We start from the raw sequence: 110,606 nt of genomic DNA, 5'->3' as shown, positions 1-110,606 counted from the left end.
ACTAAAAAACTAAACCTGACCTTCAATCTGCATGAGAGTGAGAAGATAATGACTGAATTTTCATTTTTGGGTGAACTATCCCTTTAAAGACACAACTTCAAGCGAGTAGCTCTGGAAACACAAATCCCTGCTGTGCTGCACCGATGCTCCGAGTCAAACCGAGTTGAGCCCAGGGAGCACATGTGAGTGGACAGGGGGTGTATAAGGTTATCTGAGAATAATGCACATCATTCAGCCAATCAGAATAGAGTATTCTCTGTCACCATGGTATGAACTGTAATGTTTCCAGCCTCTATGAACAGTAACAGCAAACCATCAGATTTTTACGTTTCAGCCACGACAGAAAACTGCGACCCAGCACAGAGAGCTCTGCACAGCACTTTATTCAGGCCACTACAGGTCAGTACAAACAAACACACACCGCTGGTTTGACCCCCAGAAACAACAAATGGCTCATTATCACTTTTCTGAATCCCCACTTGAACTGAAGCTAACCTTTAGCTTAATGCAGGGAAGCAAAATGGCACCAGACGGGACGTGCAACATCAAGTCAAAGTGATCTTACAAAGTGATGGACATCACAGAACAAACACAACCTGTGAGTCTTTTTTTAAATGAACAGACTGAGCTGACCTGTGATGACTGGAATCTCTTTAGAGATGCACAATGATGAGCTTTAGTTCATGATAATTCTCCTAAAATTAGACGTATATTCTAAAATTGAACTCTCCACATGTAATACACATGTAATGTCACTATATAAAAATATCAGAGGGTTTTTTTTATATACGTTCAGACACGTTGACATTTTGAGGCATTTTCAGTTCATGAATCTGAGAAAATGTTTTGTCCCACTAACAGCTCTGGTACGTTTGTCCCCTGTGCTGCTCAGAGTGTTTCTGTCCGCTGCTTGTTGGGGGACAGGAAGGCGTCCAAGCAGAGAGACGTGCAGAAAACTTCTTCTTCCAACATGTTTTTTGCTCCTTGGACTGCTGCACCGCTGCATGACTGAACTCAGACCGTTAGATGTGAACATTGTTTAATTGACCCCTCTTTAGTCCCGCCCCTTTTTGCTCTGTGCTCCAATAATTGTTGAACAAGCTGAGCACATCGGTCAACTTTCTCCTGTCCTGGTTTTTTGGTTATTTGATTTATTATTTTATTATTTTATTTACGTGTTGAAAATAAAAACAAAATTTTAGGATGGTTAAAGGAGTAATCTGAAGTATATTCACTGTAATAAATCATCAAATGACCATGATATGTTTTTAGAGATGAAGGAAACATGTTAAGTTGAAATACTCACTTCTCTGACATCAACGCTGCAGCCGTGGTGTCCCCTGGGAAATTCTATTCCAGGCTGGGATATCTGTTTTTCTTTACCTGTTTCACTTTCATTAGAGTTAAAATTCATGCAGAATGTTTGCAGAATGAGTCGGTGTCTGTTTATGAGTCATAAGAAATCATTAATAATCCTGTAGAAGGAGTCGATGTTTATAACAGTTAAATTGAGCAAAATGTTAATGGAGTTTGGCAGCAGTGAGACAGACGGTCACTGAACTCCACTTCCAGAGTGTGTATTGTATGTAGATGTTGAGTGTGTCTTGTACTCCTGCAGAGATCCTGCAGAGCTGCAGAGTGGACGGTGGGAAAACAACTCGCTTCAACCATAGATCCTGCAGATATTCAACATGATTACAACCTATTGAATATACAGTCTATGCTGTTTGAATTTTTGCCTGCACGATTCCTAAATGCTGCTCCTTTAAAAGATGTTGCTGAGGACCAGTAAAAGACAGATTAGCTAGCTAGTGTTTTCCTAACATTAGCAGGAAAGGATAACATTGACTGTTAACATTGACTCAGCTGTTATTGTTGTTATTGGAGCACAGAGCAAAAAGGGGTGGGGCTTGGGAAAGGTCAATTGTGCAAGAAAGGGGCTCGTATTACATTTTCCTAATTAAACAAAAACAAAATAGATGTAAGTGTAACTTTTTATTAAGAAACATTTGTATATTTACAGAGAACTTTTATTTATAAGAGCCATGGAGGAGCTGCAGTCAAAACTAGCCATCATATTTCAATTTAGCGTGGTGTTTACTTGCACTGCAAATATAAATGTCTCAGCCGCCGTGAGTGAGACAGTCCCAGACGGGTCCACAGAAATTCTCAGGGAAGTATCTGTGTGCTGTACTTTGAAGGAGGCGGGGACGTTAACCAGACGTACATTTGCCAAAACAACCAGGTAGTCTTCATCCTTTTAACTCTTCTCTCATGTAAAACTCAAAACTGCTGTTTGAAAACACTTTTCCACTTAATTAGCTCTGGTTCTTCAGCAGGTTTTGTTCTACTTTCTTGGAACCTTGGTGCCATCGAGCAAACCAGACAGAATATCAGAACACAGACCCCCATCTGAGGAGACTTCTGTTGTTGGACATTGTTTAGTCAAAATATTTTAGCATTATTTAGCAGTACATAAAATCCAGCAGAAGAGTCCCATCATGGTCGCAGCCGTGCCAGTAGTACAGTGTATTTACGTAACTTGTTACCTGCTGGATTTTGCGAGAATCCGTTTCACCAAGCTTCAAGTTATCAGTTTGTGTCCACACCAGAAGTGGTGCAGGTGTGGCTTCAGGTGTGACGACAGTGAGAAGAGTCCATGGAAGGAACTCAAACAAACAGTGGTGGCTCCTGAAGACGTGAGCGCAGATGCTGTGATAGCATCAGATTATTACACTGTTTTCACAAAGTATAACTTGTTTTAGCAAACAGACATCTGTTTAACACCTCTGTTAAAGAGCAGCACACAGACGCTCTTCTGTGGGACGATCTGGGACGAAGACAGTCCCCAGTGGACCAAATAACACCTGATTCTGGACTAGACTTTTTATACATGTCAGCAGTGGAGCACAGAAGAATGAGTTCTCTTCTTTTCAACTGTCAGACAATTCAAATCAACCGACCCAAGTTTAGATTTTCTCTGTAAAAAGAGTCAGAGGTGCAACATATAACAGACCTGGAACACAGACAATAAAGAGTCTGAATGGTTCTGTCTTTGCAGCTCTTTGCACCTTCATTTATGTCATGTTCCAGCCCTTCATGTGGACAGTTTGAGTCCTGGTTCAGCAGGAGCTTCGCCCGTCTGTGACTTTTTGTTTGTCACTTCCACACGTGTCCTTCTCCTCTAGTTTTTTGTCCTTCATGACGTGGTGAGTGCAGCAGTACTTTCCTCCAGGTTGTAATGTCCAAAACCTTTCAGGTCTCTTCTTCAGAAAAATAAAAAGACAACCAGGAGGTGATGATGAGTCTTCTGACAGATCTGCTGCAAGATGACGAGAACCTGAGACGTCTGCGGAGAAACTTTCTCTACTTTACTTCCTTCTTCTGTTTGTCCTCTAACCTCCCTGCTTTGTCCTTTTCATTTTCCTCCTTGATTTTCGTCTCTACTTTGTTTCCTTTCCTCTCATCTGTTCCCTGGTTTCCTTCCTCTTCCTTCATCTCCTCGTCTCTGTCCTCCGTCATCCTCCTGTCTGAGGTGTTTTGTCATTGCCTGTCGCTCTCCCCCAGGAGCCAATAGGTGGTCATCTTTCCTTTGCCCTTGATGTCGATCTCTCCTCTCAGCTCCAGCTGGAAGCAGTTGAACTCCAGCAGGACGTCGCGAGTCGCCGCCGACACGTGGATCTTCAGCGCTGCACAAACACACAGACACGTTCAGGTACACACATGTTTTTACTCAAGTTTATCCTGGAATATTTAAAAACTCACACCTGAAATCCTGAAAGCACAAGCCGGATTTAAACATGCTGGAGAATTTGAGGTAATTTCACTCATTACTTTAATGCTTCTGAAAGATAAATACATATTTTTCCTCTGGCCTGCAGTGCTGTTTATCCACCTAGATAGTTTTGATGTGAGCTGCAGAGTTTTGGAGATATCAGCTCTGACTTCTCTCCAATAAAATGAGAGGAAACAACTGTAGTCCTGTGGTACTCAAAACTCAACAACAGTGTCTCTTGCTGGAAATCATAACCCGGTTACTCGAGGTAATGCACAGACCCTGTTGTGAGCACTTTCATGTAGGAACTATTTTATTTTTACCCACAAACTGCAGCGCCACATAGAAGGAAGTGTGCATCTAGTCACAGATGAGAAGCTTGTGCTCTTGACAGCACAAGACGTAAAAATGTAACGGCGTCCTAAAATCATTTCTACATGAAACTGCTCACACCAAGATCTGTGGATTATGTTGAGTAACCAGTTTTTTAAATGATTATCTGTTAGCTCTTCTCTTTTCTTTTGCCAGAGCTCAGCTCCAAATGTGTTCCACCAAAACAAGTTTCCTCCTGACACTATTTTGCAGCAGCACTGTTGTTGCATCCTGGACTTTCTGATTGGTTTAAAGAAATGTAAACAGGGCAGAGCGCGTTTTCCCTTACAGCAGAATATTTATGCATGGAACCAGATCTTTCTCCAGCACTGAGCGCTGCAGAGAGACGTCTGGCCATGTGAGACTACAGGCTGAGTGACATCTAATCCAATTATACTGGACAGAAGGCAAACGTCTCTACAGGCGATATCACTAAAACTCAGCAGCTACACCACAACTCGTCTCACAATGTCATCGCGGGGCGACTTCAACGCACTACAAGAAAGCACAATATTTCTGAAAGTGTACTTTTTTTTGCATTACTAACACGTTTTTGTCACACTTAACAAAAAGCAGTTTATAGACGACATCTCCAAAACTATCTAGATGAGTGTTTCTCAAACTTTTTACTTTGTGAACCACCTCAAGTTCCACCATGATGATGCTGAAACACGGCAGCACAGACCTACGATATTCAGCTGCAGACAGTTCACGTGGGCCACAGGTTAATTAATAACTAATGAGATTATTGATCGTTGATTGCTGTCAGCCACACGTTCTCCCTTTCAGTGTGCAGTTCTGACCTTCTCCAGTGGACTCCATACGTGACGACGTGTTGACGGTGTCCCCGAACAGACAGTACCGAGGCATCTTCAGACCCACCACTCCTGCACACACCGGACCTACAACACACACACACACACACACACACACACACACGTCACAAACCCTTCTAGATATTCACAAAACAAAACACAAGTTCAGTCCAACATGTAAAACAAGGTGATGTGTATAAAACTGAAGCATGACAGGATGAAGACAGTAGAACCTGACTGCCTCAAACCACAGACTGCTGTGTCTCAGCTACATTACTGATCACAGCAGATCAGTAATCATTAAACAAATAGTACATTTTCACTAAAATAAAAAGTTAAAACATTATTATACTGAGTCCAAAAGCTGTAAGAGATTCTCTGGTAAAATGTTCCACATATTGAAAGGAGTTTGTCAGTTTCTGTGTGTATAAAAGTGTTTCCTGAACATGTTTTTGTTGGAGGTTGTAGAGATTAAATCTAAATATAAATGTTGTGTTTTTGTGTATTTAGGAACAACCACCCCCTCCTCCCCCCTCCTCCCCCCTCCTCCCCCTCACCGCTGTGGATTCCTATCCTCAGCTTCAGCTGCTGCTCCGCTCGGTGGCGGATCTTGAAGGTTCGGACGGCCTCCAGCAGGGCGAGGGCCATGCGAGCGATCTCTCTGCCGTGCAGCTTCCCGTTCCTCACCGGCAGCCCCGACACCACCATGTAGGCGTCGCCGATGGTCTCCACCTGGGGGCGCCGCAGGACCACAGACAGCAGGTCAGAGTCTGAGCCAAGTCCTCTCACACTGCACACATTTAATGTTTTCGGTCTAGTTTCTTATTTAGTGCGTCTGTTTTTATGGTTTATCTCAGCTCAGGAAGAGGACTGAACTCTATCGTATCTCTGGGACTGAAATTTAATTTGTTCCTTTTGGCAGAGATTCCATTTAGATTGAAGACATGGTTACAAATGTGTACAATTAGTTGCACAGTTAATCACAGTATTATTAAAATCCAAGTGGAATATTCAAATTTCACAACCAGATCACAAATCTTTGAAAAAGGAAAAGTGTTGAGAAAACAGTATTATAATACTGTAGTAGATTAATGTACTTTACTACTGTAGTCCTGCAGAGATGACCGGACCTAAAAATCTAAAAAAAATTCTCCAGATGAAATAAAACATACAGACCTCAACAAGTATCACATCATCACGATTTTCATTTTATTTTTCCTGTTAAAATGTAAATTGTGATGCAAAACTGATCATTCTCATGGCAAACTGCAGTCACAATTTCAGCTAAAAAAAATTGCAATATGACTCTTTTAAAAAAAAAAACCATATCCTGCAGCTTTAATTTAAAATATTTTTGGCTGCAACTAATAAAACCTTAAGTAGAAAATGGTGACAGCTTGAAACACCTGAATTACAAAACCTTATTGAAATGATCAAGAATATATAATGGAGAAATGTTTTCTTGCAGATTCCAGTCGAATGGACACAAGACTTTAATACAACAGATCACAGCTAACTAACTTTCCAGTGTAAATAACAGATAAAGACAAATAATTTAATTTACTTATTTGCAAAGATCAATGTGTAACAGTGAGAACGGCCTCAGTTGTAAAACAATAATTTATGAAATGATCTCACTGAAAACTTATTATCTCAGCTCAGATCATCTCTTTTGTTATTTTGCTCAAGTTTCACATTTCTTTTAAATATATTTGAATGTTTTAGATTACTGATGCTCAGATAAGTTGAGTTGTTCTGTTATTATTTAACACAATGTTCATCTGTTGGAGGAGTTTCTTCAGCTGTTCAGTTTCTGTTTCAATACAACTTAGATTATTGTTCTGTTTTTGTTTTATATAGTTTTTCTAGATACATGTTTCTTTGTTCCTAAGAAGTTAATATTTTGGATATACAATCTTTGCATCTGATCAAATGTATTTAATCTGCAGTGAACAGCAGCAGATACTTTGCTCAAACATTCTATTAAACCAAAACTACAGATTTTTCCTCTGACCTGTTGTGCTGTTTATCCATTTAGAGTTCTGGCTGTGAGTTGCAGAGTTTTGCAGATATCAGCTGTAGAAATGTCTGACTCTCTTCAGTATAATGGGACTGGATGACACTCAGCCTGTGATGCTCAAAGCACCAAAAAACACATTTGAAAGACTCAATGACCCAGTACTCCAGAAAGACATTTACTGTTGAGTTTTTCAGGTGTATTTTTTGGGGCTTTGAGCATCACAAGACACGTCCAGCTCACACCAAAACTATCTGAATGAATCAGTCAAACTGGGACGGACACTTCAATGTTCAAGTGCTGCAAGGAGGTGCAATATTTCTGAAAATGTGCTGTTTTTATTTCACACACACTTCACAAAAAGCACCCTCTATATATTTCTTAGTTAGTTGTGCACTGGACACCCCCGATGAAAATGGAGAGCTGAATATTGTCTGAGTTTTCATCAGATGCCACAGAGTGAGGGGTGAAAACTGCAGCCTTCGTATAACTGCACTGTTTTCACTTGAAGGGTCGTTTAAATTATAGAACAAAAAAAGAATTTTGCAGGTTATTTAGTATTTCTGACATCATGCTGTGGGCCTGAAGGACAGGGAAGGGGGCCCAGAAATGGCCCCGGGCCGACAGTTTGAGACCCTGATATAGATGGATAAATAACACAACAGGAAAGAGGCAAAATATGTATCTTTGGGTGGTGATGAACAACAGTAAGAATAACAGAGAATAACAGTAAAAATAGTTTGTGTCAAGTATGTCACCTTGTAAACGTCAAAGTTGTCGATGATGGCGTCGAAACAGGTGTAGAGGTCGTTCAGCAGAGTCACCACCTGCAGAGTCACAACCACAGGATAACAGAAACACCGAAGAACTTACACCTGGTCTAAAGATAAGTCCAACCTAGTAGTTTTGACGGTCGCACCATCTACACTTAAACCTTCTTCTTCCTCAAACCGAGTGTAAATCTTCCACCTGATCAGGAGCCGTAAAGTCAAAATCTAGGCTGGTCAATACAGACATATACAGCCTGTTGTCATGGATACCTTCTGAGTTATTCAGACAGCGTTTCACAAAGTTTGTTAACTTTATCGTCTCTCAGTCCCTCTCAAAGTTGGACGGTTTTTTAAGGGAGTCTGAGATATTGTGGTGGACTCTTGTTATCTGAACAACCATTTCTGTCTTTTCATGTCTTTTCTCTCCAAGTCGACTGCTCCTTATTTGTTATTATGTTTTCTTGTGCTGCCTGTGCAGCTCTAGTAATTTTCTCACCTCAATGCGAGATGAAATTGCCTTTTCTTTATCTTTGATCCTGCAGAATGTTGCTGCAAATTAGAAATGATGAGCTACAAATCAGCAAGACAGCAGGATGTTGTTAACTATGTATCATGGCAACGCACGCTGCTAGGCAACAGCCGTAGCCTCGTGTAAGTCTGGTTGCACTGCCGGTTCCATTCTAAAGACTGGTCTTAACTAAGACCAGCTTAGCAGTTAGGACCAGGCTTAGGTGACATGAAGGATTCAGGCTGTTCTCTGAGCTCCTCCCTGGTTTAAGACAGGTGTACCTAATAAAGTGGCCACTGTGTGCAGGAATGCATTGTGACTCCGCTCACCTCCATCGGCGTGCTCTCTGCAGAGATGGCTGTGAAACCCACAATGTCACTGAAGTAGATGGTGACGGAGTCAAAGGCTTCAGCCTGAACCGTCTCACCGCGCTTCAACTGCTCCGCCACTGAGCTGAGGACGGACGAGAGACAGAGGGAGAAAGAGAGAGGGAGAGAGAGAGAGACAGAGAGAGAGGTGCACCGACACAGAGACAGTCAGTAAATGTAGTACTGACTGTGGTAGTATCTGGTACAGTAGTATATGTAGTATATGTAGTACTGACTGTGGTAGTATCTGGTACAGTAGTATATGTAGTACTGACTGTGGTAGTATCTGGTACAGTAGTATATGTAGTACTGACTGTGGTAGTATCTGGTACAGTAGAGCTTCAGCTTTGCGTTTCTCCTCATGATAAGCTTGTGTTCGCTCCTCCACCAGCTCCTCCAGGTTGTTGGCGTACTGCTCCATACGGGACAGCAGGTTGTCCAGGATGTTGGTCCTCGACTCCCTGAACACACACACACACACACACACACACACACACACACACACACAGAGGGAGAGAGAAAACATATGTATTTTTGATTTGGGGGTGAATTGAACCTTTAATGATCAGACAGGTTACTTGTTGCAGCAGTCTCTCTCTCTCTCTCTCTCTCTCTCTCTCTCTCTCTCTCTCCCTCTCTGTCTCTCTCTCTGTTGAGATGCTTCATCCTGTTTCATTCACCTGCAGCTCATCTAATATTAATCAGTGTTTATTTTTATGACCCAGCAGATTAACTGCAGCGTCATCCCTGTTCACTTCACAGAAACCATTTAAATAGTACCTTGATCTTGGGAATGGGAAATGACATTAAATTCATCATATCAGACCAGATTATGCACCATTTAAATATCAAAGTGGAGCTGGACCAGCTGCTGTAGACTGTTTAAACACGACTCTATATTTGTGAGGTGTTTGTAAAGATTTACGTCTTCCAGCTGAGAGCCACAGACTGATCTGACCGTCCTCTTCTTGCTCAAACACTCACTTGTTCTGTTTGCGCAGCAGCAGGCGGATGTGGTTGAACTCTGGCCGCTCCGTCGGCTCCTCGGCCCAGCAGCGCTGCATCAGCTGACCCAGCTCAGGACTGTGACTCTGGGGGTCGATGGTGGGTCGAAGGCAGGGCCACTCGCCCAGAACCACCCGGTCCACGATCTCTGCAGAGGCAGGAAAATATTAAGAAACATGAAAGGTCCTCACAAGGAAAGAGAATTCAGTTCTTATTATTTACCCTCATTTATTTTTGTCATTTACGAAGTGATTTTAACAGACTCTATCCTGTCTTAGCTTTCAACCACAACTCAAAGTCTTCTTCAGTAAATACAGATGTCATCATGTCTTTGAGTATTTGAGGGAGATTCTCACCAGCAAATAAGTGACGAATAACAGATGGATGGACGATTATTAAACTGTGTGGAGAAAAGAAGCAGCCAAACTGGACTGAAGAGGAGAAACTTTGGTGGGTGAAGCTGCCAAAAAAAAAAAAGATTGTCTGGACAGAAATAATGGACTCGTTATCTTAATTTAATTGCCACAGATGTTTGTGCAGAGAACCAGACGTTAATTAATTCCTTAAAGCCTTGCAGTCCACTAATCCAAGACTGTGTTTATTTATGGATTATTGTGGATATCCGTCTGAAGAGTGAAGGATTCGGCCTGCTCGTCAATTTGTCTAACACCGTGTGAAAGTCCCATCCAGCAACAGATTTTTCTTCTTCACACTACTTCTGCCTGTTTTTGTGTCTGAAAAGCGTGAGACATTTGTCTGATTCATCACCTCAAGACTATAAAGACACACAGAAGACACAGGACCTGAGGCCGGTTTCACCAAATCTGCAACGTGTAAACCTGCAAATTCAACATGACATCATTTTCTTTCACATTAATTTCGATATGCATGAGCATGCAAAGCTGCATTTCCACTGCAGGGACTAAGAACCTAAGTGTGTTTCCACTGCAGGAACCAGGGTCTAAATTAAGTTCCGAGGCCATTATTTTACTCCAAAAACAGACAGAGAAGACTGACAGGAAAGTGGGAAGAAACTGCAGGGACGAGATGCAGCAAAGGCTTTAACATGGTTTCATTGCTAAATCTACACAAAACTTCTCTCCCTGGACTGAAGCAACGCTCAGCCGCTGTCTGCCTGCGCTTCACGCTCCTTCATGCTGTGAATTAAGGATTTATTTCGATCCAATCCAGAGGTGCCGTTCGTTGGAACGATGGAAAGAGATCGAGTTGTTTTTGGTGAGTTTGAATGAACCTGAAGATGGTGATGATTCAGAAAAGGAGTTTGTCAGCTGTTTCTGGTTCAACAAAATGCGTCTTACTGTTGTGATCCTTTTCATAACGTTGTCAGACACTCAGAATTACGATCTGAGCCGAAACAAGCACGAGTGAACAAACAAGCGTCACCTGGCCTGTGCGCTCTGTGTTGCTCTCCACAGCGCGTCACCTGTGTTCCATTTCTATCACTCCTCTCCGCCTCCATCACGGTTAGTTTTGTGGTGTCTGAAATCACAGTCTTGGCCTTGGAAACAACAGTTAGCAAAACAGTCTCACTACAAAGTCCATTCAGTAGCTGTTCTACAGCTTTTTTTTGTGAGGACTTCTTGTCCGAAAGTTGAGACAGAAAACTGAAAAGTTGAGTGTGTACCTCCATCTGCTGAGGAAGATCATGTGATCCAAGATGATCCGTTCAGTAGCTGTTCTACTAAATTTGTCTTTTCCAGGTTCAACTTTCAGTCTCTGTATTAATCTTTTTTTTTCCAGAATTCCTAGAAACACACTTCATCTGTAACTCTGCTTCTTTCTGTCCTCTGCGGTTTGGAAACAGAAAAGTTTCCATGTCAACTTATTTTTCGACTGTACACAAAACACACTACAACTGAAATTTGACCACAGGCCTGTTTTAAATAAATGAGGCCTTTGACAGACTGCAGGCAGACGGTTCTGAAGCTGTTTGACACTTCAGCGTTGGCGGTTCAAGCCCTGGAAAGTGTTCCTGGAAATGAGGCTGGAGAGGAGGACAGACCGCTGAGTTATCGAAGCGTCGTCCAGTTGGCTGATCGTCACTGCTGGCAACAGGTCGGAGCAAAGAAAAAAAAACTGCAATAAATGTCCCGTCTTTCCCTTTTCAGCCTCTCCGTCATGCAGAGGTCTCTGATTTCCCTCCTCCTCCTCCTCCGCCTCCTCCGCCTCCTCCTCCGTCTGGGTGTAATTGCTGGTTTCTGCTCCGTCTCTAATTCCCCTCATTCAGTCGTCGTCACGACTCGGACTAAATTGCTCCAAATCCCTCCATCCATCCCTCGCCGACCTCCGCTTTGTTCGCTGCCTCTCTCTCACCACTTCCTGCTTCCCTCAACAACGACTGAACACAGCAGCAGTTTCTAATCGGATCAATAACACATTCAGGACCAGTACAGACCCACAGAACATCAGGCCTCACATTTTCATATTCTTATCTAAAATTGCTTCTGACTGTGCAAACGATCAGCCTGCACATATCTGAGTGCATATACACGAGATTTATAAATTAGCAGAATTAACGCATCACTAATACCATATAAGGCTACACTTCTAAACTAAAAAGAAAAATTTTATGAGTTTGGAGTTTGACGTCCTGCTTTCAGAGATCCATAAAGAAAAATCTGTCCATTTTAACAGCGTCAGCAGTCAAAATAAAAGACCTGCTAAAGCAAAGAAACGGGAAAAGCGAAGGCTGTTAATGCCGTGTTACCTGAGAGACCGTCACTGAAATAAAGAGGAAACGTCTTGATATGAAAATGCTTTGAGCAATAAATAAAATGCCTCGCCATAGCAAGCTGATCATTTCCTGCAACAGGAGGAGGAGGTCAAGGCGAAGCAGGAAGTAGGGGACTGAAATGCAAGAATACTGGTGAATGCAATAAGTTCTCCTAAATCCTTCGTACACATGACTGAAGAACAAATTTGTTCGTACGAGTAGTTCTTGCATGAGGCCCGTTGTTACTTTCACAGATGAAAAACATCCAGGAGGTAAAAACTTTCCAATGAAGGATGGAGGACAAACGGCTCCCTGCTGAAGTTTAAGTTAAGACAAAACAAAGTAAAAGACATGGGATGAAAATTATGTAAGACGATAAAAACTGTGAAAAAGACGCAACAAGATGAAAAAGGTTCGGTTCGGTTATCTTTGCAGTAGAAATGTCCTTCAGAGGACGAGTTTTTACCTTCATACTTTGAGTACGCCTGAACTTTTTCACTTTTACTTAAGTAAAAAGTTGAATCAGTACTTCTACAAGTCTTTTTTTTACACAAGTATCTGTACTTCTACTTGAGTAATGAATGCGTGTCTTCTGCCACCTCCGTGCAGCTGTGATGACTTTGTTCAGTAACAACCTTCATCAGCAGAGTGATCAAACTTTCACAGCAGCGATGTGCTCCATTAATCGACTATATGATTAAACATCGCCACACTCGCTAGTCGGCACTAGAAATATTAGTTGGTTAAACCGTTTATCGATATTTTATTGATGCACAATGACGGTTAACTGTTGCCTCTAAGATGTCATGCAGCCGCCTGCCGCTGCGGCACCGTCAGACAGAAACCTCCAGCTCAGATGCTCCAGTGGCCCACGCAGCCCTGGATGAAGGAAATATAAAAAGACAGAAACAAACATCCTGTCTGTTCGGTTTGAGTAATCAAAGGCTGTTTGGTGTAAAATCAGGTGAAGGAGCCCTGATGAAGCCCGGCGCTGCTGGAACACGATGTTGATTTGACCTGATCTGACTCCAGCCTTCTTTTCTAAATCAAGAGCCTCTGATACTGAGGAAAACTTAGACTTTGTCGCAGATAAACTGTTTATTCTCCCTCCCTCTGTTCTTAGAGATTCATTATTAGGAAATCTTTGGCAGAAGCCAACCTCCAAACCAAACTTTCATTCCAAGAGACATCAGTCTAAGCCTGAGTCCACCTCAGACCTCAGCTGAAGGACGTTTTCCTCCGAGACAAATTGCGAAACTCGACTTTTCCGGGATGAAGTGGTTTCTATGTGGTTTGGCCAACAAAACAAACAAATCCTCTGAGCTTTTTTAATCTAATTTTTCAAATCTCTGGTTTATTCTTGGAGAGAATGTTTTCAGTGGAATAAATGTGTTGTCAGCATGTGGCTTCTAAAGCACCAACATAAAACACAAAAATATGTGTCTTGCTGTTCGGCCCACTTCTCCTCTGAAAAATGATATTTTTTCTCTGCAGACTAATTTACCTGCAGCTCTAAAAACAGGCTTTTGACTTACTGTGGTTTTATTATTTGTTGATTGCTGTTATTATCAACTTGTGTTCCATTTTGACAGGAAACCAAGCATCACAAATGTTCCACTTATTCTGAAAGGAATATTATACAAGGCACATGCACCTTTACACACTTCTTATTGTGTACTGTTGTAGTAGAATGTATATATTTTTACATATTTTTTACTTTCTCATTTATATGTGACTGTATGACAGTCAGAGCTGCTCTGAAATGGACCAAAACATAATGAGTTTCCTGTGAAAGCGTTGTTTTAAATAAGTGTCCTCATACTCTGTTGGATCTTACCTTTAGGGCTGAGCGGGTCTCCCTCCAGGTAAAAGGCTCCTCGGCGCAGCGCCACCTCCTGGAGGATGATGCCGAAGCTGTAGACGTCTCCTTTCTGAGTTCCCTGAGGAGGAGGAGGAGACTCCATCCTGAGCAGCTCTGGAGCCATCCACAGCCTCTCTGCAGGGGGGACACAGCAGAGGACGGACGAGGACATGACATGAAGTTAGAGGAATCTTCTTGTTATTTTTACAGAGTCTGGGAAAAATATTCTTATGCTGTATTTGTTTGTATTTATAATTTTGTTAGTTGGATAATGGATTATTAGTACCAAGTGAATGAGTGTAATACTTTTTGGGAACAAACCTATTTGTCAGACATTGATTGGTCACACTGGTTGGATAGTTTCTAATTTAAATCATAATTTCCAATTTTCCATTACACACAACAACAACACAACAACACAACATTTACAATTACAATTTTAAAACAAACAACAGCATCCTACCACACACACACAGCTGACGGTTCATTATCAGGGCCTCGAGTGAAAAAATGATTCACTGGGTGGAAATTTAAACATGTTCTGTCTTTAAAGCAATCAATCAATCAATCAATCAATCAATCAATAAATTGCACACAACAAAGGAAGGAACAGCTGAACAAACTAATAAACCTACAATAAAACATAAAACAATAATCTGTTCTTAATCAACTATTGAATTAACCTGCATCTATTTTTTAATATTCTGATCTATTCATTGTTTTTTTTAAGGTAAAAAGTTTGAACTAAATATTTTTGATTTGTGGACAAAACATTTACATTTGAGGACGTCATCTTGAGCAAACAACTAATTGATTAATTGAGACCTTTTTGACAGATTAATTGATAATGAAAATAATCATTAGTTGCAGCCCTAAAAACATTTTATTAGGCTCAACAATTTCACCATATTTTATATAGAGGTAATCCAAAAGTAACGGAAAGTAATCAAGTTACATTACTTTAATATTGTGACACTGATTACATCACTGATCACTGATTTAACAGGTAATTAGTAACTTTTTAAAGTAATCCTTTCAACAGGAGGCTGCAGAATCAGTGACATCTTTTAAAAATCACTTCTTACAAAACACTTTTATTGACATCGTCTTTTTTAATCTTTTTATTTCTATTTATTTTTATTAGCATTATGTGATTTTTTTTTTAATTATTCTGTTCCTTTTTTACATATTTTTATTGTCATGTTTCTTTTCTTGTTCTTATTGTTCTTGTTTTCTTATGTTCATTTATGTGCCAGTTAACTCTGAGTCCCCAGGAAAAAGTTTTGGGAGAGACTGGTTAATAGTTTTACCTCAGTTTTAACAGAATTTTGTTTTGCTTTTGTTTTGTCTCTCTGTTGCTCATCACCTGCGGTGTATCCTGCTGTCAAAGCACTTTGTAAACTCTGTTTTTGAAGTTGCCAGATATCTGACTTGATTCTGTGGATGAATATGCAGAACCTTGACTTCCTGTGCAGAACAGAAAACTCTCAGGACCTGGATAAATGCTGAAGCAGTGTCTGGATTTATGAATCGCATAATGGAAACTCACGGGCGTAGTAGGCATGAGCGTCTTTTCCCGAGTCGCTGTCGGATTGAAAGCTGGACAAACCGTAGTCTGTGATCTTCAGGACGAAGCGGTTGTCGACGACACAGTTGGAGGACTTGAGTTTACCGTGAGAGAAGATGACGCTGTTGTGGAGGAACACCATGCCCTGAACACAGAGAGACAGAGACAGACGTGTAAAAAGACAAACACTGACAGCAGATCATCATGTACATATTATATTCATTTGACATACAAGTATAATAATAAACGTTTAATCTAAAAATAAATGAGGAGTAACTGTGGTTACTTCTTGGTTGTACTGAGGAACATAACCATTAGCTTTGCAACTAAAGTAAAGAATTATTTTGTCAGTTCTCTTTCTGTCTGTTTTGAGGAAATGAAGAGAAGAAACAAGGGGGGAGCGCTTGTTTTATGTGAGTGGGCACAAGAGTGGTGCAGGGTGAGAGAGAACGAGGAGGAAAGTTACAGCAGCAGTTTCTTTCTTCTTGTTGCACTGATATTTTTATGATTCACGTTCAGCTTTTTACAGATACATCTGAATCTGAATCGACGCACTCGTATCTTTCACATTAAAACCTGATGCATCAGATGCATTAGTGAAATATCACACCTCTAGTTTCTGAGTGTAACGTGTCTCTGTCCAGTTCATTATTCTATTGTCACGACAATGTAACCAACATGAGCAAGTAATCACAAAGGAGTTTTCCTTATTGGTAAAGCAAGAGTACTTTATCAAGTTACTTCTCTCAAAAGGTAATGCTGTTACTTAATAATGCTTATGAATACTAATAAATGAAAATGACAGTGACCTTGACGATGTCGTTGATGAGAGAATATTTAAACATCCAGTCCAGAGTGATGCTGTCGTTCTCCAAGATGTCCTGAAGACACAAAATACAGACTGTTAACAAACAGGCAGGCAGACAGGCAGACAGACAGACAGGTGAATGCAGGCAGACAGGGCCGTGTACCTGCAGACTTCCTCTGGGACAGTACTCTGTGATGATACAGATGTTGGGCGGGTCGATGCTTGCTCCAATGAACCTGGTCAGATGTTCATTCTGAACGTCTCGCATCTACACAAACACAAAACACACGTATAAAAAATAAATCCTGCACACGCTCACTGTACAGCAGGAATGACGGCCCTGTCGGCGTCTCAGAAACCTCACTTACACCTGCTATTAAAACGCCATCTGTATGCAGACACGTTATCCAGCACACGAGTAATCTGAGGAGAGGGAAAGTTGATGCAAGCGTGCACATCCAAATATGATAAATAATAGGTTCTGGACAGAAGTACATGTCAAAAAAGAGAGAAAATAGAGTCTGAATGCTGAATCCAGCTCCCATCAACATATTAATACAGAACAATTTTTGGCACCAAATAAATCACATGTATATTAATAAATGGAAGCATTATTCAGTGTGTAGAAAAATGGAGATGAGAGACAAAAATGAGCTGTGGGTCAGATCTTAAACATTTCTTTATTTTTTTCTCTTGGTTTCTGTCATGATCTTTCAATGACCAGCAGCTCTGACCTTTACACCCTCGTCTCATGTCACAGCTGTTCTGATAGTAAAGATATGAACGGTCAGATACTCACATGTTTGAGTTCAAACAGCACCTTCCTGTTCAGCTCGATGCGTTTCCTGTTGGTGTATTTAATGGCCACGATGTTTCCCTGGAAGAAGACAGAGAGCAGCGTCACTGAGCCGCAACACAATAAACTTCAAACATTTCGGCTCAAATCAAAAACATGACTCTGATCTTCATTTTAAACTGTAAACTCAAATCCTGAGGAAGTCAGCTGGAAGCTCACTTTACAAAAACATTTTCATGGTCTAACATCAGCAGGCTCTGACAAAGATCTCTTCCTGAACAGATGTGACTTTTTATTGTTTGCACTGATTTTTATATTTCTCCAAAGTAAAGATGTGACGTCCTGCTCCTCAGATTTAAACCACTGCAGGAGAACTGATCTAATAATCAGTGCAGGTCTGGAATTTCTTCATTTCAGAGGAAAGTGCGCTCAACCCTTGGTAATATCAGCTTTTTTTAAAGAGACTTGGATCACACCAGACGAGAAGTATGGAAGTTTTATACATTTGTTTCTCCAGTTGTTTTTTACTTTTGAAAATTGGTCACCATTCACTTCCATTGTTTGGGAGATTCTGCAGCACTGTTTTCCTGTGAAACTCCAGCAGAGTTTAGTGGATTAAAAAAAGTAAACCTGATCTTCAATCTGCATGAGGATGAGGAGATAATGACTGAATTTTCATTTCTGAGTGAACTATACCTTTAATTCATTTACACAGACTCAACATGACAGAAAAATGTTGTATTAAATGCAACTCTTTACGTAACGAAATAAAATGGAAAATTTACATGTAATTAAAGTAGATAAAGTCCAGGATTTAGAGTTAATTATTTTTTTTTATGTATTTTGCAAATAAACTGATTATTGTACTGAGTTGCTGCTGCAGATGTTGATCCACACAACACTGCACATTCCCCTTCCTGTATCAACAGGAAGTCAAAAGACAAGACGGCAGAGTCTGATCACTTCCTGATTGCAGAAAGGTCAACAACCTGACTGAAAGTTTACTTAAATTAAAAAAGAAAACATGTTGCTCCCCACATAACAAAGGAACACAGCTCTGTCACCAATGTTAAGGAAGACTCAGGACTAAAAACATTTTCTTAACCAAAGAAACTTTCCTGCAACTAATGGTTCATTTCCTTTAACTCAGAGTAAATACGTCTTTAGGTGGAAAAACAAATTAGTTTTTCAGCATCTCACTTCCGGTGTCACAGCAAAGAGCTCTTAGAGTGTTTTTAACAACTGTCGACAAATAATGAGGCTTTTAGGAGCTGCTGGGGAAGTTATTTACATGAAAACATGTGTAATTATAGTTCAGCTCCTTCACAGCCAGTCAGACTCTTCATCAACACAAAGAAGGAGGAGAAAAAAAACACACTGACCTTGTAGTATCCGGTCTTTGCAAAAACCTGCAGGTTTCCATCTCCAGTCATCAGGGAGCCGTAGTTAGAGCCTCTCTGGAGACAGAACACAGGATCAGTGTGTGTGTGTGTGTGTGTGTGTGTGTGTGTGTGTGTGTGTGTGTGTGTGTGTGTGGTCAGGAGGGTTTGAATGCACAGGACTGGTAACACAAAATGATTCATATTACAGAGAACAAAAGACACAAATGCAGAATAAAACAAGAAAAAAAAATGTGACAGAACAAACTCTGCAAAGTTCTGCAAAATGTAAATATATATCGTACCTATTAATTATGTCTCAATGCTCTAATTTTGTCTCATTTAGGCTAAAATGTTCTATGTTGTTTTCCTGATAAGAGGAAATAAAAACAATGAGATGGCCTGTAAACTCAGCCTAATAAATTTATTTCTCATTTATATATAACATTATAGGTTTAAAGTAAGTCAGTGGGATGAATGTAAATCTAAGGGATGTCCTCTGAAATTATTGAAACGTGTGTGTGTGTGTGTGTGTGTGTGTGTGTGTGTGTGTGTGTGTGTGTGTGTGTGTGTGTGTGTGTGTGCTGACCAGTGACAGCGTGATCCTGCTGCCGCTGCGCAGCACTTTGTCCAGGTTGCTCATCTGGATGTCGTCCCAGCAGATCCTCCAGAGCTGAGCCACCAGCTCCCTCTCCAGCTTCATCCTCCTGCAGAGAGACACAGACGCAGCTGACAGACCAACTCTGATTCTCACTGAGAGGAACTGTCAAACGAAAAGCAGGAAAAAGGCTGAGACGCCCTGACTTAATCACTGTTTATGGGGGTCTTTGTTAGGTAAAAATGCTCTTTATACATGTATAAAGAGCATTTATCCATAATTATTATTTTTCATAATCTGCGCACGGTCGGTAGAGCGACACTTTGTGCAGGAATCAGTTCTACCTGGCTGTCAGACAGTCACTTCCAATAAGAAACCAAAGCCAAATGTCAGTCTCTACAAAGCCACCGGGATCCTTTCACAATATCATTTTAACTCACAGGACACAGGAGCTGCTGGTCGACTGCTGCCTCCATCTGTTAGTTAGTTTGAGTTACTGTGTGACTTTGGTGAATCTGAACCATCCTTTTAAAACACCACAGTCACACAACAAACTAAAACAGATCAGGCAGCGGTAGACCAGCAACTCCTGTGTTCTGTGAGGTAAAATCAATGGATGGAGTCTGGTGGCTTTGGGGAGGGAGTGATATTTGGTTTTTGTAACAGTGGTTTCCTGTCAGAAAAGTCTGTCTGACAGCAAAGTAAAGCTGTGAAAATACATTTTAAAAAATGCACAAAAATACATTTTGTTGCTGACTCTGTCCACAGCGGTTCATTGTTTAGCTTCATACACCAGAACTCCTGCTGCTTCTCCAAACTGGAGGCGTGTCGACCTCCATCTACTGTAGGTAACACGCTGAACTCATACAAAACATCTGAAGTATCCCGTCAATATAAACATTTCCTTATTACACTGATAAAAACCAACTCCGGGCAGCACGTCCTTTAAAACATATTTGCTAAAGCAACATTAGTTTCATACAAATGTAGTTTTAACTGTGTGTAGACAAAACATATTTAAAACTACAGTGAATTTTAGAGATAGAACAAATAAAGTCAGAAGAAAGATGTGATTAGACACAAATTTGCACAAGGAGGATTTGACAAAAAATTCACACGTATCCAGCCAAGACTGCTCACTTCACAGTCACATCAAATATGACATTCGATGCAAAGTGATTCACTAAGTGAGTGAGTGGTCTGTTACTTAGAAAACACAAGATCTTATAGTTAAAGATGTAACAGAGAGTATTTTTGAAAGTACCCAGAGTCTCGTGAGTGGAGAAACCCTCCATCAGTGCTTCATGAGAGCAGTGCAGCCTCTAACATAGTTTAATCAGAGCAGACAGGTGCAGCTCTCACCTGTAGATGAAGACGGTGATGGTGAGGGTCATCGTGAAGATGAAGAAGAGCACGATGGAGACCATCTGGTGGATGGTGATCGTCTCTGTCAGACAGAGAGAAACTGTTTAATAACCTCTCTACATCCATATTCTATTTAAAAAACACACAATACAACACAAATAAACCAAAACCAGAAATAAATGCTAATAAATGTTTAGTGCACAGTTTTGCAGAGGACGTATGAACAGTCAGGAATCAGAGAAAACAACTGAACTGAAAAAGAAACACTGGAAAAATCTTAACACAGCATGTGCATGACTTAAGTCCACTTGATCTCGTTGTGTCCACTGACTTGCGAGACAGACGGGGTTGTCGTTCTTGAAGCCACAGACGGGAATATCCGGAGGACAAACTCCACCCAGCCAGTGCAGTGTTGTTCCAGGTATGGCAGTCAGCTGCTCCTCTGAACTGTTGTACACCAAAACTATCTGCAATTAAACAGGTAAGATTTTTTACGTCCTCGTTTTTGTCAAATGCCTCCAGAGTTTTTAAAAGTGTGGTTGTTTGAGGTTCTTCTCCACAGTCAGTGTGTTACCTACAGTAGATGGAGGTCGACATGGTCCCAGTTTGGAGGAGCAGCAGGAGTACTGGTGTAGGAAGCTAAACTAAGACTTCTCTGATGGGAAAACACCGTTATATAAACCAAATATCGCTCTCTCCAACTAAACTCCACTGACAAAAGGAGTCATTTTACCTCAGAGAACACAGGAGTTTCAGGTCTACTGCTGCCTGCAGATGTTAGTTTGTTTGTGTTATTGTGTGACTCTGGTGAATAAAAACTTAACAATGGAGGCACACAGTGATGCAAACAAACTTGAGGAGTTTCCATCCTCATTTCAACCCTGAGTCGTGTCTGCAGGTCCGACTCTCAGGCTGCAGGAAGAACATCCACCAATCAGTGGGCAGAGCTTCTAAGTAGCCTGAGAGGCAAACTCAGGGTAAAAAATGTGTGCTAATCACTTGCTGCTGTTTTTAAAGTCTAATTACTTTAAACATATGGCAATAATTGAAATGCCATTTTTATCAATATATTAATAATTAAATACTTTAGAACATTTGCACTAACATGCACAATTATTCTGCATTCCTGGAGTGAACTTTAGACCACTGCTGCCTGCTACTGTGTGTGTGTGTGTGTGTGTGTGTGTGTGTGTGTGTGTGTGTGTGTGTGTGTGTGTGTGTGTGTGTGTGTGTGTGTTGACCTGGAAGGCGCTGGTGTTGGTGTCGATCATGTCCCACAGAGCGAAGTCCGTCTCTCTGTCCCCGTTCTCGTCCAGGTGGACCATTCCTGTTACACCTGAGGGACATGAATGAAGACATGACTAAGTTTAAAGCTGTCGGTCACAGTTAAAGTAGAAAAAAAAACAATAATGATAACAATTAATCCGCATTATTGTAAACATCTGATAACCAACAAACTATCTGTGGAAGTAAAAGAGCTTTCTGTCTCACACGGAGTCAACAGCTGCTTTTTTGACAGTGAGCCACCACAGAGAGTGACAGTGTGTCCACACATACAGAGACAATTACACAGGAAGAGGCAGGACACCAGCTGCACCCCTAACTTTAACCCAAACCATCATGTTTGCCTAAACCGAACCAAACTGTGACCGTTTAAGCTTAAAATATCATTTTACAGAAAACTATTAAATGTGCAGCAGCAGACTGAGTCTGTGCACACAAACGAAGCATAAATAAAATCAGGAGAGACAATGAGAGAGAGGGACTGAGTAATAAAGAAAAGATCCAAATTAATCTATGAGCAGAGTCCATTAAAACTAACCAATATTAACAGATTAACAGAGCAAGACAGAGAGAGGAACACACACACACACACACACACACACACACACAGAATTCATTATTTTGTGTTTGTCAGTGTTTGTGTCTGCAGCTGTGACGGTAATAAAATAACTGAAGTGAAGTGAAACAGACGCAGCTGTGAAGAATATTCACTCCAGTCTGGACTGAAGGTTCCCAAACCTCAAACACTAAAAAGTGACTCACATTATGAAACCAGTGTTGAAATGTAAACTAAATACATTTACTCAAGTACTGAGCTGAAGTACATAAGTGAGATACTTGTACTTTACTTCAGTCTTTTCTTTTCATGACACTTTCTGCTTCTACTCGACTCCATCTCAGAAGGAAATATCACAAGTTTTATTTTCACATTTACAGTTACTTTACTGATTAAGAATTTAACACACAAAAGAGCTTACAGAAGTTTTGTTAAAGGAAAAAGGTTGGTTATGAATTAAATCACCCAAAAATGTGTACAAGTACACCTGAAACCAGTCAACTGACAGAAAATAATTGGTAACTAATTTTATGATGGTTGAAGTCATTTTTCATGGCTCCAGCTTAACAAATGTGAAGATTCACTACTTTTCCTTTGAATAATTTTCACAACTGTAAATGTAAATTTGTACATTTAGTACAAACACATGATTTACATCATGCAATTGTTCATTTAGTGATGTGGAGGGATAAATGTCAGACTGAAAGTCTATTTCATTAAAGATTTTCAGCATATTTATTAAGACTGTTTGTTTAAATTATGTAAAATGATGTAATTCTTTTAAAAAGAAACTTTCCACCGGATTTTTAGACACCATTTCCAGTTTTCTCACTAACTGAAGTCATTAAACTTCCTGAGTCGATACCATCTGTATGTGGCTTCATTAAAAATATAGTCATTAATTACAGTCCTGAGATATTTAAAGCTGCTGACAGTTTCTACAGGAGATCCAGTGACGGTCAAAGGTTGAGCTTTATCACAAGCTATTTGAATATTTTATGAAAGTTTAGTTTGATAACTCCTTATTGTCAGTTTACAATTTTTCAACAAGTCAAAGAAAACTGAACATAATTAGACAATGAGTTAGAGAAATATGAAGGAATCAGCAAAGTAATTTACAAAAAAAACTGAAATGTCTTCAAATGTATATCTAGTTTTAACTAAGACTTTGTTGTAAATGAAGGGACAAAGTTCAGATTCTGCTCCTCCTCCTGGAATGAATCAGAGCTTGATAAGCCCTCCCTCCTCCTCCTGCTCTCAAACACAGTGAGCTCCACTCTGCACATGTATTTCCTTGTTCCCTCCCCTTCAGATCTACAGTTTGAAGATGGGTGGAACCAACATGTGGTGACGTGCAGCAGCTGACAGGCCAAATTCACTGCAGAGACACAGCTTGTTTAGATCAGAGCTCAGACTGGTTTCAGGTATAAGGAAGTGAAACTCAGACAGTCGTTGTTACTGAGAGGTGAAATGGCGCAGAAAGGAGTTCAGCTGGACCGGGAAACCTTCTCTTGTTCCATCTGTCTGGATCTACTGAAGGATCCGGTGACTACTCCCTGTGGACACAGCTACTGCATGAACTGTATTAAAAACTTCTGGGATGAAGAGGATGAGAAGAAAATCCACAGCTGCCCTCATTGTAGGCAGACCTTCACACCGAGGCCTGTCCTGCTGAAAAACACCATGTTAGCAGCTTTAGTGGAGGAACTGAAGAAGACTGGACTCCAAGCTGCTCCTGCTGATCACTGCTATGCTGGACCTGAAGATGTGGCCTGTGATGTCTGTACTGGGAGAAAACTGAAAGCCCTCAAGTCCTGTCTGGTCTGTCTGGTCTCTTACTGTGAGAAACACCTGCAGCCTCATTATGAATCCTCTGCTTTTGAAAAACACAAGCTGGTGGAGCCCTCCAAGAACCTCCAGGAGAACATCTGCTCTCGTCATGATGAGGTGATGAAGATGTTCTGTCGTACTGATCAGCAGTGTATCTGTTATCTCTGCTCCATGGATGAACATAAAGGCCACGACACAGTGTCAGCTGCAGCAGAAAGGACTGAGAGGCAGAGAGAGCTTGAGGTGAGTCAACAAAACATCCAGCAGAGAATCCAGGACAGAGAGAAAGATGTGAAGGTGTTTCAACAGGAGGTGGAGGCTATCAATGGCTCTGCTGATAAAGCAGTGGAGGACAGTGAGAAGATCTTCACTGAACTGATCCGTCTCATGGAGAAAAGACGCTCTGATGTGAAGCAGCAGGTCAGATCCCAGCAGGAAACTGAAGTGAGTCGAGTCAAAGAGCTTCAGGAGAAGCTGGAGCAGGAGATCACTGAGCTGAAGAGGAAAGACGCTGAGCTGGAACAACTCTCACACACAGAGGATCACAACCAGTTTCTACAGAACTACCCCTCACTGTCAGCACTCAGTGAATCTACAGACTCATCCAGCATCAATATCCGTCCTCTGAGGTACTTTGAGGACGTGACAGCTGCTGTGTCAGAGCTCAGAGACAAACTACAGGACGTTCTGAGTGAGAAATGGACAAACGTCTCACTGACAGTGACTGAAGTGGATGTTTTACTGTCACAACCAGAACCAGAACCCAAGACCAGAGCTGAGTTCTTAAAATATTCAACTGAAATCACACTGGATCCAAACACAGCAAACACACAGCTGTTATTATCTGAGGGGAACAGAAAAGTAACAAGAATGAAACAACAACAGTCTTATTCTAGTCACCCAGACAGATTCACTGAGTGGTTTCAGGTCCTGAGTACAGAGAGTCTGACTGGACGTTGTTACTGGGAGGTGGAGAGGAGAGGGGGAAGAGTTGACTTAGCTGTCGCATACAAGAATATCAGCAGAGCAGGAGACTCAAATGAATGTGGATTTGGATACAATGACAAATCTTGGGTCTTAAATTGTGGCACAAACAGTTTTAAGTTTTCGTACAACAATATCAAAACTCCCGTCTCAGGTCCTCAGTCCTCCAGAGTTGGAGTGTACCTGGATCACAGAGCAGGTATTCTGTCCTTCTACAGCGTCTCTGAAACCATGACTCTCCTCCACAGAGTCCAGACCACATTCACTCAGCCTCTCTATGCTGGACTTTATGTTTATTCTGGAATCACTACTGAGTTCTGTAAACTGAAATAGACAGAAGACTTGTTGTGTCTTGTGTTTACTTGAACTGATATTTCTCTGCAGGAAAATAAAAATGTCTCTGTGCTCTAAATGTGTGATCAATATTTGTATTGATGTATTTGTATGTTGTTGTTTCTCTTCCACTGCAGCACCAGACCTTCATTTATCGTAGATATTCTGTTCTCACCACTTTGTCAAGAAATCTTTAATTACATTTACATTTATTTGTGTGAGGTTTTATAAAAGTGTAATGATCCTGATGATAATCAATAAGGAGTTGATTGATTATTGTCTTGTATGTAGCTGAGATTCTGCTCAAACAAGCTGATTGTGTGGATGAAGTGAATCTGTACATGAACTCATTGAACACGAGTCATTGAACAGACTTTACTGATGGGATGTGAACAAACTGAAGCTTTACACAATGAATAAACAAACATGAACAAAGTCTTTTCTTCTCGTCTTCATTCATACAGAGCTGATGAAACTTCAAAGAGGCCAAAGTGCATTTATTTACCTGGTTCAACGCTACAGCAGGGTAACTGTTTAACTGATGTGGGTGTGTGTTTGTGTGTGTGTGTGTGTGTACCTCCTTTACAATATACAGAGCTGATATGAGCAGATACTGCAGTAATACTTCTTGTGAAACACAATCAACACTCTGCACCAAGTATTCATGTTTTCATTGCACACGTGCTTTAAATGAACTCCCTACACTCAGCCTGTTTATTTCACTGAGCTGCGTTCCTTTGGTTGAAATGACAAAGTTGAAGTTGAGCCTGAGTGGAAGAAAATCAGAGTGAATGATCGTGAAAGCAGGAACATTCAAATGATGAAGGGTTTGTTGTCTCTGATGTAACAGACGATGTGAGCTGTGAGTGAATGTGCACACCTGTCTGCCTGCACCTGACACCATGAAGATGCTATCAGGGACCAGTGTTTCAAAACTTTAATTATTCAGTCTCAGCATAAGGAATTTCAAAACCAGGACACGTGGTCCTGACTTTAGGATAAAGATCTGATGATCCAATTCTACCAAGGATCCAGATCAAATGTTGATTCCAAAACTCACAGGTGCAGATCAGGACAGGTTTGATGCTGAAAATCAGGATAATTTTGATCCTGCTGGAAGACAAATCATAGACTATATGGGATGAAAGGAAAAAACCACAGAAGAAAAAAAACAGACAAACAACTGTCTGATATACAGACGTACATGCTGCATCACTACGTGGACATTTCAAAGTGATCCCAAAGCTTTGATCTGTTACAAGGATCAGGGGAGGCAAGGCAAAGGCAGAGCAACAGAATACACAGGAGAGAGTATCAGACGTCCACGGGGGTACAGGAGGGACATCAGTCCACGTTACAGCGCCCCCTGCGTACCAGGTCTGCTGTGTGGTCTGGATGCTAGTTTATAAAAGGCGCGCACAACTTATCAAAAACCCATTTCCCTTCAAAACTGAGCTTAAAGCGCTCCATCAGCAAAACTTTAAATATTTCTCTGTACCACTGACTAACAGTTGGAGGTCTGGTCTTGATCCACTGAAATAAAATGCATGTCCCTGCTTATAGAAGAAGCTTGTTCAATAATTTCTGCTGGAAACTTGTCTAAGAGAGGCCTTCATCTGAGAGACTGAGTAGAAATAAATCTGAATTTATTTGTATTTTCTTACCAAGGATTGAGTAAAGTTCTAGTGAGACTTTTTCCCAGAATTTAAATATCAGAGGGCAGATCGAAATGCAGCGTATGTAAGACACAGTCTCTGCAGCAAATAAGCAAATTAATTTGATGGTTTCTGCACAGAAAACGATCAGTCAATTAATGAATTAACAGAAAATTAAGTGCCCATTATTTTGATCATTCTGCTGTAAAAACATTTCATGGTTCCAGATTTGTTGCTTTTCCTTTGAATGAATGTAATAATTATAATGTGTTAGTAATAATGTTTGGGTTCTGGCTCAGTGGGAAGGCATTTCACTGTTTTCAGATTTTTTTTTAGAAGCAAACAATTGATTCATGGAGAAAATAATCAGCTGATTAATCCATAATCAAAATAATAATTAGCTGCAGTCTGATTCAAATAAGTTCAAAATGAGCTCCACCTCAACAACTACAAGTTTTACGATGAATACTTTGACTTAAGTAACATTTTCAATGCAGGACTTTTACTTGTACTTGAGTATTTTCACAGTGTGGTATTAGTATTGTTACTTCACTACAGCATGTGAAGGATCTGTTTCAGGGGGTCGACTGCAGCGCTCTGATTTGTGGAAAATAGCCATTAGAGGTTAATTACAGCCAATTAGCAGTTAGGTGGTTTTGTGTGTGTGTGTGTGTGTGTGTGTGTGTGTGTGTGTGTGTGTGTGTGTTGGGTATGGGGCCACTGAGACCCAGATGACTCATCTCCATAGAAACGAGGTGATTAGGTACCAGGAGAGAGGCGGTGATTGGTCAGAGGGATCACACATGAACACATTAAAACAAACAAAAAACAGAAGGCAAATTATTGTTGCTGTTGTTAATCATCATAATATGGAAATAACATGAAATAAAATGACCCAACACAATCAAAACTGAAATGAAATGAAAATAAAATGAAAGGATTCTCCTCCATATTGAACCCGCATGTTCACAATAATACACATCATAACTGTTTAATGGCGCAGGCAGCATCTCTATGAAAATGCCTGTTTTATATATTTATTTGATCTTTTTATTGCACACAAAGATTTTATTGTTTCATGGTTTTACTACTTGTTTTATTTCTTCAGTGAAGTCGTGGCTTCGGTTTGAACTTGTTTCAGGAACTGAATAAAACTCCAACAACACAGAAACAACTAATCCAGAGGTAAAACTGCACACTGACAAAACTATCAAAACTACACTATCGTCATCTAAAATAAGTTTAACCAACAGCTGTCATGTATGTAAGTGAAAACACTTGCATGAAAATATAGAAATAAATATAGCAAATACAGAACTAATATTAAAATCTATTTGATTTGTGGGAAGAATAAAAACTAATGATGATAAAACTCTAATAACATTAATGACTGATGACAAACAAAAATGGTAATAAATAAATGAATGGGTAAACAAATAAAATGCAGCATGTCTTAGCTGGAAGTGCAGGGCGGTTTTGTTCTGATGATATGCTAAATGGTGATGTCATGAGGGGGTGGGGTCAAAGTGTCAGATAATGAGGCGGCGAGTGGCGGTCGGGTGTCTTTGTGTCGGAGGATGACATTTAGAGACGAGCTGATTGGACGGGGATGTTCCTGCCACTGAAATGTCAGAGCTCTGAGAGCTTATTAAAGTCATAAATATATCTAGACCACACACACACAGACACACCCACACACACACACACACACACAGACACAGACACACACACACACACACACACACACACACACACTGAATCATGTGACACTGTTATTATTGACCTGTGTGAGTTTTATGTGTTCCTGGTAAGTGAAGCGTTGCTTTCCAGGAATGAGGTGTGTGTGTGTGTGTGTGTGTGTGTGTGTGTGTGTGTGTGTGTGAGAGAGAGAGAGAGAGAGAGAGAGAGTGAAGGTTAACATTTACAACAACAGAAAAATAAATCATTCATACAAATCATTGACATCTGCTTTCAGCAGTGAACAGAGAGGGAAAAAAACCTGGAACAAACCACGAAGTGACGACTCTGACATTTATTATCTGCAGCTGAGGCAGGTTCTATCCACATATTTCATTTTTTAAAATATGACAGTAATGTGACTTGTTGAATGCTGAAATGTTTGTTGTTGGCTTGTAGGGGTCATTCTTATGGCCAAAACACACGGGAGCTTCAAACAACGCGTCACGTAGGTGGAGTGAAGCAGGAGGTTTAGCATGTAGTGCTAAATACTGAAATACTGTTACTGAAACAAACTGTCAGTGGTGGGAAGAGTACTGGAAATCTGTACTCAAGTACAAGAACTGTTGCATTACTTAAATATTACTCACTTACAAGTAAAAGTACTGGTGTTTGAAAAATACTTAAGTAAAAGTACAAAGTATTTGTCTCAAAATATAGTATAAATATCCATGAAATGACTTTTAATTGGTTAAATTCTTATAAGCAATTAATCAATTTTCTTATAGTAAACAGAATATCTTTAAGTTGTAAAACACTGATCAAGATTTTCTGACATTTTATGAACCAAACAAATAATTGATCAGTGGAAAAATTATTGCCAGATTGATCACTAGTTGAAAAATAAGTCCAAACGTGAAAACTGGTGAAGCGCACGGATGTACACCATTTATTTGGAAATAACTCTAAAAAGACGATGGGTGCAGCATTTGTTTTCTCCTCATTAGAAAAAAAAACACAATATGTACACAAACCCTTAACAGACTAGAAGTAGACTGTGAGCAAAAATCCTTTTTAAAAACTGATTATGTGTAGAAGGTTAAAATATTTAACTGTTCTCAGGGTAACAGTCTTTAATCATGATGGGTTCTGGTCAATTGTTTTGGACTATGTGAAAATCTGAATAACGGGCCGTCGGACTAATGAGCAGTCGGCTCTAGAAACTCGCTCTGCATTTCTAAGTCCCACAAGACAAATTGACCACCGTTCAGATTTGTACTTTCTGACTTCCACAGTTAATTGAACAGTATTGAGCCTCCTGTACGGAAGCTGTATTTTCTCTGGAGCGAAGTGGGGCCGGTTCCTACAGATGGATCTCAGCGAGGAAGACGGAACAATCAGAGCAGCTGCAAGAACATAAGAAGCCGTGATGAAAATTAGCTTCAGGCTGCGCTGGAGGAACAAACCACGAGAGCAGGATAATGGGTTCTCTAATTGGTGTTCATCATGACTACAATTCCTCGCTTCAGAAAATGCTGGTGGGTTTGTGCTGAAGGATTCAGGTGTTTGGAGCAACGTGTGCAGAAATGATTTGCAAATAAATTGCAGAAAATGACACTGAGAGGGATTTCTCGACAAGTTGTGGTAAATCAGAGGACACGGCTGCAGCAACAAGTCCTCCAAATTCCCTGTTCGTCCGTGTACATAAGAGTTTTATCATTTGACGTATGACTTGTCAGTGGCCTCCAAACTGTAGAGATAGATGGACGATACTCTGAAGCCCACTGTTTCAACACATTCTGCCATAGCTTGTGTCAAATGAAGAATATCACGTGACTGAAGACAAACATCACTGGTGCTTCAGAACGTGTTTCATTCAGAACATTCCCTCATGATACCAAGTGAAAATGCTATAAAAGTAAAAAGCTAATTTGATCACTCTCTAATCACAGTATCGACCATAAAATGTCTAAACTACTTTTGTGCTTTGCTGTTTGAAGTATCTCGTATCACAGCTTTTTGGACAGTGCATGCTTATTTTTCTGTAGCATGTTGCACTCAGATTTAATAACACACAGGTTTATTATTTTACATATGAGACTAAAGGCTATTTTACACCACATGCAGTGCAGCAGTGATGTGTACGCAGCACGTCTGACGCATGTTGTTTTATACTGACTCCGTCTAGAAACTCTTAATTATTTCAACGTTATTTTTGTCAAAGCCACAGGAAGCCACTGGAGAGCAGCAAAAGAGCTGCATGTGGCTCCGGAGCAGCAGGTTGTAACCCCTGGACTAACGCTACCCTTAACCACAAAAAAACAGCCTTTTATCCAGTTGGGGACACAGCCTTTGTTCCCAACTGACCCTTTGTTAAGCCCCTCTGAACAGCAACTGTACAGCAAATACATGAAGAACTAAACTTTGTCTTTATCTGCTCTAAGCTGTGAATGTTAGCGTGTCTGGCTAACTAGCTTTCTACATGCAGTCCAGTCAAACCAGTCAAACTTGTATAAGTCACCACTGCTTTAATAAACTAATGGCTTCTCTGTTAATTTGAACACCTTGTGTTTCAATAGTTACACCCGATTTCAATGTTAAATCTGCCACCGTTTATTAACCGTTAATTAATCTGAAATCCGTCCCCCGTCAAGGCTGTGACATCATCAGGCCCTTCCTCCTTTGCTTCAAGAATGATAATTCACACCGAGCAGACGCCATCGTCACTTAAATCCAAACATGAGTTGTTTTATACGTGTGAACAAATGACGAGTGCTTGTCCTTTTTTTGTCTCTCGAGGACGGTCTCATTAAAATCGCAGCGACATCAGATCTGCTGTAATATTCCTAATCCGTCAAACGCAGTGAGAAGTGGCTGTCCATTAGTTAATGGAGCGGAAACAGCAGAGAGAGAACGCTGTAATCTGATCTCCCTCTCGCTCCTATTCATGGTTTTTACAGTCAGCCGGCCTCCTTCCTCCCATGTCCTATTTGTCAGGGATATTATCTCTGATGAAATCTTATTACTCTCCCACCCCCCGCCTCCCCAGCTTCATCTCTTATTCTCACTTTTTCCTTCTCTTTCACTCACGCACACACTTATTCTCCCTGCTTATATATAATTTTGTTGAAGACTGTGGCCTATCACCCTCTATTAAGTATTAATATGCATGAATGAGGATTAGTTTCTGTGTGGAGGCAGCGTTCACAGGTGGAGAAGAAAGTAGAGAAATTAGAAAAACCCACAGACAGATGGATTTCATTTCCTTTTAAATTTTTAATTCCTAGCATTTTGAATTTAAATAAAATAAAAAACCATCATGAAAAAGTATCACTTATCCATCACAGTGTGTTCAAACAGACAGTAAACAAGATATTACTGTGTTGCAGTAATAACTGATGATCAATTATCAACACATTATCTCTGATAACATTGACTGAACACAGAGGTTTTCATTAAATTAGATTTGGATTTCCAGACTTCTGCCTCTGAGTCAAAGTACTGAGCAGATCGATGCACTATTATTTGTTACGAAATAGATTTTCTGTGGATGTTCTTCAAATCGTATCCACAGTTTCATTTATGATATTTAAACGGACAGTTCACCCCCGAATCAAAACTACACAATGATCTCGCTGGTGAACATAGTAAATGGAGAAATGTCAGCAGACAGATCAGGCTACGAGATTTATAAATCTTAGAGTTTATGAACTTTATGAACTAAAGTTAGCTTAGCCCTTCATATACCAGGCAGAGTGAAGGTCAGGTTTAGTTTTTTAGTCCACAAAACACTGCTGGAGTTTCACAGGAAAACAGAGCTGCAGAATCTGCAGAACGTCTCCCGAAGCTCCAACATGCCAAGTTGACTTGAAAGACACATTTACATCATGTTTTTATCCTGAATCTTCACTGAAGATCTTTAGCTTGGAGCCACGTTCACGTGCATGTGACATGTCAGAACTTTAAAAGACTTGGATTACAGCAGACGAGCTGTATGGAGGAATTTGTTGTTGTTTTTTCTGTTTGAAAACTGGTCACCAGTCACTTGGTGCAACACTCTTTTCCTGTGAAACTCCAGCAGTGTTTTATGGACTAACAAAATAAACTGATTTGTCATCATACTGCTTTTTGCTTCTTTTGCTTTTGTATGAAACAATATTTTTTGGTTCGCTCTGCAAAGGCAGAATACAGGAACTTCCAAATAAGGTCAAAGGTCAAATCAGAGGTCAGGATTAATGTGTAGAAATAACAACCTGATATAAAGCTATACTTTTTTTCGTAGGACAGCGTTGGTGAGATGTCAGCGCAGCCTGCTGGGAGGCAGATCCAAGCTCAGGTGTGACTTGGCACAGCTTGGTAGGTTAAAAGTGACGATGTAAATGAAAATGAGGGCGGCACAGTTTGACTCGGCACGGCCAAAAGTACCAGTGGAAAAAAACCCTGCAAGACAACTTGTTCATGAAAATCCTGCTCTACAGCAGTTTGATCAAAAACTAGAGAAATATTCACGACCAGGCTCAGTTTTATTAACACAGTTTATAAAACAATCACATTTGTCTTTCAAACAAGCAGAAACTTAAAATAAAATCTTTTGGTCGTCTTCTCACACTTTGTGTTGTGTTTCTGTCACATCATCTACAGAAGCTGCTGATCTCTGCAGGGTCTCTTTCATAGAATTACCTTCACTTTGTGCTACAGGTCTGCTTTTCAGGAGCCTGTTTTGGTCCTGAAGCTGAAAGCTGTTGCCTAGTAACCAGGATCACCTCATCCAACGTTCATCCTGCCCACTGCTTGTAAATCAAAGATTAGAAAAGGCTGACAAATCTCATTATAACATCTGTGCTCTTTCATCACAGACTGTCAGGTGACAGAGCAGGTAAACAAGTTCATCACACAGCAACACAGAACACACACATACACTCACACACGTTAGAAACCTCATTCAGTGTGTGTGTGTGTGTGTGTGTGTGTGTGTGTGTGTGTGTGTGTGTGTGTGTGTGTGTGTGTACGAGAAGACGGGGCTAATCTACGGCAGCCAGCAGGAGACATAAAGTCTGGTCTCTGCTGTCATCTCCCCCTCCAGGTGTCCATTTCTGCAGAGGGAAATGGTTTCTTTCATTTCAGGCAAAATGACAAAATCATTTTTGAAGTGCGAGCTGCTCTCGGGCGCCGCTGAAACACAATTCAAATTTATTTTTTATTTTTTTTACTTAGAGTGAAAACTGGCATTGATCCTGGAAACAGCCAGAGAAGGTAAAAACGGACACAGGAAACAATCTCGATCCCATCGGCTATCGTCTGACGATGATCTGTCCTCTGCTGAACGCTGAACGAGGTGGAAAGAGTACTGAAAATCTATACTCAGGTACAAGTTACATTACTAAAATATTACTCAGTTACAGGCAAAAGTACTGATGTTAGAAAAACACTTACGTAAAAGTACAAAGTAATCACCTAAAAACCACTCGAGGTAATTGTTAGTTTTTAAAGGGATAGTTTACCCAAAAATGAAAATTCAGTCACTCAAACATGAAAAATCCAACAGAATAAAAACACAAAATGCCTCCATGCTGCTCGTCTGCCGTAATCCACAAAGTCCTCCTGAAGAGTTTTTCTCGCTGATGTCCTGAAGCTGCTCAGCTCTCTGTGATTTACAGAGTTTCTGATGGACAGGTGTCTTTACTTGTTGCTAGTTAGTCCCGGTGTTTGAGCTCCCAGCCCCGGCAGACTCAGCTGCACAGAGCTAACTAACAGATAGCAGCTAAAGTAGTTAACTGCAAACCTTTGTCCATCAGGAACACAATCAAATCCCTGAAGGTTGAGGCAGTTCCCAGACACACTTGACTAAACTGTCATCAGACTAGTAGTCAGCACATGTCATTAGTTCTGTCTTAAGTAAGATGTTAACCTGATGATAGCGCCAAGAAAAGCCTGATGATTAGAATTTATCTTGAGGGGAACACAAATGTCTGAACCAAAGTTCACCACAGTCCATTGAACAGTTGTTGAGATATTTCAGTCTAAAGTGGTGAGAGAGAAACACTTCCTTCAGCTCTTCTGCTGGCGTGGCTGAAAATTCAAATAAAGAGACTCAACCAGCGACTTACTGCACAGAAGAACTGGAGCTGAGACTCATCAATGTGTACTGAAGTGAAGAGCTGAAGGCAGAGTGTGAAAATGTACGAGAGCGAGTGGAGAATCTGCATTAATGAACAGATGTTGGGCAGCTCTGGACCGCAGAGACCTGGAAACAGGACAGGCCACATTTTTGTACTCCTGCCTCACATTCCTTCATATATTTTCACATTTATGTCTTATTATCCAGCACTGCTGAACTGAGCAACTCCTGCTTCACAACATCTCAATCACATCAGACTAAAAGCACCGGTATTCTTTAATGTCCACCTGCCTGCATCACAGCAGAGAAAACAACGACGAGGTCACTGAATAAACCTTCTGTTTCAATTCTGAAAGGCTCCAACATGATCAAATGAGCCTGACAACAAGTCCACACATTCTTTAGTGCAGAAGACATATAGATAGTTGTGTAAAAAAGTAGAAATACTGATTCAACTTGTTTAAAAGTGAAAAAGTTCAGGCTCTTATATGTTCTCAAAGTATAAAAGTAAAAAATCGTCCTCTGAAGGACATTTCTGACTGTAACAAACCGAACTGAACCTCAGTTTTTCTTCACAGGCGAGTCTTTTTCATCTTCTTACTTTTGTTTTTGACTTTTTACGGCATTTCTCATGTTACTTTGTTTTTTGTTGTGTTGCTATGTCACACAGTTTTTTTGTTTTGTTACATATTTGTTTTGTCTTGTTACATCTTTTTCATCTTGATACATCTTTTCGTGTCTTTTTTGTCTTGTGATCTCTTTTTTTGTCTTGATATATCTTTTATACAGTTTTTTTGTCTTATTATGTCATTTTTCGTCTTGTCGCATCTTTTTTGTCTTACATCATTTTTGTCTTTTACATAGTTTTTCATCTTGCAACATAATTTTTGGTACTGTTATGTCTTTTACTTGTTGGTGTTTGGAAGGCGGCAGACAATGATGAAAAATAAAAAATAATCAATAATTCCCTAAAAAGCATTAAAACCTAAGTCTGTATCATTAATGTACGGAGTAGAAAGTTCAGATATTTCTGTTCTAATGTAGGGAGTCAAAGTAAAAAGTTGTCAGAAAAATAAATACTCAAGTAACATACAGATACTGAAATCTCTACCTAAGGACAGTAATGAAGTATTTGTACTTCACCTCTGCAAACGAATAAAGATGTAACTGTAAGACCAGCTGCTTTCTGCAGACGAAACCTCAACATGTCGTGTTATAACAGAGAACAGCTGCTGTCGAGGCAGAAAAACAACTAATGTGAAGAGAAACTGTGATATTGAGGTTTAAATTGGCACAGAGACAGAATAATAAATAAAAAAAACCTCTCTCTCTCTGTGTACGTGTGTGTTTGTGTGTGTGTGTGTGTGTGTGTGTGTGTGTGTGTGTGTGTGTGTGTGTGTGTGTGTGTGTGTGTATCAGATCCAGAAACACATTTGGCAGATGCATCAGATCAGTTTCAGTATTACTGAATGCACACAGGAGGATTCACAAATGTAATATATAAATATTATTTATATAGAAATGATTTTTCAGTGTCCATAAAATGATTATTGTTGTATAGAAATCTGAAACAAATCCTCATCTAAAAAAATAAGATTGACAAATGTATTTCTGATGCACACAAGTATTTATTATTTTAGATAAAAGTAATAGAAATTCACAAATATTTGTATTTAAGTATCAAAACTATATTTGGAGAATCTGAGAGTTCCAGGTGGAAACTTACTGTAAACCACAACTGTAAATGATGAATTTGATCACTTGTGATGAGGAAAGCTTATCAGAGGCCTTATTACGCAGCTGCTTCAGAGACATGGAAAAGACAGACACCGTGTAAAGACCACGCAGTGATGGATGTCCACAGCAGAGACGGGCAGAGATAGGAGACAGGCAGGGGAGCAGAGGACCGCGGGGTGGAGGAGAAACAAGGACAAGAGATCCAGCTGAAAGGCAGGAGGAGACAGGAGGCTCTGGTTTCACACGATTAGATTTCCAGGCTATTTTTGGGGGGTCTCCTCTCCTCCCCTCCGTCTCACACAGGCTTCTGACAATGAGACGAGGAGAGACGAGAGATCGGGTCTCTTTCAATAACAAGGGGAGATGGATGAGAGGAGACGATATAAAACAACGAGGAGGGGATGAGAGCGTCAGCGTGACTGAGTGACAGAAATAAGACAGAGAGAGAAGAGATGAGGGAAAAAAGACATAATGAGAAACGACAGAGGAGCCGGAAAATGAAGGACGGCAACTGAAATGCTGGCAGAGTTGATCTGCTCTCAGATAAGATTCAGACTTTATCTTCAGATGCTACAATTTTAGGTTGATGTCATTAAAATCACAGGGTTCGTCCTCTCCGGAGCTCGACTGTGATTAGAAAATTTCATTACAACACAGTGGTGGAAAGAGCAGTGAAAATCTGTACTCAAGCACAAGTACTGCTACACAGCTGAAATATTACTCACTTACAAGTTAAAGTAATAATGTTGCAAAAATACTTCAGTAAGAGTACAAAGTATTCGTCTCAAAAACATCTTTCTTCTTGCTGACAGTCGTCTTCTTCACTGCCTGTTAGTCCAACCAGCCGTGATGTCACCCATTACTGGACGACCGTTTCAAAGTTTGGCGTTTTTAGGGGTCGCCATCTTAGTTTTTTGCAACCAGAGCATGAGCAGCACTGATGAGGGTGTAATGTCTTGGACCTGGATCTGTCAATCAGATGGTAGCCCCGCCCTAAAACACACGCTGCTTTATGTTCTATTTTACTCTAAATGGGACCATAATCTAGAAAATGAACATCATGATGTGTTGAAGAAAACTTGAAACTAGAGACTGAGTCCATAAAATCATTAGGAAACTGTTTACTGAGCTCATAAATCAAGTGAGAAGTAGCCTCGTTTTCTCATACGTTCACATACAAACGGATTTCATTTTGCAGCCAATGGAGACGCCCCCTGCAGGTTTAAGGCACCTCTGCACTGGCTCCACCTCTCAGACCTGGAAGCTCAGTCCACTGTTTAATATATATGTAGTCTGTGGTTGCTGCACATGTTGGTGCATCATCGCCACCTGGTGGTCAGTGGAACAGTGTGACAACAAACGAGGCGAACAAAATGGAAACCCATTCAATACTAAAGATGGAAAAACTTTAATGTTATTTATATGCAGAAAAATAACTTGCTAGAAAGAAAAGCTCAATTTGAAGCAAAATAAATAATAATTCATTGCCATCTATTATTGAAAATTCTTCATATGTTTACTTGTAAATTTTTGCATGTTCAACCTGCAGAGACCTGCTGTGCACCAACCCAAAAATGTTTACCAGTTGACTGTGCAAGTTTGTTTTCTTCAGGAAACTTCTTGGAAATTAAAAAATAACATTTCACCATTCAGTCGATTAAATTTGAAGATACCTAGTCTTTCTCCTCTGGGATGAAATTTGAATGTGACAAACTGGTTTATTAACGCCACACAAAGCGACTTATTAAACAAACTGAAGTGTTTCCCGGCCTCCACCTCTGCAGAGTTTGTGGTGACGGTGGTTTCTTTAACCTGAGGTCAAACTGAGCGACGACAGCAGAGCCACTAATGGAGGACGGATAGATGGAAAAACAAAGAGGTGGAGAGGAAGGACTGAAGAGGGACAGAAAGAAATGAAGAGCAGGACAAATAAGCTTTGCACACACATCTGACCCTGCAGTCACCTCCAGTGTTTTCATGAGGACTAAAGCTGCAGACGGTGAGGAGACATGATGCAAAAATACTCTGATTAAATACTTTTTCAGACAGTCTTACATTTAGATGTTTTGATTTAATTTCATTCCTCCATTTACTCTGTGTGCACAGACCCACTGACCTCATTGTGACAGTAATTGTCTACGTGCTTCGTCATGACAAAGATTTTCCACACAACACTGAACTGGTTTCAGACCCAATCATTCAATGTAATAATTTAATTTCATCATCATAAAACATCTTTTCTGGGGACCTGCTTTTTAAAAACGACAAATCATCACGACCCAGTTCACTATAGGCCCAATCAATAATTCTTTGGAAGAGTTCATTTGTGCATAACTGCACGTTCCTGACCGTTTTCACTGCCGTTTCAAAATCACTTTATATTATCTTCACTCGTCTGATTGAAAACATGCACAAGATAAATACTATAAATGACAAATCAATGCATTCAGGCTGCGTTAACAGGCCGTCTCATTTTTATTTTCTCTCATCAGGGAAAAAATACGACATTTTAGTAGAGCTGCAACAATTAATGATTATGAATCGATTATTAAATTAATCAGCAACTATTTTGGTCATCAGTTTGAGTGATTTTTTTAAGAAAAAAAAGTAAAACCTCTCTGATTCCAGCTGCTTTAATGTGAATATTTTCTGGATTCTTTACTATTTTTGGGTTGTGGACATAATGAGACATTTGAGGACGTCATCTTGGACTCTGGGAAACACTGATCAACAATTTACCATTTTATAGACAAAACTCCTCGAATCACAGAGAAAATAATAATAATAACATTTATCGACAATTAATATAATTGTTAGTTACAGCCCTAACTTTTAGTCTGCTTCATAAATGAGGCAAAATAAACACATTTATGCAAAATTAACAGGCTCTCCTGTTTTTTCCTCTCATCAGTAAAATAATACACACATTTTAAATGCTGTATAAAATGTGTACTGCAGATATAAATCTGAATCATAGTCTTTTATTTATTTGGTAAATAAAATCTCCTGTCACCCACCTGTCTCTGAAACAAAATAAAACTCAACAAGGTTTGTCTTTCCACTGTTCCAACACTCTACAACTCAGGTTTGATTGAAATAGACTCTAAATTCACAGAGTTGGTGATCGTTCAAACAACGGAAAGATGAAACCCAGACAGTTGTGGCGAGTTTTATTTTGTTTCTGTCCAGTTTGAATGAATGAATCCGTGTTAAAACGACTGTTTCTGTAAATGGAGTCTGGTGTGTTTGATCACAGTGATAAAATCGTCTGTTTCTGGTTAAACAAAGAGCCTCTGTGTCTCTGTGGACGGATCCTTTCTGCAACGTGTCAGATACTTAGAGGAACAATCTGAGCCTGTCAGTGGTAAAACAAACACTTTTGGTGGACAGACTCTGACAGGAGCAAATTGTCTGCAGAGATTCACTGCAGCCCGTTTCACAGCTGCAGCGGTCTGTCTCCATACTGGACCACTTTCAAGAACTGTTGTTCCCATCAGTCGCTCAGACACACAAACAAAATCAACACAAAAACATGGGGAAATGTGGCGTGTGCACAAAATAAGACTAAAGTACTGGATCTAAAAATGCAGAGGAACGATCACTGAGGTTCAACCAGTCGGAAGCCTGAGATTTCACATTAATCCAAGAAATGTGTTGATCATTTTTATTTCTGTGACTCAATTTAAAACAAACTGTGAGACTGCATCCATCTCCTCCATCTCCTCCATCTCCTCCATTTTATCCTCCAGGACAAAAACTGATTTATAACTGATGAAAAGTGTAAAAAAATATATACCAAAAACCCATCAATGATCATCCTGGAAGTGTTGTCTAGCTCACAATTAATGCCGTCAGTTCTCTCACTGTCAGTCACCACTGTCCTCCTCCATACTCATGACCCCTGATGACCTCTGACCTCATGAGCCCCTTCAAAATAAAACACCACCTCAACTCTGCAGCCAAGCAAACAGCAGCAGAGCCTGAGCAGAGAGATCCAGAGACAAACAGACAGACAGACCAGTCAAAGCTCTTGTTGGACGGCTCAGGTGACGACAGACAGCTCGTCATTGGCTGAAGAGTGTGTCGTAGGTGTGTGCAGGTGAACGGGTCTGACCTGACAGAGGACCACTGAGGAGAGAGAGGATGGGGAGTGTGTGGGAATGTGTGTGTGTGTTTTCCTGTGTGTGTGTGTGTGTGTGTGTGTGTGTGTGTGAGCTTCTCTCGTCCGTCAGCCGTGTGGTTTGTGTGTTTTGGAGAGGTTACAACAGAGGAAGTTGGTGGAGTTTCGTGTCATTCATCAACTGGATGTGCAGGCTGAACTCACGACTGACGCACAGAAACCTCCCTTCATACCCACAATAACAACTGATGTCAGCACTTCTCAAGAACAACGTCACTGACACACAACATCTCACCGTTTACTGAACTGGTGTGTTTTTCCAACACAATAAAGGAGGTTATGAAACAGTCTCAGTTTATTACTGATGCCTCTATATGACCTACATAAGAAAACAAAACCATAAGCTTTTCCTGTGAAACTCCAGAAGAGTTCTGTGGACTAAAAATCTAAACCCGACCTTCAATCAGCATGAGGGTGAGTAGATAATGACTAAACTTTCATTTTTGGGTGAACTATCCCTTTAATGACTGCCACTGGGTTGTTTACATTTTCACAGGCGGAGTTACAGTGAGAACTACGTCAGCCAGTTAAAATCAGACAGGAAACACAATATGAAAGTTCCTTGTAGTAACTTTAATTAGATATCATGTAGACTTTTATAAACAAATAATTATCTTACAGGCGTGTATTGGTTTTATCTCATCAGTGCTGAGAAATTCAACACTTCTGTAAATCTAACCGAGATGTTTTTGTGCCTAAAATTAACCAAACCTGTCCTGTCATACATAACGTAGTTAAGGTCTGGTAAAGGTGTCACTCTTCACCAGTAAAAAATGTAATTGTGGGAGTAACTTTTAAATTATTATGATAGTAAAAGGCTTCAGAGTTCAACGGATGATATTTAAATTTTTGCGTTTTGTGTTTTTCTGTTCTAATCTCACAATCTAATGCTTACTTACGGACACAGCTGGTATATTTTCTGGGCTGAGAAAAAATAAATCAAGAACTTAAGGAACTGATTCTCTCAGTAAAGCTGAGAGGTAAAGTGAAGGTATGAAAAAATAGATCCAGCCCAAGCCTAATATATACAGTATTTAAACTGATGTATGACTTCATTATCTCATGGCTCTCAATTTTTACTAATTAACTAAAAATACCAATAATTTTTAGGAGGAGCAGATCAGGTTTAAGTGAGTCACACATCTGAAATGACTGCAGTACTTTAAATTCTCAGTTGTGATTGGCTGAGATGCATTCAACCGAAAGAAAATCCACAACAAACACCTCCGACACAATTAACAGTCCAAATAAAACACTGCGTAACACACTGTGAGCAGCTGAAGGAGGAGTTTCCTGTCCTCACACGGAGCCACGTGCCTCCCACCTGCATCTTATTAATAGACTCTCAAATGCAGCACAGCATCAGGATGAAGTGGAAACAATTCCTGTGACATCTCCCCCTGCAGCAAACGGAAATGTGCTTCCAGGGGAGCCAGAGGCAAGAGAGCTGAGCTGAGCCCTGCTTTCTGTTGCCAGCAGGATCGAGACGAGGAGGCCCGAGCGTTTTCCTTCCCTCTCTGCTTCCTCTCCAGGATCCTGAAGAGAAGCAGAGGGGAAACATTGGCTTGTTCCACCCCCACCTCCCCCCACATGAGAAAATAACCTGATGTGTCTTTTCCAGCCTCCGTGATGTGAAGCAGCCTGCACAAGATTTTACCACCACGATTCAAAAACCACAATCAGGTTTACATCATGACTCTTCTTTCTTTTTTTTTTACAGCTCTGCCTGGAGTCATCTTTGTATCTGTTCCACCAAAAAATAAGAAAATACTGCTTGAAGATAAAGCCAGTGACAGTTTTGTTGCACTCATTTGAGCAGCACAACTCAGCCATTAATTCACCCTTCGCTAAGAGTCGCACTCCTTAGTTACACCTGTCAAACTGTCCATTCTCACACTGCATACATGCTTTTAGGGTGATGAACGATGGCAGATTCAACGTCCACGTTTGGAGTAATTGTTGAAACACGACGTCTGTGATTCTTAAAGCAGTAACCAAAAGCAGCTTCCCTTTTCAAGCTGACGACAGTGGATTTTGTCACTAAAATAATGATTCACAACAAGATTTCATAAGTGTGGCTGGCTGATGTGAGCTAATGCTAATGCTAACTCCTTCAGTCAGCTGAGAGTCTCCAGCTGATGTTTCCATGTGACACATTTTGAAATCATAACCCTGTGAAAGTGTTTATGTAAAGTTAGCTAACAGCTGTGTAACATTAATGCTAACAGACTGAGGCTAAAGCTAGCTTACATCTCAGCAAACATTGGTCAGATGGTGAAATACAGCAGGTATATCTACATGATAGATGACAGAAATACACTCATTAACGTGGGAAAAGGAAGCGCAGGGACTCGATTAGTGCAGCGGATCTTGAGACGGGTCACCCAGCCAGACCAGCTGGACCAAAGAGAGTCAGGATTAGAGCTAAAATAACCCGGCTTAGATCTGAGACAGTGACAGTGCGTTGTTGTCGAATCTCTTTGATTCTTCATCAGCCCACATCCTCCTCCTCAAACACCCACAGAACAAATGCAGATGCAGTGGGATCTAACAAGTTTGTCTGGAGGTAAAGTTACTGCGGCTGGTAAGCTAGTGTCAGTTAGCCGGACATGCTAATGTTAGCAGCTTATGTTAGAGCAGATGAAGACAGAGTTTAATTTATTCACCACGTGTGCTTTTGTGCTTCACGTTTTTGAGAGACAAGAAAAAAGCTCCCCTCAGAGCCTCCTGCACAGACACACACACACACACACACACACACACACACACACACACACACACACACACACACACACACCTTCACAATCACAAAACATCTTCATTTATGTTCAGTCTTTTCCCACACAGGAATGTGGATTAGTCAAATGTCCTTCGAATACATTTTCTATCAGCAATCAAGTGTAAATATTGAAGTTAACAGCATGAGTGTGTGTGTGTGTGTCATGTTTGGCTGAGGTGCTCACACACGTCTCCACAATCACGAAACACCTTTCATTTATGTTAAACAGCCGTGTGCGAGCAAATCAAGACTGTGCTGAGTCTCCCAGATTTGTCCATTTATGTCCCTTTATGGTCAGGAGCCTTGTTTTAAACCAGGTCTGATGGATGTTGTTTCTTTGCACGGGTCGGATTCAGTCTATATGAACAACTGTCGCGTCATCTTTTCCACAACTTCAGGTGAAATTTACTCTCCCTCCTTGTCACTTCTTTCAGTATCTGCAAATAAGACGTTTTTGTCGGCAACCTCTCCCCTCACTTTGATATGATCCCATAAAAACACTTTTTTTATGAACTTATGACTAAAATCTCCACCTCCAAACATTTTACTTCACAATTTGTTTGTTTCTCTTTTGACAACCTCCTCTCTCTCATTGGTGTAGAGATTTCAGACGAGGTACAGGTGAAAGAGTTAAGTAGGACTTCAACTTATTCAGTTTAAAGTCATCCATCGGCTGCACTTCTCCAAGACCAAGCTGAACAGAATCTTTCCTTCTGTCTTTGCTACCTGTGACACGTTTAAGTCAGCTGACCAAACCAAACCACTGCTTACAGAAAATGTCATCTGGTACGGAGTCGGTTTCCTTTAAAACACATTTGCTGTAGAATTTCAGGGCTGCTAAAGGCTTTTATTTCCATCATGTGAACTTCATGCCTCAGAGATCTGAAAAACAAATGGACCTGGACGATAAAGAGAGCAGAAAAAGTATTTCATCTACATCCAAGATGCTGTTCATGATGTTCAAGAAATAAACAAAGCTGATTCTGAATACATGGAGTGAATGACAGAGCAATAAATCACTTTACTTAACATATAAAACATAATAAAACTGCAGATATGATATGCATTTCATCTGTTCTTGTGAGTATCTGCCATCTTATCAGATCTGTAAGGCAGATAAATGTAAGAAAGTGCTGTAACAGGCTATATAAAACTTTTTGTGATGGTGCAGTGAGATGCATCACTCCCTGAAGTTTCAGCTCAATTTGACCTCTGAGAGCAGGAATATTTTACTGACAGATGAACGGACAGAAGGACTGAGACAGACTCAGACTCCCTCGGTCGACTCGTTTCCAACAAAACTGTCCAAAGAACCATTTCGATCTAAAATATAAGCAGGGTGAAAGCCAGATGAGTCCGTTCCTTCCATATAAAACACAGATATTTTAATTTCTGCAGCGAATCGGAACATCTCGCTCTGACTCTGCTGTGCAGAGAAGCAGCAGATTCAGTCTGGGTCTGGTCTGTGTTTCACATTTTTACATTTTAATCATTCAGTTGAGAAAACCTTCCAGAGAAACTCGACAGAGAAGAACGTTTCACGTAAAACATTTGGTACTGGGGAGGTCAAAGGTCACAGCAGCCTGACAGCAGACGGATGAAGCTGTGAGATGATGGAGGAGGAGGTCAGAAGATCCAGGGAGAGATGGAAGAAACCATGCTGCATGATGCTGATATCACTCCTCCACCTTTCTGACCTTATTTATCACTTTTATTGTGAAAGAGCAAAACAGGACTTAAATGATGCAATAAAGGTCAAACAGATCTTCATAAATCATTTTTAAATAGCGATACAAAGCAGATCAGAGTGGAGCAGTGATGTAATATGGCAGCTTTTCAAAGTCTGACAGATTCACTTTCTTTTGGGTGAAACTGCTGATATCATCTGGTTTGTGTTTTATGAATCAAACGGTGATGGATGACGCTTGAATCCAGCTCCCTTTTCTTCTCCACCACGTCACTATTTCCTCTGACAGCAGAGGGCTTTTGGTGGAGGTCAGGGGGCACAACTGTAAAGATAAACTGATACTTTCTGAGGTACAAATGATTCATGAATCTCTGCAGAACTCTTTACTGTAACGAGACACAGACCTCCACATGGGAAGCGAGGGCCGGTCGGCAGACCTGCCAAATGGTTCAGCAACGGTGAAAGATTTTTAATACCTCACTGCTGCAAAAAAATCTGTAAAAGATGTTGAATTATTCTGAGGATTCAGTGAATCTCAGAACAGTAAACACTCAGATTTTCAGTGTCGTCTCTGGCAAAAATAAACTATCAGCATTTAAAGTAAAAGTTGAGATTGTGCCAACAAATAAAGCCCATCTCTTGCTTTAGCAAAAGTGAATCCTAATAAGTTTGCACTTTAAGATTAGACTAAACGTCTAGTGGTGTGTTCACATAAAGGGATAGTTCACCCAAAAATGAAAATTCAGTCATTATCTACTCAGGGTTTAGTTTTTTTAGTCCACAAAACTCACAGGAAAACAGTGTTTCCAACAGAATCGAAAAAAATGGAAGAGAATAGTGACCAGTTTTCAAACATTAAAAAACAACAGAATAAAAACACACTAAATCTTCACTGTAGATCTTTATCTCGGAGCTACGTTCATGTGCACACTAACTGAACTGAGTGTGTGTGGTGTGACGGTGTGCAAACGACATTTCTACCAAATGTTTCTGCAAGGTATAAATGAAAAAATGAAATGAAACGCTAAATACATACATTTTGCAGCCTGGTAGCTCACTTCATAGAGCATTTGCCCCATGCACCGAGGCAGTGAGTCCTCTGCAGCGGCCGTGAGTTCGACTCCCACCTACGGCCCTTTGCTGCGTGACAATCCCCTACTCTGTCCTGTCATATTTTCAGCTGCTCTATAGAATTAAAGGCATGAAACCCCCCAAATATATATATAAAAAAAGTTTGGAGATATTGGCTGTAGAGGTGTCTGCCTTCTCTCCAACATTATAGAACTAAATGTCACTCAGCTTGTGGTGCTCAAAGCAAAACAAACCAGCATCTCTTTTCTTAGTTACTCAAAATAATCCACAGACCATAATGTGAACAGTATCATGTAGGAACTACTTTCTTTCTGTGGTAGAATCTACCAGAACTACTTTCTTTTCTACTAGAAAATGTGTATTTTTGATTTTGGGGTGAACTGTCTCTGTAAGGAGAGTTTGGTGATTATTAAATACAGTCTCATCCAGTCACATCACTCATCTCATGGCTCTGAAACAGCTGAGCCAATCACAGCATGTTGGTGCCTGGATGATGCAGGGCGACATCATGTGAACACAGATGGTGTTGGTTTTTTAACAGTTAATTATCACAGTGATGACGGAGACAAATAATTAAAATGCTGTTTGCTGAAGCGGTTTAGAGGATCGTTATGGATTTTTTTTTTTTTTACAGCAGCCTGGTGTCATTTACATGTGATTTAATGAAGGTAAACACAGTGGACAGATGTGTGTAATGTCTCCAATCAGAGGCTGCAGATTATCAGCTGATGTGTTCTGATGCCTTCAGGTGCTGCAGGGATTTAATGAACTGATGGAGAAACTTTACATATAAAGCAGAACAGATACTGTCAGACTCATCTATAGATCAATGCAGAGCAGGACTGGATGATTCTGAAAAGCTATCTAATTATGATTAATTTGACTGAAAAATGTTAAAATGAATATGGTGTGATTTATTTTTTTTGCAGGAATCTGAACCAAATGATTCATTCAAGTTTGTGGAATCTGATGTGCAGGACAGGACGTCTCTGTCTCTGCACATTCATTGACATTCACATAACAAATATTGCGCCTCCTGCTAATTGACTGTAACAGAACCGAGCCCTGCCGCCTGCCAGTGACCACGACTGGTCACCAGGACGAACACAGCCTGCAACACTGGGAATACAGCTGCAAGGTCACTGAGGGAAAGATAACTTTACTAGTTGTCAAAGTAACTTTGCTAACTGCTAACAAACTATATGACATAGGTCTAGTGGTTTGTAGAGATTTTAATGCAGAAATATTACATATTATAGTAGGCCTGAGCAATAAAGCTATCAGTGATAGACACGTCATCGATAGCAATAATAAAGTTCTCTACAATGTTCGATAGTTTCATTTCACCAAAGCACAAAACGACTAACAGACAGCCTGTCAGTGACACACAAACAGCCAGTCATTTAACCGGTGTGTGTTTTGTTTTCCCCGTTGACACGTGAGAAACAGCGTGGAGTTACACGAGAGACGAACAGAAACAACAACAATATGAGCGCGGATAAAAAAAACGACAGGCCGGCTCCACCATGACCCGACAACTGAGCTGAAGAAAACGGACAGATGGACGGATCAACGACTCCTGATCAACACTGGAAATACAACAGACTTCTTTTATAAACTCAGACGCTTCCACCCTGCACAGTCCTGAGTTGACCGGATCGTCACACACCTACTTTTAAAATCAGTGTTAATGTTCAGGGCTGCTGTTGTCCAGCTGTGAATCATTCAGGGTCACAAACCCCTTAGACCTCCTCTGTTTCTACCAGCTGCAGATAAATGAGCTTTTATTTCCTGCCGAGCTGATATCAGAGCAGAACATGCTGTACATTCTTAAAAGGTTGCGTAGAAAACTGGAATTGGCAGCGCTGCAGATATGAGCTTTAAGATAAGCTCTCTAAAGAGGGAAACACAACACAATGAGACCAACAGAAGCAAACAGCTGAAGAGAGTCGGCCCTGAGGTTCAAGGTCCAGATTTATCACAAGTTATAAACTCGGCCCGAGAAAGAAACAAACCTGTACTTAAATGTAAAGCTTTTAAATGTAAGTGCTTTGTTGTATCTTGCTGTACATTTGCAGTTTGAGCTTCTTATTTTCATATAAACCCTCCCAGGGTCGGGTGTTGGACGCTAACATCCACTGTCAACACGATGATACTTGCATCAGAAAACTGTTTTCACTTTGTTTGTGTAGCTGTGCTTATCAAATAAACCATAAATAAATAAATGCATTGCACAACCCACTGCTCCAACCGTCCTACATCAGCCGTCCCCCTCCACCTGCCTTCTGCTAACAGAAGATTCTGTTTAAAATTAACCAATAATTAATAAACAACCACCAACTGATTGTTGATAACAAAATATGATCATAAAAATTCTGATTGATATTACAGCATTTCCAAACCACTATCTCACTGTTAAGAGAAGCTTTCTTCACTTTAAAATAATGGAGACAAACTACATACATCTCCACTGATTAATTCAACTAAATAAAGACGATCGTTGGGCGTTGTCATTTTATTTTGCTAATGTAAAGATCTGCAGACTGACAGCTGCTGCTCCACAACGCTCTCTCTCATCACAGGACACAAGATTAAAGGTTTATTTTCACCAAACCAGAGCTGGTGATTGTTGGAAGAGTCGACAGACTAAGAAAGACGGTTTTTCTGTCGAGTTAATGAGCGATTAAGCTCGTCTTATTACAGTAAAAAGAGATAAACTTAAAATTCAGAAGATGTACAGTGGTATTTTTTGTTTAAAATGGAAAATAGGTTTAAGAATATTTAATTTCTTGACACTTTGGGAGTTTATTTTGTTTACTGTGTGCGCCGACAGAGAGGAGGGAGACCGGAGCGCACAACCAATGTCCTGATACTAATCACTAAACACGCTGTAGAGATGAAGTCACAGAAAAACAGAGACATCACACACATAAAAAGCTAAAGAAAGAGCAGGACAAGACCAAGAAGCTGCCGTCATTCCTTGATGCAAAACCAAGGACCAGTCTGGACAAGATTATATAAAGGATATGACAATATGGGCTTGGAAACACTTTTTAAAATCAAACTGCTCGCATCTTTTCTTTAATTCTGATTAGTTATATGTGAAAATATTCTGGCTCTACATGCTTTTTTGCTGGTCTCTCACTCGTTCTTTGGCTCAGTGTGTGTGTGTGTGTGTGTGTGTGTGTGTGTGTGTGTGTGTGTGTGTGTGCTACTTGCTGGATGAGATTCTGTCTCTGAGCAGTCGCCTGTAATCTGCCAATGTTAACAAGAGTGAAAAATTATTTGTGTATTCGCCCTGTGATTCTGATCCCCTCTGAAATTCAATAAGTTCTTCCTCAGCCTGCGCTTCACGCTCCAAAAAAGTTTCATGAAAATCAGCTCTGTAGTTTTTTCTAATCCTGCTCACAAACAAACACACAGAAAAACATGACCTGCTTAGTGGAGCTAAATACTAAACACACTTTTCTCTCTTATAAAAGTCATGTGTCCTACAGGAGCTGAGCGGGAACACGAGTCCTCACATATAACAACCTGAACAGCATTTCATAATGAGTTTGACCTCGGTGTCAGCCGCCATTTCTCTCGAGTGGGTGTCACCCGTCTCAGAGGGCGAGGATTCATTGTGGAGCAAAGCTCTTCACAGAAGCTTCTTCACGTTATTTTCAGAATTCATTTTAACCTTTCGCCAGTACTTTACCTCTGAGTGTAAATGAAACTAAATTAGGTCTTTCACTGAATCAATAACTAATACATGTGGTCAGGTCAGGTCAGGAGCGGGCGGGTGGAGAGGGTCGGGAACGCGTCTGAAACTCCTGCTGTTCAAATCCACACTGCTTCAAAACCAGTAACATCACGAATATACAGCGTTTAGACATGTTTAACCTCCAACAGCACAGAGCTGCTGCCTGATATCTGAATCAACAGCAGGCAACAAATAAAAAATGTTTACTTTCTGTTTTTGCCACGATGGAACTAAAACCTGCAGCCTGAAACTCACTAGAATCAACCAGCCGAGGGCTCAGTCAAAACCACATTAACACACTGACACAAAATAACCCAGCATACAGCTGTGCAATATGGGCAATATGGTAAACACACACACACGCACACACACACACACACACACACACACACACACACACACACACACACACACAGCAATTATTTTGACAGATATTGCAATTCAGGATTAGTGGGAATGATCATTTTTGCATCATTATTTTCATTTCTACTGAAAATTTAAAACGTTGATGTTTTGTGATTCGTACCAAACAGACATGTTTTCTTACATGTGGAGAACAAGATTTCCAGACCAGGACGTCTCTGCAGCGCTTCGTTCTAATGCTGTTTTCCAATTAAACTTGCAGCCTTAATACAGCAGCAACATTCACAGCCATGTGCAGCATAATGTCCTGTTTCATATGAACTAACAAACCTCAAAGTCCACAACTCATCAACACTTCATCAGCCTTCATCAGAGGCTGAACTGTTGTCACAGACATATAAACACTTAAAGCACAGCAAAGACAGCAGCCAAAAGATGTGCATCGCTGATAAGTGCATACATTTGATGTAGCATTCTCACTGTTCTGAATCAATACACATAAAAAAGTTAAAATCAATCAATGATCGATAAAAATTAAAGCAAACGCAATAGATTTTAACATGAAATTCAACTGCAATTTTGATGAACGCTACAGAAGAAGAGGAAAAAGAAGAAGAAAGAAGGAGGAGGACGAGGAGGAGGAGGAGGAGGAGGAGGAGGAAGAAGAAGAAGAAGCAGAACAGGAATGAGTGCCTCCCTCTAAGAGATGAAAGTGCACCGACCGTGGAAGGTTCGATTCCACATCCTGTTGGTGACGACTCTGCCTGGAGGACGACCGCCGGACATGGACATGGTTTCATTCAGAGCGTGAGTGTAGAGCATCAAACCGTCGTAAAAACCTCCGGCTATGATGTTCATCTGGAAGACAAAAAAAAAACAAAAAAAAAAACAGAACAACATCACTTTTATTTGATTTTACCTTCACTCTACCTCTCTGAGTGAATCACTTCAGCACACTTCCCTATTTTATATTAAACCTTTCTGTCTTCTTCAACTTTCTCTGTCAACAGTCATTTTTTAAATTAATTTTAAAATGTTTTATACATCAGAGTAGATCAGACTGTTTAACCGTCACTTATAGAGAACATCATTTTAACTGTTTCCTGCTCTGCACTGATATTCCATTCATGTGGTGTCAGAAAAAAAAAATCGTGTGTTGCACGACTTGCAGAGTTGTTGACATGTTGACATCATATGGATGAAAGTAAACTTTTGGTGGATAACTTTTTTAAAATCATCTATTGCAAATCTGTTTGGTCACCTGTATTTTTTCCACGTCTTGTTAGACTGCAAACCACAGACAGAAATGGAACTGTGACCTGAACTGAACAACAGATTTTCATTTTGCAGGAAGTTGATGAGCAAGATTACCCATAAATCACCGCTGTCTGGTGCAGTTCACTTTGCCGGTCAGTACCAGGTGATCAGAACTGAAGCACAGCACAGAGAGCTGACAGCTGCTGAACAGGTTTAATTCTGCTACAGACTCTGAAACACACTGATTGTATTTGTATTTGAAACAGGAATCATTAACAGTTCGTACTGATGTGACTCCGTTACACCTGACAGACCAACAACCAGTCCACTCAACACAAAGTGTGACCACAGTCTCTCGAGTCAAATCGATGCAGTTCATAATAATTACAGGTCTGAGACAAAGAGAAAGTTCACGCTCACGTTCACACCTGCAGGCGCTTTACAGTCGCTAATTAACCTCAACTGTACGTGTTTGGACTGTGGGAGGAAACCGGATCACCAGGCAGGGGGAGAACGTGAAAACTCCACACACAAACACACAAACCAGCTGCTGTTCGTACCTTGTTGTGAGGCAACAGTGCTAAAAGTGATCCATCCATGTATTTATGTTTTTTTATGAATAGTTATTAGCTTGGTAGCTATTATTACCTCTGTGAAGGAGGTTATGTTTTCCTTTCCTTTCCTTTCAGCAGGATTAAGGAAAATCTCGATATTCATGAAACTTGGTGGAAGGATGTAGAACAGGCTAAGGAAGAACACAATACATTTTCTAGCTGATCCGAATCACAGGGTGGATACAAAAATTATTTTTCACTGTGGTCAACATTGCGAGGTTATTCAGCCTCGGTGGAGGTCTGCCTTCTCCACGTGTCGGTCTAGTTGCTAACTGTTAGTGTTGTTGCTAAACTGCTGACGCTCCACAAGTTAGCAGAAGAAGAAGAATCAGAGTCAGAATCAGAATCAGATTCAGAATCAGAAGAAGAAGAAGAAGAAGAAGAAGAAGAAGAAGAAGAAGAAGAAGAAGAAGAAGAAGAAGAAGAGATCCCAGTCAAGAGAGGATTTGGTTTTATTTCTGGTCTACCATCAGTGCAACAAACATCAGAACAAGAAGCTGCTGGAGACACACGACTCATCAGTACAGCAGGCTCCTGTTCCCATTTTTTTTTTTTTTTAATAGGAGATGGAGGACATGTCCTGTCCTCCTGGTTAATGACACCACTCAGCAACCCTCAGACTCACCAGGACGTGTCCTTCAATCAGCAGCACGCACGTACTCGCTCCACCGTCCACTGCACTGTTTGCATGTTAAAAGGACGCAGCAGGTGACAAGTTGTTTCACAAACCAGCCAAGGTGTGCATAAAGAGAACAGCTGAGAAACTCTGCTTTAATCTCTCCTCAGCCAAAATCTATCATATAACCATTTACCACATGTGTCGGCTTGGTTCGACTCACAGACACTTTTAAAAACGTCTTTCTCTCTGTTCTCCTGCGCGAGTTGAGTCTCACAACACGAGCTCGTTCAGGGAGAACAGGGGGTTTGTCACGAGGTTGGTCTCAGTTGGAAAGACGTCACCACAGCGTACTGGAGGACAGATCCAGTGCACTTTAGTCCATCTCGAGCGCGACATGGAAAAGTCTCAATATTGTTTATAATCTTTAGGAATCTTTTAATCATTTTAGGTTTGTAGGATAATAATGACCTGCTGTATCTTGCACAGTCACTTCCTCCTCTCCTGATCCACTCCTGGGACCAGACAACAGAGCTGTTGTCCAAATTCGGCAGCATTTAACTCTTTCCCTGCCACTGACCAGATATTCCATCAGTTGCTGTTTTCACTGCCGGGCGGTAGGGGACGCTATGACACATCATCTGACAAAAATTTGTAATTTGAAGAGGAAAAAAAAAAAACAAAAAAACATGAAGTCGATATTACTGTTTCACAAAAATGCAGATTCTTCAGGTTTTTTGTTTAAAAAGTGGATTTTTTGGTGCAACCAACAAACATGCAAGTGCTCATAAACAAAGAATGAATGAAGCGACAATAATAACTTTTTTTTGGTCTAAAACTAGACGATCTGTTCTTTCTTTTGATATATTTCATGTTAACATATTCATTCAACTGAATATTCTGTGGGTGTTGAAACCAGTGAATTTTGTCGACAATGCTGGCACTGGCTGACAACGTTTTTTTTAATTAAGTTAACCGCTATATATGCTCATATTTATATTTAAAAGTTGCATTAATTTTCTTCAAGTGTCTCAGACATGGTGGACAGTGTTGGGGCATCTGAAATCTGGCTGCATACATGGATTTATTACTGCAGGAAGGTGTGAGTGTTCACCTGTAAATTAATTATAAAAGTCAAATCATACATATGTATTTTATTTATTATGAAATGTTTGGTCTACAGGCTTCTGCAAAAGTAAATGTTTAAACTCTGAATATAAACTAAGCACTAATTCACAGAATAATTAGTTAGTCTTTAGTTTTTACGCGTGGGTGTTTTTCATTTTAAATGTGTCACATGTTCCGTGGTTTAACAGCTTATAGATAAAATGTGCCATCAAACTGTATTAATCCTAAAAAACAAAAAACAGCTGACCCTCTGGTTCTGGGAGCTCTAGGAGAGGAAATCGCTGACACAGGTCCCAGGTCTGATGGCACACCTGAGAGCGCCGTCTCTCCAGTGAAGGTCCCTGTGCAGCTCAGATAACTCTGTGCAAGCCTTCCCTCTTCCTGCGGTCAGCATCTCTCCTCTGTGTTAGCTTTTTTCAGTTTTGGCCTCATGTTTGAAATCAAAGCATTTTTTTTAGTTCATCAGGTGTGAGGCCTTCTCCAGATGTGGCGTTCACTGAACAAGTGATAAGCATTGAATATTTTGTTATTTTATATCTCCTACTGATGCTACTAAATATGAGCAGGATTCAGTGTTTTTTTTCTTGTTCCCACTTGATCAAAGTCAGTTTTTACTTTCGACAAGTCATGTCAGGTTCATGTCTAGAAGGGAACCCCAGAGTGGTGGTACTGTGGTACTGTGCAATCAGTTCAGTCCTGTTCCTCTACTGAAGAGCAATCATACTGAAGTATTCAGTAAACGGCTGCACTTTGTTTTAAATACATGCTGTGGTTATCAGTTTTTTGATTACCTTTTGATTGATTGCCTCAGTGCTCATGTTTCGTAGCATCTGAAGGAGGAGGAGTTTGTCTGCAGACCTCTTAGCCGCCATGTAAGTGAGATACTCAGCTCCTGTTGTATCACTCAAGAAAACGTTATGTGCCTTTGAAAAATAACTTTGTTTTATCCAACTTCCTCTAAAATTTGCTGCAAACTGCAGAATGCACTGTTGGAGTTTTGCCAACTAAATTGTTCCCAGGACTTTTGAAATGCTCTCTTGCGAGTCAGCTCTTAAACTTTGTCTTTACCTGCTGTCATTTTCTTGTGAGAGCCTGATTGGTTCTGCACATGTCCAGAAAAAAAAACTGTGCTTTAATTATTTGCTCAGTCTGGCAAGTAAGTTGCTAGATTTTACTCGACCTCAGGCGATCCTTATTGTTGAGTCCTGGTGAGAACGAAGGTAAGAGGAAAAATATGTATTTTGGATTTTGGGGTGAACTGTCCCTTTAAGGGCTAAAAAGGTTCAGCAACTCCACCTGCTTGCAGACCTGTGTCTGTCATTGGTTACATTAACTCATAAAAATCAAACATGTTTGAAAATGATCAGGGTGGACTTGATGAGTCCACCACGAGCAGTTTGGAAGGGGGGAGGAAATCTGAACACTTCATGACTCGATTCAGATTCAGATTCAGATTCAGATTCAGATTCAGAGGGCTACGATTCCTGTAGATTGAGGCCAGTATTAGTTGATTCTACCAGTGTTAGCTGAGATTCAAACCAGCAGCTGTCCTGTCAGCACCCTGAAGGTTAGATGTGACTCTGTGACCCGAGCCGAGCAGAGGGCCTGCGATTAAAACAACGGGCTCAGGACTAAACGTAATATTTAAATCAACCTCTGACCTGAAGCTGCGAGGAAACAGCGTGAAACCCTGATTAAAGGATAAAAAAACACTTAGGCTGGAAATGACATGTCTGCTTACATTTAATGAGGTGCTTCAGTGTGAAGGCCGAGACAGAGACACGTCAAAAAAACATCAGGGGACGACGAAAACTACTAATTAATAATCATGAGAGAACTTCCGTCAGCGTGATCTAAAGAACATTGTACTGATTGAACAGGTCAAAGGTCGCCTGCGGTTTAGAACAGCACAGAACGGATGACTCATCAGTCATGTGACTGGTGGCCGTGATGTGTTCACTGCCATCTGTTTTTTCCTAATGGTCCTTGTTTCCTTTGATGTATCCTGTTTCTCCACAGGGATGGCTGAAGTGTCATCTTATTATATCTGTGGGGAGTGTGTGTGTGTGTGCCTGTGCGTGTGTGTGTTAACCACATTAGCGTCCCTCAGCTGTCTGTCTGCTGCTGATTAGCTGCCAGACAACCTGCCCACTCAACTCACACACATATGGTGCCTGATAAGGGACAAACAGGAGTCTGTAATACATTTGAGCAGATTACAGCATCACTCAGAGTGCAGGGTAACCTGTGCTCAGCAGCTGCTGATGGATATCAGTTTCATCTCAGATCCAGGACGTGTTCATCCGAGCTGAGTGGAAAGACTGGAAACACAAGAAAACAGCTCAGAAATTAACTTTCTAATAACTGTTTGTGCTCACCAGTGGTGGGAAGTAACTAAGTGCAAATACTTAGTTACTGTGCTGAAGTTGAGTTTTCAGATACATTTTAACACAAATATCTGTACTTTCTGCTCCTTACATTTTCAAAAGCGGCTCATTACTTTAGTTTTAATGCATTTGAAGGGAATTGATTGTTTTTATTTTGCCGTCACAACATCAAGATTTCAACCTAAATGGAACAATAACACACAGAAAAGATGATTCCTTGGTTTGTCCATCAGGGCACATTACTGACAACAGATATAATAAAGTAAAAAAATGTAACAAGACGAAAACGACATCAGATGAAAATGCACTTAGTTTGTCTCATTTATGACGTAGGCTAAAATGTTCTATACTCTAAATATGAAAAGGTTTCAAGGCAGCTCACTTCAACAGATTTGAGTTTTGAGCCCAAGTCAAACTAATTTTAAAAAAAGTTTTACTAAGTAATAATGTTTTGAGATAATTTACTTTTCCTCTTTAGATAAACTTGACTAAACTTGACTCTCAAAAACTGAGTAAAGTTGTTGAAGTAAGTAACTTTTTTTAAAGTTTGTATTCTTGATGAGAGGAAATAAAAAGACTGAGATGGCATGTTAATTCAGCCTAAATGCATTTATTTTATTCATAAAGTATTTAATATGTATATTCATGTGTCATGATGATAAAAGGTGATGTGGAAATGGCAGTAACACTGGTCAGTAACGTTCATCAATGCACAAATTAACTCTCCAAAGATTTATTAGTAAGGCGTGTCGTGAAGCGGATCATGTTGGTTGTCAGTTTGGGAAACGCTGATCTATATAAATTCCTTTCTTAAAAGGCAAAAGGCTGTTGTGATGAAATATCTTCAGATCTCTCTTCACAAGAACTGGATAAGAAAAATGTGTTTATTAGCAACTGTGGAAGAAGATGTTTTGCATATTTTGGGAGGTTAATTAAAATTCCCCTGCAAGTAAAAAATTTATATTTACACCAGGCTTCAGGCAGCAGACTTCCCAAAGGAATAAAACAGAGACAGATGCTCCTTTGAGCACGGTTTTGTTTAAAAAAAAATTGGCTTATATGTGTGCAAACGGTACAAAAAAATAACTTTTGAAACAGTTTCTCATTTACACATTAAGGATTGACATTGTAAGTCATTTAAAGTCGTGTTTGTCATTAATTTAAGTTTGTTATTCACTCTTTTATCTCTGCCTTTGATTTTTAGCAACTGCTGAGGGAAATGTTTGGCTTTTAGCTGCTAAATTTAGCTGAAGTAGCTGAAGTGCATTTCCTTGTCGACAGCATTGATCGGTAGCATTGTTCTCCCCACAGAGATGTTTCTGCATGTAAGAAACGGACAGAACTCCTTCGCTTACGTCGCCTTTGTTGTTTCATAGCAATAAGCAGAAAAATTCTTCCTCAGCAAAGACGAGATATGTTGGATAATGATGTTATTTCCAGTAGCACCCTTTGACTTGTTTGTACGCCCCCTGGTGTTTCAGAGAATCCTACAATAAACAGTGCATTGACCATAAACACCTCTGTGGGTTCTCGTAGCGTGAACGCCACCTGCGCAGCTCGGTGTCATGGTGTCTTACACGAGTATAAACGAAGCTTTAGGCTGTCCTCCTCCTGTCCAACAGTTCGCTTTTTTCTCTCTCATTATTTTGTTGTTGTCATCAATCCATCCAGGATTTTGCAGGCTGCTTTTAGGATTGTTGCAACCTAATATGTCTGAATTCATTCATTCTTCTTAAATTGATTAAATTAAATTTATTTTTCATGATCTCTCAAGGCTCACCTGCAGGGCTTTCACGTCCCAGCAGTGGGCCACGGGACACACTTTGGGCATCACATCTTTAGAGGCCGTGTGAACTGCACACAGCCTCAACGTGGATTTTTTACGAACACCATAGAGGGTTTTTGTGTATCGCTTACACATCTGGCCACAGATGTGTGGTCTGTGTGTTGTTTCATGCTTCAACGTCCAAACTGTCGGTGACGTGTTAAGACATTTCACACACAAATGTCTTCAAAATCTGTGACGACCACGAACTGAAGGACCTGTCGTCGATCACAAAACACCAGAACTGATTCGTTTTTTTTTTATATCTGTCGGTGTATGTGGCCTTTTTTAAATCCAGATATCTGTCTCATTAAACCTCCTCTCTGTTTCTGTTCACCAGTGAAAATCTGCTTGTAATGAGACGAAGGAGTCGACTCGCAGATTATTGGACGTACTTCACACACGTCCCGTCGTTGTTGAGGTAATGACGTTATCATCATGCAAACTGTTAAAATGGCACAGTTTGATTTTTTGCATAGACTAATTTTGCAGCAGTATCTCAGTCCATAAGGACATAATGAAGGGTCACCAGCTCCAGTCCCACACAGACCAGTACAGAGTGAGGACTGGTAGCTGGAGAGATGCCAGATGCAGACAGACAGTCTCTCTCCGATGTGTGCCTATATGTCCTGTTTGTGTGTGTGTGTGTGTGTTTGTGCGTGTGTGTATTTTTATCCTCTGTATTTGTGTATAAAATTACAACACAGTGAAAATTGTAATTTCCCCTCAGGGATTAATAAAGTATGTCTTCTTCTCCTTGTTTTTCTTCTTTCATGACCAAATGACTATAATAGAAAGGCAGCAGAACTCATATTTGTCTGTTTATCATTATTCTCCTGACTGAATAGAGAGTCGACTGCAAATTACACTCAAAGGAGTGTAAAAAAAAAAAAACATATTGTTGTCTGAAAGCTGAAATCTTATCAGATTTGAATTTCTAGACCCCCAAATGATAATATTTGTGTTGAATGGCAGAATCATGTATAAAACATTACCACTACATGATCTGGAAAAACATGTGACCACCCTGATGAGTCGACCATTTAGATTAAACTGAATCTGAACCTTTTCATGACGATAAGTCCAACATCAAATGTCTTCTCTGATTATTTGTCCATTTCTTTGTGCTGAAAATATGTTAAGAAAAATGACTGTTTCACTTTTTAGAATGCATTTATTATGTGCATCATCATAATTTACCCTCTGTAATGTTTTTATATGAAAACTCTTAAAGAAGAAATTTTTGTCAGATGATCAGTCACGAAGTCCCCAACTGCCTGGCAGTGAAGCGTTGTGTCTTAAGTGACGGAAAATTTCGTCATTGGCGAGGAAAGAGTTAAAGGCATTTGTTTACTGATTTTCCTGCTGCACCAAAAACGTACCGAGCTGTGAATTTTGTGGACCGTTCCATCCCTAATTCTCCACCCTGTCCCGCGATACACCTTTTTGTTGTAACACAATAAAATGTGTAAAACCTCAGCGGGAACACAACAGAAAACAAGATGTTCCACCTCCCCTCCAGAGCGCTGCTGAGGGGCTGTTATCATTTTACACTGAGTCGCCTTTATGTCAGGTGATCATATCAGCAGCAGTTAGCTGTGTTGTGTCGAGATGATCTGGGATTTGAAGTGTGAGAGCTGTGCTGCCTTTGTCTTTTCTCTCCTCTTCATCTCTGCCTCTTTCTCTGTCTGTGTGTGTGTGTGTGTGTGTGTGTGTGTGTGTGTGTGTGTGTGTGTGTGTCATGCTCCACCTTTCTGCAGGACAAAGCGACAGGATAACATCAGCAGACTAAATTAGCTTCTCTAAACTGAATTGGCTCAGTCATCCAGCCGCTCCGACAGCTCTGACAAACACTGATTACACATTTGCATGATAACGTCTTTCCTCATATATACATTGTTGATATTTTCCAGTGTTGAAACTGTCACGTTCATTATGTTTAACAACCTCATTTCCTCTGTTTTTTATTAGATCATGTTTGTCTCTGTGCACCAGCGCCGAGGCCTGAGGACGTGTTCGTAGTTTCCAGAGGACGAACCCTGATGGAAACTCCTGTGACGTTTCTTCTCGTTATGCCATCACCAGCAATACTTTACAAATTATTTAAGTGTTCTTTGCTTTTTTCTTTTATTTCTGGATTCATTTAAAAAACAACAATTTTCAGAAACAGGTGCTTGTTATTCTTATTTACACAGGTCGCCTCTGAACGTGGTCTGAGTGTCTGGGTTACATTATGCCTCCTGAGTGCGATCACACTTCAAATCAGAGCTGTGCACGTCTGATCAGATCACTAAACACATATGTTAATACCAAGTGTAAACAGGGCCACACACACACACACACACACACTCACACATTCTCACCAGTGAGTCCTCGATGGTGTAGTTGAACATCCTCCTGGCGTCCGTCTTCAGGTTGTTGACAAACTGTTTGTACTCGGGGTTCTGAGGTTCTCGGTACGTCAGGATCTTCACACTCTGAAAACAGGAAGAGGAGGTTTTTAAAGTAACTGTTGTTTTCCTGATAAACACGGACTGATGACTGTGTTGAGCCACGAACTCTACTTCTATGTTGGTCTGTTTTTCTGGTAGGTTATAACAGGAGATGGCAAAAGTCCAGACAGTCTTTACTCAAGTAAAAGTATAGAAAGACTCAGGTAAAAATAAAAGTACTAATTCAACTTCTTTACTCAAGTAAAACTCAAAAAGTACAGCCTCTAAAATGTCCTCAAAGTATAAAAGTAGCAGGTAGTCATCTTGTTACATCTTCTGTTGTTTTCTGTCTCGTGTCTTTTTTTTGTCTCATTTCATTTTTCATGTTGTTTTCTGTCCTGTTGTGTCTTTTTCTTCTTTTTACTTTTTTTGTCTTGTTTCGTCTTTTACCTTGTTTTTTGTCCTGAAATTGTTTTTACCACTTGATACATCGTTTTTGTCTTGTTTAAAATAGTATATATCTTTCTCTCTAGTGAGGTCATTTTTCATTTTGTTACATTTTATGCCGTTAGTCTTGTTAACTCTATTAAGTTGTTTTCATCTTGCTATGTTTTCATCTTATTATGTCTGTTGTGCCTGATGTGGACGTTATTGTTTGTTTGAGATTAATCTTGATGTTGTGAAGGCAGCATGAAATGATGCAAAATAAAAATAATTAATAATTCTCCTGCATTACAACTAAAGTAACGAGCCTGTTTTGAAAATGTAAAGAGTAGAAAGTACAGATATTTGTGTTAAAATGTAGGGAGTAAAAGTAAAAACTTGTCAGAAAAATAGGTACTGTACTTCAGTAGAGTTTTCGGGTACTTTGCTTAAGTATTTGTACACAGTAACTTCCCACTTACTGAAGAAACATCTCTTAGTTAGTTAGTCAGTTAGTCCCAGTCTTGATTTTTCAGTCAGTCTGGAGATTTAGTTCAGTGTTGCCTGAAGAAACGTGTTCAGAACAATCTGTTCTCTGATAATTCTGAATCTGAACGTGTGTGAAGTGTTTTTCCTGTTTCTTCTTCAGTCTCTCACTTTCTGTGGAGCTGCAGGGCGAAGATGAAGATACTCACAGACAAAAGAGAAAGAAAGAAACACCTCTGACAAAGAGAACAGAGGCAGACAATAATTACTCTGGACAACAAGTGTGTGTGTGTGTGTGTGTGTGTGTGTGTGTGTGTGTGTGTGTGTGTGTGTGTGTGTGGAGGAGGAGGGTCAGTAGAGAATAAAGTCAATTTCAAGTACAAAAGAGAAGAAGATGGAGATGAGAGAGGAAACACTTCAGAGCAGTCTGGGAAATCAGGCTCTGCGACCGGCTGACGTCAAACACTCGACAGAGACGCTTCTCCTGAAACCGAGCGGAGGGGCGGCGTGTCGCCGTTTAACCCCTCACCCACCACACTGACGCCAACACCAAATTTCTGCCTGTTCATAGTGTCTGTTGACCTGTGACCCCTCTGTGGTGCCATGAAACAAACTGGAGAAATCAAATTTATTTGAAGTGTTTTACCTACAGCAGACGGTGGATGACATGCCCTCAATTTGGAGAAGTAATATACTGCTGTGGACAGGGTTCAGCAGCAAAACTATTTTAGACACCTTAAATCAACATCAGTTTAAGTGTACGCTATATTTAGAATATTTTCAACATCTTTACTTTGCCTTCAGACAACGCTTTCTGGCAGGAAACTGTCGTTAAATAAGACAAATTTCACTCTCTCCAAACAAACCAAACTCTGTACGCAAAATTAGTGATTTTACCTCATAGAACTTGGAGCTGCTGGTCTGTCACTGCCTCGACCGATCAGTTTGTTTGTGTTATTGTGTGATTTCTGTGTTTTAAAAGGATAGTTCAAATTCACTAAAGTCGCCCAATAACACAAACAAGTTCACAGATGGAGGCAGCAGTGGACCAACAACGCCTGTGTCCTATGAGGTAAAATCACTAATTTTGCCTATGGAGTTTGGTTGGTTTGGACAAAGCTAAATTTGTGTGTGTTAATTTAGCATGACAGGGTAAAAGGATTTTTATTCTGGCAGAAAAATACACTCAGAGTGATTCTGAATAAGATGGAGAACAATGAACAGTAGTGGGACGGATTGTTCCCTGTGGTTTTGATCAAATTCAATCAGTGCTGTCTGAGGCATTGTGTGTGTGATGGATGGATGATTCATTGCGCTCCGGATATCAATATGGAAGGGGGGAAAAAAAAGCTGCTGCTGTTACACAATCAGTGACAATCAGTCACAATGAGAAGTTTTAGGTAATTAAAAGAAAGCACATGGATATTTAATGCTGAGCTGGAAAAGACACACTGGAGCTGCAGAGAATTTACTCTCTAATTCGAATTATCATGTAAAAAAAAATGCAGAATTATGTGCAAAAGTCCCTAAAACAAGCAACAGGACGGGTTGTTTCTGTGTGACACCGCTGTGATTAAAGTTACATTTAGGTTACTTGGTTAATGTTAAAGGGAAAATTCACCACTTCTCACGTGGACGTCCAGTCAGTGTTGATGGTAAATGAAGTCAACTGAAGCAATAAATCAGTTCTGCTGTACTGACAGGGAAGGCTGAGTTCAAAATCTGTAGTTCTTCCTGCATCCAGTGATGTCAGAGTGATGTCACTGGTGTAAAGGAAGAACTACAGGCTGTTTCAGCTTAGATTTAGTCTCCTCTGTGTGACCAGGGGGGTTCTAGATTATTGTTTTTGTCACCTAATTAGAGCTGCAATAATTAATCGATTTATCAATTATTAAATTAATCACAAACTATTTTGATATTTGATTAACAGGTTTGAGTAATTTTTTAACAAAAAAAAAGTCTATTATCTATCTTATCTAGTCTATTATTAATTATGTGATTCCATCTTCTTAAATATGAATATTTTCTAATTTCTTGACTCTGAATTGAATTTCTTTGGGTTGTGGACAAAACATTTGAGGACGTCATCTTTGTCTTTGATCGCCATCCATTGTCTGTAACCGCTTAGCCTTATGGGATGCCTTTGTTTAAAGACAGACTGGAAAAACTGTGAACTGTCCTTTAATCTTTTGTACTAAGGCCTTTTCTCCATATGTTTTTAGAAAGGGTCAAATCAGAAAGAATCACTGTTACGAGCCCCGTTCAGTAGAGTTTTGGAAATGAACAGACGTACCTGGAAGGCCTCCTTGGCGATGGCGTCGTCCTCGTCCCCTCGGGCCCACGGCTGTCCGTGTTTGGAGTTCAGACTGTCCCCGAACACGTCAATGTAGAAGAAGACGTACTGCTCATGAGGAAGATCTGCACGCCGGAACTGGACCATCAACTTCCTGAAGATGTCGGGCGAGCAGCAGACAAACATCACTGTAAAGAGACGGGACGTGGTTTCAGTTCAGCATTTCATTTTTTCTACATTGTTAACACGAAATACAGAGACACAGAGGTCCGTCTGTAGAATAACATCCTAAATACTGTGAGATGTACAGTCCCTCCTCCTTCATAGAACTGAATATTCTGGTTGGCAACTTTAGTAAAAAAAGAACACTGGTGGGGAAAGAGTTAATTGTTTTTGTGAACATGAAAATCGTAATGCAAAACTGATTATTTCCACTAATCATATCACATTTTGCAATCACAGTTTCTTTCAAAATAATTGAAATATGACTTTTTTAATCATGCAGCTCTACTTTGGGACCAATAGGACATTTTTCAGACTATTGGAGTTTTGGAATAACGGACCATTGGAACAATGGCATTGTCCTTCTTTTTTTGGTCTTTATTTCATGTCAAATCTGATCTAGTGGAATAGAAAGCAAAAGCAAACCCTCTTAACGTGAACTGCTTTATACAAAATTGTGTCTGAAAAACGATGACAGCTGCAAGTTTGAGTCAAAACGAAATTCAGCTTCTGAGAGATTTTGCACTTCTAAAGCAGGCAGACGCTCTTACAGCTTCATTACAGCAACAAAGACATCAGCGAGCTGCCAAACTCTTCACTCAAACTGCGACCCAGAACAGCAGGACGGAGGTTATCAACATGTCACTTCTACAATCAGACTTAAAAATAAAGATCCAATTAGGAGCAAACGTCGCTGCTTTAATTTCCTGTTCCTTCTGCTGTGAACGGACTCCTCGGTGCGTTTGTGAAGAGATGATGCTGATCTGAAGAACAGTGGGGAGAGAAAACAATAATCAATAACGTGACGCTGAGCAGCCGAGGCCGCCCAGAGTGATTCAGTCAGCTGGAGGCGTGATGAGCCGCCACCACCGCTGCCGCCGATCACTGACTCATGTGTTAGAGGGAACATCAATGGGACTATAGCAGATTTGCATGCGTGCCTGCGTTCTGTCGTTCTTGTTCTGAGAGGCCTTTTTGAGAGCATCAGCTGTCCGTTTCCATAGTTACACTGCCTCTGAGTGAAGGAGCCTCCAGCAGCTGATATTTTGAACGGAGGCTCAGACAGAATCAATACGATATTGATGGAATTTATCGGTAAAAAGACACCGTGAGCCTTTCGAGTTACACTCCAGGTACTCGGAAGCGCCAAAAAGGCTGGTCACGTGAGACTAATGGTTAAAACTGTAGGCTGTGCGACACATCCACGGGAGAAAAGACATATTAACATTTGGGGATTTTATGAATCAATGTCGGACATTGCAAAGTAAAATCGATTAATTAATATTTTTAACCCAGCTGTAGCCAAAAGTTTTGCATAATGAAGGGTGTAGCCTCTTTGAGTGACAGGCAGGTGTGGTCACAGGTAGCTAGCTGCCAGGTAGGGGCCTCAGCTCCAATCAGCTTAAGCAATCCAGCTTTTTGTCCATTTTTATATTAAGCAGGAGTTATTCGAGTCACTGCGAAGACGCCAACAGTCAGAGCCACCACGCTGAGGTGTGAAAAATTCTTTATTTACTTTAATTAACTAAATACTGTTTTATAACTGAATAACTGACAATCTCATCTCTGTTTCTGGGATGCTGAGAGTCCAGAGCTTCCTCCCACGTCTGAGTCTCCGCGTCGGAGTCTCAGGAAGTCTCCAGAGGCGTGATGACATTCCTCCGGCCTGCCGTTCCTGTCCCACCGCCTCTATTGTTTCAGGCTTTAATGACCTCTGAGCAGGAAGTGAACGGCGAAACCACAGAAACCACGCAGGGGCTAAAAGCTTTCTTCCGATTGATACTGAGCTCAAGAAACTCCTCCCTGCCGCCACCGAGGGGGGGGTTACAGTCTGCTGAAACTGAATCGCTGCACTTTAAACGCCCTTCTGTTTGTGTGTGTGTGTGTGTGTGTTTTATTCTCCTTTACCTGCACTAAAAATTCTAACCGAAAAATACTCACCCTACACGTTCTAACCTCTCCTCATTCTCAAATGTTCACCTCTTCATCAGCACGCACTGTCCAAACGTCTGTCCACGCCAGAGTTCATGAGGTTAAAGGCTCAGTTCAGAGAAAAAGCTGCTCCTGTCTGCTGAGCGGCGACTCACAGATGTGACAAGAATACGAACTAATCGATAGCTACACAAACCAACATCCTCAAACCTACACGACAGAACAAGATGACTGACAATTTCTCCCAAAACGTCATACGGTGGAGAGTAATAGCAGCAACAGGCTTAAGTTGCCCATCCATCCATCTTCAGCTGCTTATCTGAAGTCGGGTCGTGGAGGTAGCAGTCCCAGCAGGGGACCCTAGAAATCCCTTTCCCCGGCCACATTAACCAGCTCCCGAGGTGTTCCCAGGCCAGGGTGGAGATAAAATCCCTCCACCTAGTCCTTGGTCCAACCCGAGGCCTCCTCCAAGCTGGCTATGGGGAGGCGACCAGGTGGCGTCCTTACGAGATGCCCGAACCACCTCAACTGGCTCCTTTCTACACAAAGGAGCAGCGGCTCTACTTCAAGTCCCTCACCGAGGACTGAGCTTCTCACTTTATCCCTACAGGAGATTCTAGCCGCCCCCCTGAGAAAACCCATTTCTGCCACAAACATCTATGAAAATCCGCTCCTGACAGTCCCTGCAGTAGTCAACTGGAGACGGCAATTTCAGTCAAAGTAAGATGTACCTGATCCATTTTGACCACCATGAATGTGTTTCTCTGAGGTTGAAGTAGTTTGTTTGGGGGGCTCCAGCTGATGAACTGATGAATATTATCTGATGATGTGACAGGATGAGTCACTGAACCGCTGCTGTGTCAGGCTGACTCAGTACCAAAGGTCAGAGTGCAGGCGCGACCCTGAAACCAGGAAGAGCAATGAGACTCAAAGTCCTGCAGGAGGAGCATCGAACACAGCGGACCCTCGACCTCTGACCCCTGCACACTTCCTGACTCCTGCAGATGTGTTGAGATGAAAAGAGCCCAGCTTCCACTTCCCACATACAGTATGACAGCTCGAAGATGAAAGGGTCTTAACAGGCATCAGAGCGGCACAGGATGGAGCGACAGAAACACCAGAGGCAGAAAAAAACACCGGGAACATGAATATCATCCACAGAGCTTTGAATAATGCAACTTTGCATCTAAATTTCATCTCTCACTGCCATTTCACTGATTAATCCTGAGTTCTGACGTCTTCAAATCCAGATTGTCATTTAGAAATCAATGAATTAAGCCGCCGTGCAGCTGCCATCCTTCATACTTCAGAGGTGAAGGAGAAGAAAAGCAAAGTTCATGCAGGAAATAGGATGTGAGGAAAAGTAATTATCTTCTTAATCTCCTTTTTCATACCTCGTTCCTCTTCACTCTGCTGCCTGAGGTCTTAAATCTGTGCTTAACCTTGAGGGGTGTCACAATGTTAGACGTCCTCACAACCAGAGGATTCTGCTCAAATAATAATAATAATAATGATAACTTTTTCAACACATAAACAAGGAAACAGGACTGTACAGACTGGGGGCCGAGGAAAAATAGATTATTAAAATTAAATAAATTAAAGCTGCTATGCAAAATCTAACTCACCTCTTATACTATAGCTGCAATGATTAATTGTTTATTAACTGATTATTAAATTCATCTCCAACTATTCTGACAATCAAGTTATCAGCTTGAGTAATTTTTTGAGAAAAAAAAATATTAAAAATTCTCTGATTTCAGCTTCTTAAATGTAAATATTTTCTGGTTTCTTTAGCCCTTTCTGACAGGAATCTGAATATCTTTGAGTGTTTCACCAGCACAGAACTGGTGACAGACATCATGTCGTGAGTCTAATTTAGATGGTCGAGCCACAAGTTACTGAACTAACTATAACAGTCAGAAGTGATCACATTCATGGTAGTTTGTGCTTGTTTATTAATTAATGCACCTTTAAATTATTGGCTGCCATCTCTGTTGAAAATTCCCTCCATAAATGCAAAGGCTTTTATTTACGCCAAAAACTTTGTGCTGACTTTCCTGAAGCAGCCTTGTAAAAAATTATGCATAAAAAATCTAATAATATTAAATTAGTCTCATGTAGCCTGTTTTGCTCGCTGATGTGTTTTTTTTTCCTTTACATAAGCTAAATAATCAAATAGAAAATAATTTTCAATAGCTTTTGACTCACTACTACTACACTGAACAAATAAGACACTTCTTATTACTTTTACATTATTAAATTAAAATTCTGATTTTTTTTTTTTTGATCCACCTGTTCACTGTCACAGTGGAAAATATTTTCGTGTCATCATTCTTGTCTCGTCTTCTATCAAAGAAATCGGAAGCCAGGAGAATGAAATGTGCACAGACAGTCTGTTTAATGTCAAAAATGTCCGGGAACATTTACTGGAACTCAAGGTGACGTCATCAAATCTGACAAAACAGTCCAAAACCCAAAAATGTTCTGTTTATAATGATAGAAAACTGAAGGAAAAAAAAACATCACAATGCAGATCCTTGAGCCAGAAATTTGGAAAAAGTATGTTCGGATTATTCAAATAGTTTACAATTCATTTTCTGTCCGTCAACTAATCAGAATTTTCTCTTATGCAACCAGAATTATTTAAAATGCATAATGCACAATGAAATCCTGCTCACAGTCTCCAGACTGAAACACTGTGACCACAGACCGAGGAAACACTCGCTGCTTTGTCTCGCCAAAGTAAAGGTCATGAGAAATATCACTGGTCTACCCTTTCACTCTCTCCTACTTGTGCTTTATTGCGGTGTTTGATATAAATGAGTTTTTAAAGCCCTAATGAGATGCTGTGATCTTTCCTGGCTCACTGTACGTCCCTCTGTTGCTTTAATGTTGAGTACATTAAGAACTCTGCAATATGCACTTATCTGAAAGGGAAAATAAAATCCCAGTAACATTAAAGCTGCTCTGTGAAATGTCAGACGTCTCCGTCTGAGAAGCATTAAGTCAAAATATGTCCCCGGCAGCTTATTTTCATTGTCGATTAATCTGTTGATCATTTTCTGAGTTAATTAAAGTCTTTCTTATAACAATTATTTTCATCAGTGGTTGGGCTGTTGATCATCATCAGAAACATGGTGAAAAAAGTTGATCAGTGTTTTCCAAAAGTCCGAGATGATATATCGTTACCTTTATGGGATGTCTATGAAGTGAGTTTAGCTCTTCATACAACAACACACACACCAACAATGAGGGTCACACTTCCTGATAGAAACTCAGCTCACACTGTACTATAAACCTCCACACAAAGCAACATGAAAAAAACACTTACTGGCATCAAACCTACTACTCTGGATATTTATTTGTCTCATTATTTACTTGGCTTCAAATGAGGCTTAACGTTGACACAGTTTGTCTTGGCTGTCCCTCAATATTACAACCAACATCACAACAGTCAGCGCAGTCACACTCAGTTCAGCAGGATAACCTAGATAAAGAAACACTAAAATACAGTAAAACTCAGAGCTCACAGACAGTCTGTACTGATCTATCTTTGACTCTGAAGACAGACATCCACACACGTTGTCATTTTTGTCCTCTCAGCTCTTCTGTCCTCTGAGGCTGGGGGCTGATGTAGTGATTTGTGCTGCCTCTCTGACATGGTGTCAATTAGTTTGTGGCTAAGTAGATTAAATAGACTGTCACTGAAAATTAAAATACACCAGGTCTCCGTGCGTCTCCTCCCCTGACACTAATAGATTAAGAAGCTTCTCCTCTTGCTAAAGTAACATCAGCAGCTGTCCAACCAATGACAATCTGACTGGAACACAACGACCAACCAATCGACTAACCCAGCAGGGTGTCATCCCTCGAGCAAACCACTAAAAATTCAATCGAATGCATTTGTACTGGTCCAAGACTGAACTGGGAAAACTTTGATAAAATGTGAAGAAGAGCAAAACTGACAGAGTGTTAAAATGTGTGTTCACACTGTGTAGAAAGTCAAAGGAAAACTATATTTTTCCCTGCAGGCCCTCAAACCGGCTCATTTCCTCAGTCAGGTTCAGTAATTGTCTGATAGTGAAGAGTGTGACTTCAGTTCTGTGGGAGTCACACGTCTGAAAGGTTTGGACCTGCATCAAGTCATTGTGTTCGCAGGGATCTCTGTCTAATGGACGCCTGCTGTTTACAAAACAGGAAGTGGTGATGATGCTCACCTGCTGACACAGCTGGACCAGAGCCATTAGTGGTCAGGACAGAATTACAGACTTCACAAATATAATCTACCTACAGTCACTCTGTTTATTTGCGATAGTATAATTTTAGTTGTTTTTTTTTTAACTAGATGGGTCAGAACACACAGACTAACTGCAACTGTGTGTTTCCAACTGGTCACCATTCACTTCCATTATTTGGGAGATTCTGCAACACCGTTTTCCCATGAAACTCCAGCAGTGTTTAGTGGACTAAAGAAACTGAACCCGACCTTCAGTCAGCATGAGGGTGAGGAGATAATGACTGAATTTACATGAACTGAATTTAGTGAACTATCCCTTTAACCTCATTAAATCTCCTGAAGTTTACTCTCATTTGTCAGAAGTCTTAACGTTCTGAGACCAGAGGGAACAATATCTTAATAAGGACTGTTTGTTTTTATTCCTCCACACAAGCCTGATGCAGCTAATTGGCTCTGATCGCTGCCGTCAGTGAAATCTGCAGCCTTAATGTTCCTGTGTATAATCCCACTGGATGCTGCTTCATAAACACGTCAGGTTCACGCTTTAATTAGATATCTGTGTGAGACAAAGACGATGCTGAAGCTCTCAGCCTCCTGGGCCTTTCAATCAGACTTTCTTTCTTTGTTTTTGTCTCGTTGGCTCCTCTTCTTCCTCGTCCTTCACTCGGTCTAATCACAGAAGACAGAAGTCGACAGCGGAGAGACGGCCACCTTCGTCACCACCACCTCAACATCATTATCACACTGTAGCGTTTCTCCGTTACTGTGATGTGTATATTTCCTGTTTCTTTCAATGATCAGAGTTTAGTGTTTTATCAAGAAAAGCACACTTCACTTCTGCTTCTTCAAGGTGCAAAATGCAAAAATCAAACTGAGCTGAACTTGAACTTATGTTGAGGCTGGGAGCTGAAATGTTTCATCAAAAAATTAATTACAGAAATTAATTAAAAGGAAATTAATCTATGTCAGCTTTGATTATCAAAATAATTGGGTTTTTTTGTCACACTATCAGCAGTGATGTATGTATCCCTTTGAGCTGTGAAAGCTTAATTATCACATATTTCTCCTGACAGACTGGTGGTACAAGGAGCTGTAGAGTGTAGAAACACGCCGTTACAAGTACAAGTCATGCATTCAAAATTTTGTTAAACTTAATTAAAAATACAAAAGTACTGGCATCAAAATATACATAAAGTAAAAGTGTTCATTGTGCAGAATGGCCCATTTGAGAGTAACATATTATTGGTTTGAATGTTGAAGCTGGTAAAGGTGGAGCTTAACTACTTTGTATCTGGTGGATAACTTGTCAATTTCTCACCTGGGATCAATAAAGATTCATTATCATGCAGCTGCTTCTGTGAATACTTCAATGAATGTGTGCATGCTTGGCTTATCAAGGTACCTGCATCTTGTTTGGAGATAATGTCAAATATTACACGACTGATCAGCCTTATTTGTTTGTGCACATTCATGACTGTACGCTGAAGGACGTCTGTGATTCAGACTTTTTGAAAAACCTGTTTTCAAGTCATCTCATTGTTGTGAACGTGATATCTGCAAACTTGGTTAATTATGACCAAATTACACAATAATATACTAACAGGATAAAATGATGAGGTGACGACAGTTTGTATCCAAAAGATAAAAGGTCAACTTCACAATTACAGTTCTTAGAAAGACTGAAAATCAGTGCATCTCTATTAGTTTTATCATTCAATTAATATAGCAACTATTTGACCTAAAATAAATATCAAAAACTTAAATGAATATTTCAGTAGTTTATACATTGTTAAACAATTGAAGTACAAGTATGTCAGAAAGTTCATTTTGTGCTCTGCAGCTGACAGCAGGCAGATTAATACCCAGCTGAGTTCTGTCCTGTAAAGCAGCACAACTAGATGCATCTGAGTGTGAATCTCTGTGATCTATCAATGTAACTGTTGCTGCATGACAAACCTTACAGCGTACGTCATGGGTGGGCAATTATCTTTCACATTTTCCACATGATCTGACTGACCAGGCTGCAGTGGGACAGACACAAATGATATAAGGTCCTAATTATGGCCAAATCTCTAATTATGCAATGGTCAGAAGTGTTCTATATTGGAAACTTCTACTGTTGGTGAGAAATGTCCAAAGCTTGATGTTTTACAGTGTAGCATGCAGGCTGCAATGATAGTAGCAGCAAAAGTAGAAAAAGAACATAAACAACATGGATGTGCAGCACACAGTGGCAGTGAAAGCCAGAGAGATAGAAGAAAACTTCTTTAGCTGTCCCGTCTATTAACAGTTTATAACTCTCTATAACAGTTTTAGATTCTGTCAGTCTCAGCTTTGGACGTTCACACCTTCAGGATCTCACCTTCAGGAGGCTTCACCTCCTGCTGATGGAGCTGCTGCTGCTACAATTAGAGCTGAAAGTATGAAGACACTGAGATGGAGGAGAGACGAAGAGAGGCGAGGCAGCAAACTGAGCTCAGAGGAAGAGGAGGAGAATCACTCTTCTTCCTCCATGTTAAATTTCCTCTCAGCTGATTCTCCTTCACCCCACTCAGAGCTAATCATCCTGTGATCTTCACAGTGTGGCTAAAGAACATCTAATTACTACAAAGAGAGGTGAATGCAGTCACAAACTTAAATGAAATTCCTGCCTCTGGTCTCAGGAATAGTCTTCAGAAAGTTGAGGTCAAAAAGTGACAGAAAGCATCAGAGGATTGTTTGGTGTACAAACCACATAATTTCAAAAAAAGTCAATGTTCATTTCTGTTGTCTGACCTTAAATCATAGGTTTAGTTTTAAACTAAACTTAAAGTCCCTGTAAAGGAAAAAGGGTACACATTATGTTAGAAAACAGTTCCTGAAAAGACGTTAAAGTGTTGTTCATGATTTCTGTGTTCAGGATTTTTGGGGGCAAAGCTGAAACATGTCTTGGTGACGTCCCACGACCCCACACACGGGTGACAGCGCCTCACCCTCAGGTCAGGTCAGGTCTGGAGTTAGGAACAAACCTTCAGCGACTCTCTCAGTCCAAAATGTACTGTATAGTTTCATTTTAAAAAGGTAATTTCCTGATGCAGCTTCTCACTGTAGTTTTAATAAAACACAACTAAAACAGAAGGAAGCAGTCCTTGTGTTGGGGACTATTTGTTGGACATTTTAAGTATTAACAAAGTTACTGAGTGATGTCACATGAGAGGGGTTGCTGTTGTACTGAATATCAGTAAAGCTGATATTCAATATAACAGCACAACCTTTAGTGATGATCCGTTACCGCCATATTTAAACTATATTGTGTTTTCTTTCTGGTTATGACGGCTTTTCTCCCCACCGTTGAGTTTGGCCACTCAGACCTCTTCTGATTTCCGACTCAGTTGGACAACGTGAGTTCTGTTCGAGCATAATGCAACCCTTAGGGAGCATTTAGCAGCTAAATGGCCAGAGGTTCCTCTTAGGAGTTGGTGGAGACCAAAACCAGAGTTATTAGAGTGTCAATATTTGAGGTGTGGAGACAAAAATGACTGTCAATGTTGTGTTCACAATTTGTTTCTTAAATGGCCATCACACCATTAAATCAACTTAAACTGTGTTCTACCCACTCCACTGTTCTTCACAGGTTCATACACTATGTGTCAAACCACAGAAATATACCTAATATAGTCATATTTTCTCAGCAAAGCTGTTTAGTTTCCCTTCATTAAAAGTGGTCAGATTGAACATGCCAGACAGTGCAGGTGTCATTACGTTGTTTCTTAACATTCCTTCTCTTTATTTGGTCATATTATGAAACATTAATGCAAGTCTGAACTCTGGGTTTGGAAGGTTTGGAATTTCCTGCCATAAAAGCTCGATTCAGTGCAGTCAGACGGCCGAGTGGACGAATCTATAGATTCGAATGGTCTTTCATACTCATATGTTGTCGAAAGTTGTTTTTGGAAACGGATTTCATTTTGTATGAAGAGTTTGCAAAAGTAGTTTCGTCCATGGAGAATAAAATGATGTAAAATGGTTCAACTAGACTGATATTAAAAGGGCAGAAAAGGACAAAGATCCCTCTGTGCAGCAGTTAAACAAGCTAATCAGAAATCACCAGTCAGTGGTAAAAGAACCTGTAACTCCAGCATCAGAATCAGTGCAGATTTAAATAGGAACTGCTTCCTGTTTCAGTAGTATTTGAGATTAGCTCCGGACAAGCTGCAGGTCTGCTGATCACGCACACACGTAAGAGATCGCATCGTCCTCTCCAGGAATAAGAGACTAAAAATGTTCCTCCTTAACCAGTTAAAGAAAAGGCCTTTATTGCCACCGTTATTTTCTTCATAATACTAATCCTACAATAATTCTACAGTAAATTAATCATATGGTCAGTACAGAAACCTCCTGTGCTCAGGATGCTTAAAGGCCCAGAGGGATGAGCTGCACATAAAGAGGAGCAGATGAGGTTTGGAGGATTTGTAATGTAGGTTGGTCTCAATACGTCTGTCACATGTTGTACCTTCACTGACTGTACAGTCCATTTGGATGCTCGCCCGGGGCAGAGGTTTCTTGTCAGGGGACGTAATTGGCTGCGGCTGAAGCTGCGGGGGACAGAAAATGTAGTCGCACTGCGAGCTCTGACACAACAGCGTTTTGTCATCTGCTTCATGCTGCCTTCAGAGTCCCGGGGGTCCCTCCCGCTGAGGCGGATCATGACCCACCAGAACAACTGTTGTGCAGCCCCCCAAGCTCCATCTCTGGCCTCATTTTTACCTCAGTTCACACGCTATCAGTCGAGAGCAGTCGCACAGGGATCAAACTGGACTGCTTTAATCTAGTGCACAGAGTAGATTTTCAAGGCTCAAACTACAAACTACAACACAAAAAATCCTTACTCATCTGCTGCAGCTCAATTCACAGATGCATTTTTCAAAAACAATTTACCTGTAGATTATCAGATGTCTTTTTATTTCTCGAGTGTAGACTCGAGGGTGTGATTTAAAGGGACAGTTCACCCCAAAAACATTTACACAATTTTCCTCTGACCTGTAGTGCTATTTATCCGTTTTGGAGACGTCAGCCGTAGAGATGTCTGCCTTCTCTCTAATACAGTGGGACAAGAAGAAACCAAAACAGCAGCATGTTTAGTCTGTATGAGCTGCCAGTGTGAGATGAGTGTAAATCCACTGTGGTGGGACAGCAGGTCTGAAGCAGTTTATCAGAGTGACACCAGGTTTTTTTTGTGTATATCTGCAGGCTGCAGGTCTGCAACAGATGGGAGGCTGCTGGGAACTCATGTAAAATTCAACTTTCTCACTCGATACAAACATATCTGATCAGGCTTCACTGCAAAGTGCTTTACTTTGCTTTTACAAAACAGAATTTATTGATATATTAGCACTTAAACTAAAAGTGTCTTTGGTGCTCGATCATATGTTTTATCTGAAGTCTTGCTGTCACAGTGAGGTTGCCAGGTTTGGTGCCATTTAGGGCCGGACGATTGAATGAATATATCAGGTATAGGAATATATCATATTAACTTTCAGGCATTAGGTAAGGAGTTGAACTGAACCTCTTAAAAAAAGAAAAAAAACACAAATATTTTGTGACACCCATTTACTCATATAATGTAACTAATGATGCACAAAACATTGTAATATAAGTATTGTTTTTTTTTTTGCTACAAAAACTACTAATTACATTCAAATGACAAAAAGCAACTGATTTACAGCCAAAACAGTCTCATCAGATGAAGTATTTTCAAGAATAACAAAGTTGCAGTAACAGTATGACTTGTGCACATTTTTACATACATTTTCCTCGTTTATTTTGTTCTCCTTTTTATATTTACTAATCTTTAAAATGTTCATACTTTCATATTTCCTCTTGCTTATGTTTTTCTTTTTGTTTTAATATTATATATTATATTATAGATGATTCTTTATGCTTTTCCAACCCACTTTGCTGCTGTAACACAAAGTCTCCCAATTGTGGGAAAAATAAAGGAATATCTTATTTTACCTTAAAATGAGGGGAAAAATTTGAAAAGAAAAGAGAAAAATGAACATGGAGGAAAAAAGATAACGGTTTTATATCTTATAAATTATTAATGATTAACCAATTAATTGATTGTTAGCATTTTCAACTATTGTTTAAGGAAATGCACAAAATTTGCCACTCCAACACAGACCACTGTATTCAGGGCTGACATTTGCTGCTAAGTGTCTCCTGTTAATGTCAGCGGAGATCATCCAGTCTGAACCCTCTGAACTTTGGTGCTGATGTTCTCAGTTCTCACTCCAGACTGATATCACTGTTCTCACTGCAGCCCTCTTGTCTCTCCTCCTGGATAAAACCACCCATCTTCTCCCGGCTCCTTGGCTTGGAGATTCCAGGGTATTAATCTTTAACTACTGCCAGATGGACAGGAACTGCGGCGAGGAAGAGGAAAAGAGGGCTGAAGCACGGCCTTGTGGGTAGATTTGTTCAGGATGATTGACTGCCCGCTTTGCCACCACGGCGACAGGAGATGGGGCGGTGACATCAGCCGCTCCTGTGCACGGAGCCAGGAGCCGCAGGAAGACGATGTCAAGGAGCGTGTGATGTCAGCAGACACTTGAGCTCCAATTAGGTTTCAGGAAAACTACTGCTGACAAGGAATGTCGCAATTTTAATATAACCTAAAATCATAAATCGATTGAAATGAGCTTTCAATTTCGATAATCAGTAATTCTCCCAGTCTGGTTTTGTCTCTTCACCTCCTGCTATTTGCAACATCTGGGTGAATATCTGAAGAAACAAACGGCGTATCTTACCAGCTGTTATAGTCCACCTGATACCATACAGAGCCGTGTTTCACAAACTTTTCTTCTGATGACCCACTTTTTAAAACCCAGTTCACTAAAGACCTCATTAATAAATCTTGGTAAGACTCCCTAAGACTAACAGCGACTTTCAAACATGATTTCTTCTGTCATATAAAGTTTGTAACAGTAACACAATCCTCTCATCCATGCGTGGATGTACACTTCCTTCTGCATGGTGATGCGGTTGGCAGGTGTGTTTTGGTAGAAAGGAAATAGTTCCTACAAGAGACTTTTGACAACAAGGTCTGTGATATAATCTTGAGTGACAGGGCCGCGTCTATCATTTGTCCAACCCAGTGCAGATCAAACAGCTGACCGTCAACTTTATTAGGCTGGAAGTTTGTTTTTCTGCAGCTGGTTTAAACAACTGTGGTTGGTCATTAAATTCAGTAGCAAAAGTGTCCATTTTCAGTTGCCTTTAGAGCTGGAGACTCTGATTGGCTGTCATATTCTGCGTCATGTGGAAGCGGCTGCGGTTTCGTCTAAACCGGGTGGGAAAAACGACTCAACCGGGCCAGAAACAGGTTGTGATAATGAAATGGAGAAATACGGGAGAATTGTGACCACAGGAGGAAACCCGGAGAGGGGAATGAAAAACAGGAGTCTCCCTGGAAAACTGGGAGGGTTGGCGAGCACGGTCACAAGACTGTGTTGTTTGGCAGGTCAGTCTGAGCCGTGGCGAACAGACGAAGCCACAAAGTGATGTAAAAACAGGTAATTAATTATATTCAGAGTGCAGCATGTCTGATCACAGCTCTGTGTCCTCTGTGGAGGTTTAGACCCTGTACAGCTTCACAGGTCCAAAGAAAAGGTGACACACATACAGGAACTGAAGCCTCATCACGTAGAAATACTTGGTGGTATGAAAGTAAACATCATCATTGCTGAGACCAAAACACAAATCATGAAGGAGTTCCTTATTCCAAGTTTTTCAGCATCTCTCTGAAGAATGTGTTTTTCCATTCAAAGAGTAAGAAATCCCTGAGAATACCACTTGGATCTTTGGATCTGAAATTAAATAATTTTCCACTTGTCATCAGTGAAAGGTTACACTAATTTTCCTTTCAGTACTGGATTATGCTGTAATTTACAGCCTGCCAGGATGCTGTGTGTCACTCCGCTCCAGTTTTATTTTTCTTGGCTTGATGACTCCACCATCAGTGTGCGTCTCACATCTTAGACAATATAATGTTTAATAAGAAAGACGTCACTTAATCTTGATAATCACTTTGTCGGCTCTTCGATGTAATCAAGGCATACATTTTCCGCCAGGACGTAAAACACACACTGTGATGGTTTGATAAATTTGCAGTTACGTCTGATGATTAGTCCCTGCTGTGAATTAATCAGTGTGCTCACACACAGAGTGTCTATCAGCGATTATTGAGTCGCCTTATTCTTCAATTGCTGCCACGATCTGTGCAGACGGCGACTGTGGGAGCTTCAGTGGCGGTTGAACAGACCTCAGCTGAAAAATACAACTACATCTGTGCTAGACGTGCACCGATTCCTATTTTCTTGGCCGATTCTGATTTCTGATTTTTTTTTTTTTTTAAGGGTCTGACCTGCCGATTCCGATCTTTTGCAGCTTTTCTTTTAAAATTAAATGGGATGTTCATAATGAAACACTGACTTATCAAATAACTTTTACATTTTCTCCAATAGTGCTCGGGGGTTACAGTCAGACCTTATCATTTTATTATTTTAAGATCATATACTCAAGGGAATTTTACGTGGTCGATTTCACGTCATCTCACATGGGAGCAGATGCAGTGCAACAGTTTGCTGTAGTAAAACAGAAGACGTTTAACGAGGAGGCGACGTCTGGAGGAGACGGATCATCACAGGTCGTTTACTGCGACAGTGCAACCTCACTGATAAGTCATATCTGAATTCACACGACTTTTATGTCACTCACTCACCTGAAGTGTCTTGGCAAAAGACTGGAGACAGATGTAAATGACAGCAGCCACTGATGATCTGAGAATTTGGATGAAATCTGTTTATTTGAAGCTGTTAACGTCACAATCCCACCACTCCTGACTCCGACTCTGCATTCACACATATCTATGTACATAAGTAGTGGCCATTGCTCCACAAAAAGCCATAATTAAAAAAAAAATACAAATAAAAATGAGAGTTGAGTAATGAATCAAAGTGGATCACTAACATTTGCAGTATCAATGCAGCCATAAAGAGACACCTACTGCTAATTATTAGAGTCTATAGGGGACGTTACAGTTTTCATAATCACATCTCAGTCCAGATTAAAACCTGCACATGTGGGGAATGGAACCAGTGTACCCAGTGTCTGAAAACTGTTGCAGGACTGGAAACTGGATCTGCATTACGTAACATCACTCAGGGATGCATGGTGGCTGAAATGAGTCATGGTTGGCATCAAGTCGCCTCCTGAAAAAGCACCTAAAGTCAAGAAGAAGACTTGAAAGAGCCGAGAAACGGCTCTGAGATTGTAATCTTCTTCTATGGTTTGTGCACATATGAAACTGGATAGGAAACATTAAACATCACAAAAATACATATTTTTCCCCCTGGCCTGTGGTGCTGTTTATCCATCGAGATTATTTGGTGTGAGCCAAAAATAAATAAATAAATAAATAAAATTCAAGAACAGTGTCTCTTTCCAGCAGTTGTAGGAACTACTTTCTTTTTTATTAGAAATAAAATAGTTTTGGTAGATTCTGCTGCAGAAAGAAAGTAGTTCCTACATGAAACTGCTCACAACATCATCTGTGGTTTATTTTGAGTAGATGGGTCATGATTTCTGGAGAGACAAATTGCTCTTGAGTTTCTCCTTTTTTTCAGCTTTAGCTCTTTTCTCATCAATGACGAGATAACCTGTCATTTGCTGTTTTGACTGCCAGGCGGTAGGGGACACTGTGACACGTCATCTGACAAAAATCTATCACTTGAAGATGAAGACAACCGCTGCAATTCAGCAGCAGAAGAAGAAGATGATGTTATGTAGCATGAAAACATCAGTGCTCAGCTGCAGATCTGTGAGCCGGGCACAGAGCGAGACCTGTAGTCCCCGGGACACAGCGAGGCCGCTCACACCGCAGACTCACCACAGCCGGGGCAGAAAACATACCAGCCTCTCAAACATTCTGTCCCCCGACACACACAGCTAACATTACAGACTGGTGACAGTCATGTCTCACACATAATGAGGTGATAAAGAAACCAAAAATAAAAACATGAAGTTGATATTCTGATAAAAAATGTCTCTTTCACAAGTACGCTGTTTTCTCCAACATTCAAGTGCTTATTAAAATAAAAAGAATGAAGCTCAAACAAAACACTTTGTGTGTCTGAAACTGTCAGATTGTTTTTTTCTTCTGATATGTTACATGTTCAGTTCACTCACATTGTTTGGGAGATTCTGCAACACAGTTTTTCTGTGAACTTCCAGCAGTGTTTTGTGGACTAAAAAACTAAAACTGACCTTCAATCAGCACGAGGGTAAGTAGATAATGACTTGAAATTTTCATTTTTGGGTGATCTATCCCTTTAAAACTTTAATAGAACTGAATATTTTGTTGGTGTTGAAAATAGCTGTGAGTTTTGTCAAAAATGCCGGCGCTGGCTTGCAGCTTTTTAAAAAAAAATGCTGGTGGGGAAAGAGTTAAGCACCACAGGACTTGTGCCATTTAGTTCCATTATATTGGAGAGAAAGCAAACATTTCCAGAGCTGATATCATGAAAACCCTGCAGCTCACACCAAATCTATCTGGACGGATAAACAGCACTACAGACCAAAGGAAAATATGTATTTTTGATACCAGGTCCAGTATTGGTTCAAATGTGAATTGTAACCCTTGTACCAAAACTCAGTCTGTATGTTTGATTGCCAAACACACACAAACAACAACACACACACACACACACTCACACACACACACACACACAGCTCCTCAAACCCTGTTAATGTGCAGCTGTTGGGTCTGGTTAGATAAGAGCAGACCTGCTGGTTTTAATGTAGCATGAAACTATGACCTCAGATTCATGTTTCTACATGTTTCTATATGTGTAAAAGTAATTGCTTTGTGTCGGGGGTTTGTGATATATAATTCATGCATGAAATTATGAAGTGGTGTATTGTAGTGGTTCTACATTATTCATGCATTAGTTGTCTCCCCTCAGGACCTGGTCCAGCACTGTTTCCTATAATACGTGTTTACATGCTTCTAATTTGCAAATTTTTCCAGAATTGTTTGCCTGGATTATGTTTACCTGCAATGTGTGTTTTTCTCCTCAAGGAATCGAGGATGGTTGGTACAAACTCAAAAAACTGGCCACCAGAGTTAGTGTCCAACAGGGACATTTCAGGCAGAAAGCAAAAACACAAGCCCAAGTGTGTAAATAAAAACAGAATGCAAATACAGCACAAAACCCAGATATTTAATAATCAAACTGAAAAACTTTGTTTGTTATACTCACTCCGAATTTGGTGGCAGCAACACGTTACAAATAAGTTGTTACAGGAGCAACAAAAGACTGTGAAAGTTGTGTAACACTCCAAAAACAGCTGTTTGGAAGATTCCACAGGTAAACAGGTGAGTTGGTAACAGGTAACAGGATCATGATCGAGTATTAATGGGGCATCCTGGAAAGACTCAGTGGTTCACCAGCATGGATGGGGTGAGATTCACCACTTTGTGAAAAACTGCAAACAGTCCAACAGTTTGAGAATGTTTGTCGACACAAAACTGCAGCAAGTTATAGATTTCACCATCTACAATCCATAATATCATTAAAAGATTCAGAGAATCCAGAGAAATCTCTGCACGTAAGGAGCAAGACTGAAAACCAACAGAGAATGTCTGTGACCTTTGACCCCTCAGGCAGCACTGCATTAAAAACTGCATTAAAAACCCTCATCATTGTAAAAAGGATACTACATGGACTCAGGAACACTTTGGAAAACCGTTGTCAGTAAACACAGTTTGTCTCTGTATCTAAAAATGCAAGTTAAGACTCTACCATGCAAAGAGAAAGACATATATCAACAACATCCAGAAACACTGCAGACTTCTCTGGACCCGAGCTCATCTGAGACGGACTGACGCAAAGTGGTTAAGAGGGTTTACTGATGAAGGATCTAGAGGACAAAGGAAATCATCCACTGTGCAGACTATAAAGGTAAATTGTGATTGGCCATATATGGCAATATAATCAAATTTTGACTTGACTTTCTATTTCTCCTTGTAGTGGGTTTAAAGATTAAATAAATCATTGCTACGGGTGCTTTGAGTTGCCAAAACAGAACCATAAAAACATCCATCATGCTTAAGCTGCCACAAGAATAATATTACAGGGTTACAAATGGAATATATTGACAGTGAATGTTTTACAGATTCATTCACTCCAGTGAACATTTTGGTTTTTACTGCAGCTGTGCCTCAGAGTGAACCCACCATCAGTTTACAAAGGTTAAAAAGTCTCATTTGTCTGCAGCACCAGGTTTTTCCAGCATGTTGGAGAACATGTCATCGTAACGTTCTTATCTCAGATGTCCACCGTCTTCCTCCAACATGATCTCTGCTTTCTAAAACTGTCTGGATGAGGAATCAGAAACAAATGCCAAAGATACTGTGAACTGGATTCGATTTCTCCTGAAGTTGCTCTTCAGCTCTCTGTATAAATATTTCCTCAAGTTTTATCATTATGGTGATTAAAAAAAAACATCCAAGCTGTATTATACTACCAAAGCAAATAATGAAAGTATGAATTATATATTGTTTGGAGACGAGGTTGCCTGGGAGTTCTGGGACTCATTACACAAAAAAACTTATTAACATCACTGTACGTGAACGGAAATTTTCTCAAAGAAAAGTAATGTATGAAAACAACAACAGTAAAGTCGTCTGATTACTTCTGACATAAAAAACTATCATCCGTCTAGTTTGTGATCCATAAGTCACTTAGAAACACATCCTGAAACGTCTCTGTTAACATGCACTGATGCCAGAAAATGCACTGAAATACATTAATCTACGTTATTGGAGCTGCCATCAGATGCTCCTGACTGGCTGAAACTGTGTGGATGTGGACCTGCATGGTCTGTTCAGACAGAGAGCAGACCGCCAGCACTGAGGCAGTGATGGATAGATTTCTGCTGCACTGTGGCCAACACATTATACAGCGTTTTAGCAACAGCAGATACACCAGGAGAGGCTGCCAGGCTGCTGGCTTTGGCTCTATCTGAGTTAGTCTCTGTGTGATATGAAAGCAGACGTGTGGCAGAGGGTGGCCTCCTATAATGAGAGATTAAACACTGAAAACATGGAACACAGAATTACATGGAATCTGTTAAAAATACAGAAAGTAAAGGCATATTTATTGCCTCATACACAAGGATCCAACAAATAATCTTCAAGGATGCAGCCCATGCAGCTGCATCTTCCAGTGTGAATAATGCACCCTTTAGGTTTTTGTTGGTCAATCACTTATTGCCACTTCAAGAGAGCACAGCACCAGTAATGCCCCTGACCACACGTCATTCAGAGACCAACACGCCCATGGGTGCACAGATGCACAGCATGGGTACTGGGCATGAAAATGACAACTGCGTCTGTCAGAAACGAACAATGACAATGATCTTGTGTTGTAAGAGCATCGTCACGGGGAGGAATAGCAGAACTGACTGAATATGAGCCCATGTTGCCCTTGAAAATTATTTTAACTTCCACGTTTAAACTTTTTTAAGTTTTCAGTGTCATGATAAATTGTCATTGTTGGTTTTAATGATTGTCTATTTGTGCATTAATCTATATAAAGTCCTGAACCAACACAGTTTAGTCTCCAAACACAGTAATTGCACTCGGAGAGAACTTCTAGTCCATCATGTCCTTCCAAAATAAAATTAAGCCAGACTGCAGCAAGGGAGGAAAGATAAGGGTGAGAAAGAAGAGAGGAAAAGAACAACAACGGTTTACAAAATGTTTTCATAAGAAAGAACAGTTTCAGAAAGGTTTGATATTGGATTGTTATTAAGATTACACCAAGACAACCTAAATGAAATGAAAGCAGTTTTCTTGCTAATTAATAAACCAACGGTGCCTTGACTTTCAGAAGCAGAGTGAATTAAGTGTCTCCTAAAAGAACAATTACATACAACAGTTTACACTGCAAAGAAGTGTGCAGCACTAACATTAAGCCTTTTGTTATGTCTTAGAGTTAGATTTTTTTAAAATGCCTGTAATATTCTGTCTTTTGAGGATAATTTCAACAGGAGACCAGAGAAGAAAGATGGTTTGTCTTCAAGTGTTTGCCTTCTGCCTTAAGCATAATTAAAACATCAACCACAAAGGTTATAAAGTTCTGTTTTTTCTCTCTGATCATAAGTGCAGTGTACAACACAGAAATTAATCATGGAGAGAAAATGTGTTGAAATGTGTAGAGTAATATTTGCTGTGTTTAGTTGTTGGTTTAATTATTCATGCATGCTTGAAAATGGTTGTAAGAGGAGGGGAAGAGGGTCCGCTGAGACTAAAAATATGCTGGGCCCAGATGTTCATGCCTCTGTATGAAGCAGTCCTGTAAGTCCATTTGTAAGTACGCACTGAAAGAAACCATTTCCTGGCAATTACAGCTGACTGATGAAGGCACCACAGTCTGGAGCCTGGACTTCCTTTATACACACAGGACAGCATGAGGGCTTAAATCCCAAAATTCACTGAAAAAAGATTCAAAATATTTCAAGATATGTCTAAAATTATGACCAGACATTGAGATACTTAGGATTGGATGTCGATGATGCGGAAAAAATGTTATGCAAGAAGGGGAAAAAAAAAACTTACTCCTCGTAGATCATGAAGCTATGAGTATAAAACAGATAACTGAAATCGGTCGAGGAATCTAAATGTTTTTAGTGTTTTTTATCCAGAAAAAAATGTAGCTCCCACATATACATGTGTTTGTTCACAGGCCAGTCTCTGGTCCAATATGGCGGTGATGCTGACGTACGATCCGAGGGCCACTGCGATGTCTGTGTATGTCCATGTTCGATTCCCTGTGTCTGTGTTCAACATGGTCGTGGTAATTAATCTCAATCTTAAAATTAATCTTAATCTTATTTTGACAGTGTGATCAGACTTTTGGGAGCCTGACATGTTTACCGACATTAAAACTTTTTTAATAGAATATGTAGATATATAGCTAGACTGAGATTTAGTCAGTGTGACGCTGCTGTGCTGTGATCTGAACTTTTTTTTTTTTTACCTTTAGTTAAACAGGCAAGTGACTAAGAACAAATTTTATTTACAATGTCGGCCTGGCAAAAGGCAAGAGCCTCTTGAGGAAAAGGGGGCAGGAACTGAAAAGGCTGTCAAAAGTTAAGAGACAGTGGCATCAGCTCTCCATCAGTGGGAACAGTTAATGTTTCCAGGAAGAACGTGGAACCAGAGATCATGATGGATTTCTATGAGCATTTGTTTTACAACCTGCTGCACAGCAGCTTTTCTGCATTTTCCATCTCTTCCATTATATGAAACCGTGAGTTTTCCTCCAGAACGGGGCGTGGTCCATTTGACTCGGGCTGGATAATGTCGTCTTCTCCTAAATTTGTCCGTTAGCTAGTCGTGAGTCTCCATAAACTATAGATAGATGCCAAATCCAAAAAAAGAAAAGTCTCAGATAAATGAGAGAAGTTTGTGGACCGCTGGTGTTAGCAAACAATCGCCTTGTTCCACATCCACTTCAGGTAGTTTCTCGTTGGTGATGTTGACATGGTCCTCAGGGCCCACTGTCCTGCATGTTTTAGATGTTTCCCTGCTCCAACACACCTGATTCAAATGATCAGGTTGTTGTCAGGCTTCTGCAGAGGCTTGATGACGAGCTGATCATGTGAATCAGGTGTGTTGGAGCAGGGAAACATCTAAAACATGCAGGACAGTGGACCCTGAGGACCAGGGTTGGGGAACACTGATGTTGACGATGCATTCATTACATCCAGTCACACTAAATGAGACTCAGCAGTTAAGTGTAGCTGGAGAAGCTTCAGTGCTCTCATGGTCCCCAGTGAGCTGCTACATACTCAATTAGCTATCCGCTCATAATTAGCATCAGTTAGCTGTGAAAAGCTAACTAAACTGCAGCTTGTCTTCAGTTAATGAGGGCAGAGCTGATTAGTCAGAGAGGCAGTGCAGAGGAGAAGCAGTCCTGTGAAAGATTAACTGCTCTCAGTCTGGTCACTGGAGAAACACGAGCACACTGGAATCTCTAATTAGTTTCTCTCGTTGAGGTTCAAAGTGAATACTTTCAGTCTGGTCGTCTGTCTTTTCCACGAGAGCAATCAAGCGCTGAAAAGTCACGATGCCGCTCTCGCCCTCTTGTCCTAATTGGTCGAGCTGTTGTTGACCTCAGAAGGCGGCGGGAAGCTGACGGGCCAGAGTCCTCAATCAACTGGAGAGCTGTTCAATCACAGAAAGCCTCTCTGGAAAACAGATTCCTCCACTCAAAGACACACTCACAAAGTTTGAATTGTTGTATGTTTTTTGCCCCAGACGCTTACAATCACCCCACTCAGACCAGACCGGGGGCTTTCTAAAGTTGTTACCACTTTTATTCAGACCAAATATGAGTAGTTATATTTTGGTATGTGCAGATCTGATCACCAGTATGAGGAGGGCTGGGTGACATGTTCCTTTTCTTTTTCACTGCTTTCTTCAGGTTTTCAGCTGTGTTTCAACCACAAATTCATTTTACTGATTTGACAAATGTCCTACAAATAATAGTTTGAAAAATACAAAGCCGCTCTTTAGAGAAAAATAAAGAATTAAATTACAAAAACAAAGTACAACAGTCAAATTTCAGAAGACAAAGGTGCATTGTAATTGCAATAACATAAGCACAAAAAAGCCACTGCAGAGCTGAAACAGCAGAGGTACAGAGTCAATATTTTCATGAACTGTCCTTTGGAAGAGTGGAGGAGTCATGTCAAGTATTCAAGAGGAAAACACTCCAAGATTAGGTTGTCATTTATCCATGAGAAAGAGATATTCTTAATGTACATTTTGCCACGGTGAAACCACAATCCTTAACGAAGCCATGCAATCAGTGGAAAATTAACCACTAAAACGAAGGAGTTTGGGTTTTACTGCCCTGACCAAAGGCACTCCATAATCAGCTGTTGAGAAAAAACACTCGCAGAGAGTGAAAACACACTCAGTAGAAGAACAATGCAGACACTGATGACGCTGCACACACACACACACACACACACACACACACACACACACACACACACACACACACACACACACACACACACACACACACACACACTGCTGTCATGTTCTTGAACTTCTATAATAAAACACCTTATTAATGCAAAATAAAGAACATCTGCTGTTCCTACGTTCCCTACAGTAATTAATTCAGTGTCCAGTGTCAGCAGTCACCTTTCTGCATCTAATGCTGAGGGCTGTGTGTGTGTGTGTGTGTGTGTGTGTGTGTGTGTGTGTGTGTGTGTGTGTGTGTGTGTGTGTGTGTAAATGTTTTCCCTTCATTCAGCTCACAGTGTGTTTCAAACATATGGCTTTGCATTAATGAGACACAAACCAGTGTGAATATGGATCAGGATCATTCTGCCAGGCTGGAAAAAGACTCCCAGATCTTTTCAGCTGCTCGCTGCTGATAATTGGTTGAAATGAAATACAAAAGGAGCTCTAGTCCGACGCTCCCACCTCAACAGGCTTTGGCACGGCATTTTAAAGCTGCTTTTTCTGTTGCTTTTGCTTAAGTTTATTCACCAACTTTGAAGGGCCTTCACATGATCAGAACTTTGTCCCAGACTCCCTGTGAGGAGGGTGCAGAGAGGCGAAGCACAGCGCTACAACCACGACATCCTGTCTGCCTGGTATACAAACAGCTGGGCGACCTTTAGTACTTGATTTAACTTCCTTCATAAACTATATGACTCACAAATCTTAAAGCCCGACTTGACTGTTCACTTGTTGCCATGTGTTACGTTTACTTGTGAGATCGTAGTCTGTTTTTAATGTTGTGTCCCTGAAACACTTTTCTTCCATTGTCTCTGGAAGGGAACCCTGAATTTGCAAAACTCTTGCAAGATTTGTGTATGTTTGTTCCTTCACTGTGACGCTGCACAAACATTAAGATGTTCACTCTCCCGAGATCCTCCGCAGGTCTGGGGTTCCCTTCAAGACTCGACCATCAATTTTGTCCCATCTGTGGTCTCTTATGCCTGCGTCGTCACATCCAGCAGTTATCTCATTGGTTGTGCTTTGAAAATTACAGTTATGCAACACTATACCTGTCAGCTGAGAAGCAATATAACCATGATTCATAAGTGTTTCATCATTTATTGCTTACTACAGAGTAAGACAAGTGAGAGTCCTTGATACGTGAATGAATAAATGAGAAATTGATTTCAGCCTTATTTTCATCTATTAGCATTCATCTCCTTAAATCTAATACTTATTGATATTTCCAAAACAGAAACAGACTTATTCCACTGTTGCTCTCTTTGTAAGCAGCTTTGAGAGTCACCACATGTTTGATTAAGGAGACAAAAGGCAGAGACACAAGGTAAAATTAGCCCGAGCGTGTTTGGCAGGAAATACCTACAGATCTGATAGGCCGACTGTAGTTTCCATATAAGGCGGCAGGTTCCTGACCTCTGTTAATAAATGCCCTGTCGGGAGGTTTAATGCCTCTGTGGGAACCAGAGAGGGAAGCTCACTGATTGAGAGCTGGAGTGTTTGTTTGTGCTCTCGGCCGGTTTACAGGCTGATACACCTCCGCAGATAGAGGAAGCAGCGGCCCGTGTGGTGGATTTATGACTCTGTTACAGAACTTCAGCACCCTGACAGGACTCGTTTTCCAGGAAAGTTGAGAGGCGCTGATTCGCTTTGTCTCAAAGTCAAATTGCCCTTAATAAATAATTTCTCACATGCTTTAACCCTGTTTAAGTTTCCCTTTGGTTAAATATTAACTCAGCACATGCTACAAAGCACCAAATGATTTCTGAATTCCACAAATTGTGATCCAGCGTCATATTTTCTGTTCAAGTTTCCCATGTTACCACATCTGTTCTTTCAGTTTGGAATAATTTTAGTGCATGATAAATATTAGGGCTGATAACTTATCAACTGATAATGAGAAACATAATATTATTTACTATTCTGATATTGAAATTATGGCTGATGAATATCAGCTCTCATTTGACTGATTATGTCTAAGAATTTAATTTGAATTCTTAATTCACTGCATTAGATGTGTAAAGAGGCTGTTTTCCTCTCACTAAACAAAGATTTTCTTAAGTCTGTAGAATATGAGGTGCAGGCAGGACGTCTCTGCAGCACAACAAGACTTCATTTTGTTTTGACAAACACTTTGTCTTTAACAAATATTGCACCTTCTGCGATTTGACAATTGCAGTAATTGTTGAACCCTAACTGAAAGTTAAAGTATTGAAATGGCATGATTAAAAAAATCATTTCATGTCGTGATTGGGGGCCAGACAAAATGTTTCTGAGGGCCACCATTGGTCCACAAGCCACACTTTAGAACCCCTGCTACAGACCTACATTAAGCTGCACAATATTTTGCAATTATTTTGACTAAAATTGTTTTGTACCAAACACACCTGTTTTTCTTTCATCTGAAGAACATGATTTTTGCAGCAGGACATCTCTGCAGCATTATAGTACTTCAGTATAATGATGTTTTCTTATACATTTTTCCTTTTTTCAAAAAACAATTTAGTTCTGGCTCTGCAATTTGGATACTGCACTTGGCCATACTGCCACTTCAATAATATTGCAATTAACTCTTTTTTATTAGTATTTCCTATAAAGTCTTTTGTTAGGCCTGTTAAGACATTTAGGTCTGTTTTTGTGTCTGTTTCTTAAGTCACATTTTAGTCTCTTAATGACAAATAAGACTGTCAGCCATGCACGTTGCTCCTGAGCACCTTCTCCGCTCTGGAAATCTGCTACATCATTCACTGATGCAGACTTTTCCACTGTGTCCTCGGGGCACAGCCATTTACAGCGCCGAGCTGTTGTCTGGCCTGTGGACGCATCGATCCAGCTCGTATTTCTGGCTGCTGCTGCCGCAGTGATGATGCCCAGAGGCAAGGATCAGGAGCTAATGTCTGGGTTAACAAGCTGTGCTGCCCAGCTCGCTCGCAGGGCCAACGGGGCACAAATCACACGGGAGAGATGGCAGAGCGATAGGCAGAGACCGTGACGAGCAGGCGGTTTGAACAACTGTGTTCACATGAGCTCAGAATATCTGCAGCTTCAGTCTGTGCAGCTGAACCAACAAGAAAACATTCAAAACACACTGCTGCGCTTTCTGCTTACACTGATGACTTGCTTATTTTGTGTGTGTGTGTGTGTGTGTGTGTGTGTGTGTGTGTGTGTGTGTGTGTGTGTGTGTGTGTGTGTGTGTTTGTAGCAGAGGGATTATAATGTGCTCATCCCCTTTACCTCAGAGGGCGCTTATAACATCAATTATAAACTTTCAGAATATATAAGGAATTTTAGGATTGCCAAGTTGGGAAATTTAAGGTGAAAATCTCTAGTTTAAGTGGTTAGTTCTGTAGTAGAACAGGAAAATAATTTCAGTGTAGAAGATATAATGAGGACCCCTTTTGAAAATGCTGCATATTCATTTATTGAACCGTGCTTACTCTGTGCCCTTCATATCAGCGTGTTTGTCCGTGATAAGCATCACAAGCTGTGATTATATGCAGGTAATTCAGGGGAGTGTTTATCAGACGTACAGCCCTGCTGCACTTTGACCGCTCGTCTCCCGCTGTGTTCTCATTCTGTCGCTCTGCAGTTTGCTCTGTGTTGTTATTTTCTGTCATTTTTATCTGAGCGGAGGATAATTCCTGCAGCCTGGACTCTGCAGGGAAGAACTGAAGAGAAACTGAATTTGGATGATAAACCTGCACACAAGCATGTAATTCTGAAAGAAAACTTTTTTTTTTTGGTCGATAAATGTAAGTAGAAAGGGGCAGTGAGAAGACAGCACCCTGCCTTTTGTATCTGAAGGAATCTTTCCCTTCTAGACTTGAATTGCTGGAAACACTGAAAAGCCGAGATGAAAGGAATGAATTGATTCCATTTACAGGCAGTAAATTCACACATGTCAATAACAAGCTTTGAAAATGGATTCTTCAATGAACGCAGCTGATTGATCGGTTTAATAATTACACATATCGCAGAGCTACAGACATCCTGGAACCAATTAAAGTGAAGTGTTCTCAGCTGGATCATATTGATTAAAACAGATAAAACACTTCAAAGGTTATAGAAATGTGAACTGATGGAGGAAACAGTTTGTATTCACTTGTTGTTATGAACGACAGATATGACCTGGACATATTAAGAATTCAGATGATGAAGCACTAAAATCAAACCTCTAATGAAGCTTATTAGGTCAATTAAGTGAAAAGAAACACAAAGCTGGTGAGGGCGACACGTCTAACCTCCTGATAACCTGACAGCAGGTCCCTCACAGCAGCTGCAGCTAACGTTAGCTCGCCTGCAGCCAGCGCCGAGGAAGTTGAACCCTCCATGGATGATTAAACTTCAAGTGAGACATCGACAACTTCATCAACATCTTCAGGTGTTAATTAGCTTGTTGCATTAGTTGTTGTTGAAGAGGCTTTTTTCACTTGGTTCATGTTAGGTTAGCTGTGCCCTGATGAAAGTCTGACAGGCAGGAGGAGGAGGAGGAATTTTATTTTGTGTGGTGTGTAAAATGTTCTAAATAAATAGAAATGTTGAAATTGAGAAGTTTGGACAATGTTTTTTTTTACAACCGCAACATTTTTGTTATTGCAGAGAGAGTAAAACAATAAAAAAAAAGGTACCTACTGATACCAAATTCCAGGTACTGGTTCACATGTGACCAGTCCCCAACTCTAACTATTACTCTGCTCATTTTTTTTATTTTCCCTGTATTTTTTTTATTGGAAACCAGCATCAATGCTGTTTTTTTCCTTCCATTTTTGGTGTGTTACAACAGCAAAATATGATCAAATAAAACAGCACCTTCTCCAACCCCACCACCCACCCCACCCACCCCAAACTCTCACAAAGAGGCAAACAAATCAAACATACAAAAATTTATAAATAATCATTAATAAATAAAACAAACATGGTCCAATGCAATTTGAAAATTGCATATGATATGGGCATTTTCTCTAAAATAACACACTGTAAATTCTCCAATAGGGCTGTGATGAGTATTGGTGCTTTCACAAGATATTAACACTGACATTTTTGCTAAGTAATCATCCATAATGTGGATATAATGACTAAAGTCTGAGTAAAGACAAATAACAGAACAGCTAGAACAGATAATCACATCACTTTACTGTAATTCAGCCTTTAAAACCAGGAAAAGACAACATTAATGCCATTATCACTACATTATGATACCTAGTCTCATATCACTACAATAATATTGTACATCATTTTTTAAAAATGAGACCCGAGGACCGAGGCAGACGTGGTACAAATTGACCCGATGATAATTAGACTTCAGCCAAAACAAACAGACCCAGACAGAGAGAGAACAGAGACGCAGGCAGCAGCATGACGCTCCATCAATTAACCAGCAGCTGTGGTTGAAATGAAACACAAGGCAGCTTATTGGCTGAGTGGTTAAGACATGTACCACATACAGTAACCTCAACATCAGCTCTTTCACGCCGTGTTTCCCATCAGCCTCCACTGTCACCACATTAATGTGACATTAATGATGGCTCCATTCCACTTAAGTACATGGTCTCTGACAGTAAACTGAGTATCTTTGAGTTGTGAGTAAAATAAGACATTTTAGATCATTTTGGACTTTGGGAAACACTGACTGACATTTTTCACTGTTTTCTGACGTCTTAAAACAAGCAACTATTGATCGATTAATCAAGACATTAATTAACTGATTAATTGACTATAAAAAATAATCATTAGTTGCAGCCCCAAAGAATTCACTGGGATACTTGAAGGGGTAGTTCACCCAAAAATGAAAATTCAGTCATTATCTTCTCACCCTCATGCTGACTGAAGGTCAGATTTAGTTTTTTAGTCCTTAAAACTCTGCTGGTGACCAGTTTTCAAATGTGCTATTCAGCAGTTGGGGGAAACGTTCCTATTAAACCCACCTAATGCACTTTTCAGACATTTTTAATACATAAGTGAAACATTTTAGTTAAAAATAAATTCTAATCTCTTATTTCATGTGTCAAAAATTAATTTATACCAGTTCTCAATGTTTTTTATTGTCTAATTTGTCAAAATATGTCAAAAGTTGGTGAGGGCTTAATGGGTGCATAACATAATAAAAATGTTCTCGTCTGACAGCATCAGAATCACCAAAGGTTTTTTACATTTTCCTCTTGGATGAGCAGATACATGTCACAGATAATTCAGCAGTGGCTAATCTGACGAAATGTACATTTTACTTAACAAGCAGCTGCAAAGGAAGAAACAAATCACACAATAAAAAATAGCAAATAGTTTTTTCTTTGATTCAGAAGTTGCGTGTGGCCTTAATGAGGACGTTCATCTTAATCATTTTAAAAAGCACCAAAGAGACAGAAAAAGACAGATTGCTATCAGGATGCTCAAGGTTGGTACTGCACATCAAGAATTGGTATGGAGCCATCCCTAGTAACATTTAATCAAATGTCAAGGTTTGTAGTAGGCAACTGGACTTCAAAGAGTTCTTGAAGACGTTTCGCCTCTCATCCAAGAAACTTCTTCAGTTCTGCCTGACTGGTTTGGGAGTTCAGGTATTAAATTTAATGGGGTCGTTAACACCTAGGGGGGCATGTGACTCATGTGCCCGCCCTTCCATTGTGGGTCACGTGATTTCAGGTGGGTATCCAACTGCCTGGGGAGTGATCTTAAGACTGCAAAGGGGCAGGCAGTTGGTCTGCATGATGGTCACATCACGCACAAGACACATCACAGCCACACACACTCTGACACATGCCTGCATGAAGTCTGTGTTTTTGACAAGTTTCAAGAACAGGACAAAGAGAAGACAGACGGTCTACAAAGAGACGGAACAGCTGAGCAGCCGATGGTGTTGCCAAACAGCAGTAAACTTTGTAATTCTTCAGGCTAATGTCAGCCAGCAGCAGACTGCTGTTCACAGACTGACAATTAAAATCTCACCTCCTGTTCTGGATGAAGAATAAACAACCTGTGTTGATGAGTTTCTCATCCAGAGTTTAACTTCTTCTGGTTTCCTCACTGCAAAACTTTACAACGGTAAACATTCTCCGGTTTGTTTACATCTGCTTCCACATGAGATCATGTGAAATCACCCAAAAAAAAATTGGGAATCAAAATCAGCTGAGAAAATTAGAATCAATGCATCTCTAAATATTTACCTACAATAAGGACAGAAAGTCAGGAAATTCAAATGCCAGTAGGAAAGTATGAAGAAGTGCAAAACTTCAGTATACCGTGAAACACTAATTACACAAATTGACACATAGCAGGAGTAAAACATAAAACATAATTAAAATGGCCGACTGAGTGACCGCATCCAGCCGCTCAGCTGCATTTATCCCTGCAGCAAATGCGTGTCTTTTGGACGAATTTAACCGTTACAAGGACATTTTGCTTGGAAAGTTTAGCAAGGAGTGAAACAATACAAACAAAATCTGATGGGAAAAAACTGCATCAAAGATGTTTGAAAAAGAAATAAAGAGAGATTTTGATTGTGGCTCAAATATAACAGCTAGACTTCAGCTAGATGTCTAAATATATCCTTTGCACAAAGCAGTTTACTTCCTAAGTATCTTAAGTGGGACTATGACACAAAGAATTAAGACCTTTTTCAAAATAAAAAGGTGGCCGACCAGGTGACATCCAAATGCTCAGCTCTACTTACTCCAGCGGCAAATGTGTGCTTTTGCAGGAACTCAGCAGTCACAAGGACATTTTACTTGGAAAGTTTAGCAAAGACTGAAACAATAAAAAAAAAAGTCATCAAAAACATTCAATTAAGATATAGAAATATGTTACAAGATGCAAAGAAATCATTGCTCTCTTCTTAATAATGTTAGCAAACGGTAAATTATGAGGCATGATTTCCTCTCTCTTGTTCTTGGGTACTACTGATCAGTTGGTGGCACTGATTGTTACCATGGTAACATGGGTCTTAAGGTGAGTCAGCCTGGGGGTATTTTTTTAATTTTTTTTGGCTTATTTTAGTCATTCTTTTTTTTTAGTCAGTGGAAACATCTCATCTCGCAACCTTTAAGCGCCCCAGTCAAAATGAGACGAGCTTCTAACTAACATACAAACAAACAGCACCATAATTAACACACAACATTTAGCTGCAGTCTGGTGACTCACCACGGCCGTCGTTCTGAACATCAGAGAGGATTTGGGAGTAGTTGACTGGCGGCTTGTTCTCCTCGAACACTCTGTCAACGAGGGTGATGTTGATGCTCTTCAGCTCCGTGTACAAACCCTCCACGGCGAAGTAACATGGCCGATCGTCCACCTTGTTGTCACTGAACATGAGCATCACGTGCTCCCGCCACCCAAAGTGCTCACAGATCCGCAGGGCAAACTTCCCGAGCTTCTTGTGGGTGGGGCCCGTGTTGGTGATGGACGGGTAGACGCCGCCGTAAAAAGCCACGGCCGGGGCGCCCGCCGTAACCATGGGAACGTCCCAGTGGGTGGTGAAGAGGCCAACGGGGGAGGCAGTGTAGGAGCAGCCAGGCCCGATGAAAGCCCACGGGTCGTACACAACTTTAAGGTCCACGGCCATGAGCGGGGCGACGGACTCAGAGCAGATGCCATCCTTGTCTTCACTGTTCTTGAAAGCGTAGGTGAGGTGGTGGTCGGGGAGCAAAGTGGGGTCAGCGTTGACGGTGTTGACAGCTCGCTCTAGGGCAGGACCGATGCGCGGCCAAGCCCAAGGGTAGTCGGTGTTGCTCTGCGGTAAAATGACAGCCAGCGTGATGTTCTGGTGCGGCCGGCGTTCATGGTGCCCTCGAGTTTGACGTCTCAAGCTGCGGTGGCGAGACGGTGCGACCTGCTGGAGGTCAAGCAGAACCAGCACAACCAGCAGGAGAACGGCGCCCTCCTTCCAACAGGCCATCCTCTCCCCAGCAGGCAGTCCACTTCCACCACAGCTGAATAATTTATAACCGTGAACTGCAGATAAACACAAGGGAGACATTAACAAAACATGCACCATAAATGAAGTCTTGTTATTTGAACTTGGAGAATGATGCGTACTTCCTCCTGTAACTAAAATCCAATAATGTGGTCAGGACACTGAGACCTGCTTTAGTCGGTCATGGTCGAATTCACTGTAATAATTTTGTCCGAGTCGGTCTTTAGTGGCCTTTGTGAGTTTGGGGCCATGCCGAGTCGTGGGAGAAAAACTCCCCGATGCTGGGAAAACGACGAGGACAATTTTCCTGCCAGCTCCGCCCACCTCGCACAAAACAGAGTCAGCATATTACACTGAGCGTGATGAGTGTTTTCTACAGTACAGCCTGCCCTCATGAACATCTCAGACCAGGGAAACACATTGCCATCCTGTAATAAAAATGTCCAATATTTGATATCCACCTATGAAATGACAGATTTAAAGGAGCAACATGTAACAACTGCATGTCCAAGAGTGAGTACTGCAGTACAAATAGTGAGCTGGAGCCATTCATGGTACAATAAATATATAATATAAATATAAATCATCCTATACGATCTATGGTTGAAGCAATTTGTTTTCCCTCCTCCAGTGCTGCCAGACTGGGTGTTTCTCCTGGGTTGCATTATGCTGATCAAAATAGGTTTAGGCAGGTGGACAGACTTTGAGCTGGTTTACCAGGAGTTGGGCTGGTTTTTAAAGACTAAGATTAAAAATTACAGTATATAAAAAATATTAGGGTTGGGACGAAGATTTTGATCAGTATTTCCCATAAAATATTCTCATTTGAGAATGTGAGAATTTGGTCATTTCTTTAATAAAAAAGACTCTAAATGATGAAGTTATGATGTTATGGGAATAGAAATTTCACAGGTCAACACTCCTGTAGTGTTGTTGTCAGAAAAGTGATTATTTCAACATAACATGTTTTCTTAATCTCTGATGACATATAATGAGTAAATTTATTTCCCCTTTAATGACAGATTCAGCTTTGTTAACTGACTGATGACGAGGTTTTTGTAATCTTTAGTTTGAGACGGATGTGACCAAGAAATATATCCAGATCAACTCTGTCAAAATCAACCACTGATCTAGGATTTTAAATCATGCACCCTGCCAGCCTGCACATTTTAATCGGTGTCATACAAGAGCCAGTGGGAGAAATTCAGAAAGTCAAATGTCACCAGGCAGAGCTGTTTACAACCAAAAGGTCATTTTCGTTTCCACTCACACAGTAAAATGGGATATCTGGAGAGAAGTAAGTGCAGGCAGAGAGACTGTATTATAACTGCTCATGTTATATTAAAGGCCCTATACTATTCTTCATGAACTGGAAAATAAGCTGGTCCAGAATTTAAATATCAAACAGAACTTCATATGGAAAAGGCAAGTCTACATGCAGCATCAGTCTAATCCAATTTATTCAAGCACAAATCTACAATCCATCATACATTTAGATTTTTTTCAAATCTTGCATTTTTTATTTTATGTGGAGCTGCACAATTAAATGAAATATTATAAAAATTCCAAAAATTGCTGCAAAAATGATCATTCCCACTATCAGTCAAAATAATCTCAGTATGATTTGTTTTGTTTTTTTTTACCATATGGTGCAGCCTTTTGTATTTAAAAGCTTCTCTACGGATACAGATTTTACAACAGCGTTCCTACACCTTTTCCCAAGTCAAAGTAAAACACTTTTTAATAATTTTCAAGGCTCATTTCCAAGCTTTTCCAGCACCGTGCAGCTGTGGTAAAACATATATTTATATACAAATAGGCCTACTCAAAATGACTATTTCACTCCTTAAATTACAATAATACACATGTTATCGGGCCATGAACAACCAAAATTATGCTTTGTGATAGCAGAGAAGGGTGACAAGTTAAAAGGAAAACACAATGAAGTTTCACGTGTCACCTATTTCTTTTTCTACACAACCTGCCGGAGTCAATACCTGATTTATCCTATTTCTTTATCTAAAAGCAAATTATTCAGTCAGGTAGAGATTTAATATGAAAGAAATACAAATACAATTTCAAGCAGTTTCATGCACGTTATCCAAAATCCAAGAACTTCTCAAACATTGAAAACGCAACATTTAAATTCAAGTGTTTAAGATTTTTTTTCTTTATTTCAACATTAATTCATCATTAATTTTAAAGCCTTTTGCAGGTTTTAACCAATATTAGATTTTTGGGGGGCAGAATGATGATACATTTGCAAAGGATATCTTATTCAATTTCTATTGAGACCATTAAGTGCAGTAAGAGGAACATTTTACAGTTGAAAAATAAACTTGTCAGTGTTTTTGTGTGGACAAATTCTACAACTGTCTCTAAAAATATCTTTGGCACCTCCGTACTGACACTTCCTGTTATTTAACTGTAATGAGAGAGAGGGCTGGATAACAGTACACTACACTTTTAAGGTACTGACCAAAATAACTCAGTAGGCAGTGCGATATCAAAGTATTATAGTATACCAGGGTATTTAGAAATCCCTAAGGCATGATTTTTAATACCGCCATCATGAATAAAGTTATCTGAAACATACTGTAGAAGCTGCAAATGTTTTTTAGTTGATTAAAAAAAAAAAGTAAAATGAAAAGAATTTATTAAGACAAGGAACAATAGAATAATTATTTGGAGTTAGAAAATAAATAATTGTCTAGCTAATAAATTAAAGACAAGTTGTGAAATCACGAAAATATTACTTCATATAACTTAATCTTGAGACACTTCATCCAATTACAAAAGCAGTTTATTAGTCACATGATTTTAAGTGTCATCTGGTCCTCCAGCAAGAACCTATGGAAGAAGGGTGCTTGATTCCTATCTAGTCATTATTCTACTGGCCATAAGTATTTTAACCCAGCAAGACTCTGAGGTAGGCTAATTGGCCCCTCACTAAGCCCCACCTCCAAACAGCAAATGTCCAATCATAGGTTAGTAACCGTAACTAGAGCTGTCAATCTTTCCATTTCTCTGCATGTTGAAGGTGTGCAGGAGGCTCTGGGAAGAGCAATACTCAGTGTTTCATGAATCTGGACGGTGGCATCTTTTTTATCGTCTTTCAAAAATGTGAGACACAAAAGCACACGTGTGGCAAATGGATTAAACCCTGTCTTCATCTGCTCTAACATAAACTGCAAACGTTAGCGTATCTAGCTAACTAACACCGGCTTACAAGCTGCAGTAACTTTACCTCCAGACAAACCTGCTAGATTCCACTGCATTTGTTCTGTGGGGGTTTGAGGAGGAGGATGTGGGTTGATGATAATGCATCTCACTCCGGCTCAATGTCTCAAGTCTAAGACAGGTTAGCTTAACTTTTATTCCAGCTCTCTTTGGTCCGGCTGGGTGAGCGGTCTCAAGGTCACTAATCGAGTCCCTGCACTTCCTTTCCTTCCTTCTTAATGAGTGTATTTCTGTCATCTATCATGTAGATATACCTGCTGTATTTCACCATCTGACCAATGTTTGCTGTATGATGTAAGCTAGCTTTAGCCTCAGCCTGTTAGCATTAATGCAGCCTGTTAGCATTAATGTTATATCATTTTCGCAGCTGGTAGCTAACTTTACATAAACACTTTCACAGGGTTCTTGTTTTAAAACATGTCAGATGGAAACATTAAAACATCAGTTAGAAACTTCTCTGCTGACTCAAGTTGTGTTAGCATTAGCTTATATTAGCCAGCTACACTTAAGAAATCTACTTGTCATTATTTTAGTGACAAAATCTGTCATATGGGAAGTCGCTTTTGTTTACTTCTCTAAGGAATCATAGACCTTGTGTTTCAACAAGTTCTCCTAATTTCTCAGTTAAATGCCACCGTTATCCCTGCATAAACTGCATAAATGCAGAGCGAGAATGGAAAGCTTGGCAGGCTCAGCAACACTACAGTTACACAGAACAGTGATGAATCTTAATAACAATGACAAATCTTGTTTTTTTCAGTACCCATGACAAAGAAATAATAATAATGACAAAATACAAACAATAGTAAATAATAAAATATTGAGTCAGTTCATCAAGACGTTCATATACGACAGAAAAGTTGCAGTGATTGGACAAAGTTCTATGGTTGTGCAAAATTCACAGGAATTGGTTGAATTTTCCATAACTGTTGTGTTTGCAATTTCCTGAAGGGACCCTTTTATGGACCAAACAAGTCAATCAAGAAAATAATCATCAGATTGATCAATAATGAAACATCACCCTTAACTATAATAAATAATAATTAAAAAAAAAAAAAGAAGAATTATGACAGCATTGTTTACTCTAAAAATGTTTTGTTTTTTTTTATAAAGCAATGTGGCTCTGCAGTTCACGACTAAATCATTATTCAGTTTGTCATCTGAGCAGCCTACAGAACATTACATTTCTTCTCAGGTAAAACCTCTGCCGGCACTAATAACCCTCCATACAACAACACCGGTCTAGTGTTGCCATCTCTGTAATGGACAGACATGCGCTGCTTAAAAGCATCAATTCCCACCGGACAGAAACATGCAGCGGTCAAAACGTCAATTATCCTCTCAAATGTAAATCAATACGTCCTCTAAACATGATATCACTTCTAAAATTGACTTTCTTCTTCTGTGTCGCCTACCTCAGCGGGTGTCTCATTTCCTCTTCATTTTGTTTGTAAGTTTGGTGGTTTTAAACGGGAGAGGCGGTGATGGTAAACGAGCTAACCGCCCATGCCCGCGAAAACGTGCCCGGCGCGTGCCCTCCCCGGCACCGACTGAAGCCCCGCTCCGCTCCTGGAAACTGGTATGTCCAAAAAAATATCCAAAAAAATTATTCAGCAGATTTAACAGCAATCCTTGCAGAAAGTAAGCTGCAGGAAAACGTATGAAGTTTAAAAACTGTTACTGTTGGTGACAAGAAGCAAAAAATATATTCCATGTATTCAAACGGTCTCCAAAACTTGCTGTGACGAATTTACGTTAGTGTTCACCTGTGAAATCTAAGCACCGGTGTCCTGCCATCTCTTCACGTGGTTCAAAATAGGTCTAAAAACACACAGAGTGTACTGAAACGGTAATTATCCACAGTATCCTCAATGAGAGAAGGTGTTTAAAACGTTAAAACAACGCCAGGGTGGTCTGTAATTCCAATTCAGGTTAAAATTAACCGTCGGAATCCGGCAGGTGAAGTCCGTTCAAAATAATTAAGAAGAGTTTACAGCTGCGTTCTTGTCGGACAGGTGAATATTCGGCTCCGCTTTGTTCGCTGAATCCATCCGCAGTTTAATTAAAATGTGTGATAAAGTGACTGTTGTTGTTGTAAATGTGCTGCTGTTGGACTGACAAGAGACCGGACTGACTGACTGCTTCCAGTCTGTCTGGGCGGAGAGCTGAGAGAGGGAGAGGAGAAGGAGGAGGAGGAGGAGGAGAGGAAGGAAGGAAAGTGAGAGAGGAGAGGGGAAGGAAGCAGGAAGGGGGGGCGTGAAGAGCCAGGTGGAAAGAGAGGAGCGACTCAGGGAGATGTATATCATGAAGGAAAAAGAAACTATAGATGGATATTAAAGTAATGTAATGTGATTACTTTACATTATTTTTGGATTATCTCAACACTTTCTTTGTTATGTGTAAATGCATGTTTAGATTAATATCGGTAATAATGCACATTTTTTGTTAACTTCACACACAAAGTTAAAAGTATAAACTCCCAGTCAAAAGAATCATCACATACAGTCCCTAAACATGTTAGCAGTATCAAGGTTTGCTAGCTGGACGTCTGTGTAGCTAATGTTAGCGAATGATCTGGGAGCTAATGTTACCAGTAGGCTTGTCTGGCTATAACATAGTAGTTGGTCTGTGTAGCTGAAATATTTGCGGTTGGTCTGTACAGCTAACATTAGTGTTTTGTCTGTGTGGCTAATGTTAGCGGTTAGCCTGTATAGCTAATTTTTGCAATTGGTTTGTGTCACTATAATGATAGCAGTTAGTCTGGTGAGCTTATGTTAGTGGCTGGTTCTGTAGCTAAAATTAGTAGTTAGTCTGTGTTGTTAATGTTAGCAATTGGTCTGACTCCATAATTTGTATTTTCAAAATATATTGTGATAGACAGTATTAACATAAAGCAACCCTGTGGATGCTGTATCGCCTAAAGCTGTCTTATATAACCAGAGACAATAAGTTACAGTAACTCACTATAAAGGTTATACAAATATCTCTGCCAGTGAGCAAATCTTCATTATCCTCATCATTATTTACATTATTTACAAAAATAAATAATAAGCTAAATATACCAGTCTATGCAGTGTACAGTCTATAAATACTGTCTATCAATATATCAATATACTGTAGTCCTTTCTCTGTACACAGTAAAACATCCTCTGTGTAGCTTTAGTATAAGTGAAACGCTGAGTTCTGCCCAGTCCCTTTGCCCCCATTATGTCGTCCTGCCATTACCTTTTATAGCTGTGTTATCTTCCATCAGCGCAGGTTGACGATTATCTCGTTCCCATTGTGGCTGTTCCTTTTACAAGCATTTCACAGATCAATAAAACAAATGCCAACACAATTAAAAAAGGAAGGCCAACAGGAAGGACAGCGCTGCCTCTAAGAGCACTGTGTTCTCCACCACCTTTCTTGACTGTGATACATACTACATTTGTAAAGATTTTCTTTGGTTTGACTCAGGACAGATATTTCATTTTACATTAGCAGGTCTGTATAAACACATTATGTTACTAATCTACAGGCTGAGCTTCGTTTTTATTGTGCAGATTTGACGACAGTATCAATGGTCTCATCTAACTCTTGGTAAGATCAGAAATAAGGATAACTTGTGTCCCATAATGTCAAACTATTCCCATAAAAATTCAGAGAAACTCTTCAATAACCACAAGATGAGACCCTTCTCAGTGACTTCCAGTACCACCAGCAGGACCTCAAGAACCCACTAGAATCACCTAAAAAACAAAAGAATGTCCTAAAAGACCCCCAGAACCTCCTCAACAATCACCACAATCATAAACGACTTCAAGAAGCTTCTCACTGACCACTAGAACCTCCTCAGTAACCACGTGAAGCACCTAAAGTACCAAAAGAATATCCTGAGAGTCCTACAGAACCTCAAGATCACAAGAACCACTACAGGGCCTCTAGAACCTTTTCAGTGACAACTTGAACCTCCTACAGGATCCCTAGAGACTACCTAAAGGATCAAGACCTCCTCAGTGACAACAAGAACATTAAAAAGAACCTCTATAAAGACCATGAGAACATACTAAAGGACAACCAACTACTGGACCTGTAGGACATATACCCAGTGACCACCAGAATCACCCAAAGTACCAGAGTACTTCCTAAAAGGCCCCCAGAACCTCAAGACCGCAAGCACCACTATAGGAACTCTAGAGTCTTTTCAGTGACCACTTGAACCAGCCCACCTAGAGGATCAGGACCTCCTCAGTGACCACAAAAACTAGACCCTCTTGAACATCTGTGAGTATCACTAGAAAATCCTTAAGAACCATTAGAACCAACTACTGGACCTCAATTACTTATAGTGACCACTAGAATCACTTAAAGTACAGGAGAATGTCCTAAAAGACCCCCAGAACCTCAACGAACACCACAAACACATGTAGGACTTCAGGAAGCTTCTCAGTGACCACTAGAACCTCCTCAGATACTATTAGAAGCACCTTAAGTAGCAAAGAACATCCTAAAAGACCCCCAAAAACTCTGACTGCAAGAACCAGTGCACTACCACTAGACCTGAGCCACCTTTTCAGTAAACACTTGAACCTCCTACTTAACCCTACAAGACCACTTAAGGAATTATGACCATAGAAACATTATAAAAAATAAGAACTTCATAAAAGATCTGCAAGGACCACTAGAACAGCTTGGACTGAGGGTTGTTCCTGGCAAATCTCAGTCCCAGTCTCAGTTGTTGGACAATGATTCCCTGATCTTCTGATGTGAATTAATTTGAAAGATGTATGTATTGTCCATATCAATAACTGTATATACTACTTAAACTCATTTTATTTTATATTTTATCCTATTCTATTCTAAATGTAATCATTTGTTCTATGTGTGTGCAGCATAAATGGACTACAACTTAGAGTTCAAATTAATGCCGAATGTTCACCAAATGAGTAAGTGTCTGTTTATGAGTTGTTAGAAATCAGTAATAATCTTTTAGAAGGAGTAGATGTTTATAAATTATGCACAATGTTAATTTGGTAGCAGTGAGACAGCCATTGAACTCAAACTCCAGACTGTGTATTTTCAGAGCAGTGGGCTTCTGTTTTCAGGATAACAGGATGAAGTTCATATCGACAGACAACTGACAGAGTTAGCAACAGCTGATCAAATGACTCGTCCTCAATTGTTGGTGCAAATTTACGATATTCCTGCATCCTCTTGCAGTGCTTCTGTGGTGTTCCTGCAGAGTTCCTGCAGCCTGCATAGCCATCCCTGAATCCTGGGAAGAGGAGGCAGGGAGGAAATGACACCTTTTAACCATATATTATTATTAAACAGGATTTTGACCTTTTTAATATCAATGGCTCCAACTAACTCATTTCTGGATAAAGAATTGCTATATTTTTCTCTTAAAGTGTCACTATTCAGGGATATTCAGCAGAGAAAAGGAACCAATGCAGCTAAAAAGAGACTCGGTGTAATTGCCTGGTCACAGTGTTACAGCAGGTCAACAACACAGGTAACAGGCAGGAGGCAGATTGACAGAACAGGGACAGGAACAGAAGCAGCAGGCAGGAATTGCTGAAACACACTGGCTTGTTGCATAATGAGGGAAAACAGGCAGGTGTACAGTGAAGAGCAGAGGCAGGTGACTGGAGAGGGCAGAAAGCTCTGAGGACATCTGGTGGACAGAATGGGAACCACAGGGTCTGAAGGTTATCCTGAAAGGAAAAGGCTGCTGATGTTCTACATTTCTATTGCTGAGCGTCAGTGCTTCCTGTCTGGTTTAGTAGTTTAATTAAAAAGAAGGTTCAGTGATTCCCTAAAACAGCTGCTCACTATAGTTTGTTAGTAAATGCACCCACTGTTGGTTTGGCTTTGCACACAAGAAGAAACAAAATATAGAATATATTCTTTAATAAATGCAGGAGATATATTTCTGTTTATCCAGATCAAACAGAGACATGGTAGATTTAACAGTGACGGCACTCTGCCTCTCCTCTTCACTCCACAGCAGTCTGCATTTAGCTGACAGTGACAGTGTTTTGTCAGGAGAGGGGATCCGGTAGGCGTTGAGATGCTGAGGAAAGCCATTAGCTTAACACAGAGTGGGAGTCAGCGTTTCCCATACTTCCTCCATACAAACCCTCCACTTGCACTTACGTGCTGCTACTCATCAGCGCCGATTTCTGCTCCTCTCTGAAGTTTGATCTGTGAAAACCAAAGTTCCTTCTTCCAATTATCACATTATTATCACTTCATTAGAAGAAAATGGTTGATATATTTATTGATGATGAAAGTAATCATTCCATGTACTCCACATGATTGGACCTTCTTTTCAAGTGACAAGATGTTGACAGGATTACTTAACTGATTAATCATTTTGAGTCATTTTCTCTGATTTCAGCTTCTTAAATGTGAATATTTTCTGGTTTCTTTATTCCTCTTTAACTGTAAACTGAATATTTTTTAAACTCTGGACAAAACAAGACATTTTAGAACGTCATCTTGATCTTTAATCAACATTTTACAACAATTCAATGAAATGAGAAAATAATCTGATAATTAATCTGTAATGAAAATAATCAAAACTTGTGGCCCTAAAAACACAAAACAATTTCACTGTATTTTTTATTAAGATAATCCAAACATAACAAAGTAATCAAGTTACATTACTTTAATATTGTGATTCTTGAATTACATTACTGACTACATTTTTAAAGGTAATTAGGATACATTTTAACCCTGCCATCCCTGCCCCTGATACAGTTTCTGCCTTTAACAGTGGACACAAACAGGAGTGATACTGGATAGATTGCAGTGAAGAAAGGATGTAACAAAGATTGTGGGATAAATATAGAAGTAGTCGTTGGTGTGATGGATAAACTGCTGCTGTTGGTCCATTTCCTGCACTATTGACAGTCCTCAGAGAGAGAACAGTGAGTCCTGCTGATGAGAAAGGCTGCGATGTAACATGAAGCAATGAAGTTATCCAACAATCACTGTGTCTAAAATATGACAAGGAAAAACATTAACAAAGTTAGCTAAAGATAATAAATCAGTCTTTAGATGTTACACTGCCTTGTTGGTTCAGTGCTGCACCTTAACTTCAACTAAACATTATTTATTATTTGGGAAAACACAAATAATGTGATGGAAACAGATAGATCCTCTTTGTTATTTGGAAACAGTCAGCTCCACGGTTACCTCAGCAGAGTTAAAAAAGGTTTCTTTTTCCTCTGTCAATCACTGATTTAATCCAGAACTGTATTCTTAAGGGTTTTGATTTTTACCCTTCAATTATGCTGCAAATATATTTTAAAAGATCAAACTCTTGGCTATTAATCCTTGTATCCAACCACCTTCTAGTGATTATTTTTTTATTATTATTATTGTTAAATATCTTTTCTTTTCTTTTTTTTTGCAGCTGAGGACTTGAAATTTGTAACTTAAAACACAAAGAACACTCATTAGGTGTCCCATGATTTATTTATTTATTTTTGTTGACTTAAATTCATTTTATAAATCCTTATGAAGATATATTTGATGAATATAAAAACGTGGGCACTGACTTATCTTTTATTTTTTAATTTATATATTTATTTAACTCTTTATTCTATCAAATTGAATAAAAGTGCCAGTTTCAAACACGTTGTTTAGTTATTACAGAGAACAGAGAGTTATGTCTCCTCTGCCAACATAAACTCTGTAAAATGGAAAATCTGACAGAGCTGACGTCTTAAATTTTTTTCATTTCTCAGCGTTGTCGTACTGAGCAGCCATTTTATTTTTTTAAAGTGTCTCACAGTCTCTTATTGTTAATCAGAATACACATTTTAAAACCAGAATTTGTCCCAAATCTCAAGAATGTATATATATATCCAACACAAAACTGAATCTTTGAACATTAACGTTGAAAATATATTTCGGTTTTGATTTTTCAATATCCTCCAGTTAAAGAGGAGTTGGTGGTGGCTTCAGACAGGTCAGAAAAATTTGTTTTGCTAAAAAATAAAAAGAGACAGAAATCAAAAGTACAGTATGATGATCTGGAAATACATTTCAGAATTAATTATATGCAAAATTGAAATATGTTGATGCTTTGTAACCTCGACACTTGCATTACCAGTGAATATTAGGTTAGAAAATAAAACATTTGTCAATTTAATCTGACTTCTGGAATAAACCACACCCACTTCTATCCGAATACAGATACAGAGACAGATCATTTTGTTGGCTGGATACAGATACAGATACAGATGATGACGTTTCTGTGCACGTCTAATAAATGATTGTCACAAAAGCACACAGGGATCAATTATCTGGACTGTGTGCATGAGACTGAGGGCGTAACCATGGCAACACATCAGCTGTGCGAGGGTTTGGCCTGTTATGCCAATTACACGTTAATGTTCCACGGCGGCCGAGCTGAAAACACAGTTTCTTTCCTCCGGTGTGATCTGATCGCTGCATTCTTCAAACAATTCATCGATTGATCAATTAGTTATAAATCCCAGACGGAGGATAAAACAAACCAATCTGAGAGCAAGTTAATTGATTATCAGGTCGGGTCCAAAATGATGAAAGATGTCAAAAATACAAGAAGTGAATACCATGTGTTAATCAATCACTTTGCAAGAAGAGAGCTCAAACGTTCATCATATGTGGAAGATTATTTTACATGTGAAAACAGGAACTTCACACGTGCTCCTTACAGCTGTTTACTCTCTAAATATCTCATGTAACATAATCAAAATATCTCCACTGGGAGCCCAACACTGAAGTGAAACATGAAATTTTAAAGAGCATAAACTGCTGGGATGACCTGCTGGCGTTGGGACGTGACGTGTCACTCGGGGGAAATCTCACCGGCAGTAAAGCGCTGATGTGGACCTGCTGGAAAACTGCAGAGTGGAAACAAAACATCAATAATGGATTTCCTTCCAGGCGGCTGGAGCCTCGACCTGCTGGAAGCATGATGGAAACACTGCAGCTGTCAGGACGCGTGCACATACATGACATACATCTGATTATTCCTGCACAGATTAATATTACAGTGAGTTGTACCTGGACTGATGGCAGACATGTTTTCTGTTTCCATGTAAATACTCCACTAAAGTACAAATCATTTACATTTGTACACTGAAACCTACTTCAAGGAGTTTTCAGCTGATTATGAAACTGTCTCAGTTCAATACTGATGCGTCTATATGACCTAAATAAACAAACTAGATCATCATAGATATTTTTTAGACAGTTTTCTTATGTAATATTTCGTGGTTATGGTGGTTGAAAATCAAGAGCTTTTGTCCACAGTGGACTCAAATTCTACAGGCTTTCAGGTTTTTTCTCATTTGTTTGGTGTATATGTCCTTTTCTGGTTTACTAATTTGTTTTATGGTCACTTTACTTGTGTTTTAATAAATAAAACATGTTTGTTGTAACTCCTTGACTTGTCTAATTGTGTTAGGCCTCTTTTGGGTAATAAGCTTGTCTATTATAACCTTTTATTTTGCCATTAATTTGGTGTAGATCTGTGGTAAACCCATTAAATATCTTACAACTGAACCAAAAACATCATGTATTTACACCTGAAAATAACTCAGACCTGTTACACAAACCCACCTTTTATAAATCCTTAAACTAATAATTAAAGCATTTACCAAAAAAACTCAAATCATCATGTCATACACCTCTTGAAATCTACCTCACTGTGAAGTGAGGATTTTTTGAAATTAATATCTTTTAAGGTATTTTTATCTTTTCAAATTAAAAGACAAATGAAAACATATTTGTCCACTGAACATCATGATTTAGATGAGGGCATTGTCTTAATGGGTAAATTACAAATGTATTAAGTTGTTTGTTTTGATGACTGACTGTGGTTAAATAAACCTGTAGACATCAGCCTGTCTCAGAGACGAACAGCTGTAGTATCACCGTGAGCACGCGGACTCAGACGTCATCCTGACAGGAATCAACGTCACCACTGATCTGCTCACATCCAAAGGCCTCCACCCCTCCACCTGTGAAATACCAGCTCCTAAATGCCACAGAGCTGCGAGAATTTGTCTGTGGCTCACAGGTCCCTGGATGTCTGCAGATAATCTGTCCACAGATGTCACTGTCATGGCAACGCAACATCAGCACCTCCCCTCACTCTCCTCTAAGAGCCTGTTCACACGTGGTATCAACGTGCATCCTGGGTGACCTGATCACGAGTGCACGGGTCTGAGTGCGTCAGTTGTCCCCTTATATGCTTTATAATGTCTCCCCACTTCTGTCTCGAGTGTCCACTTGTGATCGGATCTCGTTTTCCCGCCCTGCATGTGAATAAACACGTCACACATCATGTCAGTTTGCAAATCCCAGATGTGGGAAGTGACAAAGCACAAATACTTTGTTACTGCGCTTAAGTCGAGTTTTCAGGTATCTGTACTTTACTTGAGTATTTATTTTTCTGAAAACTTAGCGGCAGACTAACAACGCCTGTGTTCTGTGAAGTAAAATGACTGATTTTGTCAAAAGAGTTTGGTTAGTCTGGAGAGAGTGATATTTGGCTTATGTAACGGCAGCTTTCCATCAGAAAAGTCTGTCTGACAGCGAGGTAAAGCAGTGAAAATATTCTAAACATAACGTATATTTAAACTCGCATTGATTTTTTTAGGTGTCTGAAATGTCTCGCTGCTGACTCTGTCCACAGCAGGACACTGCTTAGCTTCCTACACCAGTTCTCCTGCTTTTTCTCCAAACTGGGTGTGTCGACCGCCATCTTCTGCAGGTACGACAC

General features: G+C 40.1%; 2 protein-coding genes across 2 annotated transcripts; one reads left to right on the top strand and one right to left on the bottom strand.

The window, feature by feature from the left end:
• Window positions 1–1,984: 1,984 nt before the first annotated feature.
• On the bottom strand, window positions 1,985–102,001 carry LOC146322053 (atrial natriuretic peptide receptor 1-like). The gene is made up of 22 exons (XM_084727400.1): window positions 101,257–102,001; window positions 95,830–96,639; window positions 64,220–64,407; window positions 60,949–61,062; window positions 51,481–51,616; window positions 21,980–22,074; window positions 21,070–21,205; window positions 20,736–20,820; window positions 19,365–19,482; window positions 18,779–18,853; window positions 17,400–17,477; window positions 16,764–16,868; window positions 16,602–16,673; window positions 15,775–15,937; window positions 14,202–14,360; window positions 9,610–9,778; window positions 8,940–9,086; window positions 8,587–8,710; window positions 7,738–7,806; window positions 5,520–5,694; window positions 4,951–5,049; window positions 1,985–3,689 (listed from the first exon to the last, which is right to left on the bottom strand). Exons 2-22 carry the CDS (start codon window positions 96,581–96,583, stop codon window positions 3,544–3,546), a joined length of 3,207 nt encoding a protein of 1,068 aa, XP_084583526.1. The 5' UTR covers window positions 96,584–96,639; window positions 101,257–102,001; the 3' UTR covers window positions 1,985–3,543.
• LOC146322054 (tripartite motif-containing protein 16-like) lies at window positions 23,849–26,161 on the top strand. Its single transcript, XM_084727417.1, has one exon. The coding sequence runs from the start codon at window positions 24,049–24,051 to the stop codon at window positions 25,723–25,725; it is 1,677 nt and encodes a 558-aa protein (XP_084583543.1). The 5' UTR covers window positions 23,849–24,048; the 3' UTR covers window positions 25,726–26,161.
• Window positions 102,002–110,606: the final 8,605 nt, after the last annotated feature.

This window comes from Lutjanus erythropterus, chromosome 9 (genome assembly GCF_056507025.1).
Source record: "Lutjanus erythropterus isolate fLutEry1 chromosome 9, fLutEry1.hap2, whole genome shotgun sequence".
NCBI classification, from domain to species: Eukaryota; Metazoa; Chordata; class Actinopteri; order Lutjaniformes; family Lutjanidae; genus Lutjanus; species Lutjanus erythropterus.
The sequence above is the reverse complement of the archived record's forward strand: the minus strand, read 5'-3'. Positions and strand labels throughout refer to the sequence as shown.

Coding starts and splice junctions, on each gene's coding strand:
- LOC146322054 (XM_084727417.1), top strand. CDS start 24,049: ATGGCGCAGAAAGGAGTTCAGCTGGACCGGGAAACCTTCTCTTGTTCC.
- LOC146322053 (XM_084727400.1), bottom strand. CDS start 96,583: ATGGCCTGTTGGAAGGAGGGCGCCGTTCTCCTGCTGGTTGTGCTGGTT. Junction 61,063..64,219: donor TCGCCAAGGAGGCCTTCCAG/GTACGTCTGTTC, acceptor TCCTGTTTTCAG/AGTGTGAAGATCCTGACGTA. Junction 19,483..20,735: donor ATCACCGTCTTCATCTACAG/GTGAGAGCTGCA, acceptor GTCTCTCTGCAG/GAGGATGAAGCTGGAGAGGG.